The sequence below is a fragment of the Phyllostomus discolor genome, chromosome 5, assembly GCF_004126475.2.
Source record: "Phyllostomus discolor isolate MPI-MPIP mPhyDis1 chromosome 5, mPhyDis1.pri.v3, whole genome shotgun sequence".
Classification (NCBI taxonomy): Eukaryota; Metazoa; Chordata; class Mammalia; order Chiroptera; family Phyllostomidae; genus Phyllostomus; species Phyllostomus discolor.
Genome location: NC_040907.2, coordinates 145,356,411 through 145,500,589, shown reverse-complemented (window position 1 = coordinate 145,500,589; position 144,179 = coordinate 145,356,411). Strand labels below are relative to the sequence as shown.

Genomic DNA, 144,179 nt, shown 5'->3' with positions numbered 1-144,179 from the left:
TTGTCAAAATGCCTGAGAGAAGAAGTTCTATTGCAAGAACTTATTTCTGGAAACTTTACAACTCAAGGTCAAGAGTTATCAAAAGTACCTAAAATGAAAGATGTATAAATAATCAGAGGGGGGTTGTGATTTTCCTGGGAAAAATGTGATTAAGCCAATTAAACCTGGATTTAAACATATCAGTCTAACCTAAACCTTGATTTAACTAAGAAGCAGGGTGAGCACCTGAAGGTAATCCTGGCACATCGCAGCAATGTGCCACAGCCTGAGATCAGGAAGGACCAGTGGTCCCCTGCAGCATCCTCTGCAGAGAACAACCTCCGGACAGGCCCTGCTACTTCTGACCCTTCCATCTTCTTTCCCTGTAGGTCACAGGGAAGAAGAGTGGCAGTGGGGACACTGGGGAGTTCCTTCCTGAGGATTTCCCAGATGGAGAGTATGAAGCTGCTGTTACTTTGGAGAAGCAAGAGGACCTGAAAACACTTCCAGCCCACTCCCTCAGCCGTGGGGAGCAACAATGGCAGATTGAAAAACAACGAGAGGCAGAGGTAAGGATCTTCAATGGAATCACTCGTGGGAGGTTGGGGAGGGAGGAGGGAAAGGGGGTGCCAAGCAGGAAGAAGCAGAGAGAGAAAGGGAATAAATGTCACCATTCCGGAGATGTTTCTTTACCAAATTTGAATCCATAAAGAGGCAACCTCTATGGGACAGTTGTGGGAAAGAATATTTTGACAAGACTATGACCTCTAGATTCTGAATCAATGATTGAATGTTCTTTGACCATGTTTTGATTGAAAGACTTGGAAAGAGAAATGTGTCCCATGAATTGCTGATGTCATAGGCATCCAGTTAATTCCAAGAGAGGCAGACCTCTTTTTCTCAATAATGTGGTTTGTGGTCCGCAGATAATTAATTGTGTCCACTATCTGTGTTGATAAGATCTATGCTGCTGGGTGTATTTTCATTACTTACTAAGTGCAGATAAAACATGCGTTCATTAGCTGTAGTCCCAAGAGAGTCTGTTTCATGGGCCCTGCTTAGTACAATGCCTGAAAGAGGTTGGCATTGATATTTCAAAGTTTAACATTTAATATTGGATTCTTTTGGGTTAAAAAAATAGTATTGAATATGATAAACAAAAAGAATTCTACAGAAATCTTGGGTTTGTTTATGGCAGTAATTTCAAAAATCATCACTAGTTCCTATCTCCAATTAGTCAAAAGCTGATGATAACATGCAAGAGAAGTGAAGATGAAGGCAGTTAGTTGAAAATTAGACCCCCAAATAGTTGAATAAAAAAATCACTGAATTGAAATCAAAGATTTATTTATTTTTTAATTTTTTGCTCAAACTGTTCACATCCTTATCTCAGACCTTGCAGATTTTGTTTAGCTATAGCCAGAATGCTTGTCAGTAGAACTCAACATGTTTTGAAATGTGGATTTTTTTTTTAGCTCAAGAAGAAAAAACTAGAACAACGGTCAAAGCTTGAAAATTTAGAAGACCTTGAAGTTATCATTCAACTGAAGAAAAAGAAAAAATACAGGAAAACTAAAGTTCCTGTTGTAAAGGAGCCTGAGCCTGAAGTCATTGTAAGGGCTACTTGGTTTTGCGGTGTTACACGTCCGGTGTGGATGCTATGAGGGAATAAACAGTGGAGGGCGTGACTGAATGTTGGGACCCCCAGGGTAACTCTCCCCCTGTTTTGGCTTTAGACAGAACCTGTGGATGTGCCTCAGTTTCTGAAAGCGGCCCTGGAGAATAAACTGCCAGTAGTAGAAAAATTCTTGTCAGACAAGAACAATCCAGATGTCTCTGATGAGGTAAGGCTTATACAAAGCACTGAAAATCCAGCTCATCAATCTTGTGATTCTTATGCTTTATTTGCAGCCTTGCTAATATGGTGCCAAAAATCAATCCACCTGAAACAGTTTCCCCAGCTGTTGCCACATATGCCAGCAGCATAATGGGAGAATACAGTGGTCAAACAAACAAACAAACACCAAAAAAAAACAACAAAAACCCCAACCCAAAACAAAAATAAGTAAAAAAATAAAAAGGCTGGATTAGTGCTATGGATTGAATCATTTTCTTGCATTAAATACTTCTGGCTGATTTTTCACTTAATCTTTAACTTCTTAGATCCTTGGGATAGACTTTTAATAATGAAGCAAGGCCAACAAATCACCTTTGCAGAAATATATAACTAGCATAAGTTATCTCTGGTTAAACCTGAACACATCAGCTGTAGACAGGGAATCTAGAGACTGGGGTTCAATTGCCAGCTCGGTCACTACTTTGTTACTTGATTTTTAGCCGCTAATCTGCATTTTCTGGACCTCAGTTTCCTCATCTCTAAATAAAGGGCACTGGAGTGAAATAATGCCTACAGTTGTTCCAGCTTTAATAGGTCTATTCATCTACTTGTATGAGGCCAATTTACCAGAAATCACTAATCCTTTTTATGTTCTTTTCCCCATGAATTGAAATGGGGAATCATTTCTGAAGTTGAGCTAAAAATGAGTCTCTCATTTTCTTAAAATGAATTGAATACTTTTAGATATTTAACTTAGCAGCAGTCCCAGATGGAAGAAAACAGTCTGAGCTGCATGACAAATGAGACCCAAACAATGAAGGTGCAACAGACGAGAGGGAAAACCAGCATCCTGGTAGTTTTGAACCTTTAAGTTCACACCATCCGTGCAGACTTCTAGGCACTTAGTAATGTCTACCGCATGAAGCTCAAATCACAGTCGCAGGGTAATTGTTCTTCTTCTGCAATTTTAGTGAATTTGACATTTCTGATTCATAAATAAGTACTCAAGTTTCTATCAATTAGATCACCAGCATCTCCAGATGCACACCTCATAGAAAGGATTTATGCACAGTTTTATATGCATTTTTCTCTCTCCCTCTCTCTTTCTTTTGATCTCTATTCTGACAGTATAAGCGGACAGCTCTTCATAGAGCGTGCCTGGAAGGACATTTGCCAATTGTGGAAAAGCTATTGGAAGCTGGAGCCCAGATTGAATTCCGTGATATGGTAAATATATTTCTTTGCTTGGAAATAAGTCAAAATGAGTAGACTATACGAAGCTCGAGAATACCTACAATGAAACAATGGGAAAATGATCTGAGAGAACTAGGCAAAGTCTTATTTCTCCATACAAAGGGAAGTTGGGAGATGAGACTAGGTCATGTGAAAAGTATTTTCTATACATATTTAAAAGGAGAGGAGTGTTCCAGGGAAAAGAAAAAAGTAAAAGCTGTTGAGCAGAATTCAATATCCTCATCAGAGAGTTGGGTCATTATCAAGTCAGTAGCATTACTGAGAGGTAATGCAGTCGACACTTGCCTTTCAACATCCCTGTCCTTCCATTATACACGGCTGTCTGCTCTGGCCCCTTGGCTGCCAGCAATGAATCCGAATTCTCTAGCTGTACACCTTATATGATAGATGCCGACTGCCACAGATGTGATTTGGGGTTGGGCTGCATACAAAATGAGTTGGATCTATGGAGAGCAGCTGCTATTCAGACCTCAATAATTCAACCACTGTGATGTCTACAAAGATCAGTATACAGCATATTTTATGAACTGAAACTGAGCTGGGAAATGCTTTATTATTTAAATGTAGCCCAATTGGACTTTATAGCAAAGTAGAAAAGGTATATCAAGAGTTCAAAAAAAAAAAAGAGTTCAAAGCATTTGGCCAAAATTGAACCCAAAAGGCACAAAGAAAAACAATTAAAGAAACAAAAAATAAAGTTTGCATGGAAAGACACTAAAATTCATGAGTGTGGGAATTGAAAGGCCAGGGATGTACCAAACAGAGCAATGAAGAGGGAATCATCTATGAGTAAGTGCAGTGTGCAGTGACCACAAGTGACGACGGTCGTGGCACAGAGGTGGTGCTAGCACAAATGACAGCAGACAACCAGCAAGAGACGAGGAAAAAACAACAGGGACACAGGAAGGGGTGTCAGATCCAGATTAACATCTTTTGGAAGGGACTACTTTTATTCTGCCAGAATTTTTAAGTAACTTGTCTGGAACTTTTGAGGATACCTATTGGGCAAAAGTGGTTCAAAGTTCCAGGCAGATGTGGGTTTGAATATCTATCCTACCATTGACTAGCTGTATTTCCTTGGGTAAGAAACTTACACACATTGGAGACTTGTTTTTCTCATGTGCAAAATGAACACAGTAACACCTACCTCATAATGTTGCCAGGAGGACCAACACGTCGAGTGGGTAGCACCATGTTGGCACAAGGAAATGCTTGACAAATCGTAGTTGTCTTCCTAATATGTATTAGATTAAAAGCCTCCTAATGATACACACAACAGATGCACATGTATGAGTGCACATACATTCACACACATACAGTTCAGCTAAAACATTTGGCCAAGAGTTGGAATTGGGAATCCAGACCCTAGCACAGCTGGTGTTTCTGGGCCTTAGAAACCAAGTACTAACTCCTCTGACCAGATTTTTCTTTACCATTAAGTCATGTCCTTTTACCTTCCGGTGTAGCTGGAATCCACAGCCATCCACTGGGCAAGCCGTGGAGGAAACTTGGATGTCTTAAAGTTGTTGCTGAATAAAGGAGCAAAAATCAGTGCCCGGGATAAGGTATTCCTCTTCCTCCAGCCTCCAGGATCCTTTCCTCATCTTCCTCCTCTCCCTTCTTCCTCTCCCCATCCCCTTTCCCATCTGTCGTTTCCTTCTTCCTGTACCCCATTTCCCTCCTCCTGCACCCCGTTTGCCACTGAGAGCTCATGCATAGTGGCCACTTCCTGCCCCCCACCCACTTGCCTTGGGGTCTGGGACAGCCCCGTTCCTCACATCAGCAGCGTTCTTGTTCTTCAATCTCGCAGCTGCTCAGCACAGCGCTGCACGTGGCGGTGAGGACCGGCCACTATGAGTGCGCAGAGCATCTCATCGCCTGTGAGGCGGACCTCAATGCCAAAGACCGAGTGAGTAGCGGGGCAGAGTTCCGCCTCCTAAACTTCACTCCCATTGATTTGGAATCACTCCCCAAGCCTGGCACCCTCTCGGGACCCACTTCCTGTCCGCAGGCCCACCTTTAGCCTGTTCACTCTGCTTCTTTAGGAAGGAGATACCCCGCTGCACGACGCCGTGAGACTGAATCGGTACAAGATGATCAGATTGCTGATTACATATGGCGCTGATCTCAATGTCAAGAACTGTGTAAGTGCTCCAAACGGGGGACCCTGCTTGCAAGATTTTTTAATTTATAAAAGTATATCTCACAACCTTGAAAACAGTCCCGCAATGGCAGTATTTCAGGGGTCTTCTCTAATGGTTTAAATGCTCCTGTCCATTCTATCCCTGCTAACCTTGGCGAGGACTCCGGTCATCTGCTCAGAGATGGGGGAAGCTATAGTGACTAACATGACTTCACTGACAAATACAGTGTCTAGTAATTCTTCTACATTTTGGTCTTGAAAATAAAAGATGGTCAAATTGCTCACCTTCACAGACACATGGGCAATTTGCCTTGGCATCCGGCGGAGCAAGGCCTGGGGTAGACAGGACGCCCCCTATTCCTGCAGCGGTCTAAAATCCCGCAGCGGCCAATGCAGCCAAGAGCCAATGAGCTCAAACAATCAGCATCTACGCGGAGTAATTCTGAACAGCCCTGCCTGCGCACAGCAGCATGACGTGCCGCCACTTTCTTCCAGTGGCAGCTGTACTTGTGCCTATATTTTTGAGATAATTTCCATCTCTTCTCCACTTTGGTTTATCTGCACATCCCTCAGAATAATTTCCTATATTTAGGCCCTGAAAATGCTTGTATAAGTCCCTTCTGCAAGTATGTATTAATTTAGCTTCATCTGTAAGCAGGGAACGTAACCAACTTCTCATGGTCTCAATTCCCAGACAAACATCATCGAATATAAGCTTTAAAAATATCACCTAGAGGAATGGGTATAAATTACTGAAAAAATAACTTGAAAGCTTTTGGAGAATCACTTTTTAAAAAAAGAAGGAAAAGAAAATCCCAGTGATCATATAAATGTGAATAATTTCTTTTCCTTATTGTGTTACTATGAGACTGAGAGGAATATTTTACCATTAAAAAACTGGCTTGGTGACAGGAACAAAGAATAAATGCAAGAAATAGAGCCTGCTGCTTGGGGTGGAAGAGTGTTAACATCCCTGATGTTGGGATTGGTCTTATCTAATAATTTAAGTAAAGTATCAGAAAAAGAATAGATTCAATAAAATCTCAAAAGCTGCAGAAAATAAGAATTTTTTTCCAGGCAGTGAGACACTACCAGCAGAGATAAATGGCATACAGATTTGGGGAGACTGTGTAAGAATACAGAAAATCAGAAGACAGATTTCAGTAGGGAGGTGTGCAAGGAATCTGTGGAATAGCCAAAAATATACACACAGGGCTCAAAGTTCTGTGTATCAGTTAGACTCAGGCCTAAGGGTTCTGAAACTATTAAGGTCATTGACCCAATGGATCTATGTTCCCCAAAGAGACCAAAAACCTATTGGACACCCTCTGGAAAGGGGTTAGGAACAACACACGAGGTTATTGTATTGTTGTCCAAAACTCTGTCTTCGCATTGGCCGATAAGTGTTTCTCAAGGAAGACGCTATAGAGGTGAGAAGTCCCAAACTGAAGGTCACAGGGCCACTAACACAATGTGCACAGGGGCCAGGCAGATCATATAAATAACTGATGTGGGTGGCTGTGGGAATCTGCACAGAGAACTTTTAAAGGTGGAGGCTCCTCCCCCACCCAGTCCATTGTTGCGCTGCAGACCCACAAGTCCTGTGCTGCCAGCCCATCTAATTGCTTTTCAGAAATCGCAAATTCAGTTGGGAAATCTCTTACTTTCCAACTGTTGACAATTAATTCCAACTTAAAAAAAACAAACAACAACAAACCCCTAAGCTCTGTTCAAGCCAAAACAAAGCAGGTCTCTAGCTTGATCTGCATCTCCAAACTGCCAGTGCGCCATCTCTGGGTTAAAGAGAGACTTCTGAATGGATAGAGATGGGAAAAATTGAGAACTTCTCATATTTAAAGACAAAAATTGAGAGGTGACATAGTTTTAATTTCTGTAAATATCTTGAGACATATTCAAAAGGGAAAAATTTGGTGTAAAAATGATTTATTCACACATGTCACTGACATTATCTCTGAAAAACAAATTTCCTGGGAGAAAGCTCAGTGTGACTCCCTGTGAAAAATCTACCCCCTGGGGCAGTACTAGTTCCGAGCAGTACCTGAGTATGGAAGTCAAGGCATTGAAGCAGCTCAGTTGCCACCAGCTTTATCAATCAGGGAATCATTTTCCAAATTGATAGGAACTGGTTTTTGCTAAAAGGTCAGGACTACTGTGCTGTGCCCATGCTGCAGAATAATGGAGACACAAGGAGGCATTTTTTAAAATCTGAAGATGACTTATCGTAGTCTTGCCATTTAGTGTCTTGGGACTGGAGATTTTTAGTAATACCTGAAATAGTCCCATGGTTGACACGGGTCAGTGGGGAGATGGGGGGAACATTGCTACTCTAAAACGCCAAAAGCATTCCCATGAGAAACACTGAAGGACTGGTTTGAATATATGCTGCAAATTATTCATAGAGGAAAGCATAAGACGCTTGCTTCAACAACATACACCCATCCATCACCTCATTAAACTCCCACACAGAGGATGTGAATTTACAGATGCCTCCCACCTGGAAGTCAAATTTTCCCCATCTGTTTTGATTAGGCTGGGAAGACCCCGATGGATCTGGTGTTACACTGGCAGAATGGAACCAAAGCCATATTTGATAGCCTCAAAGAGAACTCCTACAAGAGCTCTCGCATCGCTGCATTCTGAGAGAAATGACGGCAGGCTCTCATCAGCCGATTTTCACCTGCGTTTGGAAGGCACCGACCCGATGAAGAGCAGCTAGTTATAAAATCCAGCTTCTCCTTATCAACCTGGGGTCAAGCGCACCTTAGAAAGTTTTAAGAAAGCACAAGGGATATAGACATTGAAATGTCCCTTAGTGAAACTCACTCTATTTATTTGTACGTATCCCTGTTTATTTATTTATTTATTTTTAAAGGCACTTCACCACCACTGGTGCTCAGACCATTTCTGGTGGTCTATTTGGTGAGCAAAGTGGAATTCATATGCAACACCCCAGGGCCTTCCCGTAGATAGTTCTTAGACCATGTTAATGAGCAGTGCTCTTGGTGACTACTGATGTGTCACCTCCCTCAGGTAGGACGTTTCGAGGTGTTTTAAAAGACAAAGGGGATTAATGGCCCCCTCTTTTCTCCTGAATTTGTATTCCTGAAGTCTGAGGCAATGGAAGGCAAGGAGTGACGGAAGCAGTAGAATAAGGAGACTCTGTGAGAAGGACAGGAAAGCCAGCCGTGGTAGAGCTGGGCCTGGCATTTCTTAGTGAGCCCGGCAGGTGCCGAGGTGAAGTGAACGTCGAGAGTGTGAGCGGAGAGCAGTGCAAGAAGCATTGGGCAGCTGGGCCCTGCAGAGTGGGAGCTGCTCAAACAGGATGAAAGTGATGGCAAATTGTAAATGTGTAAATGTGTATTATGTCATATGTATATTTTATATTCATAATAAAAGCAAACAAATGCTAAACCTGTTTCCAAGTACTTCAGTAAGCGGAAAAGGCCACTGAGAGAGGGTTGTTGTTAGTCCTCCAAGTTTTTCCAGATTAGGAATGTCCTGAAGAACAGCACTTCTCAGGATTTAGTGTGTGTACAGCTCACCCGAGGATCCTGTCAGAATGCAGACTCTGATTCTGCCAGTCGTAGGTGGGACCTGAGATTCTCCAATTCTGACAGGCTCCCAGGATGCAGAGGTGGAGGTGGCCTCAACCACACGGTGAGCAACAAGGCTGTGAAAACCACAAAGATACAAAAGATTTTAAGTTCTTTTGGTCCCAATGATGGGGGCAAGAGACCCCTAGTGGGCAGAATGTTTACTGCAGGTTCAACAGTGCTCCCTACAAAGTTCCATCAGGGATTGCTAATTGAGGTGGAACAATTACTGTGGACAGACACAGGCAGAGTCAGAGGCCTCCCACAAGAAAACACACCTGGTGAATGACTTCTGATCTGCAAGGGTTTGGTGGCCAGGTGCAGGACCAGGTACTAAGACCTGTGATGAGAAAACCAGATCATCCCTTCCCTGCCTTCCTGGAATGGATAAATGCTAAAGAAATAATCACAGAAATTAATATAGAGTAAATATCTGTGGTAAGTACAAGTAAAAAGTACAGAGTGCTGTGAGTCTAAGATGTGGAGCCACATCATTTGATGGGGTGACAGGATTTTTACAAAGACTGCTTTGAGGTGGTAGCTTTCAGGGGAGTCTGAAGAACAACCTGGAGTCATTCAAGCACAGAACATTCCAGGCACCAGAGAGAACACAGGACAGGACAAGGTCTGGCACTTTAGGGAATGTGTGAGGCCAATGGGAAACACCAGCACTGGTACCCCTCCCCAAAAACCCACTCCAGGTAGGATCATGCACACAACGTCTGGGCTGTGCCTCTAACACTTTGAGAGGACACAAAGACACAGTCCATAACCGGGTCTGCCAGATAGCCAGTCATGGACACATACGGAGTTCTGAGGATGGTTTGAAATATTTTTGAACCTTTCTATCTAGTCCTGTAACAATCCAGTGTCTACCTCCCCAGGCCACCAGGAGCTTCCTTCTCTCTCCTTTCCTCCCTCCCAATCCCCTTGACCACTGTCTGCCTTCCCTCTAGGGTCTTGGCTCTAACCCCTTAGATCCTTAAAGCTCAGGGACCTTCCATTGCTTCCAAGTAAAGCACTTACAACACAGGCGACATTTCTGTTGCTAATACCAATGTCTCCCACGGCATAACTTTCGGTGCGTTATCATGTGACGGAGTTCTCTCTTTAGTCTTGAGTCTTCCTCAAGTCTCCTTCCCCACAAGAGGGTGGAGGGTAAAGGAGAAAAGAGAACAAATGGTTTAAACACTTTTGTGTTGGCACATATACAGATTTGCACTAGTACAGAGGAGGTGACATGGAATATGCCCCATAGAACAATACAACTCAGTTCTGCCAAAGATAAACAGTTCAGGCAAAAATGTCAAGTTTCTGCAGCACAGGAAGTCAACTCTTTTTTTTTAAGATTTTATTTATTTATTTTTAGAGAGAGGGGAAGGGAGGGAGAGAAACTTCAATGTGTGGTTGCTTTTCTCATGCCCCCACACTGGGGACCCGGCCCACAACCCAGGCATATGCCCTCACTGGAAACAAAACTGGTGACCCCCCGGGTTCGCAGGCCAGCACTCAGTCCACTGAGCCACAACAGCTGGGGCAGGAAGTCAACTTTTATAAGCCCCTTCCTTGTCTTCCCGCCTGAGCCAGCTCTTTGTCCACAGTGTGTCTGTTGGCTCGTGTTTTTTCAGTAAGAGGAACACCCCTGTGGCCAAGAGACTCCTGAAGTTCTCACCATTCTCGTTCTCTCACCCCTCTCTTTCAGCCCCACAGAGTCTTCTCACCGAGAGTCTTCTCACCGAGCACACCGCTCTGTAATCCGTCTACTTGCTCCCATCCCAGGGGCCACTCCCTGGGTTCAGATCGCCATGGGTTACCCCCTGGATAACTCAAATGGTCCTTGCTGGGACCCCCTCCCCCCACCTCCTGGTTTACTTCCCTCCAGTCTGTTCTTCAAGTTGCAGCTAGAGCGATTTTTCTAAAATGCAATTCTGGTCAAGTCGTTCGCTTTTTTAAAATTCTCCAATGGGTTCCCAGTTCTCAGGAACGTTTTCTAAAATCCTTAAAATCTGACAGCTGTTAACTCTGTTCTTATCTATTTCTCATTACTTTCCTAGCTAAACTCTAAAATCAACTCTACTTGGGTTTTCAGTGACTTAAACCCCACAAACCAGCACTTGCTTTTCCACTTTTACGTGCTGTGCCAGCTCCCTGGAAGGGCCTTCCTCCTACCCCACTTCACCCCATGGCATGACTGCTCCTCATTCTTCTTTCGGGTTGGCTGCATTTTGCCCAGAAAGCTGCTGTGACCCTTCCTTAGACTTCGTTATTCCTCCCGACGGTGCTCTTATGGTACTTTTCCTCTAGGCCATAACACCAATCACACTGCCTTCAGCTCCCAAGGGAAAAAACCCTTGAACCCTTCCTCTCTCCCCTTGGATGCGTAATACATACCCATTAAGTATTAAGCCAGTTATAGAAATGGATAATGAAAAAAGCAAACCACACCAATAATTCCGACTTCAAGGCACCCTGATTTTTCTGTACACATTATGCATGGGCACTGGACATTTAGTTTTATAACTGTTTTCAGTTAAACAACTTATTCTACACATCTTTACAAATGGTATTCTTATGTTTCCATATACAATGGGTCATTTAACTAATCCTATTATTATTGGGCATTTAGGCTGTTCCATTTTCCCATTATTTTAGACATTGTTGTAATGAATATCCTTTGCCATGCACCCTTTATACGTAACCAGTTATTGCTGAAAAGACACACGAAAGTATCTGTCAGATTGGTATCGAATTATACCTTCCATGTTATTGCCTTTCCAATCATGAAAAAACTTACCTTTTCAATCTGATTAGCAATATATATACAAAATATATACATACATAAATTTGACAACTTTTGCCTGATTACTGTAAATAAAGTTCAGCATCCTCGTGTTACTGAGCATTTTTCTGGGTCAACCTTCTTTGTCCAATTTTCTGTTGTCAGGTTCCCTGGAAGCAGCACTTGAAATGAGGGTTCTTGTGGTTTATTGAGAATAAATGAAGGTAACAGAATGAAGCGGGAGAAGAAAAGAGGCAAAGATGTGGTCTCAAAGGAAGTCTCTCCGCTGCCCAGCCCCAGGGAGCTCGGGAGCACGAATGGCACAGCATAGGCCAGAAGGCTGGGCCCTATGCATTACAGCCCTGCATCAGGCCTCGTCTGTGGACCAACCTCAAGGAGCGGAAACAAAACTTCCCAGGCATCCCTGGGTAAGGTGATACCCATCATCCAGGACAATCCTCCAGAGGAGGATGGAGATAGACCATTAGTTCCCACCATCTAGAGCAGCTGAGGGCTCGGTACACCAGCCTGGTGAGAGGGCCCTGGGCAGACATGGACGGCATTTGGCATGTTGGGTGTTTTTTAAAAACAGTTTCTTAAAGGATAAGGATGCTAAACCTCTCTGGAATGAGCATTGTAAATGACTTTCCTAGTTGTGCTCTTCTAACAGATATTTTTATAGAGTCAAATCAGTCAAGCTTTTTATGTTCTCTGGCTTTAATGACCACTTTGTCTTTTCTAATCCAAACGTTTTCTTTAAATTTACCTATTTCTCTAGTATTTTACAAGTTAAAAAATTGTATCTTTCATTCGCCTGTATTTACTTTGGGTGTGTGTACTTGGAATGAGATAGGAATTAGATTTTTCCCTCTAGATGAAGAAATGATAGCTGATAGTAGGTACATTGTCCACGACGGATCTCGTTCTGAGCCTTCTACAGATATTAATCTACTGAACCACTGCAATGCCACAGGGAGAACAGATGAAGTGAGGCAAGAGCGGTTCCGTAATTTGCCCAAGGTCACACGTGGTAAGTACTAGCAAACTGGGGGTTTTGCGGAAACAGGGTCTTCAGGCTTTGCACTTAACCTGCACGCTGCGCTGCCTCCCCCGCACCGCAACCCGTTCTTCCAGCTCCACCTACCGACCAGCCCTCCACTTCCTCTCCTAACTGCAGTGCTTCTGGACTCCCAACTCTTTCATTAACCTAAGACGATTTCTGCACCAATTACACATTTTTGTTTTCTTCTTAATATATACACTGTTTTAATTACTAGTGTTCTGCTGTGCTCTGAATAATTGTCTAGTGAAGGTCCGTCCTATTATTCTTCTACAAAATTGCCTATTCCCACATTTATTCTTTCAAAATACCAAGCCTACAAACTAAGCATATACACAAAAACATAAATACTTTGTTTGGATTTTGTTACTTTATTAGTTTAGGGGAGAATTTGATGTATGTCTCATCTAAGAAATTAGAACATCTCCATATATTCCAGTCTTCTTTAATTCCCCTTATGATTTTAATGTGAGTTTTCTGGAAATAAAGAACAAACTGACATGGACCAGAGAGGGGGGCCAATGGGGGAAAGGGGAAGGGTCAAGAAACATGTATAAAGGACCCATGGACAACGACAACTGGGCGGGGTGGGGGGCAGAATTGAATGTGGGGGTGGGTGGGCAGGGCAGGGGAGAGCAACAAGGGAAAAATGGGGACAACCGTAACTGGATAAAAAAATTTCAAGTTTTTTTCATAGAGGTCTTATACATTTCTTAGTAACTTATGTCTTTATAAATAGGGTCATCTTTTAAAATGGTATTTTATGAAATATTATTAAAATTATTAGCTTTTGTTTATCGTTGTTTTGCAGAACTTATTTTTTATTTTAATTTTTTCAGAGAGAGAGGGAGGGAGGGAGGGAGAAAGAGGAGAGAAAACACAGATGCATGAGGGAAAGATCGATTGGCTGACTCCCGCACACCCCCAACAGGGGACCTGGCCTGCAACCCAGGCATGTACCCTGACCTGGAATCAAACCAGCAACCTTTTGGTTTGCAGGCCAGCACAGGACCCACTGAACCACACCAACCAGGGCATGTTTTGCTGAAATTTTATTATAGGTACGGTCATCTTGTTGCAACTGAATAGGTAGCGGCTCACATTCTAACAAAAGATAGAAGTACACATACAGGGGCGTCCAACTTTTGGCATCTCTGGGCCACACTGGAAGTTGTCTTGGGCCATATATTAAATACATTGTGACACATAATCACAAAAAAAAAATCTCATCTTTTATGATTTTGTGTTGGGCCGCATTCACAGCCATCCTGGGCCACAGGCTGGATACCCCTGCATGATTAGAATGAAACCTGCTGACTGCTATTCACTGTGACCAGCCATCATGCCCTAGTATTTTGAATGAGATAAGCACATATTCAAAAATAGAAAGCAGGCATAACTGCAAATATGAAACATGTTTGTAAACTAAAAAGCACCTGTATGTCTGATGTTTTCCCAGTTAGTTTTATTTTTCAAGATAGTCACACCTGCAATAACTTTACCTCATTTCTAATATAACATTGAAGTCCTCAATATTATCTGGTACAGTGGTCTATATTAAATATATATACACACACAACAGCCAAGTTGGCTAACAAGTAGATTAAGGTGTGGCATCAAAAAGAGTTAAGCCCTGCCTGATGTGACTCAGTGGATTAAGTGACAGCCTGTGAACCAAAAGGTTGCCAGTTCGATTCCCAGTCAGGGGACGTGCCTGGGTTGCAGGCCAGGTCCCCAGTAGGGAGCATGCTGGAGGCCACCAATAGCACATGGATGTTTCCCTCTTTCCCTCTCCCTTCCCCTCTGTCTAAAATAAATAAAATCTTAAAAAGAATAGTTAAAACATACATCTACTTAAACATCTTATTTCAGTTTAAATTACATGCATACAAATGTACACTCATGGACCAGTCTTTGAAAGAAAGGTCAAAACCTGTTCTTGGGTGTATGGAAGCATTGGTGGGAGATCCAGTTGTCTTTCTTCAGTTCCAGTCTCTTTAAAGAAAGAACTTATGACTCTTGTGAAGCAATCCAAGTGCAGAATTTTACTGCATCTCTCCCAAATCTTAGTTATCCTGCTCACACTTTTTTTAACAGTTTTTTTTTTAGTAACTACTCTTTTTTGCAAAACTTTCAAAAGCATCAAATCTAGTTTTCCTGGGACTTCTTTTTTTTACTCCTCATAGTTCATCAGTGCTCATAATTTTTAACTTATATAACTTTATAATGCTAAATACAATGACACAAAGACTTGTGAATAAACACACACCTAACTCTTGGTGAATCCAAGTGGGGTGGGTATAGGCAGAAGCAGGCTGTTCCTCACGTGGTGAACTGCTGGTGTGTGGGCTCAGCAGCAGTGGCCATCAGCGGTATGGGGTAGGCTAATCCATCAAGTTACGCAAGTGGAAGTTAGACAAAAATGCTTTATTTTTAGAACCATCATGGTTAATATACACAATATATAAATAGATACAGAACATGTGCACGAGAGAGAGAGAGAGAGAGAGAGAAATAGTCTTCTACTTGTGTTTGCCAAGGGTTTTTATTGTTGCTTAATTTTTAAATCTGAAGTAGATTTTAAATTTTATCAAATGTCTTGTTAGCATCTACTAAGATGATTCTGATTTTTCTCATTTGACCTATTAATATAAAGTATAGAACATTAAAAAAGAACTGAAATATTCTTAGATTCCTAGAATAAATCTCACCTTGTCATGGTATACTGTTTTAATGGTTTCTTTTTACCAATATTTTATTTCAGCATCTGTATTCACAAGTGAGACTTATATAGACTTCTTTTTGAAATGATCTTTTCCGACTCTGTTCTTTTTCTCAGTTAAAGAATTATTGATATCAATAGCAAAAATGCAGATATTTGCAAAAAAGGCTACTTCTACCTAATACAATAATCCTCCTCTTAAAAAATTATTTCCAAAGTTGGTTAAATCTAATGCTTTGATATTCTTAATATAACTGTTAGCAAAAATCAGTATTAGGTTTTCAGGGGCTTCCAAGGCAAAGGGGAGAGTCCTGTTCCCAGGACATCATGGAGCAAGCAGCAGCGAAGGAAGAGGCCCACTGTGACGTCAGGTGCACTTCCTTCTTCCACAGCCCTTACAGCAAGTCCTTTTAGAAAGAACTTTGACCTGATGAACATAATAAAAGAAGCTTAAAAGAACAGACTAACTAAAAGCCAATCCCTTAATATAAGTTTTAATAGTCCTGAAAAAACAACCACTTTTTGAGTAGTAAGGTTGAAAACACAGTGTGTATCAAGTAAAGCAGAGACGCATGAGTTTTTAAATGAACAAAACACATTTTTAAAAAGTCTTGAAATATCAAAACATCTAATTTATACCTGCTGTTTTATCATTTACACAAAGAATATTAACTATAGACTGCTTTTCTCTTGTAATATAGTATCTGAATTCATCAAGCTGAATCTTTTATTTTAATGCTTCACCAGGTTTTGTTTGTGAGTTTAATGGCCTGAACATAAAATCGTTTTGAGAGACTACCGATTCCTAGCTCCACGTGAAAACAGCAACTCATACAAAGGCTTCATTTCTGTTGTGGCTGATGGACTATAACAGGGAAGTGGGGAGTGTTGACGGGGACAGGGAGGTTCTTCTCAGTCTTCACACTTGGCTTTTTTGCAAGCTGGAAGAGAATCATCATCTCCTTCTGATGGCCGAGGTTTCTTCACTGTGGAAATAATTCCGAAAGCAGTTTTCCTAGTTTCTGTAAAACAAAGGAGGAAACCACAGAGCCTGAGGTTAAGACATGATTTAAAGAGGTAGTTCAACAAGCATCACCATGCCGCTTTGACTTACGGCACCAGGAAATGATACAACCATCCTGAAATTCGGACTGCTGGTGACATTTACTGTTAGTGCCATTCCCTTGCCCCCAATACGCAAATATCTGTGTATTTTCAACATTGAACTCATTCCTAAGGAACACTACTTCAAGAGTGTAACAGCAGGGCAGGTTATCTCTGATGGTTCGTCCGCGGTACCTTAAACAGCCAGAACCCAAGTCGCAGACCTTGGTGCACCCAGCAGTGCTTTATGTGTGGGAAAAACACGGATGAATCACAACAGCAAGTACGACATCGACTGTATTTCACCCACGGCGGTGTGTGCGCTCACTTCACTTTACAGCACACACTGCACCAGTCTTCCCCACTAGATCAGCAATGCCCTTCTGGAGAATCAACCGTATTTACTGCATTGCCAACATGCAGCGATGCCTGGTTATGTAATAGGTGTTCGATAAATACTCGAGCGAAGGAAGAAAATCGAACTCGCATATTTATTTATCTCATGTATTGGTGATGATGGACAAAGAACAGGATTATCAGATGTTTAGGTCAGCATGGTTTGACTTAAATTTAGCCAACTTCTGCTAAACGCCTACACAGAGACGCAGGCCTCTGTGTCATCTGCAGCGGGTATGGAGGTGCCCAACACGGGGCTTCTTCCACCAACACACTGAGGTAAGGGCATTAGGGGCAAACACAGGAGGAATGGAGGTACCCACGAGAATGAACTCTGCCTGGATAAATCAAGAAAGGTATCATAAAAGATGTGACTCTAGGAATAGGAAAGGGGAAAAAATGGAGAAAAAAGTATTCCTTTGCAAAGGCATGGGGAGAGAGGTAAGAACCACCTGATATGGTTAGGGGACAATATGGCTGGTATGAAGGAGGAATGAGAAAAACTTAGGAGGAAAGGAGGACGGCAGAGTAGCTCCTTGAAAGGGTCAGGCCAGTTCCCAGCCGGCCAGACTGCTCATGACCCAGTCAGGCCAGTTTCCTAACCTGCTGGCTGGCTCCTGACTCAGTTCTCCTAACTCAATTGAGAGCCTGCGGCTTAATCAAAACTCCCCTACCTCCCACAACAGACATCTGGCGCCAGCTACAAAGGCCGGTGGTCAGACTGACACCCTGGAACCTGGGAACAGCCCACCTTTTACCTAACCCATTGTCCAGGCTGACATCCAGAATGCACCCCCCTCAAAAGAACAACCCCTCCCCTATCTTACCACAGAACCCATTCTTTTTCTTTCAAAAACCTCTCTCCTGCCTTCCCCCAGTGTTGAAGCTGACCCCTGCTCAGCCTGCCTCTCTGTGCAGCATCAAATAAAGGCACTTATGTAACAGGGTGCAGCCAGGGGGACCCCAGGTAGGGATTTGTAATGGGGTCCAGAACTCAGGGTGTCCAGGAAATAATAATAATATATTGTGTCCTCACCCTCGTGAGTCTGAACTGGGGAATGGGACACATGGAGCAGGGCCATTGAGAACTGTTTTGCATAGCAACAGCTTTGCAGATAACATATTTATAACCTTTAGCTGGTTTCATAGATACGTTAAATAGCTGTGACCATGCTTTAAGCCTGGGGGGATGGGAGTGACTTCCACATAGGATGTAACTAGGAGGCAGCTCCTCCTGGTTGCAGGGCTTCGTGAGACCTTGGAATAAGAAGGGACCCACGCAGCTTTGGCAAGAGAGGAAGAACCACATGGCTTTGGGGCTCCCTTTGTCATGTAGCTCAGGAAGCTGGAGAGCAAGATGTAGCAGCAATGCAGGGCTCTCTCTTAGCAGTTTGGAAGATGCAGGAGAGATGCTGCGGGAAGGAAAGGGGTGAAAGGACTCTTGCTGGTGCGCCATAGGAAGTTGCAATGTGGTTTTGGATTGAGAACTGGAGATCCTGGTGACACAGCTGATGGTGCCAGGAACCGAGGGAGGCCTGCCAGCCAGGCATGGATTACTGGGAAGAACTGGGGGCTACCTGAGCCATGTACTTCTATTTCTTTTCCTGAGATATGTTACCCCGGATTGGGCAAAGGGGGGAAGGAAGGACTGTGTGTGTTTGTGGGTGTTTTAAGGGACTTTGGGATCTCAATGAAGACATTAAGTCATTATTCTAAGTCTGTACAACCTTTGAATAACTAATTCCTTTCCTTTTTACCAATCTCTGACATTGAGAGACGTTATTTCCTGGTGGCGGGCAAGGCGAACCTAGTACAGGGGCACCCTGGGAGAAGGGGGGAGCCATTCGGTAATAGTATTATCGTTCCCCCAGCCCCAGGTCTGTTCTGTAACACTTGAATCAGATCACCCAGTTCTTTCCGCCTCTATTTCTTGTGCATTCCTAACACTTCTGAAGAGCCACAATGCCATGAAAAGAGATTTCAACTTAGTCCTCAGATTGTGGGAGGGAGAGATTCATTAGCTAGGAAGGAGGTAGAATCAAAAAAACTCGATGAACATAAATTAGTTAAGAATTATTTCTTATTTCAAATAATAAAAGGTCAATTTTAAAGAGTTAAGCATTACCTTTTCATTTGTCAGGATTAACTTAACAAATCTACTATATCTTTGCCAGTTATTTAAAAGCATTTTAATATATAAAAAGCCTAAAACTCCTCTCAAAGTCATTAAAATGCCAGCATACTCAGAGAGCCTCAAAATAAATAGAAATCACCAATTAGTCCCATTTCACCAAATGAAATATGTTGCATTAGAGATGCTTATTTGTGTCACTATGGTTCTGAGTAAAAATCTAAAAATCAGTTGAATAAAAAGTATAACAACTGAATTGTGAAAACCAACACTTTGTAACAAAACAAAATATTTATTTTCAAAATTCTTTTAGTTCCATCTCAGAAATGTTCTATTTTTCTTATCACATGAATATTTACTTCTTAAGTTAAGCTAGTAATTACAAAGAAGACTATAGTTTTCAGATAAAGATGCTCTTTCAGCATAAGTCTTTTGGAAATAACATTTGTATAGGGCAAGTGTTTTCACATGTGGTATTTCCTTCACTCATCCTGTCCCGGCAAATCTACAGCTACCTCTAGAGTACTTGTTGAGGAGTGCACTGTTGCATTCGTGAGGAATTAGGGCAGGTCTCCCAAGAGGTCCATCTTGGTCAAGTGGCTGACTGAGGACACCAACCTTGTCAACCACCAGCTGAAGCCTCTGGCCCTGCACCACTTTCGCTGTCCCTTCCCCACAGTTGCTATTCACTGGTCTCTGCAAACCTATAGGACCCATCCAATTCTGATTCCCTGTCACAAAACTTTCAGTGTTGAAAGGCAGCTACTATGTGTCCCCAGTTTTCTGTTTTCCTGGCCTCCGTTCTTGCACTGCTTTCAACAACTCTTCTCATGAGTGGGTTTTCAGACCCTCTAAGAACCTATTCACTGTCTTCTGGTGGTGCTCTGATTCTTCGCTCTCCTTCTCAAATGTGGCACTAAAGATGACACAGATGCCAGCTGGGACTTCATCAGCACAGAGGACAATAATGAGACTTTAAACCCCTTTGCCTCAGAATCCTTTCTTTCTTCTAATGTAACCTAAGGTAATCAGCAACCTTAGGAATACACCGCACAACTGTTCCTATTGATCTCCATGTCCACTAAACCAGGGCAGCTACAACTTATCCTCTAGATGTGCGGTTAATTCTTCAGGGACAGCAAGCACAGACTAGGACTGTCCTGGGCACACTGGGGTGAATGGTAATGCCACCTAAAGCCCACAAGTCTTAGTTTAACTTCTACAAAAGCCCAGCTTTACATATAGTCTTATGTTAAATGATTTTTTAAAGTCAAATGCAGAACTTTATATTTTTCCCTATCACATTTTAAATTTTTTAAAAAGATTTTATCTATTTATTTTTTTAGAGGAAGGGAGGGAGAAAGAAAGGGAGAGAAACATCAATGTGTGGTTGCCTCTCACATACCTCCTACTGGGGACCTGGCTCACAACCCAATCATGTGCCCTAGACTGGGAACTGAACTGGAGACCTTTTGATTCATAGGCTGGCACTCAACCACTGAGCCACACCAGCCAGGGCCCTATTACATTTTTTAAAAGTATCCCTTTTTTGATGGGCAAAGGCCATTGTCCCATTTCTGAACTCACCCCATGCAGTGCCACAGATCTGGCAGGTGGGTGACATATCTGAGACTCCATCAACCTGGCTAACACTGTTTGTCCCTCCCAGGAGATCCCCTGAGACTCCCTCCCATCCAGCGTTTGGGGCCACCCAACTGTAAACTGTCACTTTTCTATATTAATGGCTGGTCTTGGCTCCTGCTTCACAACTTCCTAAATCCTCTCAAATAAGCAACAGCCAGCCTCAATGAGTCCCCAGCCTGCATAACTCTTGCTAAGTGGTCCAGCCTAGATTCATAGCTTGGTTTCATCTGGGAATGTCCAAACCCAGAACAAGTAGTAGCCATCTCAGATTGCTTTACAGCTCAGGCAGGGTGGTCCGAAGTAGCGCAGAGGTAGGGCTAACCTTGGCCTGCACCACCCAGGAAATACCAGGGCCAGCACACCCAGCAGACAGTTACAGACCATGTCAGAGCACCACCACCCTGCCCCTGCATAGCTGATTCTCCAAAGAGGGAAGAAATTGGTGGTAAGTGGTCACAGCCAGTCCTTGCAAATGACTGGCCTAGGTAAATCCCTCCCATTGACCTGCCAACAGCAATCAAGCCTCAATTACAAGTGGAGGATGTACTCAGCCCACACAAAAGGTGCACCTTGGGTACCCAATTTGGGTGATAAGGGAGGCTGTGCCACTGGCCCTACAGGACACCTAATGCATCAGGCAACACTACCAAGACAGGGAGTCATAGCAGCTCTACCTAATACACAGAAACAAACACAGAGAGGCTGTCAAAATGAGGAGACAAAGAAATATGGCCCAAATGAAAGAATAGATCAAAACTCCAGAAAAAGAACTAACAAATGGAGATAATCTATCAGATGCAGAGTTCAAAACATTGGTTTTACGGATGCTCAAGGAACTTAGTGAGGACTTCAACAGCATGAAAAAGATCCAGTCAGAAATGAAGGATAAACTAATTGAAATGAAGAACAATTTACAGGGAAACAACAGTAGAATGTATGCAGCTGAGAATCAAATCAATGATCTAGAACATAAGGAAGAAAAAAACAATCAGAACAACAAGAAGAAAAAAAGAATCCAAAAAAATGAGGATAGTGTAAGCAGTTTCTGAGACAACTGCAAGTGTTCCAACATTTTCATCATTGGCATAGTACCAAAAGGAGAAGAAAAAGAGCAAGAAAATGGAAATCTATTTGAAAAAATAATGAAAGTAAACTTCCCTAATTTGGTGAAGGAAATAGACATGCAAGTCCAGGAAGCACAGAGACTCCCAAACAAGATTGATGCAAAGAGGCCCACCCCGAGACATGCCATAATTAAAATGCCAAGATTAAAGACAAAGAGAGGATCTCAAAAGCAGCAAGAGAAAAGCAGTTTGTTATCTGCAGCAGAGTTCCCATAAGACCGTCAGCTGATTTCTCAGAAGTAACCTTGCAGGCTAGAAGGGACTGGCAAGAAATATTCAGTCATGAAAAGCAGGGACATACAGCCAAGATTGCTCTACCCAGAAAAGATATCATTTAGAATCATAGGGCAGATAAAGAGCTTCCCAGGCAAGAAATAAACTGAAGGAGTTCATCATCACCAAACTGTTATTATATGAAATGTTAAAGGGAACTATACAAAAAAAGACGATCAAAACAATGAACAGTAAAATGGCAATAAATAGATATCTATCAACAACTGAATCTAAAAACAAACCAAGCAAACAAAAACAGAGACAGAATCATGGAAATGAAGAGCGTTTTAATGGTTGCCAGATGGGAGGGATATGTGGGGAAATGGGTGAAGAGTTGAGGGGATTAAGAAGTACAAATAGGCAGTTAACAGAATAGCAATGGGGATGTAAAGTACAATAAAGGAAAAGGAGTAGCCAAAGAACTTATATGCATGACCCAGGGACATGAACAATAGCGTGGGGTTGGCCTGAGGGAGTTGGGGGTGCTGGGTAGAGGGGAGGCAAGGGGGGATAAATCAGGACATCTATAATAGCACAATCAATTACATATTAAAAAATGTATTAGTAGAAAGCTAAAATAAAAAGATTTTCCTGTTTTTGTCTACATGGAGCATGACTTGTTATCCAGAATCTTGATGATTCTTTACATTCATTTAAAACAGACAAAATAATGGCAACACTACCAAAGTGTGACCAAACTGTTCTTTAATTTCAGGAAAATTTCTATAACATCCTATTCATTTGGTCATTCCCAGAGCTTATGTGATGGGGTCTAGGCTATGTGCTACCACAATCTCAAACTAAATCTTCTGAAACCAAAAGCAAACTCATTTACTTCATGGCAAGTCAATACAGTAAATAATTCTCTCCGGTGGAGATCAGATCACTGAGATCTAGGCACAGCACACAAGACTTCAGTAACTTCGCTGGTATCTGTATGCCAAGTAACTTCATCCACTTGCAGCGATCTATTCTGCAGCTTAAAATTTCTCTGATGTCAAGTAAATTGCTTCTTGACCAACTACCACTAGAGGTAAAAATTTCAAAGAGAATGAAGATAAAACAGAAAAATGTAAATCAAAGAAAACATAAATCTCATTTTCATTCTCCATGGTCTGGACATACCCTATACTTCTAATTCAAGTTTTATCATTTGAGAAATAAGACATTCAGTGGCCTCCAGTAGTAGAATTAATGTGAAGAGGAAGATATATTTAAATAAAATGTGAGTAAAAAATGTATAGTCTGCACAAACTTGAACATGAGAACAAAAAATGAGAAAAGAATCACAAGTTACAATAATTGTGAGAAGTTACAATTTAAGTTTGTTAGTTGGGTTTTTACAATACATTTGCTGTTTTTGTGTTCTTAATAAATGGCACAACATATATTGTTAACATTTCAGTTCTATAAAACAGTGATTTTTAGAAGGGAAAGCATGCTCCTATGAAGAGGAGGAAGGACACAGGAAAAGTGGAAGTACATCAAGATACAGGCAGGGACATGCAGGCAGAGCTTGGAAGAATGGACCCAGCACTCATTTCTGTAATACAGTCTATATTCCTTCCACAAACGACAGCAAGTAATGCCTGAATGCAGGATGAGAAAGCACTGATGGATATGGCTAGAATAGGTCGAGGCAAGATGACCCTAAAGGAACTCCACAGGGCAGGATAATGAAAGCAGATATGGCTCAAGTGTCTGATAAAATGATTGGCTCCTACGACTAGCATCCGGTGCTTTTATTGGAAGAACTCACTCACCTCCGTGGAGAAGCACTGCTCGGCAGTTGGTGGACACCGCAGCCTTGGCCTCACTCTCGGAGAGTCCAAACAGCAACCCTCTGTGGGGTCGTTAAGGATTTCAACCTAGAGTCAGCCAAGGACGCGAGACTAACACAAACGTAACTGACAATGCCAGCTCACTGGTCAGACTCGGAGACATGCTTTAATTCTATAGCAGTTCCTAGCCTGAATGCAACATGCATTGGGGAAGAGGCTCATTTAATTCTAAGCTTTTTAAATAAGTCCCTCATTCTCGTCCTTTTTTTTTATACACCTTTGGTCCAGAAAACAAAAGGATGAAGCCCTCTATGACCTGATGTAATTTCTTTTCGATATTATTAGTTGTAAACTTATAGTAAAATATTAAGAAAACTATCTTGTTAAGGTGTATCATTTCAAATCCCAAATTTCCTAAAAGAAAATTTCAACATCTTACTCAGAGAAGGATACAAGTTTGCAATGTCATATGGTCCTCTTATTTCTAAAGGCTAAGATAAAATGAACAAAAAATAGGCATGAGAGAAGTTATTGATGATATTTCAAGACTTCACCTGCAGTAAATTAATAAGATTAGGTGTCCAAATATAAAAAAGTCAATGGCATAAATTTAAGTCCTTGTAATTTTGATTGTTGTCTTTAGTTTTTGAGAATATAAAAGAACCTTAAAAAGCTTCTCTAACAATATAAAAAAAAACTATATAAAGAAAACGTAAAGCCTCAAAGGAATGGGGTAAATATTACTCTTCAGCAATTATAGTGAGCAAACACAGTTAAAAATGAAAACATGCAATAAATGTTCATTATATTACTATTTTAATTTCTCCCCTAGAAACCTTTACTATAAACATGCAATAAATGTTCATTATATTACTATTTTAATTTCTCCCCTAGAAACTCAAAGTTTTACAGCTTGAAAAAAAAAAACAAACAAACAACAAAATACTTAGCGGCAGACTTACCCTTTCTGCAGCACTAGATATAATTACATTCTACAAGAGAGGAAATGATCAATATTAATCTTAGATAAATGTTTAAAAAATGAGTCTATAATGCAAATAACCAGTAATCACATTTTAACATTTAAGGTTCTATAAATACCAACTTCTCTTTAAGATAAGGTAAATAAATTAAAGTGAAAGAATGAAAAGACCCCATGTCAAACAAAAGGCAGCTTATAAGAAGCAGAATAGGTCTTCCCCACAAATCTTAGAAAAGATGGATTAGTTGTAAAAACTAGTTGAGACCTGGCTGCTGTGATTCAGTGGACTGAGTGCAGGCCTGTGAACTGAAAGGTCACTGGTTCGATTCCCAGTCAGGGCACAGGCCTGGGTTGTGGGCCAGGTCCCCAGCTCGGGGCATGCAAGAGGCAACTGATGGATGTATCTCTCACACATTGATGTTTCTCTCTCTCTTTCTCCCTGCCTTCCCCTTATTTATTATCTAAAAATAAATAAGTAAAACCTTAAAAGAAAAACTTAGTTGAAAAAGTCATGCAATCTAAATTCAACTCACTGATGACAAACAATTATTATCTAGACTTTTCATAGTGGCTAAATTACAAATTCCTTATTAAAAGAAAGGCTTTCAACACATCTTCCCCCACTTCACATTATTCTTTTCTCAGTATTTCTCTTCCCTTTAAAACTTGCAGAGCTCACTGAAATGGGAGAATTTGTTCCTGTGCCTTGAGAACTTTCTGCTCTAGGGTAAAGGAATCAGTTGGATAATCTAGTGGATTAATAATAATAAACTGCTAGATTTGAAAAGCACCTTGAAATTATGAAACAATACCTTTCCTTTGCAGACCTGCATCAAACTGAGGGCGTTGGAAATTGTGTACCTTCTCATTGTGGAGTCTTTGATGGCAGGGCTGTAGACCAGTTCAAAGCACACACCTCGGTCAATTGCCTTCACAGGAAATAAAGAAAATAAACTGTCAAGAACAAACACACACTGTGCTACTCTATTTTCATGCAAGTTCCATCTCACCTCCTTCCTCACCCCCCACTGCCCACCTCCAGCATGTTGAAGCACAGCCTTACACAAAGGTGGACCTATGCCCAAATAGCACCATCCACAGGAGGAAACAGATCTGTGGCTCTGTTTGATCACCAGAGTTTATCTTAGCTGTGGGGAGGCTGACAGGAATCATGAAGAGGCTATGGGGAGCACAGTCTGGGGGGTGGGAGGGGAATCACAAAAGGGCGGTTATTACATGAACTATCAAAAGAAAAACAGAGATGTGCTCCCTATACTTAGGGTAAACTGTCTGCAAACATAGTAAACTAAGTAATATGACACAAAAATGAAGAAACAAAGAAGAGCTGAAAAATTTCCAAAGAAAGGGGTGGGAAGGCCCCTTGGATGCATCACTTGTTGTATGTATGTTCAATGGAGGATCACAAACAGCCACGGTTGAGTGTTACGTGGCAGGCGCTGTGCTGAGTCTTATGTATGTATTTAACCCTTTTGATACCTTTGTAAGGCATTATGGCAGAGATTGGTAATTGCCTCTGGGACTGTTCTCCCCTTTTTCTTTACTAATAGAGCTCCTGACTGTAAACTGGGCTCATGGATGCCCAGCAAAAAAGAGAGAGCCAAGCAGGGCCCTGACAATTTTGCCTAGCTCACCATGTGCTTGGCCTTCTACATAAGAAAAAAAGAAACTTTTCTTATTTATGGCATTGTGAATAGGTAGGCATCCACAGGTATGAAAATATCCTGGAAGTGGTGAAAATAAGACTGAAATCCACCACTACCCTCTTCAGCTTTCCCTTCATCCATTCACAACACACGTGTTTCAAGCCGACTACGCATGGGGATGTTGAGAAAAAGCTGACATGGTTCCTCTCTTCTAAGACACATAAAATACAAAACTTCAACTGTGATAAGCGCCACCAAGGAGAAGTCTAGGCATGGGTGAGGAAGGAATTAAGTAGTTAAATAGTAAAGGGAGGGGCATTTGCAGATGGAGGGAGGAGTATGAGGAAAGGCTTTAGGGCTGGAGAGAGTCTGGTAACATGTAGAGGTCATAGGCCGGGGAAGAGAGAATACGGGGCAGCCTTGTGGTGGAAGTGGAGTCTAAAGAGAGAATAAGCGGAGGTGGCTTGTGGTGGAAGTGAGACTACAGATGGAAAGGGTCAACTGTGCAGGTCTTCAGAACTGGTGACAGGATTATTCTAAAAGCAATGGGAAGGACTTCAGCATGAAGGTGATAATCAGACTCGCCGTGGCAGTCACTGGGTTACAGTGATCTTTTGAATGAACCAAGGAAGGAATCAGGCACAGACCAGGTGGTAGGGTCCAAGTCTGCCTGGCAAATGAGCTTCTAGTACCCGGAGGACGAGCTGGCACTGGTCCACCTGTAAGTCCAGGAGGTCTGCCCCGAGTGTGTGCAGGGAGTAGGAAATCCTGTCTTCTTCCAGAACTGGCAGCCCACCTTGATTCAGCGCAGGTGTGGCTGGCAGTGTCCTTCTATTTCCCCGTCCTGAAGACAGGTTTTCTTTTCTCCACACCACAACCTTCCCTTCCCTTAATTTTTCCTGCTATTTTGAGGCTCCCAGATGTTATTTTGGATTTTCCTACATATCTGATATTAGTTTAGTTAGAATTTACATGCTATTTTCTACACTGTAACCTTCCCTTCTCCTCTTTTCTGAGAGCATTCCCCCAACTCTAATTCTTTAGCCTGTGTTGATTATTTCTGGGAATGATACAGGTTTTAATATTCTTTGTCCCACAGTTAAATGTACACTTCATTCTTCCTAGCTTTGCACTTCTTGAGGGCTGGTATAATACTTTTTGGTAACACACAACTCATTTATATAAGTGCTTAATATATTTATTTATATTCTAAGTAAATAGGTCATAGCTTATGGAAAAAGGGTCATGTGATAATGCTGTTCACTATGGAGTACCCATCATAAAAGAAATCAGGGTGAACTTGGCAAACTGAAATTCATTGACAAACCAAAATACCTCTTTTAGCCATATTCTCAATGATCTCCCTAGCTATTTTTCTTACCAAAAGTACTAATCAGCCAAAGAAGCTGCCACCTTTCTTTTCCGCATCCTTCTAGTTGCTGAACCAAAAGCCCAGGTGGTGGGCTGGAGACGAGGGCAAACAAAAGGGTGGGTGACACACCAAACTAGATGGCTGGTCCCCAAGTGTTCTTAATTGATCTAAAGCTTTGGCACCCCCCCCCCCAGAGACCAGATACAATAAAATTCCTTTTTTTGGAGGGGGGAAGAGAGAGAGAAAGGAAATTAATTACCAGCTTAATTATTTTTTTAAGGAAAAAAGTTCTGATTTTGAGCATAGTACATTCATCACGTTTGCTTTAAAACTGCTAACAAAACGGAGAGAGAAATGCAAGATAATGCACCACTGAAGGCTGTGAACATTCCTTTCATAACACCTTATTCTACATTTTTAGATAGATAAAATATAGACTCATTACCTGGGCTCTTGCTTCTAAGACCACTCTAATGAAAATTGCCTTAACTCATCAAATGATTGTTCCTAGCAGCCTTTTCATAGAGAATGACAGTGCTTGCCTGATTGGCTTTTGTTCGCTTCTCTGACCAAAGGTTGTGAAATAGGGAGATTCCTTTACTAATGAAAAATAACAGTCATAATGATGCTACAAACCAGGGGCAGGTGTGTGATATTTGAATCAAGGGATATTGGTGGTAAAATTCCCAGAACTAACCAAACCTCAACAGAATGAAAAGAGAAAGAAAATAGGGAGTTGATTACTGGGGTGATACATGAATTCCCTGTTAATTTCATAAAAATTAGTTCTTTATTGAATCCAAAGGATGACACCCTGGCTGTATCCTTCTTTAGACAGGTAATTTGTTACATGATTCACAAATCAAGTGACATAAGAGAGCAATTAAAAAAGTCTTACTCGTATCTCTGCTCCTAAGGGCACTTCCCATAATCACTTTTGTTAATTTCTTGGGTCTTCTTCCAGTTTCTTCAAATGTAAACAAGTATGAATATATGCTTTCTCTCCCTTTTTTTTTTTTTTACCCCAAAGGTAGCCTGCTACATTCCTGCTCTGGCCTGAGGGTTTTCTGTGTCAGATCATAACTTCTGCACCGTTTTGCGCTTGCACAGCATTCCACTGGAGAGGCACAGCACGCGTTTAACCAAGCCTCGGCCGACAGACTTGGGTTGTTACCACGTATTGGCAGAATAAACACTAAAGTGGGATTTCTGGGTACTGCACGTTGAGTTGTGTCTCCCCATAAAAGGTATGCTGAAGTGCTGGCCCTCAGCACCTCCACATGTGACTTTATCTGGAAATAGGGTCTCGGTAGACATAATTAGTTAAGATGAGGTTATAGGGACTAGGTTAGGCCCCTCCTCCAGTATGACTGATGTTCTTGTAAGATGAATGCGATATGAGGACACAGAGGGAGGGGGACTACAATGTGAAGACAAAGGCAGAGATCAGATTTAGGCAGTTGAAAACCACGGACCACCAAAAAGATTGCCAGCAAACCAACAAAAGCGAGACAGAGAATTCCTCTGCAGGTTTCAGAGAAAGAGAAGGACCCTGGTAACATCCTTTTTAAAAATTGTTTTCTGGTTTCCAAGGTTTATTAAAAATCAAAGCATGGAAAACTTTACCATATGTCAACATGATTAAAACATGTCAATCTTTGCTTCCACACACACAAATTGAAATATGGTATTTTTTTTAAGATTTGATATTTTACTTTTTTTAAAAAACTGTTATTTATTTTAGAGAGGGGGGGAAGGGAAGGAGAAAGACAGGGAAACATTGACGTGTGATGTGTGAGAAAAACTGATCAGTTGCCTCTCTCATCCCCCATCGCAACTGGGGGCCTGGCCTGCAATGCAGGCGTGTGCCCTGAGAGAAAATCAATGCCCAACCCACTGAGCTACACCAGTCGGAGCAAAACATGCTATCTTTTTTTGAACCTGTGGTGTGTAACCACAGTGGTAGAAGCCAGGACAGTTCATTCAATTTATCCTGTTAACATCCCGATTTCAGACTTCTGGCTTCCAGAACTGTGAGATGATAAATTTCTGTTTAATGAAGCCACTCAGTTTGTGATGCTTTATCATTAATACACTAGGCCAGAGGGTAAAGCATCAGTAACTTCGACAGCTGTTACCAAATTATGCACTCCCCCACGAAGACTGTTCCAATTCACACTTACTCTCAGTGTATGAGAAAGTCTGATTTCCACAGACTTACTAGTGTGTCTGGGTTCACACCACTCAGGCAGGTGATTTTAATGTGAATTTCTTCTATTATAATGAATTCTAAGCATCTTTTTGTGTTTAAGGGCCATTTGTATTTCCTGTGAAATGTCTTTTTCATATACTTAATCCATTTTTTAATTTTTCATCTTTTTAAAAACATTTAACTTCTTAATTTCTAGGAGCTCTTTATCTATTAAGGAGATTAGCCTTTTTGTCTATGATATAAGTAAAAACATTTCTGCCAGTCTGTCATTAATCTTTTAACTTTGTTTCTGGCAATTTCCTCTCTCCCTTCCTTCCTTCACAAATGTTTAATGCCAGCAAGCTTGCTGGCGTTGGTCCAAGCACTTGATCAATACTTAACACATTTCGGTTCACAACATGTGTGATAAAAAATAAAGTTTATAGAGCATGCACACCTGATCAAGTACATATGGCATGATTCCTGGAACAACCTCTCTGCTTCAGACACTATTTACTGGACTTCACTCAGTGGGGAACTAGACCATGAAGACAGAAGTGGATCAGGGCTCAAGAAGAGCTGGGGGAAAACCATCAAAGAGAGCAGAAAACATACAATCTGAAAGTAACTCAACATACTTGAAGTCATTGTTGAGTGGCAATAACATTGAAAAAAAATCAAAGGACAAGTAATGGTATATACTTAAAAAAATTCTCAAAACCTGAATTCATAAAGATTGTATTTTAAAATATGAAATTACTGTGTGCTTAATAAAGAGCTCTGCTGTAAAGTAATCTTAAATAGCATTTCCCTGTGGCGGGGAGTGACAGCAGGCGAGGATCAAAGCTTGAGCATGAGTCCCAAGTCAGCCGCCGAGAGGGGAGCGTGTCTGTGTGCTCCCAAACTCCCGAGCCCCAGCTCCGCGACCTGCGCAGAGGCCGTCCACATCCACCCTGTCCTGAACTGCTGGGTTGCCACGGGTGTCAAAGGGCTTAAACTATATGTGCTAAATAAGTAGCAATCATTCGATTATCCAAGAAGAGGAGTTAAATTCCATTTTTTAGAAACCTAACTATCACATGATAAAGTTGTGATTCCATACTCTAGACTCCAGAAGACGTTTGGAGGAGGCTTCAGAAAGGGTCACATCACTGAAATTAGGGTGCTCTGAGCATGTGAAGATTACAAAAGGGACAAGAGCTCTAAATTACACAAATGGAATGCTTCAGCATGATCCAGCCCTCCTTCATCCTCCCAAACTTCTGACGATTCTCACATAGCTTCTAACCTCTACACAAAAGACTAATGAATTCCTTATCTTAACTCTCCTGCTTTTCAACACCACAGAAGAAAAGAGCACAAATGCTAGCCAGATTAAGATCTGTGCTGTTGTCTCATGCGTCCAATAAAGGGATCCTTGTAAAGTCAACCTATCAGCTTTTCTTGGCCAAAGACAAGTTTATCCTTAAGGTCAAAGAAATAGGCAAGGGCCAAGACTGAATTGTTAACCACATTCGCTCTATGTTCTGTGCTTTCCTGGTGCATATATGCCCATGCATTAATGTAGGCATACAGCTCTGTAAACAGATTAGATGACAAATAATACATACTTAGCTATACAGGGTAAACTATTTATTTACCCTGAACAAGCAGCTGGACACCTTTTATTGTATGTTTCCAGCTTCCTCTTTCTTAAAGGAGAACTAGGTGAATACATTAGTGAGGACTCTTCTTTCTGACTAACTCACACGGCAGCCTACTTCTACATTAGATGAAGACTAAAAATAATCTTGCACAGCCTTTCCCTCCACTCCATCATCTAGTTTTTATTAAACAACATATGTAAAATGTTCACACCAGATTTTTAAAAAAGAGGACACTGTGTTAAACACTTCGTATCCCTCTCACTTGTCAAATTTTTACTTTTCAGAATTCTTAAATTGAAAAATGTGGAAACGAAGTCAAAAATATCAGCGAACAGCAGCAGCCTTCCTGAGCTTACAGATGGAATTGGGCAGTGGGATGTCTAAGTGCCGCTGTCTCCTCATGCCACCTCAGTGCCCTGCATCCCTCACGGGCCCAGCACTGACAACTTGCCAGTGGCTCAGGACCCGAGGATTTGGGCAGGTCTCCCAAGCTGTACATGGATATGTGAAGCTACACACATACTCATACAACGGAGATGTTTTAGGGAGGACCCAATATAAGCAAGATAGTGGGGTAATTATAAGAGGACCATGACATAGTTGGCACTCGCTAGTAGCTCACCATCTGGGTTGAACAGTAGGGCACGTTCATATGAAAGCAACTGAAAGCCTTCATCAAAACAGCTACCAGGAGGCTTACTGTTGCCATGGGACACAGGAATTACGTTTGCTGCTGTCCATTCTACGGACATGGCGTTAGTGTCACAGGCTACTACATCCTCCTAACCTAGGACACAGTATTGTGTGTGGGCTGACTCAGGCAAAGCCATCTAGAAAATACCCTTCCTTCTTCATTCAACTGAAGAGAAAGGTAAAAAAGTTTTCAGTTTAATAGCAATTTACAGAGCTGCTGCCCTGGCTAACTCCAGGGGGTGCCACTTGGAAGCGGGGCTGACAGTTTGGGGCTGGTGAGGCCTTGGCAAACTTCTGGCGTCAGAGATTGCTACTTCTGGAGAGAAACTGTGTGAGGCCAATGAGACTCACACGGTTTCTCATTGGGTACTGTGTTGAGTTTATGCCTTTTATCCTGGGCACAGCACGGAGCTCAGGTGACAGGGCATCAACAGCACCGTCCCAACCCTGTGACTGAAGAGCTTGGTGGCTTCTCCTTGCTGGTCTTCGTTTTACTACATTTGATAATGGGCTGTTAAACAACACAGATCCCCAATTCTAAACATGACGATTCAGATTTTTTTTTTCTCTTTAATGTTTACTTATTTATTTATAAGTTCTGGCAAGAATGTGGGGAAGATGATTTGAGCTTAAGCAATATTGTTATATGTTGCTTATTTATCAGAAAAGAGCTATTTTATAGTATTCACTTTAAGTATATGACTTTAATATTTTGGACACTTTTCAAGTACAGTCTTGGTAGCATATTTTTAGAGGTAGAACATAAGCCAACTAAAATTTTTCCACACTGAATTCAATTTTTCCACACCATATAGATCAATTTTCTCCTCATTGTCTCCCCCTATTCTTGGCGACGAGCCTATTCCTTAGCGGCAGAGACAGGAAAACGACTTGAGGAGGCTGGATTCTACAGAGACAAAAGAGGGGGTAGTGCTGTATCTTGAAAAAACATATACGTTTTTAATTTTCCAGTTCTGACAGCATCAGGTATATAACCTGGACTGTTTATTAGACTCTGTCTCCTTCTGTAATAGTTTCTGAGAATGCGAGACCGGGCTCCGGAAACCAGTCTTCTGAGACAGCATCCTACCCCTTCCAAGGATCTGGCTGCTAATGCAAACAGTTGTCAGCTGTGCTGACCTTACTGCCGGCGAAGTGAAATATCACCTTCATGATGGAATAAGGCTTACAGGAAGGCATGACAGATGAAGGAGGAAGGGGAGAGAAAACAAGAGACAGTAGGTAGCAAGGTAATGAGAAAACGCTACAGCAGAAGGAGGAACAAAAAGTCCCCTGAATGCATGACTTCCCGCTCAGATTGCTATAAAAGTGGCCTGGGCGTCTGCACAAAGCAGCATGCTTCAGTACAGATGTTCGCTTTGCACGGACCACGCCTGCTCTGCTTCCCATGCCCTGCTCCCTCTGTCCACCCCCTACTGCAGCTGACTGGTGCCTCAAGATACACTTTTTCCTTTCTTTCTTAACTGCTCTGTTCCCTTAATGTTCAATGTTCAGCCTATAAGGGTCCAACACTGTTAGCTTTCCTTCCAAGAAATATCCTTCATAAATTTTGATTTGTAAGGTTTTTCAAAAACATCTCCATAATTTACTGAATTTTTTTTATTTTAAGCTCTCCTTCCCCTTTTAGTCAGTTTACCAAAATAAAACCTCTTTTTAAAAACACTAATTTATTACCTAGCCTTTGTTTTTGTTTGTTTGTTTTGTTTTGGTCCAAGGACACTCGTTTCTTCTGCACCTTGTCCAATTTGTTAATCTAAGTTTCTACAAATTCAAGTATAGAAAGGAAAGAGTAACACTTACCACATTAATAGGCGGTCTTCTGAAGTAAAATGGTAGTTTTTCTGTTACAGTTATACAGACTAAATCCACATCTAAATGTGTACAAGCAACCTGTCAAAAACAAACAAAAAAGTAAGCTCTTTCTCATGGCACCTCAGAGGCGGTCGGCTGCTTCAGGATGCAGCTGAACATCTCTTTCCCAAACACTGGCTGCCAGAAACTCATCGAAGTAGACGACGAATGCAAATTTCCACCTTTCTTGAGAAGCATATAGCCACAGAAGCTGCTGCTGATGCTCTGGGTGAAAAATGGGAGAGGTATGTGGTTCGAATCAGTGGAGGAAACGACAAAGAAGGTTTCCCCATGAAGCAGGTGTCTTGACCCATGGCTGTGTCCACCTGCTCCTGAGTAAGGGACATTCCTGTTATAGACTAAAAAGTGCAAATCTGTTCAGGGTTACAGTGTGGATGCCAAGCTTAGTATTCCCAACTTCGTCATTGTAAGAAAAGGGGAGAAAGACATTCCTGGTCTCACTGATATTACTGTGCCTTGTCACCCAGGGCCCAAAAGAGCTGGCGGAATCCACAAACTTTTCAATCTCTCAAAAAGAAGATGACGCCCACTAATATGCTGTGAGAAAGCCCCTAAATAAAGAAGGAAAGAAAACTCGGACCAAAGCACTCAAGATCCAGTGTCTTGTTACGCCACGCATCCTGAGTACAAAACTTGGTGTAGTACTTGGAAGAAACATACTAAGAAGAATAAGGAAGAGGCTGCAAAATGTGCTAAGCTTTAGGCTAAGAGAATGAAGGAGGCCAAGGAAGATCGCCAGGAACACACTGCTAAAGACATAGCTCTCCTCACTGAGAGCTTCTACCTCTAAGTCTGAGTCCAGTCAAAAATGAGATTTTCTAAGAGTAACGAATAAATAAGTTCAGACATTGAAAAAAAGGTGGGGTGAGAGGGGCAGCCAAAAGGAAAATTGGCACATGTCAAGAATGGGAACTAATGTCAACCCTGACATAAAGAAATATAAATAGATATTGTTCACTCCAAAGGTATTAATGATGATTCTGTGCTGAAATACATCTGCTGAAACATGAAGTCAATGGTTAGCCATTCCTTCAGGTTTGGTTTGAGTGGTTTAACCATAACCTAGCGGAAGCAGTGTTACACGTCCACAGATGTTCTTAACAGCCAGGGCCCAGAGATCCTCTTCCCCACAGTCTGCTACATAAGGATGGATGCTAAGACAAGCAGCTTGGTGTGTGGAAGGGTAGACTGTTATAGAAAGGGGAAACCAACTCTCTGGAATCCAAGAGAAAGACGAGCCAAATGCCCCACTTCCCCCACAAAGCATTCATTTCTGTGCTACGAGCTGTCCCAGGCCTGCGGTTCCTCCCAGGCCATTCGAGTGGCTGGAGAAACACTAACATGACCCAACCAACGCGCTTCTGTTCAAACACTAACAAAAACAATGCACAGAAATGGTCAAAACAGAGCTGTTAAAAATCAGATGATACCGAATGCATTTTTCAGCTTTTCATTTTCCTTTCCTTTGCTCTAATTGTTGCTCTCACTTGTTGATTAATATTCTGCACTTACATCCAAAAGAGATTTGAAACTGCTTACAAAAACTGCATGCAAGATAAAATAAACAGATAAGGGAATCAGGATAAAAGGAAAACCAGAGAAGGAAAATAAATTTGGGGGAAGGTTACTAGCTTAAGAGTACAGGCCAAAAGACACTGCTAGAAGATGCATATCTGGCTTGGATTTTGCCATTATTTGATTTACGGCAATAAAAAAAATTGGCTGTTTTGTACTGTATTAAAACTAAGACACACTGGCCATGCTGGGGCCTACAGAATCAGTGAACAAATTCAAACCGCTGGGTGGCTATGCTGACCAGCCAACATCAGTAGCATGGAGCAAGGCAGAGAAGTAAAGAGGGGGTAATAAAGGGATTTCTTCAGAATCCCCGCTTTGGTGGTCACTCATACCCTACCCCAGGTTCCCTGGATTTAAGAGAGTCCTAGCAACCTGGTAAGCCTGGGAAGTAATACTATTTAGGCAAAAACACTTGGCTCATAAAGAATCTGCCCCATCCCAACTGCTACAGCTGTCCAACTCATAAAAGTCATTGAAAATTTAATAAGAATGGATGAAGAAAAGCTCTGAATAGTAGATAATACAAGTTCAGCTTCTGTTCACCATTTTATAACTATTAGAATGGCAAAGATCAAAAAGTTCAGGAATATACTGCTGACATAAGAATGAATAAACAGGCACTCAGGGGATCCTTAAATCAGTAGTCTTAAAAAGCACTTTATCAAGAGGCGTCAAAATTTTAAGTGCATATACCATCAACTTCACCTATAGGAATGTATCCTATAGACTCTAGAAATATATTCTGTAGCTATATACTCTACAAATGCTCAAGGATATTAGTACAATGAATCACTGCAAACCCCAATCACAGAAGACTAGATGCAATTAGACATGCCAATTTTACTTAAATTATAGTCCCTTCATAGAGCAGAATATGCTGGCTCCTAAAAGGGAATGAGGAGTTATCTCTAGCTGCCACCAGGGAGCCATCTCCAAGATAAACCCTTAGGTGACAAAGCATGGTGTTACATAAGAAGGAAGAAGGGAGGGTGGGGGTGAGAATGAAGGAAGAAATGACTAGGTAAAAAATATTTCTGAAAAGCTACACAGATCTGTCAGCAGTGGTTGCTTCCGGAGAAAAGGGAGAGGGAGTTTCAGGTGGAAGGCAAGTGTACTTTTCAATGCTTACCTATTTATACTGTTTGAAGTTATTATCATAAACAGAAACTATTTTTCATTTAAATAGCTGATTCATTTTTTTAAAAGCCTGTGAAACATTCTTCCCCAGACAAAAACTAAAATTAGGCTACTTTTTACTAATGTATTGGTTCTTTTCCCCCGTTCTATATAACGGCTAATTAAAAAACATCCCCTGTGTTGGTTTAAGTACATGCACTGCAATAAACTCAGAAACAAAGGGCAGGTGCACTTCCCTCTAACGCCTCAAACTTAAAATGTCTTAGTCTGAATTCCTTTGTTATTTAGCTTTCTATTAGTCCAAACGTTCACCTGATTTACACTTAGAGAACTATGAAATAAGGGTATTGTTCACAGTATAATGAAATACTTTCTAAGTCATTAAAAAAGATTAAATATGCCCAAACATATTTATGGTTAAGAATCTTATTATTGTGGTTTTGGCAGGTTGTATACGAATTCATAACAATTGTTTCTAACTTTCTTTTTTTGGCCAAGGTTCCCTATGAGTATTAAGAAAAGCGAATTCTCAAAAACGCACACATATGCTCATACATTTATTCTTGTTATAAAACAAGGGGAAGAGGAAGATAGGAGCTCACAGTCCTCCCCAATTCCCTTCATGGATGTCAGGTTAATGCATCGTGGTATACTATGGTAAATACCATGCAAGGGAGAGTTAGACTCACCCTGGGCAGAGAGACGCCCATAAACAGCACCTCTCAACCTAACGTGTGTGGAATAAGACTCCACTAAAAATTTTATTAAAAATGGGGATTACCAGGCCTCACTCCCAGTAATAAGTGCAAAAGCAGGGCCTGATCATCTGCATTTTAACGAATGGCCCCAGCAATTCTGAAGCTGGGGGAGCCAAAAGCACTGTCCTGAAAAACACGTGCTTTCCTCGAGAGCCTCCGGCATTGGTGGCATACTCCACAACGCTACTCTTTCAAAGGTGGTAGGCAAGGATTTTGGAATCAGGACGCAAACAGATCTTTTATTTCCATTAATTTTTTAAATTCATTTTCTTACAATTTGTTTGGTGTACTTGTATACTTAAAGCACACTGTTATAATAAAATATGTATATAATTTATAAGAAAGTAAACATACATATATTGGGGCTATGGCTTCAATATATTTCTTAAATTGACAGGGTGCACAATGTAAGTCATTTGCAGACCACTGGACTGAATAACCTGAATTCACCTCACCCTGTCCAGTCACTGTATTTTTTACAAATTTTATTCATTGATTTTTAGAGAGAGAGAGAGAGAGGAAGCAGGGTGGGGGCAGGGAGGGTGGAGAGAGAATCGATTTGTTGTTTCGCTTATGTACTCACTGGTTGCTTCTTCTATGCGCCCTGACTGTAGATTGAACCTGCAACCTTGGCATAGTGGGACAATGCTCCAACCAACTTTAAAACCTTAAATGGGAATAACTAATTCAGAAGCTCCTGGAGCTTCTCTGTAACTCTCTGCCATATCCCACTCCCCTCCTCCACCATCCCAAGAAGCTCTGCCCAATGGACTCCCCTCATAATCTTTCATCTTTGCCTTATTCCCTGGGGTAGTTATGCAGAGGAAAGGTTTATCTATGAGACATCTTCCAGATACTCCTAGTGAAAAAAAGAGTATGTTATTTCCCATGGAAACAATGCTATTTAAGGTGGTTAGATTTTATCCCACTAATTGATAACATATGTGTGTGTATGCTTTTATGACTCATCTTAGAGACCTAACTTGGTTTTAGAATACTGCATCTATAGGGATACCTGCTAAATTAATCAACTTTCAAACCAAACAAATGGAATCAATTATAGAATACAACCTCTTAAACAATAAACTGCTTGCATTTGACCTGATTCTAGGCCATGATATACTTTAAAAGGCTTTATTTAAATTGATTTTCTATAGACAACCGGGTCAGTGAGAACTTCAACTGTGTCTTAGAGAATAGGTAAGATTTGGACAGATAAGAGGAAGTTGTTCCAATTTTAAAAACTGTTTCATGTAACTTTTAGAGATTATCTGTATAATCCATTTAAACAAATACTACATGAATTATTTATAGCTTTCTTCCCTCTTCCAGAATACTTGTTTCACTCAACATCATCAAGCATATGTTCATGCTTCTAAATTCATTTTTTAATAGTCTGAGGAAAACAAGTAATAAGTAACTAAGAGGCAACCATTGCATGGAATCACAAGGTGTCCTAAAACTGAGTCCTAGCTCTATGACATACCACCTGAGATTTAGAGCAGATCACTTAGCCTGAGCCTCAGTTTTCTCTCCTACAAAATGGGGAGAGTAACAAATATGTGTCCCAAGGATCCCTCAGGGTTGTTGTATTAAAGGTAAAAAACACGTGAAAGTCTTTGGAAGATGATATAAATGTGTGCCTTCCAGCCATAATGTCATGTTTTTGTTTTTTGAGGAGAGAAATACCAATGTGCAATTGCCTCTCCCATGCCCCGTACTGGGGACCTGGCCCACAACCCAGGCATATGCCCTGACTGGGAATCGAACTGGTGACCCTTTGGTTCACAGCCTGTGCTCAATCCACTGAGCTAGACCAGCCAGGGCCATAATGCCATGTTTTAAAGGTTCTGTTTGTTCCTCTAATCACCAGTAAATGGTATGAAAATGTAAGTTAAATCTTCTAAATCAATTTTGAAAAAAAAGTAATACAACAAACACTGGGTGTGTTACCAACTTTTAGTGAATAACAAAACTGAGTCACTAGTTAATAACAAAGCTAAGTTTGTATGTAACAAATTTGGAAACTACCCACAGTCTTCCTACTGTATACCACGGTGCTATCAATGAACAAAATCTCCTGTGGAATTTGAGACAGATAACTAACCAGACTCAATTCCAAACCTCCTGAATCAGAATCTCCAGTGGTGGGGGCTGAACACCCCTGATTTTAAAAACTTCCACAGGGGTCTCTGATGACTAAGAACCACTCCCTTCTACTGACCTCTTTTTCTGAAACAAAATTGAAAATTACTATAATTGAGCATTTTATGCAAGGAGAGCCACTAAAAAGAAAGTTATCCATAGACAAGTTGTGCTGTTTCCCTGCAATAATGTAAACAACTAAGAATTGATTTTTAGAGATGAGGGGAAGGAAGGCGGGGTGGTGGGGTAGGGAGAAACATCAATTTGTTGTTCCACTTAGGGATTCACTGGTTGCCTTCAAAACTAGATTTACCAAACATCAGTCTCCTTTGTCCACAGCGCCATCTACTGGATAAGCTTAGGCAAGTCTCTTCCTATAATATTAGATTTTAAAAGTGAACTGTGCTGTAAAATTTAAATTTTCAAAGACCAGTCCTTTTTTCCCCACAATATCCCTCTGTTGGATATAATTTTTGCAGGTAGATCCTTTGTTGAACCTAAAGACAATATTCAGAACTTTCTAAAAGTACCTATATATCATTTTACGTAAAACATATTCCTGAAAAACTGTATTACCGCTGATTTTTTTTCCCTTTTCTGTAATCATTTAAAATGTCCTGTATGTTCTGTCTCAGGTTGATAAAACTAAGCATACCCATTATACAACTCTCCCTCCTGAAAAAAATCACAGAAATGGCAATTTTAAAAGTGCAAAAGGAAATAAATTCATAAAAGCTCTCAGTTCAGGAAGGGGGGTAGTATCAGGAGATGGTTGGCTTTGGAGAATTTCTGGAAGACTGATGGCTGACATGACCCAGCTAGCACATGGGCCGCGCTGCAGAGCATGCAAAGGAGAAAGGTCAGAGGTGGCCTTTATGACACGCAGAACCTTACACCTTTCTTCCCCAACACCCAGCAGCATGTAGCAGAAATAGAAGTGATTTTAGAACTACAAAGAGAAAGACCAACATTTACTAACAGAAGCTTCCAATGAATGAATAAAGGGATGAATGAATGAAGCAGAGACAAAGAAACAGAAGAAAATCTGATGGGCTGTCCTAATGTAAGCCCGTCAAATGCCTAGCAGGATGAAAAAAAAACAAAACAACACATGCCAACTAAATACACCCCTGTGAAGTTCCAGAATCATGTATGAAAAATCCAAGAAGTTTCCACATAGGGTAAAACAGATCACCTACAAAGGCATAATACCCAGACTTCTTTTATAAAATAATAAACACTATTTTCTGTTACTTAATCTGTTACTTACATGAAAAAGTTTTTCTGTCTTTGGAAAAACTGCAACAATATCGTACAGCCGGACCCGCGAAGAAGTTGCTCTCTAATAATATAAAATAAATGTTATCACACAGTAAAAAAACAATACATATGGAACTCTGCCTCGTGGTCTGGCTGCACACCTAACATGCCACTGACATTTTTGCTTTGCTTTGTATGTTGGTAGAGACCTTCTAAGATACCAACATCCATCCCACCAATCTTCTGCCCCTCTTCCTAGTTGTGCTTTAACTGTATGTATTAGGTTGGCCAAAAAGTCTATTCAGTGTTTCCTGTAAAATGAAAGACACATTTTTCATTTTCACAAATAACTTTATTGATTTGGATATTTTGAGTATGTCAGCTATCTCCCACTATTGGCTTCTAAGTAGGTGGAGGCCAGGGGTGCTGCTAAACATCTTCCAATGCACAAAACAGCCCCACAGTAAAGAGTTATTTGGCCAAAGTGCCAACGGTACCAAGAAGCTTCACAAAGCACTTCTAACATGTCCAAACAGTAACAGCACTTTCTTCATATACAGCACAAATCTTTTTTTGTTTCAGTTGTGTTTTTACCTTTCTTGAAATAATAATGCATAATATGATGAAAATGTTGCATATCTTCTTCCATCTTCAACATTTAAATGGCTGCACAACTTTAAAAAATGCACACTGATATGACAGCTGTGACAATACAATCTAACAGAACTGTTTCAAATGAAGTTAAACACAACTAAGCACTACTAGAGCCATAGTACGGAAAAAACTACACAAACTTTTTGGCCAGCCCAACACATCAAACGCCGTGTTTGAGATACAAAGATCAAATTAGACAGCCCTTGCTTTTACAGGCTGGTGGAGGCGCTTGCCATCTGCTGACGGAGTGCCACTGTGTGCAGGACTCCAGCAGCACAACCTCCTCCAAGGCGTATGTCTGCCCTTCACGGAATCCCCCGTTTTGTTGTGAGACAAGAAAGACCCCTGACCAAGTGTGAGGCAATTAGTTCACAATGAGAATACTGTTAAATAGAAATTAAACTGCTGGATGTACAGGAAAATACCCAGGAATCCAAGGACAGAGAAAGAGAAATATATTAGTTGAAGATAAAGAATTACTGTTAAAAAAAATAATTTCATACTTATACTGTATGTGGATGGACATGAAAACACTGGAAAAACATATCTTCAAATGTACAATCTCTGAATGATGGACTATGTGATATTTCTTCTTTGCTTGTTGGCACTTTCTTAATGTTTAGAACCTCTTTTTTTGTGAAAGAAAAGGCATCATACAAGGTAGAGAAGGAAAGGAGGGTTTAAAAGAAGCAGCAGGTGCTGTTCAAGCAGGTAAGGAGACCCACTGGGCGGACCTGCACGGAGACAGGGCAGGCTCCAGGTTTCAGAGAAGGCCAGGCGCCAGGCTTCTCTGCCCTCTGCTTGCCCACTCCCACTTGGGAAGCAGGACAAAAGAATCAGTTCTGTTTATGTCTACCTGGACCTACAAAACCAAAATACAGCTGCCTTGCAACTGTATAAAATACCAAAACTGGTTTTAACAACTGAGCAATGCCAATTGTTATAAAGGAGGCTAGCCTTTCCTTGATAACTCCTGTTCTATGACAGAGGAGTCTATTGTAGCTGAAGATAAAGCAGCTCACTTTCCCAGGGGTCTCACCTTCTCTCTTCCCCACTAGATCCTTCTCACCAGCAGCAGACACAGTCAGGTCTCTCCCATCTCACAAACAAAATCCAGACAGCAGGTTCTCACCCACCAACCTCCTCATGCCTTCCGCTCCCTGATGAAGTCCAACTTTCCAAGCAAAGTCAGCAGCGCACGCTGGCTGCATCTTCTCACATCCCTATCACGTCCATAAAAATGGTTTTGCTATGGTAACCAATGGCTTTCCTGTCAATGGATCCAACAGGCATTTTTTAGCCTTTCTCCAGCTTGACTACTCAGGCACGTTGATGCTTCTGACCCTTTGTCACTTCTCCCTTTCATGTTCCGTGTTGTCCTCCTACTTCTTGAAAGTCCCTCCTCAGCCTCTAACCCTAGCTTCCCCTCCTCTACCACTGAATGCCGAGATTCCTCAGGACTCTGTCCCAGACCTTCTCTGCTCACTCACACTTGGACCAGGGAGTCTCATCCACTCCCATGTTATTCTCTATGGGGCGACCACTTCCAAATCATTCTTTGATTAGGATTGCTCTTCTGAGGGACATGCCTTTCTTTCCAACTGTCATTTGATAGGTTCCACTGGAACTTTTACAATAGCCCATCATGTCCCAAATGCCATGCCCTCAAATTTGCTTGTTTGTATGTCTCATCTCAGGAAACAGCACCACCATCTACCTATCTGGACGCTCAGGCCACACCAGGGAGTTGCCATCCTGTATCCAATCAACCCTCAAATTCTGTCCATCCTCCCACCTGGGGGCCTCTCAAATCCCCTCCTTAACCCCTCTGATCCATTCTCTGTAACAAAACCTCCCTTGATTAAGGTGTTTAAGGGCTGCCAACTGCTCACTCAGACCCACCTCCGTAACCTTGTCCCAGGTTAGGAAGCTCAGGAGACTCACTCCTGCTGGTGGTGTTTCATTTCCCAGAACACACCATGCTTTCCTTGGCTTTAAGACCTTGGCATAATCCATTCTGTCTACTGGAACAATCTGTCCCCCACCCAGCACCTGTGTAACACTTACTGATTCTTCTGGCCCAAGCCTGAACATCAGCCTCCCCAGACTGGACGCCAGAGCCCCCTTTATTTACTACCTCCATCTTTTTAGATATCCTCACAGATTTAAAAGGACTATGTCTGTATTATTCACAGCAATATCCCCAGCACCCACCTTATGTCTGGTCATGTGAGTTCAATGACTAATAGTTGCCAAAGGACTCATATCTTGTGGCATTCCTGTACATGTGCCACGAGTAGGAGAGATTCTGTTATGTGAATTCTGAGGACAAGGAGAATGGGCAGGTATCATGTATTGGGGGTGGGGGTGTAAGAATAGGGTAAGTTGAAAAACAACACTTTTGACATTAATACAATTCGTAAGTCTAAAAAGATAGAAGATAATTAACTTACCAAAACGTTGCAGTGAGATGGATCCGAAACAATAATTGTCAGTCTAGTTAAAATTTTTATTGGTTTTGATTTTCCCTATAATCAAAAACATGCCATCAAAAAAAGCACAAAATACAAATGACTGATTCTCCTCTTTACTCGTGGAAGTATTCATTAGAAGACACCAGCAACAGGGGTAGTAAAGCTCAATAAAATCTATTCTTCATTCTCAAGGAATTTGTAATACAGGTAGAGATAAAAGATGTATGCTAAACTACATCATAATTTACAGGTTGTAGGACTGCAGGAAAGAAGATCAGCAAAGAAGTGTGCAATCAACAGTAACAGAAGGTCTCACAGAAGAGCTGAGTCTTGATGAAAAGGCAAGACTAGGTAGACAGAGGAAGGGGCAGAGCTGGGGAGAGGACCATACATATCTTTGGGTGCGTCTGCATTGAATGAATAGATGTTATGCTTCTCAAACAACAAAACACCTACCTGTACAATTGGCAAAGTTGTAAAGAGTTCTGAAATGGCTACTGGTTTTTCAATTTCCTACAACAAACAATAAACAATCACTCTAGATTGTACATGTTAATGGGGCAAGGAATAATGGAAAACTTACTAGGGGTTTGCGGGAAAGATAATTTTTTTCTTTAAAAGGAAGGTAATTTCTTGTATTCAGAGACACTAAATTAGCTTTTTTTTTTTTCCTTAAAAAATACAGGAAGAAAGCTGAAAAGCAGGGAAACAGCTGTGAGCGTGAATGGATACGAGGAATAAAAAGCAGTTTTTAGACTGAAATAATCTGTAAGGTCCAAATCTGTATGGCCTAAAGAGAAATACCTATTTACTAGTATGTTTACTAGGGAAGTCAATTAGTTAATGAGTCCATGACAATTAAAAAACTGAAATATTGTAACCACAGTCAGTCACTAACAATACACTTTTTTTTAAAAAGTGACTTTATTGAAAGTGACTTAATTAACATCAAATCAACTTTAAGAATCCTTACAGCATACCCTAGTACTTCACAAAAAACTATCATTTATACAAATATGCATCAACTCAACTCTCATAAAAAAGTGCACAGAGAGTGCATTTAAAAAATTGCAAGGAAATATGCTTATCTGCAGGTTCCATATCATCAGCAAAAACAAATAATTGTAAAAACTGGTTATTATTAGCTACAGAAATTATATTTTACCTGTTTCTTTTCTTTAAATTCAACAATGTGGTTGATGGCAACAACTGAATAGCCAACTGAAAAGAAAAGTTGAGCATTCTTAAACATTACAACCTCTCTTTCCCATTCCAATACACACAGGCCCATCCCAATTCTAGATGTCACGACAAGGAGAAAGTCTGCAGAGCAGTATGGGTATGAACTCCGGTGCCAGAATGCCTGCTTTCAAACCTAAGCATCACCATCTACAAATTTCGGGTTTTTCATCTGTCAAAATGGTGATAATAGAACTCATCATACACTTTCAGGATTAAATGAGATAATACACATAGGGGTGTTTTAGAACAGTGTCTGGCACATATTTAAGGCTTTGCTTGACCTCTGTGAAATGATATTAGCATGATACTAAATACCCTCAACTGTGTGTCTCCTTTCCAACTACCATTTTCTTGCATGTTCCTTTTCTTGTTTTCATTCCATCAGCTTTATACTTTTTCAGCATCACCTTTATCCTCATTTCTTTTGCTTTTTACCCTTTCTACTTCCTTGAGAGGCTCTTTTCCTCAGGAGAAATGGAGTGATGACTCCCTCACACCACTGTCCGCTTCTTGTTTTGAGCTCCTCACCATCAAGAACGGGAACCCTCTGAGGCCAGGGACTTGCTCTGTCAGCCCCAACACAGAGCACTGTTCTGGGAATGTGGACTACCAAAAATACCTCTAAATCATGACTCCTGTCTCAAGTTACTTAAGCACCATACAGGGTGAGAGGGAATCACAGGATATTAAAACATCATGCATATTAATGCCAAAATAGTGGTCTTCCCTGTCATCAGTTTGTCCAACTTCCTTCTCTTTTTCCTGACTCAAATATTTACTGAGTATCCATTACTTGACAGGCTGGGTGCTAAGTGCTGAGAATACAGAAAAATCAGAAGATAAAAGAGAAATTTGCCCGTATAGCACTTCGTGCTTCACCTTTCACTCAGTCAAACAGACCAACCCCCACTGAAGCCTCCCCCACCAGTGTTCTCTACCATACTCCCAAGTCTGCTCTAGGCTTTTACGGTATACCTACCTGGGATACCCTTTAGACCACTGAACAATGTCTCTAGTGTCCTTGAGAAACATCAACTACATTCAAGTTCTCCACAAACTTTTCCTAAACTACTCTTCTGGCATCCTAGGGTTACTTTCCCAATCAGTCTCCGGTGTAACTTTATTTATATAGCATACTTCTGAAGCTTATTGTTGGGGTCTTACATCACATCATAACCTAAGAACCAGGGCTCTGTCTTCTGTGTTCTTCCACTCATCAAACAGCAGTCCTTCACCTCTGACTTACAAATTGGAGTGACTTTCTGTCATGTCACTTTTCATTTAATTTTAATTATATGAAAATACTTTATATTAGGTAACAATGTATATACACTTTACCATATCACCTTCAAGCATGTTTTAAATTGGGACAATTTTCTAAACAAATCATTATACCTTTCCTGTATTTTTAAAAAGGTGTACAATCTATTTACTCCATGAGCATTAACTGAGTAACCACCATGTGCCAGGGATGCTGAGTGACTGCTGAGCACACGGAATAAAGAAAAGAATAACAGAATGACATGACCCTTCTCAAAAGAAAATCATGATTCATTCAGTAAGGGAATGGCATCAGGAAAAGCTTCACTGAGAAAGTAACACAAGACATGTTACACCCAGAAAAACTGATTTTTAAGAAACCATCGAATTGTAGCACTAAATGACCCAGGTTATCTTGTCTACCTCCTTCTTTCTACTGGTGAGGAAGTATTCTCAGAGAGAATGCTAATTAGTGGCTGCAATGGAAAGAGGAAGTCAGTTCTCTACAGATACTTCATAAAGGGGATGGGAAGAAATGGTGTAATCCACTTTGCCAAGGAGTGGCTTCATCTAGCACCATCTCTGAAAAGTATCATTACCAGCTCTCACAGAGCTGAGAACTGAAGAATGGATCTCCCTGCAGAAACCTCTTTATTTTAAGACGCTTCTAGCCCCACATCCAAGGAAGAAAACAGCAGTCGTGATTAATTCCAATAATTAAAACAAGTTCTTATCTCTTCAGGGTTTTCGCTTCCCTTTCAATGAGAGTACTGTTTCAGCCACGCTGCTCCCCGTCCCCCCATCCCCCATCAATGTATGCTCTCCTACCTATCCTTCCTCTAAATATTATTCCAACATTCGCAGCCCCATGTCCCACCACCTTCTCTGAGCCCCACAGTACTCCCGTGCTGTGCACTTGCTTTGCTCGGACACTGTCGTGAAAGGAACACATGAGTGACATTAAAAGCACTAGTGTAGATTACACTTGGAAGCCCTGACTTCTACCATCCATCAGCTGTGGGGCCCTTTACAAATCCCCCACCTTCTCACGGCCTCAGTTTCCTTCAATCTGCAGGAAACAAGGAGCTAGACTGGGTAACAGCTCCCAGTGCCTTCGGACTTCCAGCGTTCGGGAGCCGAGCAACATCTGGGTGGGCATCAGTTTCCAGGGACATCCCAGAAACCCGAACGAGGCACGGCCTTGTGCGGTCCCTGCTGCACGTGGCCCCACTGTCCGGCGGACGCCGAGGCTGGACTGGCACAGAGGCCAGGATGACTCACGGTGAGCGGCGTTCTCCACGAGTCCGCGCAGTGCCTTCAGATCCGAGCCCACTCGCAGGTCCAAATCCGCAAACACCGCCATGCTGAAGTCACGAGACCGTCGGCGCGCACATGTGCACGGCCTCGGGGCCCGCCCCCTGAGGCATGCTGGGAATTGTAGTTTACCTAAGCAGTCTCTCCCTCCCTTCAGAGGATTATTTAGAGGAAGGACTTCAGGCACTTTGCTCTTCCTTGAAGCACCAGCAAAAAATTAGTGTCTTTAAACCAACGGCCTCACTTCACCCCTTCTTTGTGTTCTTCTAAATGAGAATGTTTGTTTTCCCCTGGAGGGGTTCAAATCTCCCACTATTACTCCTATTAGTGTAGAAAGTGATTTTTTCGATTGTCTTAACATAAACCAGAGACTCTTCAGGGGCTGAAAGGCTTTTTAAAAAGACATAAATGATCCATTTATCTTTCCTGTAAAGTCAATGCCGTGTTTAAATTTGGGCTTATCTGGAAGAGTGGGAATCTGACCTGAAAGCCTCAAAAGAGGACTGCCTGAGAAAAGAAAGGGTCTTTTTTGTCCAATCAGAACTGGCTGTGAAATGGCACCATTGCTTCCTATCACGCTTAACGTCTTCAAACACAAGACACCCGGCTCTCCCTAGGTTGAGGGGTGAACCCCAACATTGGTTTGGCAAAAGGCAGATTAGATAAGAGAGGTGCAAAATTGAAATATTTAGTTTTCCAGCACAGAAATGTACAAGGTGGTGTTAACACAAGTCCGCTGCCACCAAGCCAATGTCAACAGTAGTCCCAATCTGATGTGTGGTCAAGAACAGAATTTACTCAGGTAAACAGTTTGCAAACTAAGGGAACCCAGCCTGCAGAGGAAATGGAAATCGGGCTCCCCTGAGATAAAAGGGACGCCCACTTTTACAGAGAAAGGCCTACCACGGTACCTGATTAGTCCACTTTTATGCAAATTAGGAACCCAAATTTACATAGTTTGATTGGTTCAAATAGTATGGTTCCCATTGGCTGGAATCACACCTTCTGGTTGTGGTAGAGCAGGTCTGATTGGTCATTATAGATCCAAATAAGGACTGGCTGCACAGCTCCCATTGAACAGGGCAATTTTCAGCCCATTGGCTGAAATGTGATACCAGGACCTCCTATATAAGGGTTGATTCAAATGGCAGGAAAACAGTGCAGGAGACTTGACAGCCCAATATTTGGCTTTTCCCCAAAAATGCAATGTGCATGAGAAGCCTCTGTAAACAATAGCTGCTAGACTGATTATGAATTTGGGTCCAGTTAACCACAAGCAGTCTTTTTTTGACAGGTATTTCTTCCTAAGTTCAACAATGGTGTTCTATCCCACATATTTGATGTTTCCACATTTTAAGACTTAGTATAATGAATTTTTGATAATTGATAAATCAATTCCCCAACAGCATAAAATCATGGAACTATATCAGTGCTTCTCAAATTATGTGTGATGAAGGGCCAAGTTTTCCCTCACCCCAGCTATTCTCGAACCAATACATGATCCCTGTGCACGTCCACTAGGCAGCTCTGGCCTCATAAGTCTAATTTGACAACGTCTGAGCTCTATATTGGGCTACATAAGAAGAGTCTGCTGATTAGGAGTTTGGATAGCCAGACAATGCCTAAGTACTATGAAACTTTCCAAACATTTTCAGTTTCTGTACTGGCTTATCACAAATAGTACAGATAGTCTCTGGTCTGTGGACCACATCTTAATTAGTATTCCTTTACATCATTTTTTGGAGGGGTCTCAGAAAGGAATTTTAAGAGGTATCTGCATATAAATCTCCTCTTGGTTAAATTTTGTAAAGAAATACTTTCCTTTTTCCAATGTTTGATATTCCCTAAGTAAAAATGGAAGAAATTTTTACTTCTGCAAATAGAACAAGGTCATATAAAGCAAATCCTCAACCTTTCATCAGAAAACCTAGTGTTAATTTTGCAGGATCATACAGGCATTCATCTATGACCACAAAACCTAGATTGGTTAGAAATATGACCAATGCGTGGTGAAGGTGAGTAAGATGACAATTTAATTATTTGATGCCAGCATTAGACTAAAGAAGTCTTCTTTCTTTGAAAGTTGTGGTGCTGTTGCTGTCAACTGTACCTTTTAGACTTATTTTCTTATCTTCACCTTGGGCCACGGTGAAGAGAAAGAGAAAGGGTAAGAAACCAGAAACCAGTCATGAAGCATTTTACAGAGGGCCAGCCAATTTGCTAAGTACTTACCTACATATCTTAATTTCCAAAGCCACTGTGAGTTAAGTACTTCTGGTTTTTTTTGTGGGCTTTTTTTTTTTTTGAACAAATGCATTTTACATCTGACAGATCTAAGGCTTAGAATGATAATGGTAAAGATACATGTGGGTTCAGGCAATTTGGTTCAGTTCTCACCTTGCATACGGCCTCCTGGGCAAAGCAATCAGTGAGGACAGTTGGAGGTGGGAAAAGAGGGAGGGAAGAGGAGTGAAAGGGAGAAGAGAATGGAGGGCTGGAGAGAGAGGAAAGAGGAGCAGGGCAGGACAGCAATGGAAAGGAAGGAGTAGGAAAGCAGACTGACAAATGGAAAGAGGGAAAAGATAGGACAGAATAAGGAACAGGGAGCAGGAGAAGATGTTGATCTGGACAGGGGAGCTGAGGCAGCAAGGATCTGGAGTTTGAAGGAGACCCTGGCATTACTGACTGGAAAATAATAGCACTGTATAATGCTCTAAGTACTTTGTATCCATTACCTCATGACCAGCCAATGAGAGAGCTATTGTTACTCGTTATATTAAGGAGGAGTCCTGGGCTTAGGGAGGATCATTCTTGCATCACTGCTTCTTCCTTGGGGAGCTTAGAAAGGGAGGATGGGTTTTGGCATCCAAAGCAACCTTTGAACCCATCTCAGTCTCCCTGAGGACCTCTTTCTTGGATTGTCCCATAAAAATCAGTGTATGCTGGGTTAGTCTTTGCCCTTATCCTGTTCTCATTTGCTTCATCTTTCCTGGCTGGGCTAAGAGACACTCCACTGGGCCCCTGTCCTCTGGCAGCTGAGATCGGGGAAGGCAAGAAGCAGAATTATAACATGATTTGCACAAGTGTGTCAAGAGCATCTGACAGGGTCTTCCTGCCCAGAATGAGGGGGAAGTGTAAGAGATTTGTGGAGGATAAAGATGATTTCCTGGAAGAGGTAATACTTGAATTAAATTTTGATGTGTGAACTTGAGGAGCAATAAGACCCAGAGGTCTGGGGTATATCCAGATCTGGCACAAAGTAGGTGGTACTCTGTCAAAAGTTGCAGATTTAATCATTGAAAGCATGAGCCTTTATACCCATGTCGACATAATTGAAGCACAGTTAAATAGATTCAGTTATCTAACTCCATGGCCAAAAACTCACTGAATTGCGCATATGGTGCACCGGCATGATAGATCAGCAACTCCAACAGCACTCTCTCTCCTGTTCCCAATGACGAAGCAATTACAGGAGCTGCTGCACAGATCCAGGCAGACTTGTATGTGCCCGTCTCCATCACATGCCTGGTACGTTTATGCAGTAAGCTACTGTTCATCTTTCCCCAGAGGCCCTGGTAGAACATTCTAGAGGAGTTCATTGCTAAATCTACAACTCTAATAGAATTCCATAGGACGTCACCAACCCAGGAAGCCTCTCTCAATAATCCCTCCCTCATCTTGCCTTCCCTTGAAACTCCCATCACTGACCTAATATTGTGAGAATCTGTCCATCTTCTGAGCTGGGGTAATGTGTCCCTGCTTGTAATGTTAGTTTTTTGAAAGTGCAATTAATATGAAAGTGGAATATATATATATATATATATATCAAAAGTTTGAAAGTGAAAGGTAGAGAAGGCGTGCATATTATAAGAATCAGCGTTGTGAAAATAAAGAGTATTCCTACCTCTTTATAGATACAATGTATGTCTCTGACAAAGAATACAACTCAAGAAGCGATTATGAAAGAAATCAAAGGAATAACTATGACTGGTATACAGAAAAGATGCTCGATGATACACTTAATGAATGGAAAGAAAAGGACTGAGATTTTAATTGGGTTGGTTTTTTTAATGCAAGTAAAATAAGTTTATTAGTCAGGGTCCTCCAGACATATATATCTATATATTTATATCTATCTATCTATCTATCTATCTATATGAGAGAGAGAAATTGATTTTTGAAAAACAATTGGCTTATGTGACTGTGGAGGCTGACAAGTTCCAAGATCTGCAGCTGGCAATCTGTAGACGCAGGACCGCCGCTGGTGTGGTTCCAGCCTGCAGACAGGCAGGCTCCAGACCCAGGAAAGCTGATATTTCAGTTTGACATATAGGTTGGTTTCATTCAATGTCAGAGATAAACCATTGTCTCAGCTTGAAGGCAGTCAGGCAGGAGAAAGGTCAGCTCTTTTGTTTTACTCAGTCCTTCAACTGATTGGACGAAACCAACCTATACTGCGGAGGTTGACATGTTTTATTCATTCTACTGATGCAGATGCTAATCTTATTCAAAAGAAACCTCATACACACACCCAGAATATTTGACCTAACATCTGGCCACCTCATGGACCAGTCAAGTTGATAGGTATATTTAACCATCTCAGGCACGTGGCCTTGAACTTGTTGCATATTAAGTGAAAAAAATTGCTCAGGCAACTAAAACTTTTTACTGAAGCAAAGTTTACAAGGAGTATATACTGAAGGCAAGAGAAAGAACAGGTCCTAAATAGAAGCTAGCATTTGCAAACATAATAACTATACATTCTATTGTTCAGTACCTTGCAAATATAGCTTAGAACTTGCAGGGTAAATTATGCAAAAAACCTAAGTTCTCTCTGGTATTTTCTATGCAGCTGATAAGAACATATGTAAAAGTTATTTGTATTATTGGGAATTTTGACTTGACTAAATCTTTTGGAAATGGTGCCTTCAAATGGCACATCACTTGCAAGTGACTTTTTTTGTGTTTGGAGAAGAATGTTGAGAATTGTCAAGTAGTCCTGTCAGAACTGGTAACTGTGACTACCACTGACTCCTGCAGGGGTCACTGCTGACATCAGCCTTATGCAACAGACACACAATGTGACAAGATTTTGCCAAGACAGAGTTTTAGGCAATTTATTGAACTACTAACCAGAACTGTCTCTGAGCTCTAAATGTAAAAACTGTATATAGTAACCATGGTAGCCATGCGTCACACACAGTTCATGCTCCACGTTCCTATAGTGGATGTAGTGGAAATTTTGAACTGCTTGAAAGCTATTTATTTATTAAGCTTTCCGTGGAAATTCTCTTTGCGTATTTGTATTGAGGAATAGAGTGCCCACTAGGGGGTGTGCATATACCACTTATATTCTAAAAAGGGTGGTACAAAAAATTGAGTAATTGAAAAAAATAAGTGTTTTTGGATCTATCTGTTCTCTGGTTTTCTGTTCATATTTTTTAAAAGAAAAAATTTTAAAGTGACATTATATTTTAAAGAGAATTAGCAATTTCTAAATGTAAGGAAGCAAAGAAAAAATGTACATTTTTATAGTTAGGGATAATGAAATGAAAGTAGTATAATTAAAGGGCACACATTTAAGTTAAAATAAAAGTCACAGCTCACTTTAAGCTGAGTCATTATTTTAAATTATTAATGAGTCTTGGTTATGGGCATTATTCTACACACTTTTTTTTGATAAACGTTTTTTGAACACCTAGTTTATAGCAAGAATTAGAAAATATCCTTGACTTTGGGTGGTTCATAGTCTAATGGAGAAGACAGTAATATAAATATAAAACATAAAGCAACACTAAGTGCTATAATACAGATTTGAGAAATATGTTTTAACAAAATAGAGACAGACCCAGGGACAGCAAGCTGACAGCTGTTTAGGCTGGCATTGGGGAGCTGGGTGGGAGGGCAGAGGGATTGAGAAAATGAAGATCTTTTTCTTAAAAGAGAGAAAAAATTCATGAAAAATATGCTTTAAGGGCCTAGAAAGGATGATGTTAGCTGTGGTGAAGGAACTGTCACAGAGAAGGAGACATTCCTGTTCGCTAGACTGACTGCTTTTATCCTAACTGGGCCTCCCCAATACATCTGTTGACAGGTTTCCGTCCTTGTCCTAAGGCGTGTGTTCTGTTTCTATGCCGCTGCTCCACAGCCCGACTGGCAGCTGCAGGGTGGTGTTCAGATGTTTATACACAATAATCTCAGCACTATACCTGTCTAAGCAGTGTGGTTTTCCTAGTCTTTTCTCATCCAATCCTGGGGCCGAGGGACACTCAGACGATTAATTTAGATGAGTGAGGCAATGAGGTGTCCAAGTGAGCACCTATAATTTTTGAGAAGTCAAAAAAATAGCCCTGGAGGAAGTCAGCTGTGTCATCTTTGGAAATGACTTGGAACCCCAGTTAGCATGGTATTAGTATGCTTAACTGTCTAGTGACTTGCTAATGATTCTGATGGCATAGGAAGCTTTATTTTCCTTGTGTTTCTAAAATAAATATAGATGGTCAAAGTATGCTGGTTAATGGGAAAATAAACTTTCCTGTGCTTGTGTCTTATAGACAGGGTTGTTGGTTCTCTGTAGACATGATTAAGCATATGCATTTGGATGAGATAGCTAGGTGAGTACCTAGAGGAACACAGAGCTTATGAAAAGCCATTTTCTGTTAAGGGACTGACTCCCAGCTCTTCCATACGCCCCCAGAGCAGTTTTGAGAGTGGGGGACTGCCAGTTGGGAGATTCCATCACAAAGCTGTAATTCTCAGGTGCGCTCATTGACAATTTAATGCGAATGCTATTAAAGGCAATGAGAGGCCAGGCAAGGTTTGGTACTTTTAAAGCAGCAGAGTTATTCTTTTAAATGAAACAGACAAAAGGGATAAAGTCTGAAGACAGGGTTTGATTTAGATGCCAACACTTCTCTATTTATCTCCAGTATATGTGCCAAAGAGTGGGCACGTGGGCGGAGGGAGCAGATGGGTGGTGGTGGCGAAGGAAGCAATACCTTGGTATGGATTTTAAAGCATCATGAAAGGGCAAAAAATTTAATAAATTTAGATGAATGCTTAGGTATTTTATGAGAGTTTTATGAAGCTGTATCTTTAGTTTTGCTTTGGAGAAAATGGTGGAAAATCATACACAATATTTTAGCATTTTTATGAAGACAGGATTATTTGTTAGTCAAGGTTAGAGGGGAAACTAAAAGAATTCCAGATCGTTCTGTCAGGATTTTGGAATAATACAATGATAGATGAAACTTAAACTTCACATAAGCAAGGTAGTGCTGTAGGAGCTGAGATTTTCAATAACTGTGTTTATGCATTGTGACAGCTTATAAATTAAATCCTAGAACTCTTAGGAAATACACTCAGCCATCACCAGGGATAATATAATAGAGGTGACTGCTCTATAAAAATGGGAGTTTGGACCTGATACTATATTGAAATGGAGGAGGAAGTAACTTTGAAAGTATGATTTTACTGAATATTTGGTGAGTTTGTATGTCCTGCAATTAGAAAAACAAAAGCAAAAAAAAAAAATCAGAAGTTGCTATGAAACAGAAATGGATTGGGTAAAGGCTGGTAAGAGTGGAGGTGCAAATTATATTGACTATAGATTTCATTAAAATAGAACTATTGTGTTTCAAATTTTTTGTATAATGAAGGTGGAATATTATGTAAAGGAGACATGAGAAGCTGACCTAATTAGAGTACTCAAGGAAAAGAAAATGAGAAAAGTCAGAAGTATTTTGTAAAATTTATTACCTTAAGGAATTTTTAAGAGGCCTTGAGATAACGCTAAACCTCAAGGCCAAAAAGCTGAGACACTTCAATGCAGTCACCTGTCATGTTGGGCATGTCATCAAACTTCTGCAGGTCTCCATTTCCTGTCTGTACTGAAGAGTCAACAAATTATTTTTTAAACAGCTTCCAACTACAGACTAGTTTTCTTTTGCCTGAAATTGTTTAACATTAACATAAGTAAGGTTGAAGAAATTTCCTCATCCATCTTCTTAACTATTAAGTAGTACTGCTTCGGGGCCTACACATTACCTTCAACTCAGTGTATTGATCTGCTTATCCCAGGCAGAGCAGACTCCCTGACATTTTCATGATATTGAGAGAGCTGTGAACATTGGTCCACAACAGAGGGGTTATTTTCCCTACTTAAAATTTTTTTCTTTTGAATGTGCAGAGGGAAAAATATGGACATAGTAATGATAAAAACCCGGGTTTGTAAACTACTATTACTTACCAGATGATGGCAATAGCAACTGAATTTGTTTCCTTATCTGGAAAAATAGGGCTAATACCCACCTTGAATGAGAATATTACTCAGCATTCAGTTCAGTTCATTTTGAGGTTTCTGTTTCTTTTCATTTTATTTATCATCTGCTAGGGCCTAACTAGAAAAGAAAATACATTTATTTTTAGAGTCTTAAACTAAAGAAATCACTGCTGGCTTCTAACAAAACCTTTCAACAAAATAAAGTAAGTCTCACAAATAATAAAAATCAGCCACTCTGACAAGGCTTGAAGACTACGGGATTTTAGACAATAGAAATTAAATCAACATACACCTCCAGGATTCTTCTGCAAAACATTATAACCGGTCATTTCTTCGTTTATATGCAAGATTTCCAGAATACCCAGGGAAAATTAATCCTCCTTTCAACATGTTAGGATTTGATGCTGAAATATAAAAGCAGCACGGTCTAGTTTCGCAGCAAAGAGGCCTGTTTCTAGACTCCCACCGGGAGCAAGGACCTAAAGTCATCTTTCCTTCTTCCGTTTTTTCCTTCTTTTTCTGAGGTTCCACCCCTATCCCATTCGGGTCCCTCTCCTTTTCCATCTTCACCTTCTCCCATAAGTGGGCAAAATAGGAAACGGAAGTTGTTGCTTGGTATAGTGCTCGAAAAGGCTATTTTAATTAAGGGGGGGAAAATTCCTCTCCAGGTTCCTCATTTTGCAGTGAGTCCGAACGCCCACTGGCTCCCTAGTCCTCCTCCACAGAAGGGTCGTTACTAGTGAGAGGAAGTGCGGATTGCTGGAGGGGGTGTGAGACCCTACAGCCGCAAAGGAAGATCCTCGAGCGATCCGGCTTGGGATCCCGGGAGGCGCGGGGAGCACCGCCCCTCGCCCTGTGCGGACGCGCGGGGGAGGTGGCAGCCCCTGCCCAGCGGGGGAAGCCCATTCTAGGGGCCCGGGGGGCTAGGGCAGCGCTGAGGCGACGGCGGCGGCGGTGGCGGTGGCAGTGGCGGTGGGGACGCGGCGCGGCTGCCGCAGGGGAGCGGCGGCAGCGGCGGGCGCGAGGGGCGGGGCGCCCGCCGCAACTTCTGCCTTTGCCTCGCTGGCGCTCTCCGCGGAGTCGCGCAGTGGCTGCGGGCCGTGGGCTGCGGAGCCGCCAGCCGAACCGGATCAGCTCGCAGGAGAACCCGCGCGCCCCGGGCATCCGTCGGGCGCCTGAGGCACCTCCTGCGGGGAGTCCCCACGCGGCCGCGCTCACGCGTTGTCCGCAGCGGCTGGGGGCCCGGGACGTGCGGGGCCGCGAGGCCGAGCCGGGCGCCCCCCAGCGGCCGGCGCGGGCCTCATGGCTGGGCCGGGCGGAGCGGAACCGGCGAGGTGAAGCCCCTGGGCCCGCAGCCGGAGTGTGTGGCGGGGGCGCCGGCTCCATGGGCAGCAGCGCACAGCGGCACGATGATGGACGTTAACAGCAGCGGCCGCCCGGACCTCTACGGACACCTGCGTTCTGTCCTCCTGCCGGAGGTAGGGCTGCCGGACTTAAGCCCCGACGGCGCCGGGCCGGTCGCGGGCTCCTGGGCGCCGCACCTGCTGCGCGGGGTCCCTGAGGTGACCGCTAGCCCAGTGCCCACCTGGGACGCACCCCCGGACAATGCCTCCGGCTGCGGGGAACAGATCAACTACGGCAGAGTCGAGAAAGTTGTGATCGGCTCCATTCTGACGCTCATCACGCTGCTGACGATCGCCGGCAACTGCCTGGTGGTGATTTCGGTGTGCTTCGTCAAGAAGCTTCGCCAGCCCTCCAACTACCTGATAGTGTCCCTGGCGCTGGCCGACCTCTCGGTGGCTGTGGCGGTCATGCCTTTTGTCAGCGTCACAGACCTTATCGGGGGCAAGTGGATCTTTGGCCACTTCTTCTGCAACGTATTCATCGCCATGGACGTCATGTGCTGCACCGCCTCAATCATGACCCTGTGCGTGATCAGCATCGACAGGTAAGGGCCGGGCCGCCCCGTCCCGGGGTCCGGCTCGGGGTATGTGCTTCCTGTAGCAGAGCCCCGCGCGCTTGCCTTTTCTGGGAGGCTAAGCCAGACTTCACGGCGGGATGAAGGGCTGTGCTTTAAAACATCAACCCCCATGCATCAGCCCTACACCAACCAACTTCAGTTACAGCAAAGCCTATATTCACCCTTGAAAGAAGAGCCCGAGGTGTTCTGGATTCCTCTAGTGAGGACTTTACGACCAAAGTTAAGAGTATTTCAAGCATTAGCAGTTCCACCAGGGGGTCCCTTGTCTTGGTTTTCGGGCGGAAAGAATTTGGTCCTTTCTGAGCTTGACAGACCCTTGCTGTGAGCCCCAAAGAGTCGATTCTTACTTTCAGAAACCAGGGGGAGAAAAGTCACTTTGCTTCCCTGATTGTAGGGGCTACTCCTCAGGCCAATGAAAAGACTTAGGATGGTCCCAGAACTGGGGGTCTGCATGTCTTAACGTTGCACCCCTATGATTGCTGATTGTGATTCTCCTTTTGAAAGTCTGGTTTTAGTGTTTGGCAAGGCTGTTTGCATCCTGTAGACTTACTGACTGGAGCCTTACTCCCTGTCCGAATGGTTGGTTCTAGCCTTTCATCATATCCCTAGGGAATCTTCTCTTGCGAACTCCCCCACTGGAGTAATTGAAACAGACGCTGATCATCTGTCAGGGATGCTGGGGAAACAATTCCTGCCATTGGACTAGGAGATCCCCAGGGTTCCTCCAGACTCTAGGATTACAGGATTCTGCAGTGGACCTACTCTTTGGCCCTAGAAATATTGTGCAATTGACAACTTGAAGTATGGTCCCAATGCTTTTTGGCTACAGAGTAACTCTGCTTCTCTTGAAACTGAAATATTAAACCTTCATATTCACACTCAGAATTCTGCTGGTCCTTTAAAACCAGCACAGGACTGGTACTGTGTTTAATGATACAGAGAAATGATTGCTTATTTTCTTTGGGGACATACAGAACCTTTAAATGTATAGACCTTTTTAGCATAGGAGACATAATCGATGCCTTCATACTTAAAATGACAGTGCCTCAAAAGACGGTCTAGCATGAAACTGAAAATTTCCTCCTTTTCCTCCCTGTAAACACTGCTGTTTGTGGTTTGTTGATATTGAACATGTTCTGCTATTTTACTGTTTGGCCAAGGTTTATGATAACCGAGTAAGGGGAATGTTAGGGAAGGGGATATTTTCAAGGAAAAAATACATTGTAGCTGTATTTAGTTAAAGAGCTAGATTATTTTTAAAAAATTGGATCCTGCCATTTTATATATTATGTTGGGAGTTTCTGACAGAAAACAAGGAATTATTTTTAACAGTAGAACATGAACTGCATATATGAGAATATTAGCTCCAAACTTGACAGCTGAAGTTCTGAATTACTGTAGTTAAGAATGTCAAAAACATATGCATTTACAGTCTGGTTGTGGTGACAGAAACTAGGAAAGCATGCTCAATATACATAGTAAGTATAAACATGAACTATAAGCGCAAAAATTCTGCTGCTTAGCCAACCAAAACAGTGCTCCCTGCATGAATGGAATCCTTTAAATAGCACTCAGTGTGGTTAAATGAATAACAATTTATGTTGCTAGTAATGCATTTATAATCTTTTTCATTTCATAATTGATAAATGATAAATAGCATAGCATGGTAACTTGTCTTCTAAGATATCCAGTGCTTTTGTTCTTCTGAGCACATTTAGATTTGGCTGGGACCACCCTGAGATTCCCGTGCATAAGCTAAAGGTTTTCTTCATTCAGGGTGCACGTGTGACTTACCAGCAGCAGGAACATCCTGAGTAGAGTGAAGAGGTTAATCTTTCTTGTCAAGAGCTTCTAATTTGTTCATCAACTATATCCTTATGATGTCACAAATTATAATACAGGGATATAGATTCTGTCTCTTCATTTCCTATGAGAATTATGCCATTGATGATTTCTGCTTAAAAATTATTTTAGAAGATAAACATGTCATTTCTTTACATAATATGAAGAATTAATAATGGTGGGAGACACGGATTGCTTTGCTTCCAAGAACACAGAGAACTAAACATGAGAAAACAGGAAATGCTTTGACATCTAAGGTGAATTATTTTTCAAAACACTGTTTTTTCTCTGTTCCATTGTAGAATATGACCGACAATATTAAAATGTGCTGACAAAATATGAAAACATTTAATCTTCATTCATTTATTTATTCCCTGTTGATTACTTAATATAGGTTATACTGTGCTTTGCAGCATAATCAAAGATGAATAACAATTTTCCTGCTTTTGAGCTCATACTATATTATGAGAGTTTGGATTTCTGTTGGGCATTTAACATTTGGTTAATGGAACCTTGATATTTCTTAACTGGGATGCTTTTCCAGCCTTTTCCAATGCAATTGCATGCCATTTTCTTTACAGGTTTCAACACTCCCGTATCTACCCTTTTCAGATAATGACTCATGGTGATTGAAAAAGTAGCAGCCATTGGGTGGGAACTTCCTTATCCTTCCACCACGAAACAACCTTTCCAGCATCTGTACTCTTTTTATTTCCTTCTAGTTAAAAAGCAGGAAGACATTGTGTCCCAGCAAAGACCAAACCACCTGCACTTCGCATCCCATCCCCTCTTACCACCTCAAGGGCTGTGTTTCTTCCTTGACTGCCCATATCTTCTTTGTCTTCATTTTTTTCTCTCAACTGGACAAAGGTTGATCTTCTGTTTTTAAGAACTCCTTTGGCTTTACTTCTCCCTCCAGTTACTGGCCCACTTCACAGTTCAGCTGTGCCTGCAACCTCTCTTTATTTCCTTACTCCTCAGATAGGTGAGTTTTCCACTCAACAGTTCAACAGTTCAACAGTCCCCCTTTTAGGATGCTCTTTTAAAAATAGAAATTAAGTCACTCTTATGTACAGGGTGAAAACATACGAAAACAGTTAGTTCTGTATGTTTTTTTAAGTGAACTTATATAAGAGTAAAAGTGCAAAATAGTTCAGAGGAATAGTGAACACCAAATTTAGGAGAGTGGTTTATCTCTGGTGGAGTGGGTGGAGGTATGGTCAAGGAGTAGTACATGGAACTACTACTCGTAATGTTGGTAATGTTTCGTTTCTTAGTTTTGGTGGTTTATATAGAGTTGTTCTTCTTTGTGTATCTTTTTGTACGTTTGAAATATATTTTAAAACTTTCTTGAAATATATCCATGCAATCTGCAACTAGATCAAGAAATTGAATATTATTAATCTCCCAGAAGTCCTCTCCTGCCCCTACCCAGTTTCTGATACTCCCAGAGATAACCATTGTCCTGGCTTTTTTTTTTATCATAAATTAGTTCTGCCTGGTCAGAACCTCATACATGGAGTGGTATAGTATACACTCATAAATCTGGTTTCTTTTGCTGAATATAATGTTTGTGTGATTCATTCATAGTTTTTACTGTCAGTATTTTATTCATGTGTTTTTTATTTTTTTTTCTGAGTAGTATTCCATTTGTCTATCAGTTTACTTGAAGATGGAAATTTGAATTGTTTCCAGTTTTGGGATATTGCTAACAGTGACTCTATAAACATTTATTTGTGGACAAGTAGTTTTGTGGACATGTTTTCATTTCCTTTGGCTTTATATAACACTGGATAATAAGGTACTTTATTGCATTTTAATTCTATGTAACCCCCTTACACCATTTGTGTTATCCTTGTCATGTATTTTAATTTACATATTTTAAAAACCTATTAGATGATTTTTATTGATTTTTATTGATCTTTCCCATTACTCTTGATTTTTTCCCTACATTACCATGCTTTCATCTGGAATTATTTTCTTTTGCCCAGTTAGACTTTCATTAGCATTTTTAAAGAAGTGAGTGCTGGTGACAAATCTTCTGTGTTTACTTGTCTGAAAGTGTCTTAAGTTTACCATCATTTTTTGAATGACAATTCCTCTAAGCATGGGATTCTATATTTGAGGATTTTTCAACACTTTAAAACATTGTTCCACTGTCTTTAGGCTTCCATAATTTCTGTTCAAAAATCAGCCATTAATCAACATTATCATCACTCCTTTAAAGAGAATATGTCTTTTTTTCCTCTGACTACTTCTAGGGTTTTCTCTTTATCTTTAATTTTTATCACTTATTCCGTGATGTCCCTAAGTCTGGCATTATTATTTTTTGTTGTTGTTGTTTTGTCATAAGCCCTACAGGGTTTCTTAGTAATTTTTGTATCTGTGCATTGATATCTCTGAGTTTGCTATTGTTTTTTTAATTACTTTTACTATCCCATTCTTTCTTATTCTGTCTTCAAATTTACATGATTTAAACCTTTTTTCTTGCTTACACATTCTTACACTCTTATTTTCCATTTTGCATTTTTGTCTGTGCTTCAGTTTTGAAAAATGTTTACCTGCCTTCCAATGTATTAATCATCTTTTGCTATGTCTAATCTGTTTTTCATTGTTATCTGTTGAGTTCTTTATTTTAGTCCTAGAAATTTCACTGGATCCTTTTTTTTTGGCATTTGATCCTTTTTATTGATTCTAATTTTTTGGTGAAATCTTCTGCCTTTTTATCTAATTTCTCCATCTTGTTATCATATTTTTGAGTATATTAATCATGGCTAGACTCTTTTTCTTCTAACTTCATTGTCTGAATCACTTGTGGATTCTTTGTGTGTGATCTGCTCCCCTCCCTCTGGGATTTGGGTCTGTGTCTTGGCATGCCTAATAAATTTTGATTGTGTACTCAACATGTGGTATGAAAAATTGTAGATGTTGTAGATAATGTTATTTTCTTCCAGAGAAAATAGCTGCTAGGCAGGCATATTGGGGGACTGATTATTGTAATCCAGTTAGAGACTGAGCTCACTATAGGCTAGCTTTTAGTTTTGATAAAGCTCTGTCTGCCACTAGCTGATACATCTTTCTGGGGTGTAGCCTTCTTGGGATTTTAGCTAAGAGCATGGGTGTTCTTGATGACTTTTCTCCCTGGTCAAAACTCTGATTCCTCTTTCCTCAGCACTGTGAGACTGTCAAAATTCCCACTCAGCTTTTTGGGAGCTTTTTCTTTGGCTTCTTAGCCTCCTGTCCTGTACAGCTTCAGAATTCAGCAAATGTGTTTAAGGACCAGCCAAATGCTGGGCTTAGTGTTCTGCTTCTTATTGGGATTTTGGCTATTCATGCCTCTAATTTTTGTCTATCTTCAAGAGACTACCAAACTTTCTTCTGGTATTTTTGCCTCTTAATAGCAATTCTGCCGAAGCTCTTTGCCTGCATCTTCAGCCCCGTAACCCCTCACTTAGTTTTGGAAAATGTCCCAAGGAAAAGAGTGGCTGCATAATTTTGGTTTGCCTCTCTGTGGTTCTCTGTTTTCCAGGATTTCCCCCCTCACCTTCTGGTTATCTCAATAACTCTATTATGCCTTTGAGCAGGTTTGTGTGTTTGTGTATTCATGCTTTACCCAGCTTTTCTAGTTGTTTTCATGAGAAGAACTGGTCTAAACCATCAGACAACCCCATCAAAGCTGGAAGTAAATGTGTGCCTGAAATATTTCAAATATGCACAAACATGGAAATATAATATAGTCATGTACATTTCCTGTTTGAAACCATTTATTGGCTTTTTATTTCCCTTGGAATAAAATCCAAACTCTTGAGCACATCTACAAGTTCCCCGACCATGTTCCATCGTGCTTTCCACAGGATAGTCGTGCTGACCTTTTTTAGTGTTTCCGTCATGCCAAATTCTTTCCTATATCAGGTCCACTCCATGCAAACCCACCAACTGATATATTTGCAAAACTCTACTTTTGTATTTGGAGTTCTATTTCCTAATATATGTTTTTGATTCTGAGTTGGAAAACTTAAAAGTTTTTAACCCTCTAGGATGGCAACAATTAAAATGTCTGAAAAATACCAACTATTGGCAAGGGTGAACAGCAAAGGGAACTTTCATACTTTGGTAGTGGAATTGTGAATTGGTAAATCACTGTGAAAATATTTTGCATTATCATGCCTTATTGAAGATACATACACTCTATGATTCTGTTACTTTCTGGTATAGGTATATGTCAGAGAAACTCCAGTCACCAAAAGTCTTATACAAGAATATTTATAATACCCAGAAATCGAAAACCCCCAAACTTGAAAAAAAAATCATGTGTGTCAACAGTAGAATGGATAAATATACTGTGGTATATTCACACAATAGAGTGCTATTCGGTAGTGGTTATCAAACTTGAGCTCGCCTTAGAACTATGCAGAGAGCTTATTAAAATAGATTACTGGGCCCCACCACAAGAGTTTCTGATTTAGTAAGTTTGGGCTGGAGACTAATAGTTTGCCTTTCAAACAAATTCTTGATTAATTCTGATGCTCCTCTTTTGGGGACCTTACTTAGAGAACTGTTACTATAAAGCAATAAAAATGAACCAATTATAGCTAAAATGAATCTCACAAAGTAATTGAAACAATATTTTTACTGTAAAAATTTTGAAACATTTAAAAGTTGAGAGTATAGTCTAAAGAGCCTACTATATCCACAACCTACCTTTAACAGTGATTAATTTGTGGCCAGTCTGTTTAATGAATACTTTGCAACTCCTCCATCTTTGCAATATTTTAAATCAAATTTCAGACATCATGTCATTTCACCCATAAATACTTCCGGGTTGTAAACATAATGCTGAGCAGAAGCAAACAGTGCAAAAGAATATATAATGTGCTTCTATTAATGTAGAAATTTGAAACAGACATTGTTCAGAGACATACATAATTGGAAATATAAAGACAAGAAAGGAAGACAAAAAAGAAGAGGAAGAGGGCACCCACTGATTGTCTTGAGAAGGAAATTCCTGAGAAGCCAAAAATCACGGCTGCTGTTCTCATTCTCATGATGTGTATATACATCCATATGTCATGAGAGTGAGGGTACTGACTACTTCCAGGTGGGAAGGAGAGGGCTATGATTAGAAGTGCACTTCTGAGTTGGGCAAGGTTTTGTCTTTTGACTGTAGTGGTAGTTGCACAAGTGTTTACTTTTTAAATGATTGTTGAAGTATCCAAACATATTTTAGGTCAGAATATGTGTACTGTATTCTGTTTTTATAATAAAAGGGACAAGAGTATTTATTTATTCGATGACATCTTGTGAAGGTGTATTTGGATGTACAGCAGATGTATGATTAATCTGAGCAGATGCAGTTACTGCTACAATGCCGTCAGCAGCCATTGATTGGCTTTTAGCTTCACGTGTGAGGACAGAGGTCCTCTTTGGGTTCTGCGTGGTTACAGGAACTCATCTGGCTTACTTGTGAGAGTCATAATCTTCAGTTCTGACTGGTGTCTGGCTGATGCCTTGCTTCGCCGCCAGGTACTATGACTCATTTGCTTTGATGATCTGAGTTCTGCTCTTGGCCTTAATTCTGCTGTGATCAGCAGTGCAGGGGCATTCTGGCTTCTCTGGGTCGCCTTTTGCTTTGAAGGAAGTCATCCTTGCTCATCTCTAAAATTAAATTTCAGCTTGTAGGTACACTTTAAGAGTTGAAAGAATCCTAAACTAGTTTTGCGATGACAAGGTGGGAGGGAGGAGAAGAAACAGGTCTCTGCACTGTCCTTTGGTGAGGAAACATTTCCCTTAAACTACTTTTGTTTCTTACCATCATCCACAGGAAGTAACATCTCAGGGCAGAAATGCTAGCAGCTAATAGATTTTTAAGTGCTTTATTGTTCACCAACCACTTCCACATGTAGACACCTCCTTTGGTCCTCCCTACAGTCTCGTGAGGTGGCCATTTTTATTCTCACTTGATGAAGGAGGAACTGAATCAGGAAATGACTTTAATCCATGGACACAGTTTGTATGTGTGGAACATGTGTTCAAAGCCTATTCAGTTGTGTATTTATATATGTATTTAAGGAAAATAGTAAAAGTTTGGATATGGGTCATGGTGAAGGAGATAATCCTGAGGCCTTAAAAGAAATGCTGAATTAGACAGGTGATGAAAAGGCAAGAGATATTCCAGGTAAGGTGAACAGCAGATGCTGAGAGTGTGAAGGCAGTGAGTCAGTCTGTGGGTGAACTTACGTACAGGGAGCGGGAAGGCATTCCAAGTGAGGTAATAGCATAACAAAAGCCTGAGTCCATAAGACTTCACCCCTAGTGGCAGATGCTGCCGGTTGCCTATCCCACCCCCCACCGTCCCCTTCCCCCTTAGTTACAGGAATTCCTGTTTGTACCTGGGAATAGGGCTGCCCAGAATAAACACTTTTCTAGTCTCCCCTGCAGCTAGGGGTGACCATGTTCATACATTTTGACCCAGGATATCTTAGTAGAAGTATTGTGTTTTGGCTTCTCAGAATTTTTTTCTCAAGGCAATTGGTGTGTGCCCTCTTCCTCCTTGTTGTCCTTCTCTCCATCTCGTTGCCTGGAATGTGAGTGTGTGGCTGGAGCTCCTGGTGTCGTCTTGGTCAAGATGGACGGCCAGGGCCACACTTGGGAAGGAGGACCAGGGGTGCCAGAAGGGTAGACTTGTTCCTGGGGTTTGTGGATGACACAAGGATTGCTGGTACCCCAACTTCTTACTAATTGATGAACATATACCATTATGTTATCTGTCACATTCAGGTGAACTCAATCCCAACTGCCCAAGGTTTAGACCTTGGGCCCAGTTTCTTATACCACTCGTTCATCTTTCCCACAGATGTCCACATGTACTTCCTAAAACATCAACTCACTGTGCCATTCTCCTTTGGAAACCCTTCAGGAATAGCAACTATCATTTTTAAAAATTTTTAAAAAATTAATTAATTTTTTAGAGAGGAAGGAAGGGAGGAAGAGAGGGAGAGAAACATCAATGTGTGGTTGCCTCTCACATGCCCCCTTACTGGGGACCTGGTCCACAACCCAGGCACGTTCCCTAGACTGGGAATTGAACTGGTAACCCTTTGATTAGCAGGTGGGCACTCAACCACTGAGCCACACCAGCCAGGGTGCAACTATCATTTTTGAGGGCTTTTTGTGCTATTTAAATTCCTAGAGTCTTTATACATGCTATCTCCTTTAATCTTTGTAACACCCTTGTAAGGCTGTTTACTGCATGTCTGTCATTGAGTGTCTTGCTAGCCAAAGGTGAACAAGACAGAGTTTGACTATTTTTAATTCCTTTCTGCAGACGAGGAAGTTGAGGCAATGCACACATCATGTATGACAGGAATGGCATCTGAATCAAAAGCCCATGTGTTTCTCCCTATGTCATCATTGCCATTGCCTGCTACACGAGGAGAGGAGTGTTAGGATGTAGCATTCAAGGCCCTTTATAATTTGACTCCACTTTCCCTATAGCCCTAATCTGACTAACTCTATCATAGACACTGCTTTTTAACAGTACGTCAAAACAAAGCTAACACACTTACCTTCCCAACTTGTTCCTCCCCCAAGGTTCCCATCCCAATAAATGACATCAGTCTGCACACAGTTGCTTTGCTAACCATTGGATAGCATCTTTGAAATTTTCTTTTTTTTTAGAGATTTTATTTATTTATTTATTTATTAGAGAGGGGAAGGGAGGGAGAAAGAGAGAGAGAATAACATCAATGTGTTGCTGCTTCTCATGTGGCCCCCACTAGGGACCTGGCCTGCAACCCAGGAATGTGGCCTGACTGGGAATCGAACCTGCGATGCTTTGGTTTGCACCCCGCGCTCAATCCACTGAGCTATGCCAGCCAGGGCATCATCTTTGAAATTTTCTACCCAGCCCGCACTCTCACTAGCCTGTCACTCAGTCCTGCTGATTGTCTCTACACTTTCTTTTTCCCCCTCTTCCAGTGCCAGCAGCTCAACCTAAGCCCCTATCATCTTTCCTTTGGAGTATTCAGAGTAGCTTCCAAGGGATCTCCCTGTATCTACCCTTACCCATGTTAATGCAGATTATGTGATCCTAGCTGCATATTAGAATTACCTGGATAACTGGAAATTAGAATTAACTAGAATAACTGGATAACTGGAAACTAGAATTAACTGGAAAAAAAATACCAGCGCTTGGAGTCCACCTCTGGAGGCCCTGATTTAATTGGTTTGGGTGCATCTGGGCCTCAGGGTTGACAATCTCCCCTAGGTGGTTCTAATGTGCAGCCAGGGGAAGAACCCCTGAGTTAGGGGGATCTTTTACAAATGCAAATGTGACCTTATCCATGGCTCCCAAAGTTACCTGCACATTAGAATCACCTAGGAATCTTCAAGGGTATGGCCCATACCCAGGCTGTACGCAAGCCTAACTAATGCAGCAGGGGTGGGACTCAAGCATGAGTGTTTTGGAAGCTCACAGGTTTGGGCGCTACTGGATTATGGTTCTCCTACTTCAGACTCTTTAATGGGTTAATAAATTCCTCTGTTCTTTGGATGAGATCCTTCATTTCTGATTTAACTAAAAGATCGTATCTGATTTTGCTAATTTCATTAGATTGGGAGTTGGCAAACTGTTTTCTGTAATTGACTAGATTGTAAATATTTTAGGCTTGTGTGATCTTTGTTATCTATTGCAACTACTTAACTCTGCCATTATAGCCTGAAAGCAACCTAGACAATATGTTAGTGTATGGGCATGGCTGTGTTCTAATAAAACTTTATGTGTGAATACTGAAATTTGAATTTCATAAAGTTTCACATCATTAATTATTATTATTATTGACTTTTTAAAACCATTTATTTAACTATTATTTACTATTTATTTATTTTAATCCTCACTAGAGGATGCTTAGGGAGGGGAAGGGAGGGAGAGAGAGATGGAAAGAGAGAGAGAAAGAGAGAGAGACATCAATTGGTTGCCTCTCCTACATGCTTGGATACCTATGGGTATTCAGCCCACCTATGGGGCTGAACCCACCACATAGGCATGTTCGTTGACCAGAAATTGAACCTATGGCCTTTCAGTTTATGCGATGACTCTCCAACCGAGTCACACTGGCCAGGGCAATTTTTTGAACTATTTTAAAATGTAAAATCCATTTTTAGCTGGGGGGGCTATACTAAATCAGGCAAGGGCCAGATCTGACCTACTGGAGTTTGCTGCCTTCTACCCAGGATTTGATTCAATTCAATGACCTGTCTCTATCTGTCTGCCGAATGGGGATACTTAAATGACACACTCTAATGCATCTATAATCAGTCCGGTTCAGCTGCCTGAATCTTTCAGAATTTTATTTTAGGGGAATGTATATTCCATATGTTTGGTTTGAAAAGGTCTCTGACAATCTCAATAAATATCTTTGACAATTCTTCCATTTTTATAAGCAGATTGCCTTGAAATTTCATACTTGATAGTTCTCTGGACACTTTAGGCACCTACCACTCTGGCTTCCTTTCTGGGTCTTGAAGGCGATAGTCTTTTATTAGCAACCTCTTAACATATCAAAGTTGCCTTTTCTTATTATGGGAGTCATAAGGGATTCATCTATTCACTTTTCAACATTTATTGATTATGTAATCTTCATTGGTTACTCTTCACATCCGAAACAAGGTAAATAAGGTCTTTTCTCTCTTGAATCTTACATTCTAGTAAGGAGAAAGAGAGAAGTTAAAAAACACATATACAGACACAAACACAAATTCATTAGTAATAAGTGCCACAAGGATAATTAACATAGAGCACTGTATTAGAGTGGGAGATCATGGAGGGTCTTTCTAAGGAGGAGACATATACATCAAGACAAATGAAATGATGGAGCTGGCTGTGTGAATATTAGGGGGAAGAACATTCCAGGAAAAAGGCAGCAGCTGACATAAAGGCCTTGGGCCAATGTGATTGGAGTAGAGGGATCAAAAGATAGCCTAGAAAGAGATTGGAGTAGAGCACTGGTCGCAAATACTGGGATTTGGGCCAGGTAAAGAGTTTGGATTTTGTTCTAAGTGCAGGGAAACCAGTAGAGAGTGTGAAGTTTAGGGTGGCACGATCTGATTTATGTTTTTAATAAATCATTGAGGTTACTTTGGGAAATGAAATGGAGATGGGTGAGAGTGAAAGCTGGGAGACCAATTGGAAAGCTTCTGAAGTGGTCAAGATAAAAGGTAATTAGGAGTAGGGAAGAGAGAGAAAAGTGGAGGATTCCAGAGAGGTCTTGGAGGTGCATTGGCAGGGCTAGCTGATGGATTGGATGTGAGGAGTAGGGGGCAGAGAAGAATAAAGAATGACTTTTGTGCTTTTGGTTCAAGCAACTCTGTAGATGGTGATGCTGCTTACTGAGTGGAGGAGCAGTAGAACTGGTGGTAAAATTAAGAGTTCTATTTTGAATGGTAAGTTTGACATCGACATGTTTGACAGGAGTCTAGAGTTATAAGCAGGAGTCAAGATTAGCGATACAAATTTGGAGGTCACTGTAGGTGATATTTAAAGACACAAGGTGGAAGATAACATGTAGGAAACTGAGTCTGGACACCAAGTCTTAGGGAGATAAAATATTTAGAGGTCCAGAAAAGAGGAGGAGATAACACAGTTTAAAGGGGTGATCAGTGAGATGTGAGGGTGTTCTGTCATGGAAATTAAGGGAAATGTGTTTTGATAAAGATAAAATCAACTGTGTCAAATGCTGTTGTAAGATATGACTAGAAAATGACCAATCCATTTGGCGACCTTGAAGTTGCTGGTGATCTTGAGAAGAAGCAGTGGAACGGAAGCCCAGGTGGAGTGTGGTGAAGAGAGAAAGAGAGGAAAGAAGTAGTGACAGGGACTAGAGACAGCTCCTTCAAGAACTTTTGTTGATAGCTTCTACCCTGGGAGTCAGGAAGGCTAGATTCTAGCCCTGTATCTGCTGCATTGAACCCTAACAATGATTATCTATGCACACATCTTAAATTCATTTAGAATGGGTAAGAACTTTGATTTCATTTTTCACTTCTATTTCCTAGCACTTACAAAGTTCCTGGCACATAGTAAGTACTTAACCATATTAGTGGAATGAGTGGATGAATGAATTAGTGAATATTTTACTAGAGTAAGAAGCACTTTAGACTTGAGACCATATCTGATTAACCTTCTACAGGATCCCATAGACTAGTTGGGATGCAAAACATTCCCAAATGAATAAATGAATCTGGTAAACATGGGAAGGGTAGGATCTCCTTTTGATATTCCTCCCTGAACTTGTTGTTGGCTGAACCCAACCAGAAGCGAGAGAGAATATCAGTTTCCCAGGAGAGAGAACAGAGCAGAGAAGGGTGGAGAGTGGACCTGAGATGTGACCTAGTGCAGGTGCCTTGCAGTTGTAACATTCTCTGAGTCTGTTTGGTAATTTGACGGAACAGCTTGACCTTATTTGTCATCTGCCATGCCAAACCTAGAACTTGTGGGCAACTAGGAATGGGTATGGACCAATATACACACCAAAGTCGGTCCCTATCTTATTACTGCACAGAATATTTCAAAGTGCTAGTATCATGCTTCTAGGTGTTCCTCTAATATCTAGATAAGTCTAAATTTGATTTTCATATTTAGGAAAAGATACATGATCTTCCAGGAATTGACCATATCCATACCCTTCTCTGTGAAGCATAGGAGTTAAGACACCAGCTCTGAAGTCACATGCATCCATGTTTGATTCCAGGTTCTGATCCTGGGTAATCTGATCAAACTCTCTAAGCCTTTCCTCATTTGTAGAATGGAAATAGTAGGACCTATTGTGTGGGGCTATTGGGAGGATTCAGTGAGATGGTCAGCTACATGTAGCACAGGGTCTGACTGATACAAGGCAACATTTAATCCTTTGCTGGGCGCTTATTTATCAACATTTTCTTGGGGAGTTGTTAACAACTTTTACCTGAGTTACCTTCCTTGTCCTTCATTCTGACTCTGAAGGTCTTCTTCATGCGACTTTCTAGGGTTCTCAAAATGCCAGCCATCAATCAGGGGTTTTTACTGAAGCTACAGAATAAATGAACTTGTTTAAAGAGTTATCACTGTAGACAAGATGAAATTAATAGCTTTCAATGGAAAAATTGTTCATTTTGAAAATAAGACTCCTACATGTTAAAAAATAAAATAAAATCTAAATAAAATAAAAATCAATCATCACATAAGCCATTTGAAAAATATAATTTAGAAAAAGCAAACTTGGATTCTTCTCAAAAGGCTTTATTTTGGCTGCACCTTTTTATGACTACCTAATCCTATTTTTACAAATCTTGGGGGACTTTGCTATTATCTACAGATTCACTTCCTGTAGGGTCACCTTGCACCGACTGTGTCCCTTCACTGGAAGTCACTGCTCCTCTCAAGGTGGCCCTCGCTACCTACATGACTCCTTCCTTTTGGGTCCTGTAACTTCCTTCTACCCTCCTCTCTTCCTCTTTTCGTGCAATTATTCCCCTTCCCTTTCTTATAAATAGCCTCTGCTTTCACCTCCTAATGGGAACACGATTTGAGTGTATGCTTGAATCAGTGCCTCATGAAGAATTATTCTTTCGGATCTCAAATAAATGCTGCTTGCCTCTCACTTAGCCATCTAATTTTAGGTTAACAGCTGAGAGACACCATTTTACTCTCTTGGAGCCTCAATTTCCACATTGTAAGGTTGGATTGATAATCCCTTTCTCATAGGCTATTTTGGTGGCTAAATAAAAAATAAAAATATGTGCACAAGCACTTTTTTGTAAGTTTTAGAGACTACTTCCTTTACTGTAGTGTTAGAATGTTAAAACTGTCCTGTGAATGAACAGATGTTCCTGGAAGGGGGGTGGGTCTGTGCTAATGTCAGATCGTGTGCTGTACTAGTTCAAATGTTTGGGATCTGTTCCCAGTGTTGTAAAACTCACTTGTACTTCTTGTGATCCTAAAGCTATAACTCAAGAATATTCTCAGGAGTCCCATTTCCTTTATGGGATATTCCCATCTTGTGGTTTGGGAGTGCTGGCAGACTCTAGGACCATGATCCCAGCAGTCATGGCGGTCTGAATTACCTTCAACTTTTCTTCTCATGAAAACTTCCCTCCAGCACATCTTTTAGTGTGTTTGGGCCCTTCCTTCCTGCTTTGGCCAGCCCACTCCCCCACACAACATACACAAAATCTATCACTCTTTTAAGCTGCCCTGGAACAATTTAAAAATCTTTGTTATCTTATTATGCAGAACAACTTATTTGTCCACAGCCTCTGCTTTTCTCATCAGATTAGCCTAGTGCTCTTTCAGACTGGTGTTATTTTGAGCAAATGAATGACTTTTCCCACCCTGAGGTGAATTCTTCACTTTCCCAGAATGAAGGAGAAGCTAGAATATTTCTCTTTTTTTAAAAAATAGAATATTTTCTTTCCTGATAAACGTAGATGTGGTTATGATTAGTAAAATGCAAATTTACTTAAGAGCATTTAAGCTGTCAGTTGCTTTTTATCATTCTATATTTTTTCAATCAACTAATATTAAAAGTACAATTACTGCTAAGTGTGGGTTTAAAAAGTGTTTTGACATTTAAAATGGGTCTTTACTTTTGAAGAAGGATGAGAATTCCTTTTAGCTTGGGGGATACTACCTGAATTCCACCCCTCCCCCCAAACTAGGGGGAAGCTAGCAGGTGCCAGTCTGAATGTGGTTCTTGGCCTGGGGTCTGGGATGGTATTTTAGGGTTTTGGTTTCAGGTATATCCATTGAGGGGTAAGGCTGAACTAAAGCTGTTGTCTGGGGTGGAAGTGAGCATGGGAATTCACTCAAGAGGATAGTTGCGTGTGGGTAGATTCTAAAAGTACAAACTGGATAGGTTAAGCCTTCATGGGGTAATTTGGGATTGTAATTAGAAATTTTCCACAAATCAGTAGATTTGTGGGAAGAGGTTAAAGGAAATGGGGTATGCTGTTCAAACACAAGGTCCTACACCTAGAAGATTCCTACTGAGTTTGGGCCCCAGCCATAGGCTTCTCTGCTCGCTGTAGCGGGTAAAGAGGCAGTGTTAGTGATAAGGGAGTAGGAGAGATTTTCTGGGAAGGGGTGCAGATGAACGCAACGGTTCATTTCCTCATGGTTCCACAATACAATGGTTGTGAAAACATATTTCCATGAAGGTTTTTATTTCATCTTTTTAGTGTTTAATAGCTTCAGCGAAGTATAATTTATACACCCTAACATTCACTCACAGTAAGTATGCAGATCAGTGATTTTGAGTGAATTTATAGATGTGTGTATCTATCACCACAGTTCAGTTCTGGAGCATTTCCAATATTCCCCATGCCCTTTAGCCTGTAGCCATTCCCATCCTTAAGTCCCAAGGAGCCACTCACCTGCTTTTTGTTGCTATAGATTTGCCTTTTTTGCAAATTGAATATAAACAGAATCATACAATATGTGGTCATTGTATCTTGCTTCTTTCACTTGCCATATTTTTGAGGTTTGTCCACATTGTAATATATATCAGTACATTATTTTTTTATTTTTTACTGCATAGTATTCTATTGTATGAACAGACCACTTTTCTTTTTCTTTACTAATTGAAGGACATCTGGAATGTTTCCACTTTTTTGGCTGTTACAGATAGTTCTGTTATGGACATAAGTACAAATATACAAACCTTTGTGTTTTTATTTCTCTTGGGTAGAAACTATAAGTACACATTTAATTTTCTAAGGCACTGCTGGTTTTCCAAAGTGGTTGTGTACTCCCAAAAGCAGTGTATGGGGGTTCCAGTTTCTTCACAGTCACATCAGCACGTGGTTTTGGCAGTCTTTTGATTGTAGTTACTCTAGTTGGTGTGTAGTGGAATTTTGCTGCCTTGCAAAAAAGGCAGCAAAAAATTCCACAAAAATTTTAAATTTGTGTTTTCATACTAATTAATAATGTTGAGCACCTTATTAGCCAATTGTGTATCTTCTTTGGTAAGATTTCTATTTAAAATCCTCCCAACTCCCACTTTATAATTAGTTTTTAGTATTGAATTATAGGAGTTCTTTATATATTCTAGATACAAGTCCTTTATCAGATACATGATTTGCAGATATTTTCTCCCAACCATAATCTTCTTCTAATAGTCTTATTCTATTCATTTATTGTTGGCAAATATTTATTAGCACTTACTATGGAATGGATACCATTCAACACATTGGGAATAGAGAGCTAACAAAGCAAACCAAATCCTTGCTCTCATAGGACAATGGACCTAGAAGAGGGAGTCAAACAACATATAGATTAAACAAAAGTAGTAAGAAGTAATTCTTGCTGTGCAGCAAAATAAAACATGGGTAGGTGAGGCAGAAAAGTGCTATTTTAGATAGAGTGGTCCAGGGCATTTTGTCTGGTATGAGGACATTTTAACAAAGACCTGAATGCAGTTAGGATGCAAACTGTGTGATTGTGTATGCGAAGGGGCTCATCCATAATCTTTAGAAATCATTACTTAAGGTGTTCCCACCCTCTAAATTTCAGTGCTCTGGGGCAAAGTCCTAGGTAATGAACACTAGGGATGATTATTAAAAATATTTAATAACTACTACTGACCACAGTGGATGGGGATGTCTTAGGGCTGGATGATGGAGGGGTGGGGGCCACTCAGGGCACTTGGGGAAGCAGCTTTTTGCCAGCTAGCGTGGATGCATTATAATATTTGAACAACTGGTAAAGTCACATCAGAGTATATATATACCAAGTATGAGATCAGACTTACACCAGCTATTGTCAAGAAATTCAAGGGAACTAGGAACTGAGTTAAGGGAGAATTCCAGAGGTGTCAGCGTGGAAGCACCAAGAAGAAACCCACCCAGTGTCAAACCAGTGATTAGTGGGGCTATTAGGGATGCTGATCTGATGCACACAGGTGGGGAGGCTCAGCAAGCCCCTAGGTATTTCACTAGAGCATTAGCTGGCAACCTTGGCTCCTATGAGAATAACCTGGGGATCTTTCAAAAAGTGCATAATGTTTACTTGGCCACAGTCCAGGTCAATTAAATCAGAATACCTGCTGGTGGGGCTTAGGCAGCTAGAGTTTTAAAAGCCCTCAGGTGATTCTAATGACATCTATATTTGAGAACCCAGTATTGCTTTGGGCAGGATTGTACCCAGTCTGGAAGGAGCTTCCTAAAATGAAGATACTATGTTAGATTTTATAAATGTGCCTCTTGTGCTGCTTGAGGAAGGGTGGTGAGGAACAGCAATATCAACTCCTATTTTGAGCATTCTTTAAAGCACGTGACCTTATTTAATCCCTCATTTATTTTCTCAGATAGACTTCATTTCCTTTTTACATTTGAGAAAACTGAGGCTAAGAATGATTACAGTGGTTGGGGAAAAAGAAAGTTTTCTTCAACTCCTCTCTGTTCTTTAGGCTGATCTAATAATTAAGTCTACTTGAGACAGAATAACAAGGAAATGAAATTTAATGACATATGTATGTATGGGAAACCCACATGCAAGTGCAAGTCAGGGACTCCACGCACATGAGAGGTTCAGACAGAAAGTTAAAATGAGGTGCATGTGGCATTTTGAGCTAAAGATTAGGTCACATGGCTTGGGGCTTCAGAGGGCAGGAAAGTCATTCCCAGGTTGATAAGAACTGGTGTTTAGTAATTAGAAGATTGCCCTGCCTTACAGCTAGGTCATAAACATGTTATTTCTGGTAGTAATTCTTAGTATGGGCAAGACCCCAAATTTAAATTCTTTAAGGGAAAGGTAGAAGTTTCTCTTGATTCCACAGGGTCTTGATTTCCTTCGGCTCTAAACAATTCACATGCCAAAGTAACGTATCTTGGGGAGACATGTCTTGAACCCTTTCAGTTCTGCCTTCTCAGGAAGTTTCACATTCCAGATGTTGGACTGATAAATTGTTCCATATCTCATTAAACCAATTTCAGTCTTGAGCATGGGTCAATTCAATTAAACAATTGTGTCTCATTCCAGGAGGTGATAATATGATTGGGCTAAAGTTAGTCTTATGATGCAAGCAATCAGGTTTTTAAGATGAGTCTTCTCATCTAGGCTCTGGAAGCCCCAAAGAAGCTGAGAATACTCCATCCCTTCTTCCCAATATCCTGAGTCCAGACTATTCCTTGATGTGTGATTCATGCCAAACACTTAGATTGCTGTATTTTAACTGATACTCCTAGGGTAGAGAGAAGTAATGAGGGGGCCTTTCATTTTGAAAGTGGCATTGAGAGACCAAGAAAAGGAAGATGAATATATATCCAACTCACTCAAGAACTTTTATGCAGGTGCAAAAAACTTATGTTTAAAGTAGCCACATGATTGTTTAATAAGAGCCAGATGAATGTAACTCATGTTTGCTGCTAGAAACCAAAGCTTTGTGTGAAATTTTGAATTTATGGGGCAGGAGGAAGGGAGAGTAGGAAAGCATGTACCTATCTGTTCTTTCCCTGATTCCTTCTCACTTTTGAACTACAGAAAACTGCACCCCTTGGGCTTTGGTGACCTCCATTTCTGGGGACTGTTTATTTGGTGGTTCATTTTTCTGTGCTGAGTACTTCCACTTGCTATCTATCATTTTGTAACATACATGCTGACTTTTTCCTTCTTCTCTTTTCCCTGGGAAAATAAAAAGAAAGAATAAAGGCTTATTTGTACTGGGGGGTGGGGAACCCCAGAGGGGGCTTCTCTATAGCAACAATCATGATTAGACCACTTATGAAAATTTTCTTAGACATTAAAGCAGTTGGTCATCATCTTAGGTTATTTTTTCTTGATAATGTGAATTTATTCAACCCGTAAATCCAGGTAGAATGAAAATATCATACTGAATTCTGATAACTCGGAAGACATGTTTATTTAGCCAAACCAAACTTAATCTAGCTGTACTATAAAATATTTTCCAGGTCATATGATCCTGAAAAGCATTGGGGTTAGTTTTTATTATATTTTTGAGAAGTTTTGTGTATGTGCATGTTTGTTTAAGCCAATAGATCTCTTTTACAAATTGGCAATGCCGCGCAGAAGTAGAAAATCCCACACCACACACACGAACACACAGATGCACAAATGGAGACCTCCTTCTGGTCTTCGTTTTAAAGTTACTTCCATGAGATGTTATGGGTTAAGTTTATACACTCAGATAGTTAAGGCTTTTCCTTAATATTTGTGAAGAAGACACTTAATCTTAAGTAAAGAAATGTGCTTTTATAGCCATTTGTATTTTTTAAAGATCTCTTTTTTTCAGTCTTAGGAATTGGGATTGGTAAAGACAGGTGGGCTTCTTTGCAAAAATTGGTAAGAGAAGGACAATTACTCTTAATTACCAATTAATAGGGTTGTAATTTAAGTGACATCATAGGTTGATCTACCTATCCACCTACATTATCCCTAATTTGCTCCTTGCTCTTTGGGTATATGGTGTTATTTTAACTTAGGGGAGAGACTTTAAAAAATTCCTATCAGGCTCTGAATCTCAGGTTCCAGTTGGACTCAATTTCCGATCATGGTTATTAAATCCTTTCCAATGTCTTTCCAAGTTTCAGCCATAACAAGTAGTAAATATTCCTGGCAGTTTTAAACAATTCCATGGGCTCAAGTGGGTGCAGAAGTATTCACTTCCAGAGCATTCCCTCTGATAGCCAAAAAAAAAAAAAAAAAAAAAAAAAAAAAAAAAAGAACTGACAGCCTGCAGAAAGCCAAGCCAAGCCCTTATGACACAGGAAATAGCTATTCCTGGGAGAAAAAGGATCAATAACCAATTGGCCTGGATTTGGGAAGGAGGGGACAGTGTGAAATTTTATTTCCCCCCTCACTGGGCTCAGGAGGTAATCCATTTACAAAACCTTTTGACGATCCTATCTGGGTTTGAGAAATTCTCTAATTATGGCCCTTAGAGTGGCCTTAGACCAAGGAGTGAAAGATACCTGAGGAGGATTGCCTGTAAAAGGTCATGTCAGTCTTATTATCTCTGATTTTAGGTACCTGTTATCCCTTTAATTTTTCATTAACCTTTAACATTTTTTGGAAAAGATTTTATTTACTTATTTTTTAGAGAGAGGGGAGGGGAGGTAGAAAGAGAGGGAGAGAAATATCCATGTGAGAGAGAAACACCCATTGGTTACCTTAGGTGCCCCATCTAGAGACCAAACCCCCAACCCAGGCTAGTGCCCTCACCAGGGTCGAACTGGTGACCTTTCACTTGGTGGGACGATGCCAAGCCAGCTGAGCCATACTGGTCAGGGCTCATTAGCCTTTTGCAACAAACCTTTCCATTAAGCGATTTTAGAGTTTTTGAAGCCTAATGGAGGCTCTTGCAAACTAATTAAAAATAGGTATCTCATTCTGTTAATTCGATTCAGAAGCCATTGCCTTTAAGTACATTTTTAAATGATCTGATTAATGAAATGTCCCTTGTAATTGCCATTGTAATTTTGGTTATAATTTCATTAAGGACTGGCAGCAGTTTGGTAGGCCCCTAACCATCAACAAAGCTTAGCCCACATTTCTGTCTGGCCATCTTTTGGAGCTTCCATCCAGATGCTTACCAAGCCAAGGTCTTAGGATATAAAATTCTAGGTTGTCTTTTAGTAAGATTTTGTCATTTTTTCCTTTTGTTTTTCTTCTTAAGTTAAGGACAGTAGTACTTCCAGTGTCCTGATATTTTGTTTTACAATATCTGCAAATGTCTGAAGACAAATAGGCGGGAGTCTGAGTGGACTTGGGTTGTTATTATAATTTCTGTCCTTCCATTTTATTAAGGGACTCTTAATGGCTAGCCATTTATAACAATATGAGCTCTCTCTGACATTTTTTTTTCTTTCCTTTCAATTCAGGGGTTTTTCTAATTGAAAGGCTCCATCATCTGGCTTTGATGAGTAGGATCTTAATAGCAACTTAAACCAATAAGCCTTTTTATGGCTTAACTGTGGACCTAAAAGGCATCCTTAAAGGAGAATGCAAAGAGATGCAACCCTCACAAAATGAAGTTAAAAACTCCTTGAGAACTTGGCATAGACAAAAAGACAAAGAGATAATAGTTGCAAGCTCCAGGTAAAATCCTGTGCATCTGACCTGCTGGCAACAGCTGACCCAGTTTCAAGCCCCAAGTAAATTCCTATGCTTCTGCCCTACTGGATATTGTGGCCCAGAATCCCCAGCCTATTTGACTGACTGCCAAGGTGTACCCTGGCAAGTGTACCTTCTGTATGGTGGATGCCAGAGAGAAAACTGTCTCATGGTCACAGTGGCCAAGCTCTCAGGACATATAACAAGATGAAAGGAGAGACACCAGATAGAGGTAGAGAAAAACAGAATGAACAAAACCCATGCCTACTTATACTAAATAACCAAGGCGATTTTTCCACAAATATGTTCTTCTGCTAATGTAAATTTAGGAAAGGTTAGGGAAAGGACTCTTACTGCTCTGCTTCCACGCACCTCTACAGGTGGAGATCCAAAAGTCTGACTGGGCAAGAATTTTTACCTCTTCTGGCTCATGTTAAAGGTCCCAGGATCTTTGTACTACAGCAGCTTAAAGGTGGGCAGTGACCAAATGGTTTGGTGTCTTGCTCACAGCAACAACTCGGGGAGGAACTAATTTCCTTTACTTTTCTAGTTTTTTTTTTGACTGATATAATAATCAAATCAACATTGGACAGATTAACAAGAGAAAATAACCAAATTTAATTGCATATGTACATATGGGAACCCCACATGTATGAGAGTCAGAGACTCAGTGTACATGAGAGGTTCAGAGACAGAAGATTAAAATGAGACACATATAACATTCTGAGCTAAGATGAGGTCAGATGCCTTGGGGCCTCAGAGGGCAGAAAGGTCATTTGCACAATGATAAGAGATGTTCAGTAATTAGAAATTTGCCCTGCCCTATAGATAGATCATAAAAAGTTATTTCTGGTGATAACATTTATTATGGGCAAGGCCCCCAAGGTAAATTCTTTAAGGGAGAGGTAAAAGTTTCTTGTGAGCCTGCACAGCCTCCATTGCCTTCAGCTCAAAATAATTTACATGTCAAAGTTGTGCACCTTGGGCAGGCCTGTTCTGAACCCCTTCACAGTTTATGCAAAATCACAGTTCCTAATGGGAAGAGTTCCTTCTTCTGAGAGGATTACTGTTCTTTATGTGACCATCCTAGAAACCTTTAGGATTATGCTGTAAACACATTCCCCAAACCTGAAGAATGGAAGAGACCTCCAAGTTACCACAATGTGTGGCCCAAGGGAACCACATTAAAATTCGTACCTTGTGTTCTCAGAATAGCTTTTCATTTAGATTATGGCTATTTTTGGTATAACTCTAACGAGGTTGCTTATCTGGTTTCCCAGTTGTCAGATTAGAGGCAGAAAATTAGAACAGGGAGAAGAGTCACCTACAGTAGGCACATTAAAATGGCAAAATGGTGGAGCCAGAGCCTCACAGTGGCGGAAGGACATAGATCTCCCCTCTGTGGGATGAGTGGGTTGAACTGGTTAACCTCTGAGGGCCCTTCAGCTCTAAAATTCAGTGTGTTTAAGATAAAAGCATAAAAAGCTCCAGAAAAACACATAAGAATGAAAAACCTAGAAATCTGGACCTAGTGTTGGGGAAATAATCCTGGCGAATTCAGTAGGTCATAGAGCAATACTTAATGCATTTGATAATGACATTGAGTCATCAGGAAAACATTAAATTTTGTTTCAGAATGCAAAAAGCATATCAATTACTTTTGAAAGATTTCATTCAAAAATGCTTATCAAAATGCACTGTCTGGAAAATTTACTTAGTGGCACATCTTCTCTGATATATTTATATTTTTAATGGGATTTTTGTTCCTCGATAGAATAATTCTGATAATTGTGACAGTATCTTGCATTTATCTTTTGCTTTATACTAACTCAAAGCATTTTTCCATTCCAGTTTCCACTTAGTACTCTGACAAGATTTCTAGTTCTTCTTACAGTATATCTTTAGTATGTAGCCTTCTTACAGTGCTTCTCACATGGTTTTATGGTGAGTTGTTGATGGGTCTGTTAGACTGATAGCTTTTTGAGAGCCAGGACTGGGTCTTCTTCATTCTGGTATCCTTTCAGTCTCAATACATGTGTGTTACATCAGTGAATCAGAGAATGAATAAACTGCAAAAGAATAAGTCCCTCAGTGGTCCTGCTTCTAAAGTCTGTAGATTTGTCTTTGACAAGGCAGTGCCTTCTTGATTACCTTTCTTTTCATTCCTATCATCGATACTCTGTTTTGGCACTAGACTCCAAAACCACCACTGATAAGTAAATTGTCACATGCTGGTGGTAGAAAAAAATTAGAAAATATATAAGTGAATATACATAAACATTTTTAAAAAGACCACCAGGAGTCCCACTATCCAGAAATAACCAACATTGACATTTTAGGGCATATCCTTCTAGTCTTTTTTCTTAAACATTTTGTATAAAACCTAGATCTCAGCTGCCACCCATCCTCCTCTCTGAGCTTTCCCAGAAGAATGTACTTACAGAAGAGTATTTGTGAGCCATTTATAAGATATCATACATTTTATTTGGCAGTGGATTTGAGGGGTTTCTCTTTCAGTCTTCCCCTTCCTTTGGTGGACTTCCAACTTGCTAGCTTGGTTTCTTCCTCCTAGTTCTTCCCTAGACTTCTGATGTCTTAGGGCTTTTATTCCTTATTATTCAGAGAACCTTTATACCTTGGAGTTCATATCATTGTTCTCTTTAGAAGGTAGAGGTAGTGGAGGTAGTAGTAGAAGAAGGAGATAATTTTTTTTTCTCTTACATATGAATATCTTTCAAAAGTGGTTTATACTTAGCTTTTTTTCACTTAAAAATTGTGGTGAAATACACATATTTACAATCTTAACAGTTTTCAAGTACAATTTAGCAGTGTTAAGTACATTCACATGTTGTACAACCAATCTCCAGAACTCTTTTTATCTTGCAAAACTGAAACTCTATGCCTATGAAACAATAACTCTCCAGTCTTCTCTCCCCTCAGCCCCTCGTAACTACCATTCTGTTTTCTGTCTCTATGAATTAGACCACTCTAGGTACCTCATATAAGTGGAGATTATACATCGTTTTTTGTTTTTTCCCCACTTAGCATAATATCCTCAGGGTTCATACATGTGTCCGAATTTCCTTCCTTTTTAAGGCTGACTGGTATTCTATTGTAGAGATACACCACATCTTGCTTTAGGCATTCATCATTCAGTGGATACTTGGTCACTTCCAGTTTTTAGCTATTGTGAATAATGCTGCAGTGAGCATGGGTGAATAAATATCTCTTTGAGATCTTGGCTTCTGTTCTTTTGTGTATGTATCCAGAAGTGGAATTGCTGGGTCGTATGCTAATTCTATTTAGAATTTTTTGAAAGACCACCACACTGTTTTGCATAGCAGCTGTACAGTTTTACATTCCTACTGTAGAGAGAAATTATATCTTTCTGTTTTTCACTTAAAATTATGTTGGGAACAATTGCCAGACCATTACCTAGTTTTTCAGAATTATGGCTTTTGGTGACTTTTGGCATAATTGTTTACCTCAATTGACTTAGTAGATTTCCTAGATTTTGATATTTGGGTTGTTTCTAGTTTTGACTATTATTAAGAGTATGATGAAAACACTTATTTGCTGATCAAATTATTTTCTCAGGATAATTTCTTGTATGTGGAAATTATAAGTTTATGTATTTTTTAAGGATTTTATTTATTTTTAGAGAGGGGAAGGGAGGGAGAAATAGAGGGAGAGAAACATCAATGTGTGGTTGCCCCTTGCACACCCCCTGCTGGGGACCTGGGCCTCAACCCAAGCACCTGCCCTGACTGAGAATCCAACTGCCAACCCTTTGGTTTGTAGGTGGGCACTCAATCTGCTGAGCCACACCATTCAGGGCAATTTATGCATTTTTAATATTTATGGCACATATTGCTACTTTCTCCAGAAAGATTACACAAATTTATGTTTCTACACCAAGTGTATGTGTGAGAGTATCTGTTTCATTGCATTCTTGCCAACTTTGATTAGTATCATTAAATTTTGATGATTTAAGAAACAAAAAATAGCATCCCATTCTGGTTTGTAGTTTTGATTAGTGATGTCCAATTTCACATTGACTGCTCTTACATTCTTTTGTGAATTGTCTTTTGTGATCATCTTCATTTTACTAGTTTAGAAATAACTTTTATTTCTGATTTTAAGAATACTGTGCTCAGACTTCCGGCTAAGATGGAGGCATAGGTAGACACACTGTGCCTCCACACAACAGCAATTTAAAAGCAAAAAGAAGGACACAAAAGAAGGACAACAGCAATTTAAAAACAAAAAACAACCAATACCGACAGAAAATTGAACTGTATGGAAGTCTGACAACCAAGGAGTTAAAGAAGAAATATTCATCCAGACCTGTAGGAGGGGCAGTCAGGTAGCCAGGCAGAGAGGACTTGCGGCAAGATGGCGGCTGGTGGAGCAGGCGATTCTACATTCATGCGCAGATAAACTGGGAGAAACAACTGGGGAGCAGGATGGACTGCGCAACCCAGGGCCCCAGCACCAGGAAATAAGGCCTCAAACTGCTCACTGAAAACACCTGTGGGGGTTGAGGCGGAATCGGGAGAAACCCCAGACTCACAGGAGGGTTGGTTGGAGAGGGCCACAGGGTCCTGGAATGTGCACAAACCCACCCACCAGAGAATCAGCACCAGAAGGCCCAATTTGCTTGGGGGAAGTGGTGGAAGTGACAAATAGGGCAGACAGCAGAGCAAACGCCATTGTTCCCTCTTAGACCCCTTCCCCACATACAGTGTCACAACCCAGCCACTGGGTGCCCTTCCTGGGGGAACACCTAAGGCTCCACCACTCACTACATAACAGGCACATCAAGACAAAAAAAATGGCCCAAATGAAAGAAGAGATGAAAGCTCCAGAAAAAAATACAACTAAATGATGAAGAGATAGCCAACCTATCAGATGCACAGTTCAAAACACTGGTAATCAGGAGGCTCACAGAATTGGTTGAATTTGGTCATAAATTAGCTGAAGAAATGAAGGCTATGAGAAGTGAAACAAAGGAAAATGTACAGGGAACCAATAGTGATGGGAAGGAAACTGGGACTCAAATCAATGGAATGGATCAGAAGGAAGAAAGAAACATACAACCAGAAAAGAATGAAGAAACAAGAATTCAAAAAATGAGGAGAGGCTTAGGAACCTCCAGGACATCTTTAAACGTTCCAACATCCGAATTATAGGGGTACCAGAAGGAGAAGAAGAAGAGCAACAAGTGGAAAAGTTATTTGAACAAATAATAAAGGAGACCTTCCCCAGTCTGACAAAGGAAATAGACTTCCAGGAAGTCCAGGAAGCTCAGAGAGTCCCAAAGAAGTTGGACCCAAGGAGGAACATACCAAGACACATCATAATTACATTACCCAAGATTAAAATGAAGGAGAGAATCCTAGAAGCAGCAAGAGATAAGGAGGCAGTTACCTACAAAGGAGTTCCCATCAGACAAAGGAGTTCCCATCAGACAAAGGAGTTCCCATCGGACTGTCAGCTGATTTCTCAAAAGAGACCTTGTAGGCAAGAAGGGGCTGGAAAGAGGTATTCCAAGTCATGAAAGGCAAGGACCTACATCCAAGATTGCTCTATCCAGCAAAGCTTTCATTTAGAATGGAAGAGCAGATAAAATGCTTCCCAGATAAGGTCAAGTTAAAGGAGTTCATCATCACCAAGCTCTTATTATATGAAATGTTAAAGGGATTTATATAAGAAAAGAAGATAAAAAATATGAACAGTAAAATGACAGCAAACTCACCATTATTAACAACCACACCTAAAACAAACAAAAAAAGCAAACTGAGCAAACAACTAGAACAGGATCAGAACCATAGAAATGGAGACCACTTGGAGGTCTATTAATAGGGGAGTTGGAGGGGGAGGGAGGGGGAAAATGTACAGAGAATAAGTAGCATAGATGGTAGGGAGAAAATAGACAGGGGAAAGTTAAGAATAGTATAGGGAATGTAGAAGCCAAAGAACTTATATGTATGACCCATGGACATGAACTAAAGGGAGGAGAATGTGGGGGGTAGGGGGTGTGCAGTGTGGAGGGGAATAAAGGGGGGGAATGAGACAATTGTAATAGCATAATCAATAAAATATATTATTAAAAAAGAATACTATGCTCAATTTGGGGTGTATAAAAAGTATTAAAAATTAAAATTCTTAATTTTACCATGTAGAGATAAGTACAATCAAAATAGTGAATATTCAAATAATCTTTTCTTTATATCACAATATCTATATTAATTAAAATTAACTTATAACAGCTGTTTATGTCTGAAGGATAATCTTTTATAGATGTTGCAGATATATTTTTGGTTTATCATTTGCTTTTTAATTTTTAATGATATTTTAATGTTAAATCTATCTTCCTTTATTTCTTAGATTGCTTTTGTTCTTCAGATCTCTTTGTTTATACTTGGACAATTTAAGTATTTGTAATTCATTTTAGATATTTCATGGATTTTTTTTTTTACTTTTACATTTAGCTCTTTAGTCATTTTCATTTTAGTCAATAATAAGCTTGGAGCAGCACCCCCAGAGGTTCTGCCACGCTTTTGAGCAGTTGCTTTCTCTTACCATTTTGGGCTGTGGTTCCTCATTCAATCTGATCCAGTCTACCTTCTGTATTTAAGGTAGACTGGATCAGATTGCTCCATATGATTTTTGGTTCACTGAAGGCACCCTTTCTTTTTTTCCAATACTGTTTTGGATTTTTAAAAAACTCTCTTTACACATCAAGGAATCAGTGTATAAGGATCAAGGCTGCAGTCTACACAGGTCTTGGAATTTTGAGCTGACCTTACTTTTTAAAAATTGGTTTTTAACAAAATTAAATTGTTTTCAATATTCGTGTATTTTGAATATATATTTTAGATAGCTTGATGTACTACTATATTATGAGTAGATTTCCTAACATTAAACTATGCTCACATTCCTGGGATTAACCTTCTCCATGGTCATGAGTGATTCTTTTAAGTTTATTTTAAAATTCTGTTTGTCAGTGTTTTGTTGTCATTTTCATATATCACCTATCTAGCCCATCACACCTATAACTACTTGTTTAAGGAAGATAGAGACCATATTTTTTCTTTGTGTTTTAGAGTAGTGCCTGCTAGATAAAAGGCCCTGTATAATACCTAGTAGAAGTAAGGATGTGGGGTTGGTCAGTAGTTAATTTTGGCCGTTTATTCTTGTCTGGGGCTTGTTTTTTTTAGATGTTAGAATTCTATTAACTGCATAAAATGAATTGGGTGGATGTGCATCTTTTTGTCTGTATTAGAACATCTTGTTCTGGAATCTTTTTTTCCCTTAATCTTTCAGTTTCCTTCTTTATCATTGATCTATTTACCTTGTCTACTTCTTTTGGGGTTAGTTTGGGAAATTTGTATTTTTCCCATAGACATTTCAAGGCAGCTGAATTATACATTTTGCCTGCTTTTATACAATTTAATTTATACAATTATGCCTGCTTTACTTGAAATTAATGTGGCCATCTGTACTTTTCTTAAAAATTAGTTTTTGTCCAGTGAATTTGCTTATCCTTTAAGTCTCCATGATTTTAGTAGATGTGTTTATTCTAAGCTATATGTTGTTGAATATTTTTAAAGATAATCTGAAGGTCCTTGTAAATGGTTATTTTGTTCACTTAAGTGACATTATAAGTTTTTTGTCTTTCTTTTTCATGAGCGGTGGGTATTTTCTGTGGGAAGCAGGAAGTGGCTGCTACTGTTGTGTTGGCCAGATGTCATTTTCAGTGACATTTTCTGATACAACTTCTGAACTGAGCTTTCTGGTTTGGGTTTTCTTCCCTTCAGTCTATTTTGCCTATTTCCATCCTGTTGATTTTCCCCAGACACTACCTTGGTTACTCATTTCCCTGTTAAAGTCTCCTTATTGTTTTCAGAATAAACTTAAGACCCATTTGGTGGCATTTAAGAGTTCTCTACCCAGAGTTGTGTCTTCTGTTTTCTTTTATTGAGCCCTTACACATAGTATTATTCCAGCGTTGTATTCCTCCTACTCCCTCCCCACACCTGCCTTGTAGTTTTTTTTTGTTTCTATTTTTAATTACAGTTTATATGCAATATTATTGTGTATTAGTTTCAGGTGTACAGCATAGTGGTTATACCGTCATTTACTTTACAAAGTGGTCCGCCTGGCATTTTAAGTGCCTGCCTTGTAGTTTTTTATGTTTGAACTTTATTCAAACTTTTGTTTACATTTAGGTATGCTTTTCCATCCACTCAAATGCTACTGATTATCCTTGGCTCAAATCTGACTAACCCCTGTGAGTCTTCCTGTGTTATCACAGGCATGGGTTTTTCTTCCTGTGCGAAGGAAGGCAGAGAAAGGGGTGAGAAAGGCACCCATGGGGAGATATGATTGTCTGCTTTTTGGTTCTTGGGATAGATAGTGCATTCATGGTACTTACTGTATTATTATTAAAGGCACATAAAATAAATAAATAAGAGGGCCACGCATAGAGCAATGTTGAGAATGTGTCATAAGCCAAGAATTATCATTATTTCCATCTGGTATAGCTATAACAACAACAACAAAAATAAACCTTCTGTTTTCAGACTTTATCTTTTGTGTACTCCACTTGACATTGAAGTCTTAGAACCAGGAACTTGGTGTTGTCTTATTATTAATCTCCCTTGTACCCTGCATAAAAGTAAGATTGGATTGGAAGTCAAGACATTTAAGTTTGAATCATGATCTCATGGTCATGGTCCTAGAGCTTGTGTGATGAATTTGTGGTTTTTGATGAACTTTGTGGTTTTGAGTTAAATCTGTTTTATTTCTTTCTTTCAACAGAGTTACCCCTGACTTTATGGGTCATAGATACCTCAGAAAAATGAAGAGTTTGAGTTACAGGATTTTTAGGGTTCCTTCCCTCTTTCAAGTTCTTTAATCCCATGATGTCTGTTTGTAAACTATGCGAAAAATGAATTTGGAGATGTCCCAGGTAAATACCAAAGAAGTAGAGAGAGCAGCTGTGACCAGATATTTCAAATTTGAAGAACCCAAACTCCTGCCAAATACTGGAAAAATTTTCACATTTGTGAGAAATTGCTGGGAAAGATCAAGAACTGGGAGGATTATCAAGCTTCAGTTTATGGAAAATATAAATATAATGGTATCTTGAGTGAAATAAAAAACTGGACAGGAATATTGACAAAGTTAACTTTAAATGTTTTTCTCTTTGAGCTCATTAGACATAGAGTACATACAAAATGAACATCTTTATTCTAGGTACAATTTTAGGGGTTATGACATTTATTTTAGGCTGGCTTTATCTCATGTTTTACTCCTTTTTCCTCTTCCCCTTTCAGTGCATGTGAACAAAAATGCATACACATACACATGGAAACTCATCTTTCTTGAGCATTTGCTGCATCTTCTACCTCTGAATCTTTCCCTGGTATTTTTAATTTAATCCTTCTGTTGAATTCTATTGAATACTCAGTATGTGACTTAAACACTTATTATTTGTATAGCCTGCCTTTAACTTCCCTGTTGGAATTCATGATACCCCAGTCTGACTGCTCACTCCTTTAGATATTATGTATATATTGCACGCACACGAACCCACACCCACACACTTTGAGTCACTTTCCACATATTGCCGTATTCTAATTATGCATGCATCTGTCTTCTCTAGACTTAAACCTTTTTGTGGTCAGGTACCTGGTGATATTCTTCTTTGTGTTATACCTAAGAACCATAATAGTTCCTGGCCTATGGTAATTGCTCACTAAGGAGAATGGGTTTGAAAAAAGTTTTCTTCCCTGTCCTCCCACCAAGTGAAATATCATATAGGATTCAAATATACAGACTAGATTAAGGGGGGTATTTTATTAATACAAATGTGCTGCCTCAAATTTGTGACATTTGATTACTAAAGGTCATCAAAAAGAAATGAGGCTGATTTGCTGATTTAATAAATTTCTAATGAAATTTTCATTTATGGAAGACAGTTCCAGTCACACCAGTCTAAGCATCTAATTTAACTTTCTCTTTCACTCTGTATGTCTCTCATGCATACACACACTCTCTCTCTCTTTACATGGTATGGGGAAAATCTGGACTGACATGGATCAGTAGTTGCAAATGGAAGTGTTTTTAAACAGCTTCCTCTCCAATTGAACTGACACAGTTGCTCAAAAGAGTAGGATATACCTGTTTCAAATTAACATCACTGCAAGTAACAAGTGTGTGCAGTTAATAATTGTTAATTGTTCAGTTTAAAGAGACGTTGAATAGGTTCCTCAGATATTTTAATTTGACACTGTTTGGCAGAAAATACCATTTAAATGTATCTTGTCATTTAATTGCCTGGAAAACAAATGTATGTTGTAGCATTGTATTTGCTTGTAGAATTTTATGTGAGTAGACTCAATGCAGGTCTGAATTTAAAACAAAACAAAGCGAAACGAGCCTGTGATCTTTCTAATCAGTGTTACATTCCCAAGAAGTTCACATATATCCTCCAAGAAGCTTCATTGGGAGGGCTCCAGAAAAGAGCAGAGTCAACCAGGCAGCACAGATTAATTTTGGGGGTCTCCTTTATGTTAAAGTTGACAAAGAAGGCAAATGAGTGTGGGTGATGTTTTACATTACAGTTTTAAAAATGATTAATATATTTTAACAATGGATTTTGAATCAAATGTTTGCAGAACTGTGGACGCACAGCTTGACTACCATATGACCAGGATACAAGGATTGTTGTCATCAGAAACATTAACTCTGTGCCGGCTGGTGTGGCTCAGTGGATTGAGTGCTGGCCTGAGAACCAAAGGGTCTCTGGTCCAATTCCCAATCAGAGCACATGCCTGGGTTGTGGACCAGGTCCCCAGTGGAGGGGGGACGTGAGAGGCAGCCATGCATTGATGTTTCTCTCCCTCTCTTTCTCCCTCCCTTCCCGTATCTCTAAAAATAAATAAATAAAATCTAAAAAGAAATGTTCACTTGATCCTTTTTATTTTTCTGGATAGAAACTGTGAGGACTTTCGTGAAAATCTCCAGCACAGTATCTAGTGTGTGCACTAAATATTTATTTTCTTGAAGTAATGAGTAAATAAATGAGAGACGAGAGAAAATGGTAACTATTAATGTTATTGAATGTTTGCTATATGCTAGGCAGTCTGCTAAGTGCTTGTAACAAACCCAGGATTGTACTGTTAATATTCCCATTCTACAGATAAGAAAACTGAGGCATAAAGAGATTAAGTTACATGTTCTGGGTTGCCCATCTTATACGTGGCAGAGCATGGGTTTGAATTCTGGCTCTGTGACCCTGATACTACACCAACAGGTGCATTTAGCAAGTGCGGTGCTTTCCCTAGTGATTTACTTTTCTTGTTAAGTGTAGCCCTTGTGCAACCATGCAAGGCTGATTTTTCTGTCTTATTTATCATTTTCACGGGACTACAGTGACTTTTAATTGTCTATTAACCTTTAGCAGTACATTTGCCAAGAACATTTAAAGAAGTGAATCCTGTCTGGGCACTTGGATTTATAAAGTGGGTTTGATGTTCCCAGTGAGCCTTTCCACATGTTCTTTGTTTTCAGTTCAGGCAGATGTACTGATGTACGTGAGGTGTCCCTCATGACACCGTTTTATCGTGGTCAGAACAGGTGAAAATAGTATCGAAAACCAATGTCATTCGTTACTTTTCTACTTTATATTTCAGTGATTCTTGGCTTTGTAGCTTGGGAGGACTAGTTTTGGAAGACCAAACAGGAAAAAAAATCACAAAATGAAGAGTCAAAGCATTGGCCTTAAGAATTGTTTGGTCTTCCCCTGGCCAGTGTGGCTCGGTTGGCTGGAACATTGTCCTGTAATCCAAAGGTTGTGGGTTCGATTCCTGGTTAGGGTACATACCCAGGTTGCCAGCTTGATCCCCGTTCTGGGTGTGTCCTATCGATCCTTCATCTGGGCATGGAAAGCAGCCAATTGTTGGTTTTCTCTTGCATTGATGTTTCTCTCTCTCCCTTCCTTTCTCTCATCCTCTCTCTCTAAAAGCAATAAAAAAAAAGTCCTCTGGTGAGGATTAAAAAAAAAAAGAATTGCTTGGTCTTTATGCTACCTTTGTAGCACTTTTAGCTGTATAACAATACACAGTACAGCTTAGGAAGAAGGAAATGGTATTTGTTTCAAATGATAATTACTTACTTCTGGTTTCAGTAGTCATTTAGCTGACAAATGTGCCGAGAAATTTCTTCAGTAGTCATTTAGCCGACAGATGTGCTGAGAAACTTAGTAAGAAAGGCTGCCATCTGTGGAGGAGAAGACAAGTCAGTGCATAATTATAATATGATATTATATCATAGAGTTATCTGGCAGGTGTTATAGACTTTCAGTAATGGGAGTTAGTAGCTGGGGCACAGAGATGAAGAACTTCCCGGTTGAGGGAACACCTAAGTGAGGTCTTGAGGGATGAATAGGAGTTTGCCAAGTTAGGATGTAGGTACTAGAAGTGCAGACTCTTTGACTTTTCCAGTTTGGCCTGAAACTAAGTTTCCTTGCATTTTTCATCTACCTCTTCTCTCTTTATTTTCACTTAAAATCAAAGGAAAAAAAGAAATAAACTACTCTTCTATTTTTCCCATTATTTTTTGGTAAGGTCTTTTTAAAAAAAGGCTAACTCTGTTTTGTTTTGCTTTGCTTTAAACAGTTATAGGTCGAGGCTTTATTCTTATTTCATACTTATACACTGATTTCACAGTTAGCTAATACTTTGAAAGAGAATGTGCAAAGACAGTTGAATTCCTGTAGAAATGGAGATCAGAGGCAATCATTTTCTTTCAGGCTTTATGTCTGGACCCAGTCTAATTCTTGGCCTCCAAATGATCTGCTTTCCCAAGACTGGTGCAGTTATTTGTAGATACAAATATGTAGATCTTCCCTGTAAGAGCCTGAGACCTTCCCTATTGTATTGTGGCATGGATTTTCCTGGAGAGCTCTGCTTAAAATATTCTGCTTTGTTAATTCCTTAAGAATACCGAGGAGCTCGATCTGTTTTGGGTTGTGATACCGTTGACTTTACACACTAGGTGACTAGCTTTGGTTATCAGATCAAGCATCAGAGGTCTGTAGTGCAGAATGATGGCAAAACACGCTCGTGGAGACACTCACCTGAAGTATGCAGTTCATTGCTGCAACCTCTGACTGCCTTTGTGCTGTCAGCCACCCACTAATGGTAGTCTTTCCTGTGCCAGACCTCTATCCACTAGATGGTGCTAATATTTGCTGTTACAGCTCCAGCCCAGGGTAATTGAGTAATAAAAGGTGAATTACTTATTCAGTAAATATTTTAAGTACCCATGAACCAAACTCTGTGAGGGTTGTGAGTGGTGGGTTCCGGAGATGAGCAGGGTGTGGCTCTGTGCTCGGGAGGGCATGCTCATTGCTGTACTCAGGTGGCAAGATAGCAAGTGGAAGAGGAAACCTAACGAAGTGACTGAGAATGCCGAGGCTGGAGCCAGGGTGCCTGGGTTCACATCCCAGCTCATCCACTGCTAATTCAGCAGTTAAATTACTTAACCTGTCTGTGCCTCAGTTTTCTCATCTGTAAAATGTGAATAATAATAGTACCTCCCTCATAAGGGATTATAGGAGCTAAATATGTAAAGCACTTAGCTCTGCAGCTGATATGATCTGTACGTTGGCTTTTCATCCCTCACTCCCAGCTGCTAACGTATATATACTCAGTAAAGGCAATGAAGGCGGTGTACTTCATCTGCATTATTTACTGATGGATCCTAAGTGTGCTTGGCACATAGTGTGCACTACTCCTGAATAAATGTGTTGAATCATAAGCATGGGATTGAGGACTGGCTTTGTGAATCTAGCCAAGTGCGTATAGTGTGGAACTATTAACAGGAACTCATAAACTTTCTAATTGAATCAGTTTCTTTTAGATTTCTGTCCTGCTCCTTCTAAAGAGGTATCTTTATCATAAAAAAATGCCATTCTCATAAGAAGGCCTTCCTGAGACAATGCAATAAGAGGCAGATGGGTTTCCCCAGGTATTCTGCTGAGGGGAAGGAGAGCCCCCAGGGGGACCTTTTACCCCCAGGGCATCTGATGGGGGTGGGCCTCCTGGGGATTGCCGTAGCCCCTCATCTTGCTTGCTTCTCCCTTGCTCCTTCTGTCTACATTGAACAAACGTCTTGAAGGCAAATGTCAAGACTAGGAATAAGAAGATCTTAATTTGTCACATCTGAGTACAGCTGTGTGTGGAACTGCAATTTGCATTTTAATGTCCTGCTTATTCCAGAAAAGTGGCATTTTCCAGATTTCCTGTATTATTCATGAATTTCAAGGCGTTGTAGTTTAAAAAATAAAAGTTCAGGTAATGACCAAGAACAAGGGCAGTGAAACTGTGTCCGGGTTTCTCACTCTTTTCTCGTCTCATCACTCTCCATCTGTTGAAGCATTTCCTAGTCCGTTTCTGTGTTACTCACCCCGACATCAGGGACAGACACGCGTGTCAATGTTAACCCAGGCACCGCATCTGGCTGTCTGATTAGCTTTAAAGTTCCCAGGAGAAAGTGTGTGGTAAAAAAATCGCTGACCTGCGGAGACAAACAGGAACAGGTAGGTCTGTAGCAGCAGGCAAGTATCATAAGTGTTTTTTTTGCTGATGGAGTAGGTGAACCATCCTCAGCAGAGGCCTGCCCTTGGCCAGGTGGCATTATGTTAAGGCCTCCAAGGCGGTCATCCTGCCTGTGGGTTATGCGGGCGAATGCCGAGCAAAGATCAGGTGTTGATCCATCTGCTCTTCTAAAGTAAGTTTTTTAAATGAAACCATGGGTGGATTCAGGTCAGAGACAAACCTGGGCATAATGTGCTGGGGAAGTTTCCTCCCCAGAAAGGTGTGGAACGAGCAGTATTTATGATGGAAGCCAGGTGGTGTGAAAGCACCTTGCAGAAAGGCCCTATTTCTGTGGTCACGTGAACTGAGGTGAGAAAACACACTCCCAGGGCAGATACGCTCCTGGTTGCCTAGCAGGCAGCACTGACTGCTCTGGGGCTCTCCCCAGGGCTGGTGCCACGGGCTGCAGGACTTGTCGGGGGGTGGGGGGGGGGGGGGAGGGGGTTGCTGCATTCCATGCTCAGTCCTTGTCACCAGGCGTCATGGTGCAGTTTGAGGTCAGAAATGTTGCGGAAAAATCAACAGTTATGGAGTAAGTAAAGAATGAGGATGAATCATAGTATTATTTAGAATATATCACAAAATGGAGGTTGGATGTGGATTGTTGGAAGTCCAATGCTGGTTCTTGGCTGAAGTGGCTGTTGCCACTGGCAAAGTGTTAGGATTGATGCGGGGCAGGGTGGGAATTTAGTTCAGATAGTATTTATTTAGTGCCTATGTACCAGATACTAAATCATGTACCATATGGAGGGGTGTGTGTGTGTGTGTGTGAGTGTGTGTGTGTGTGTGTGTGAGAGAGAGAGAGAGAGAGAGAGAAAGGGAGGGGGAGAGAGAGGCAGACAGGTTGGGGGAAGAACAGAAAGGCAGATGGGGGATGTTACAAAGGTAACAAAGGAATTGGCATCTAGGATTTAAAAATCCTCTAGACTCTACTTGGCTTTCACCAAGAAGACAATGTTCCAAGTGTATGTCTGTGACTTTTTCGATTTGATTATCTCAATTAGATATTTAGGTCTGTCTGAATGATCAAGTGCCTTTGCTATTTCTAATGTCTCTAAGTGATATGTATGGGACAAATAAGTCTGTTGCTACATTTTCTGTGTGTTTCATTATTAATTAATTCATTTGTTCATCCAACTAATATTTATTTAAGACCTCCAATAACAGCTCTTGTACCAGGATTTGGATTTAGTGCTGGACAAGGAAAAACATGCTTTCTGCCCTAATGCATCTTACATTACTGAGGATCCAAACAACTAAGCAGGTAACTATAATTCAGGGCGGTTGAAGCTATGATGGGGAGATGCCCTAGGAACTCAGAGTAGGGCACTCAATGAGACCAGAGAGTCTTTCTGGAAGAAGTGTCATCCAAGCTGATATCTAGTGAATGAATAGGAATCTTAGCTCCCAAAAGACTATGGAATGTTCCAGGCAGAAAAGGAGCCTGTGCAATGGCCAGGAACTTGACTCTTCCCCAGAGTGCTCAAGAACATAAATGGCTGAAGAATGAACTGGGCAGTGATATAGGACTCTGTGTACTGGTGCTAATGATGCTGAGTCACATGGGCAGCTATTATACGTTCTGAATCAAGGCAAGAACCATCAGGCTTGATTCTGACTCACGGTCTTAAAGAATGGACTGGCTCCACAGAGGGCCCAGTAGAAGAGGTGGTAAGGTCAGAACACAGTAATCCTCATTCTTAATGCAAACTGCTTGGTTTCCTTACATTGTTCTGATCTTGCTTCAGTTGTGGTTACTACTCCATTTATAATAATGATAGGTGAATTTTTTTTAAAAGCAAGGTATTAAGAGAATTTCTTTTTACAGCTGCCATTGATGGAAGACAACCTATGTGCCAGACTCTGTACCGAGGTTTTTTACAAACTTTGTTATTTAAACCTTGGCAAGGTCCTATGGGGGGGGCTCTGTTGTCTGGTTCTGCAGATGAGGCCCAGAGGCTCCAAGAGATGAAGAGACCTGCTCTCAGGCCTTTCACCTACTGAGGATTAGAATGGGGATTCAGATCGAGGCTGTTTGTCCCAGAGGCTATGCCCAGAACCTCAGTGCTTGAGCTTCAGAGAAAGAACAACATGGAGATATTTAGTATGTGGTTCAAGGGCTATTAATAGATATTTTCAGAGTCTTTTGTGATGAATTTTAAGATAATGAAAGAATTTTAGGGGTGAGATGGTTATATTTCCTGAGATGGTTGGCAACATGATTAGAGAGTTCTGTATATGGTGTATTTTATGAGAGATAATATATAAAGTGTTATACTACTTCACATTGTCTGTGTAATAGGGCTTGTCTTAGTGAGAATGTAACTAATCTCCATCTTTCTTTGTGGAATTATTATATTGCACCTGCCAGGAACTACATTTTATAAAATCTTGCTTGAAGTTATAGAATAAAAATAATTATTGTACAGTGACCTTTCTTCTGAGGGCAGACCTGTTTGGAAAAATTCATGATGAAGCATCATAGCTTAATGGAAAATGAGAGGGGAAAAGAAGAGAAAACTCAGGCAGAGGTGAACGAGTGGGGGCTCCAAAGTCATGATTATTGAAGCATATGACAAGGAGAGACAAACATGAACCATTCAAATAATTGGGGTAAATAAAATATCGAGTAAATTTTGACATCAAATAAAAATCCAGGCTATTTTCAATATTATTATGGAGGGAGTACATATTCTAAAAGCCCATCTCATGTACAACAATATATATAATTTTAGTTTCATGACTGATCTGGTGAGAAAGTAAGAAGAATCACACTGGAGAGAAAACAAGCAGTCAAAGAGGTAAACCAATGTGGAAGCTGGTGGCCTCCCTTGGGGATGGCTGCTAATTTCTGGTGACCTAGAACCTTGACTATAAAGGCTGCATTCCAGAGGCAATAAATAAACCCAGGGGTTTTACAGTTGCAGACTGAGATGAAAACTGTCACCCAAATCCAGGACCCTTGAAAAGGGTGGGGGGACATGCAGAGGAGTTGGCAGGGAAGTTTGCCTTTCTTATATTGGGGAGTGCGAAGTCTCCTTTGAGAATATTTAGTCATAAGCAGGCAGGTACTCATGGGGTCTGGAGTTGAACTCTTGAGGCCCAGGAAAAACAGATAACCCTCCTCCCCCTCCCAAATTACAATTTGTTTTAAAGTGATCCTAGATTGACAGTGCTGCCCGGCCCAGCAAACTGATACAAATGGCCCGAGGAGAAACATGCCCTCGATACAGGCCTTAGAGCATTCCCACAGTTAAAGTTCTAGTAAGCAGGCATTCACAATTTCTGAATCATAAAACTGTACAGGAAACCAGGCACTACTAGCAAAAACTACACACAACCCAATTGGATCTACAGATTTAGATATAATTATGAAATACTGAACATAAGATACCTATGTTTACTGTTTAAAGAAATAAAAGATGGAATCAAAAGTAGGAGCAAGGAACAAAAGTACTAAAAAATGACCTGCCGGATTTGTGGGAGGGATTGAAAAGAGTTCTAAGACAGGTGTTAGACATTAGTATAAGCCTCGTATAAAGTATTAGGGAGCCTTAGGAATGTGACGTGGGGCATGGGGTTAGCTTGTTTTGGAGGGTCTTTGTTGAGTCTAGTTGGCCATTTGAGAACATTGTCATAGCTTTTTCAGAGTGCCTTTCCTCTGGAAGGATCCAGGCCATCTCATATCTTGAGATATAGGAAAGGTGATGGGGCATGACTCAAGGGAACTAATTGCTCAAGGAAGTCAGGAATTCCAAAGACTTTTAGAGAGTTGTAGCTTTATCATTGCCATCCTCCTCCTCCTCACCATTACCTCCATTAGCACATACTGTGCTTCATGCATTTCCCTGAACACATAATATGGATTATTTAACCTTATTAAATAAGATTTTACTGGGACTTCTGGTCAAGATGGAGGTATAGGCAGACATAGCTTGCCTCCTCCCACAACCATGTCAAAATTACAACTAAAATATCGACCAACCATCACTCAGACTGCCAGAAATTGAGTTGAATGGAAGTCCAACAACTACAGGATTAAAGAGACCACATCCGTCCAGACTGGTAGGAGGGGCACAGACACAGAATGGGCTGGTCTCACATCCATGAGTAGTGGATAAAAGTTCAGGAGGGATATTTTGGGAGCGAGGAGTCTCAGCCTCGCACCAGGCTCCCCAGCCCAGGGTTTCAGTGCCAAGATGATAGGTCCCCAAAACTTATGGCTGCAAAAAGCAGTAGGGGTTGAGTTGGTGAAAGAAACTTCTGGAGCCCCAAGCAGTTCCTCTTAAAGAACCTGCACATGAACTCTCCTACATGGACTCATTTCCTCTGAGCTCTAGCACCACTAGGGTAGCAGCTTGAAAGGTACCAATGACAAACAGGGAAAAACAGAAGTGTCTGGCATCAAGGTGAGCAGAGGCCATTATCCCATTTCTGAACCCTTCCCCTACAAAGTCTCAGAGCCAGCAAGCTGCTGCCATATCTGAGACTCCATCAATATGGCTAACACTGTTTACTCCAGGCTGGAGATCCCCTGAGACTCTGCTCCACCCAACTTATGGGCCCACCCAAGCTGCTTTTCCATATTAATGGATGGTCTTGGCTCCTGTTTCACAACTTCTCAATTCTCTCAAATAAGCAACAGCTGGCCTCAGTGAGTCCCAGGCCCAGCACTAGCAGCAGCCAGCCTAGATTCACAGCTGGGCTTCCCCTGGGAATCGCCAAGCCCAGCACAAATAGCAGCCATCTCAGATTGCTTCACAGCTCAGGCAGGGTGGGCCTGTATAAAACACAGGTGGGGGCTGACCTTGGCCTGTACCACCCAGGAAACCCCAGGGCCAGTGCATGCAGTGGGCAGCTACAAACTACCTCAGAGCACCATCACCCTGTCCCTGCACAGCTGATCCTCCATGGAGGGCAGAGGGTGGTGGTCAGTGGTCACAGACAGTCCTTGCAGCTGGCTGGCCTGGGTAGATCCTTCCCATTGACCTGCCAACAGCAATGAAGCCTCAACTATAAGAGGAGGGTGTACGCAGCCCACACAAAGGGTGCACCTCAAGTACGTAGCTTGGGTGATAGGGGAGGCTGTGCCACTGGACTCTACAGGACACCTACTACATTAGGCCACACTGAGGCAAAGCAGCTCTACCTAATACATAGAAACAAACACAGGGAGGCTGCCAAAACAAGGAGAAAAAGAAATATGGCCCAAATGAAAGAACAGGTCAAAATTCCAGAAAAAGAAGTAAACAAAAGGGAGATCAGCAATCTATCATGCAGAGTTCAAAACACTGATTATAAGGATGCTCAAGGAACTTAGTGAGGACTTTAACAGCATAAAAAAGACCCAGTCAGAAACAAAGAATTCACTAATTTAAATAAAGAACAATTTATAGGGGAACAACAGTAAAGTGGATGAAGCCGAGAATCAAATCCATGATTTGGAACATAGAGAAGCAAACAACAACCAATCAGAATGACAAGAAGAGAAAAGAACCCCCAAAATGAGGATAGTGTAAGCAGCCTCTGGGGTCCAAGGGTCCAACATTTGCATCATAGGGGTGCCAGAGGGAGAAGAGAAAGAGCTAGGAACCGGAAATCTATTTGAAAAAATAATGAAAGAAAACTCCTCTAATTTGGTGAAGGAAATAGACATGCAAGTCCAGGAAGCACGGAGACTCCCAAACAAGATGGAGGCAAAGAGGCCCAGTCCAAAGACACATCATAATTAAAATGCCAAAGATTAAAGATAAAGAGAGAATCTTTGAAAAAGAAAGAGGAAAGAAGCTAATTACTCACAGAAGAGTTCCCTTAAGACTGTCAGCTGATTTCTCAAAAGAAACTTTTCAGGCTAGAAGGGACTGGCAAGAAATATTGAAAGTCATGAAAAACAGGGGCCTACAGCCAAGATTGCACTACCCCAGAAAGATATCATTTACAATCGAAGGGCAGATAAAGAACTTCCCAGAGAAGGAAAAAACTAAAGGAGTTCACCAAACCATTATTATATGAAATGTTAAAGGGACTTATTTAAGAAAAAGATCAAAACTATGAACAATAAAATGGCAGTAAACACATACCTATCAACAATTGAATTTAAAAAAAGCATGACAAATGAAGCAAACAAGAACAGGGATCATGGATACAGAGAGTGTTTTGATGGTTGCCAGATGGGTATAGGGAAATGGGTAAAGAGGTGAGGGGATAAAAAGTATAAATAGGTAGTTACAGAATAGCCATGGGGATGTAAGGTACAGTACAGGAAATGGAGCAGCCAAAGAGCTTATACACGTGACCCAGGGACACGAACAATGGTGTAGGGATGGCCTGAGGGAGTGGGTGGTGCTGGGTGAGGGCAACAGAGGGGGAAAAATCAGGTCAACTGTAATAGCATAATCAATAAAATTTAAAAATGAAAATTCAAAAAAAGATTTACTTCATTTAACCTTCTTGTACATGTGCTATCATTAATCCTATGTGACAAATGAGGTAATAAAGACTTAGGGAGGTTAAACGGCTTATTCAGGCTTACAAATTAGAAGTTGGGTATGCATCGAGTCAGCCTGAGCTGTGAGCTCACACACCTGAACGCTGGTGGCCCTGGAAGCTGCTCAGTACTCTCTTGGAGAAATATAGTAGCCAGTGAGGTATCCTAACTGGTGCATTTGGGTGCATTGTCTCTTGTCCATGACTGTGGAATTAGGGGTGCTGTGGACCCAGTTAGGGCAGGATCTTCTCCAGGATGAGGGATGGAACATCCCTCCCTGCGTTTGTGATGTCTCATTAATGACAGGAATCAGCCTCCCTAGGGGGAACCAGAGTATAGCCAGAAGTCGCTGCCTGGCCTGGAGTATGGCCTGATCTAGCACAAGCAGAAGGGGAGAAGCCAAGGTCTGGAGCCAAAAGGGAAAGTACCCAGCACCAGGAGCTGGGCTGGGGGAGTAATTTCTGAGTTGGATACAGGTTATGGCTTGAAGCTGCTTGCACTCACCGTGGCCATAGCGAGGTGACACCAGGAACAGCATAGTGGTCACAGAATAGCAACAGTTAGGGCTTTTCCCACCTAAATCTTGTTTTAGATGCAGACAATCATATACATGAATATTTCTTTAAGTTGATGGGAGGGACGTTCATTCTGATTCTCTGCTTTTGAGAAAATAAGAGGCACCATTCGTTATATAGCAAGACATGATGTTTGAAATGCTCGAAATAAGGACATTTGAAATAAGGTTTTCTTCCTGGCAGAAACACACATACTATATTGTAGGGAAAGTAAGGTAACTTACTTTCTCAAGTTTATCTTCAGTTAAAGATTAATAGTTGCACTGCGTTGACCATATATTACTCTTGTGGTGTATTCTGAATTGTCCGTGGGTGTGAATTCAGTTTTCTCATTGTTCCAGAGGAGAATGTTAAGGACTGTTTTCCTTTTGAAAGAAGTGTTAAAAGTAACACTCCAAAAAGTTGTGACTCATCACATTTTTGCTGTGGGTCATATATTGCTTTTTGACTATAAAAATGAAAACTTTCAAAACTTTAAATTTTAAACTACATATGCCATAGATGTAAACACTTATCCTTTGTGAGGGAGCTTTATTTGTCTCTATTTCTTCCTCAAACCAAAACAGCTTTGGGGAGGGTAGAAAATTAAGACACATAGAATCTGTGATGGTCTAGGCACTGGGTGTGTCTGTCTCTTGCTGGGACAAAACAAACACCACTTCCCATAGTCCAGTTGAATTTTTCATCTTAGCAGATTTACAATGTAGACAATTGATTTCTGTCATTCTTGACTGTGGACCTTCATACCGAATGTGGTCTGTTCCATTTCCCCGTGGTATGGAGTCTCTCACTGTTCTTTGGCACTCCCTGGGCTGCTACGTGCTTATTCATTAAATCCATTTATCGCACTATTTATGACTCCCTTACCACGTACCACATGCTGAACTCCATACTTAAATTTCAGAAAGACAAATAATACACCAATTTTGTGGATAGACAAAGAATAACCAGATAATAACAGGTGTAATGATATCAACAGAGTTCTAACTTTGCCTGGATATAGAGCCAGAGGGTGAGGAAGAGCGGATCAGAATAGAATATAACCCGGATAAGGGCTGGGGGTGGGGTGTCCTACAGAGAGAGGCCATTCAGAGGAGCTAATGTGCGGAGGTGAAAGCTGACATGGAACGTGTGGCAGGTACTTGTGTCATTCACCAGTACTTCCATCTGTCCTCCTGGACAGGTGGTGGGCCGGTTAACTTCCCTGTCCCACTGTGGTTAGTCAAAGCTACACAATACACTAGAGCCAGTGGAATGTGAGTGAAAGTAACAGTATTCGCTCTGGGAAGGAGCATTCATCTGTGGTGCGGTGTCTCCAGAGCCCTCTTCCCCAGCCATGGGGATGGTGGAAGCATGCCTTGACACACAGATGCACTGCTTAGCCATCACTAAGGGCGAGAGCCGGCCAGAAGCCTTTCCTGGTCTCATGCAAGATGTGACATGAGTGAAACAAACATGTGTTGTGATCTTGGAGTTTTTTTTGATCAGCATATAACTCAGCCTTTTAAAAACAAATACAGTACATGGGGAACAAAGAGCAGGTAGAGGGAGGGGTGGCCTGCCGTGAAGTGGGGCAAAAGGCAGGCGTAGGTCCTGGAGGGCCTGTCTGTCTGTTGCTGCTTCCTAACTGGGATGAAACTTCGATTGCTTCCCACAACCATATCAGATTTTATTTCTTAGTAGATTTAGAAATGTAGAGAGTTTTACAACCACACCTAAAGCAAAGCCAAAAGAAACTAAGCAAACAACTAGAACAGGAACAGAAAACACAGAAATGGAGATCAAATGGAGGGTTAGCAACAGGGGAGTGAGAGGAGGAGGGAGGGGGAAAAGGTACAGAGAATAAGTAGCATAGATTGTAGGTTGAAAATAGACAGGGGGAGGGTAAGAATAGTGTGGGAAATGTAGAAGCTAAAGAACTTATGACACATGGACATGAACTAAAGGGGGGGATATGGGTGGGAGAGGGTATATAGGGTGGAGGGGAGTGAAGGGGGGGAAATGGGACAACTGTAATAGCACAATCAATAAAATATATTAAAAACAGTTTTTCAAGATAAAAAAGAGAAATGTAGAGAGTTTTGTTTTGTCATTTCTGATGATGTCCTTATTCCTTTGTCCTGATGCTTCTCTTTTCTAGCACTCTCTGCTCCAAAGGGGAAAAAGGAGGGAGAGAGCATAGCTGGGCTGGAACTAACTTTCTTTCTCTTTCTTTCTTTCTTTCTTTCTTTCTTTCTTTCTTTCTTTCTTTCATTGATTTTAGAGAGGAGGAGGGGGAGGAGAGAGGGAGAGAGAGTGAGAGAGCGAGAGAGACAGAGAGAGAGAGACAGAGAGAAAGACAGAGGGACAGAGAGAGACAGAGAGAGAAACCTTGAATTGTTCTACTTATTTATGCATCCACTGGTTGATTTTCGTACATGCCCTAACTGGGGATGGAACCTGCAAACTTGGCATATCTGGACAATGTTCCAACCATCTGAGCTACCTGACCAGGGCCAGTGCTGGAATTCTTTCTTAAAATTTTCAAGAGGCACACACACTTCCTCAGGGACTACACTTGGAGGCTATGCAAGAAAACAGCACCAGGAGGTGCATGTCTAAAATCCTCCCTCCCACAGGCCCTGTGCCAGTGTTCACAGCCAGAATCAGGGCAGCAGCTCGTTTGCTTCCAAGTGGCTGACTCCCCTGGTCAGCACAACTGTGTGGAAGGTTAGGGGTGCCTGGTCTCTTCTCTGATAGGTGGGCTAACATCAGCTCAGGGGTTCACCCAGAAACAAGGCACAAGGTAAAGGTCAGGGTGGTCAAGCTAGAGGGAGAATGTTTGGAAGTCTAGAGGGATATTGGAGTCAAAACTTGAACTTGAAATCAAGTTCAGAATTGAATTAGGAGAGGCAGGTAGAAGATGACCACATGGACAATACCTGTCCTGGTGTGCAGCCACAGTTGGACATGGAAGAGCAACAGGAAAAGCCTCGTGCAAGAGGCCGTGGGTGTGGACAAGTGGGAAGTGCCTGGGTCAATTGCAGAGGTAGAGAGGGTCAGTATCCAGGGTGTGTGTTTGTGAGGGACCCCAGTTCAGTTAAAGGAGACGTGTTTGAGCAGCTATACAGTGAAACTTTTTCCCAGTTTATTATAGTCTCTGTTTTAGGATTATCCAGATCCTCAGCTTGTCCAGTGGTCTACCCTGGTAGCTGAAATGGCTAGTGTGGGGAGAGTCATTGTCTTTATTCTTTGGGATCCATGTTTCAGCTAGTTAGAGTCAAGTTCAGTTGGAATGGCAGAGGAAAAGACAATAGGAAATTGTGCCCTTGAAAACACCCATAGAGAAATTTTCAATATTGACTGTGGAGCAAGAGATGGAGAGGCATGTGTGACTTGGGGGTGGTGGGTGGGGAGGTGGCATTGTTACTTGTTGACACCAATTGTGTTGTTCTCTTGTACTGATCCTATCTGCGTCTCACTTCCTATAAGGCAGGGAGTTCAGGAGCCAACTCCTTGTCTCCCGTAATTGTGGTAGAACTCCCCCTGCACAGCTGCTGGTTGCCTCGTCAAATCCATTCTTCCACTGTTCTGTGTTCACCAGGCTCTGAGTTTGTTTAGGTTGGCAACGCTTCTCCAGTTGAAATACGTGCCTCCCAGCCTCTCTGGGCACTGTGGTGGTCGGATTACATGGTCCTGGTGCATGAGACTCAGATGAAAGTTCTTGGGGGCAGCTCCCGGACAGTCCTTAAAAATGGACAGATTTGCTTGGCTTTATTTTTGGCCTTTTGACCTTGTCTCCTGTCCACTTGCCTGGAATATGGACGGCGCACCTCTTTTTGTAGGAACCATCTTAAGGCCACTTCAGGTCTGTTAAGAACGATAATTTAGAAGGCAAGGGTTCCCTTGATGCGGTGGAGTCGCACCATACCTGTTTAAGACTCCTGACCTCCAGAGGAAAACAGATTCATATTTGGTGAGGTCACTTTGGCGAGGCCATTATATTCAGCCGGAAGCATTCCTAATGGATACACCCGCACTTACTCTGTAAAATAATAATTGTTCACATTTGGCAGGCCATCGTGATTTCTGGCCAGACCTCAGCTAAACTAAGACCTTACATAACTGGATTTTCTTTCCTTTATATCTCTGTACATGGATGGCTATTATTCAAGAATAATAACACCGAGGCTGTACAACTTCTGGAATCATCGAAGAAAATTCTCTTATAGTCAGTACATTTTTCTCACATAGGTGAAAATCTGCCTTATATATTTTAGAAAGGCTTTTCACAAAAAGAACACACACTAACTTCAGAATTCAGTTTTTAAAAAGTCTTATTCCCTAAGTATTCTGGTTAAGCAGCATTCTTATACCTTAAAATTTGATTTAAACCTAAGTGTTGATTTTAAAATTAAAAAACAAAGTTATTTTCTTTGAACCAATGTGAAGTGTGAGGTGTGAAGTTTATGAAATTACTTATATGACTAAATCAAATTTAGGTCATAAACTTAAGAGAAAAAAAATATAGTTATGCTTCACATCTTTTCTAAGGTTAATAGAATCTGTCCAGTTAATTAAAGGATATAAAGATTTTCAACTGTCTATTTTTTCAAATTAGTATCCTGAATTATCCTGAATATGTATGCTATCCAGCATACATATATGTGTATATTTAAATTAAAACATTTGAAAATAAATGTTAATATAACGAGAAAATAGAACCCTGGCTGGTGTGGCTCAGTGGATAGAGTGCTGGCATGCAGACTAAAGGGTCACTGGTTCGATTCTCAGTCAGGGCACATGCCTGGGTTGTGGATTGGGTCTGGGGTGGGGGTGCATGAGAGGCAAACACACATCAATGTTTCTCTCCCTCTCTTTCTTCCACCCTTCCCTTCTCTCTAAAAATAAATTTAAAAAATCTTTAAAAAGAAAAGTAGAGTGAGGCACTGGCCACCAGCAGATCTGAGTGATACTGGATATTAAAGTTAGCCAAGCTTTTATAATTAAAATATTCATGACTTTAAGTCTTCAAATATTTTAAAAGCATGAAATAACAAAAGGAACACTTTAGAAGGAGTAAAAACAGGTGGAAATGATTGTCCCAAGCTTTAATGTCCAGTAGGTAGCCAGTGGCCATGTGTGGCTATTGTGTACGTGAAATGTGGTCAGGGAGAGTTGTGCTGCGTGTGTGAAATACACATTCAACTTCAGAGACTTCATACAGCGGAAAGACTGCAGAATACCTCATTAAAGTTTTATGCTGTTACATGTGGAAATTATAATATTTAGGATATAGGGGTTAATATATTATTAAAATTCAGTTTACCTCTCTATTTTACTTTTTTTTTTACTATAAACTTTAAGTTACATATGGGGCTCACATTATATTTCTTTTAGACAGCTGGTCTAAAACAAGTAATTTAAACAGACTCTAAATAAAGGAGAAAGCAAGTGAATAGAAACCATCGTTCTGGTAAATGAGGCAAAAATGAAACTGAAGAGCTGTCAGAGATTCTTTAAAAACCTGCTTCCTGGATTCAGGTCTGCACAGAGCAGCCCCAGTGAGCAATACAAAGTGTAAGTCCGGCCCTGTCTCCTCTCTGCTCAGCCCTCCATGGCTTTGCATCTCTCCTGGAGTGGAACCCAAGGCCCCACCAGCCTGCCAGGCCCCCTAAGGTTTGGATCCCGACCACAGGCAAATCTCACTTACATCTGTCCTTCTCACTCAATCCCATGCTAGCCACTCTGGCCCTTTTGCTGGTTTTTGAACTTGGCCATGCGCTTTCGGGGCCTTGCATGCAGGACTCACTTTCTTTGGATCCATGTGGCTCACTCTCTTATTTCCTCTGGCTGCTGCTCAGCTCAGGTCAGGTTGGCCTCCTCTCAGTTCACCGTCTCATCTCGCCCTGCCGCATTCTCCTCACTCTCTGTCCCTGCACCTGTTTTAGCTCATCTACACAGTACCGTTCGCTGCCTGAACAAACCGTGTGTAATTGTGTTGCCTTGCCTTCATCACCACTGCATCTTCATTGCCTGGAACAGTATCAGAACATAGTGGATCCTCAATAAATATTTGTCAAACAAATAAATGAATGAAATAATGTTATTTAACTTACTTATTTTTATGTAAAATTGATATTAATTTTTTTCCATCGCCATTTGTCCTCCTTATACCCTCTTCCACATCTACCCATTCCTTCTCCTCAGAAATAGTTTTAAGTGAAGCCACCAAAAAAGGAAAAAAAAAGAGTCTGGAAAAAACCCACCAAAATATTAATAAGATCTATCTCTGAGTGATGAGACTATGAATTATTTTAATTTTTTTCTGTTACCTCTCTAAGCACCCCCCTTTCCTTCCTTGTTAAAAGAACCACATCGTTGTATTTAGGCACCCCCTCTGCTGCACATGGTCATGTTCCAGCCACCTACTCATGGTTGCCTCGTATTTCTGTCTGCGGTTGGTTTAGGAATAGGTGTGTGATGTATTTCTTGCTGGTGAGCTGTGAACAGAGGGCTGCTGAGAGAGGGAGCTGGGAAAGGTTGCATTACTTAAAAAGAAATGCTTATAAAAAAAGTTTGTCAGAGTTCTGCTGGATGTGGTTTATGTGAGATGCTTGGAATATCCATGGAGCTGCTGTGTTTGAACACTGAGGCTGGCAGAGTAAAAAAAAAAAAAGGGAAGAAAACTCAGTCCCTGATGATGTTGTTGGGCTACCAAATGAACTATCTCAGAGTTGTCCTACTTTGTGACTTCCTGTTTTGGGAGATAATAAGTCATTCTCATTGCTAAGACCATTTCGAGCTGGGTTTCCTGAAATTTTTTTCCAGCTTAATATATCTAACTGATAATATGTTATAACAAAATTCAGGTGAAACAGCCACCAAATTATAAACCTGTCAGACAGAAGTACAGAAGTCATAGTAAGAGATACTATTACAGAATAATATTTCCCAAAGGAACAGGCTAGGGACACAATTAGCACAAAATGAGTGCTTGGTACTTAAGGGAAGAACAACTCCAATAGAGAAGAAATACCTTGAATTATCAATATAATTATATAAACTTGAATTATCAATGTACACAGAAAAGTAGAAACAAATACATATAATCTATGCCAATTCAGACATATTTGTAGTCCTGAATCTAATTCTGTAGTCACATTATAAGATTACCTACAGATTCTACTGAAAACGAAGATTCCTGGAACGATTATTATTATTTTTTTGCCCATAATTGTCTGGTGACCTGATTTTTATCTGGGGAACTGTCTCGACCCCTATTCTTACTTCATCAGTCTTGGGAGGGGAGGATGCCATCCTAGTCTAGGGTGTCAGGTGGAAAGGCCATTTTTTCCTGGCCTGCATAATTGTTTCAGGGTTGGGTGTTTGAACCAATCAGAGCCAATAAAATGCATTAAGACTTATCTGGGTTTGCTGAGAGAAAGCAAACACTTTGAATCAGGTCAAACCTTGTGAAATGTAACTCTGGAGCTGTTGGCAGTCTTATTGCCATACACTGAGCTTGAGAATAAAGCCATATAGATGCATATAGAGACGAGTGTTGGAGGAAACCTAGATTCTGATGACATCATTTGAACCCCTGGATCAAGACATTCCTGAAGCATAACCTCAACTCTTTTTATTCACAAGATATTACATTTGCCTTTTTGCTTACTCTTATTTGAGCTCAGGGTTGTGTCATTTCCAGTAGAAACGACCTAATGGAATAGAAGATGTGAAAGGATTATAAGTGTCAATTTAAATAGTTGTTACATGTCAATATCTCTAAAGTATGACACCCATGGAAGGAAATCCATTAAAACACACATTGGTATTCAACATAATGTAGAACTTTTAAACACTTGATGTTGGAGGAGATCATCAAAACATGTGACTACCACTTGACCCAAGCAAGGTCTGGACCCTAACAATCAGACACTCCCACCCCACCCTTGTCTTTGGAATGTGTGCTCTGCTTGTCTTCCCCACTCCCAGAAGCTGCCCCAAGGATGCAGTCATGAGACAGTAATGTGGTAATGAAGCTATCTGGACAGGGCGTCTGACTAAACCCAGTGAAGGTTCCCTGAGTGTGGATCTGAAAACCCAGTTAAGGCCTCTCTATATAAACTTTTAAGATTCTGGCAGGTGGGTGTGGAAATCTACTCATCTTCCATCCACCCAAGATGAGTTCGTAACTAAATTTCCTCTCTTATTAATCTTGTCACCTACCTGTGTTTAGTGGTCTACCTTTTTCTACGGTCTCTCCCTGTCTCCTGAGTATGGGGGTGGTTTCAGATTACGCCCAGGAAGCTCCCAAGGAGGTTGTGAACTAACGCTTGTGACTGTCATCAGTGTGGCTACCTGCTTTAAGCAGCTGTGACTTCTCTGTCAGTGTATGAGTTTAACTAAAAGCAGGGGGCCTTTAAATGGGAATTTCTATATTGATTCAGAGTCAGGGCTTCTACACTCTCTCGGCTACTCTTTCTTTTAAAAAATTAATTAGTTCATTTTTTACAGCATGGTGGTTAGACATTTATATAACTCATGAAGTAATTCCCCCCCATTAAGTCTAGTACCCACTCATACCTAGTTATTACAATATTATTGACTGTATTCCCTATGCTGTTTTTATATTCCTGTGACTATTCTATAACTATCTATTTGTGTTTTTTAATTCCTTCACCTTTTTCACCCAGCACCCTCCCCGAAATCTGGCAACCATCAGTTTGTTCTTTGTATCTGTGAGTTTGTTCTTTGTTTTGTTTTTTCATTCCATGCATAAGTAAAATCATATGATATTTGTTTTTCTCTGACTTATTTTACTTAGCAAAATACCCGCTAGGTCCATATATGCTGCAAATGGAAAGATATATGCATCCGTGTGTTCACTGCAGCATTATTTACAATTGCCAATATATGGAATCAACTATACTTTCAATGGTTCTCCAACATAAATGGAAAACAGGGGTTATACAAGAGCTTGTATATGGACATGCTTTGTAAGATGAAGTAGAAGAGCATGCACAGGTTAAGAGGAGGCTCTGGAGTCAGGAAAACCTATGTTTGAAACCCAGTTTTGGACTGCATTAGCTAGGTGACATCGAGAGAATAAGTTAACCTCTCTGGTCTTCAGTTTCCCCATTTGTAAAATGGGGATGGCATCTACCATATAGGGTTGCAAAGACCGAATGCAGTGCTGCATATAAGTATTTATCACAGAGCCTGGCATGCTGTGTGCTCAGTAAATGTCAGCCAGTATTATTCAAATGCTATATGAAAATATGAGGCAGAATTATTTTTGCTCATCTTGTTCTTTTAGCACAGTCATTCGAGAATAAAAGGAAAAAATATATATGCCATATTTCATTGTACGTGTGGGTAGACACGTGTATAAACGGAATACAACTTCCCCCCATACAAGTAGAAAGTAAATTCTATTGGCTACAATTTTAATTCTGGAAGATTTTTGCTTTAGTATAAAGATAAATAAAAGGGGAAAAGGAGAAGAATAGAAATAGCCTCTGGACTCAAGTTGGGATGGTTTTTAATGGCCAAAGGGGAAGGAAGAGAAGGGTAATCTGCAACTCCTGCGGATACAGTCTGTGTTTCCTAGAAGAAAGGACGACATCTGAGTCATGAGACTCTATAATTAATGGCTCCTATAGGCTATTACTACTGAATATTATTTTAAACTAGTAGAATAGTGCCATTTTTAAAGAAAAACATTAAAAGAATATGAGAATAAAGAATTAGAATGAAAGAAGAGAATAAATAACCAAGTAAGATACCTGATGCCTAATTGCTTTTTAAAGTATTACATAGATAAGAATAAAAATTATACTATTATGATGTGGGGTTTTGTTTTTAGGAATTTGTTTTAATGCTATCTGAATTTAGGAGGTTATTTAATTATTTTATGGTAATTTTATCATCAGTTTTCAATTGGGATGTCTTCCAAAATATTGATTTTTTAATGTAGTGATTTCTAATTCCACCAAAAAGCTTTTAAAAAAATTCTTTGTTTTATGTTTTAATTTACTTTGAAAGTTTTGTTTTTGCTTGATATTTTCCTTTTCTTTTCATTTCTTTCCTCTTTTAATTTCTTTTTCATTTCACTCTATAAAAGAAATTTTAATTTTATTTATTTCGTTTAAAGTACTAACTCTTGGTATTTGTTATTTTGCCAACTGTTTCTGCTGTTAATGTTTTACTTTTGCTTTGGTTTTTGGCATCTAATTTTTAAAATTCCCTTTCTAGTTTGGAATATATTTTATCATCAATTTTCTAAATCTAAAGTCTTTTTGTTCATTTGTTCTCATAGTTATTTTAAAGTTATATTTGGTCTTTTCCATGCTATCCAGAGAGGGTCCCATTCGGCATTGTTCTCGGTTCCCTTGTAACTTAAAGGGAAACTTTCACAATGGCTGGTGTCCTTGATCCCTTGCAAATGAACAAGGAGTGTCCCCAAATTCCTTGCAGCAGGAACCCACTTAGGTGGCACCGACCTAGACTTTGAAATGGAACAGCACATCTACAAAAGGAAAAGCGATGGCATCTACATCATAAATCTGAAGAGAACCTGGGAGGAGCTTCTGCTGGCAGCTCGGGCCGTTGAAAACCTGGCTGATGTCCATGTCATATTGTCTAGGAATACCAGCCAGCAAGCCATGCTGAAGTTTGCTGCCACTCCTATTGCTGGTCACTTCACTCCTGGAACCTTCACTGACCAGATCCAGGCAGCCTGAGACTTCTGGTGGTTACCAGTCCCAGGGCTGACCAGCCTCTCACAGAGGCGTCTTATGTTAACAACCTACTTCCCACTGCTCTGTGTAACACAGACTGTCCTCTGTACTATATGGACATTGTTATCTCTTGCAACAACAAGGGGGCTCACTCCTCAGTGAGTCTGCCGTAGTGGATGCTGGCCCAGGAAGTTCTGTGTATGTGCAGCACCATCTCCTATGAGCACCCTTGGGAGGTGATGCCTGATCTCTACTCCTACAGAGATCCTGAAGGGACTGCTGAAACGTCTGTGACCAAGGAGGCATTTCTGGGTGAATGGACCGCTCCAGCTCCTGAGTTCACTGCTGCTCAGCCTGGGGCCACAGACTGGTCTGCAGGTGCAGATGTCTTCTGTGCCTGTCCAGCAGTTTCCTAGTGAAAACTGGCCTGCAGCCTGCACTGCACAGGCCATGGAATGGGCAGGACCAACCACTGAGTGGCCTTAAGCTGTTCTCCAGACTCTCAAACAGAATGGAAATATGATTGATAGAAAATAAAAAATTTCTAAAAAATAAAAGTACATAGTTAGTTATGGTTAGCTATAAAGTCTGAAGCTTATGTTTAAAACTTTAAACCAGGAAATGTATTTTGGTAAGTATATGCTGATTTATATCTGACTCTATTTCAGTGGAAACATATGAACATTTGTGGCAGGCCTAGATCAGACAAGCAATTTAGTTCAGAGAGAAAACACATTGAAATTGTGCATATATATGCATATATAATATACGTTTCAAGATTAAATATGTTTTCTAGTTGATTGCTTTGGAGGAAGAATAATAGAGATGGGAATATTAATTAACAGTCATCAACGCTAATGAATAACAAAGGGAGGATACAGTAATTTTAATTCATAACTTTCTATACAACTCACTGAAGAAAGGGAAATGGTGTTATCAAAGTGTTAAATACGGAGACAAAAGTCTTACCCAAGCTAGAGGTGCCCTATTTTAATGTACTTATAAAAACCTTGAATATTGATGGGTTTAGACTGCTATGCATAATATTCTTAAAGTAAAAGTAAAGTTATCTTGCTTTAAATTTTAAATAGATTAAATCCAAATAGTGTAGCAACTTGAGGTGCATTGAGGAAATTTGTCTTCTTGTCTCTTCTGCAAGGATGGCTCAGGGACCATCCCCCCTACCCCAGCAAGTGCATGATTTTTGTGAAGTAGGCCCTGGGCTCCAGTTAATGGGGTACTCTCGGCTAATGGGATGGAGCATCAGTTCTGTGCTCTGTGTCAGTGGGACCTTCAGTGGCTGAACACCAGCCTTGGCCAACAACATCTTTCCTCTTCTTTCTTTTTTTTAAAAGATTTTATTTACTTATTTTTAGGGAGGGAAGGGAGGGAGATAGAGAGAGAGAGAGAAACATCAATGTGTGGTTGCTGGGGGTTATGGTCTGCAACCCAGGAATGTACCCTGGCTGGGAATCAAACCTGGGACACTTTGGTTCCCAGCCCGCGCTTAGTCCACTGAGCTATGCCAGCCAGGTCCTTTTCTTCAAATGACAACTGAGGGTCAGGTAGACCCTCACATCTTCCTCACATCACTGAGGAAGGTGGTGGGTTTGTTTCATACTTTACGTGCCTAGCTGATCACCTCTGAAGTGTGGATTTCTTTTTGTCCTTGATTGGCAGACAGGAGGATAAGAATGTTGTAGATATCATTTGAGTTTGTTTATGGTATTATTTATTTATTACTGGATAAATAAGTGATGACGAAGCTCTACAATGAAATGCTATGCAGCTTTTAAAAAGCACGAGGGAGCTCTCAGTGCGCTAGTATGAAAATATCTTGAGGATATATTGTTAAGTGAAAGAAGCGATGTGCAAAGTAGTGTGTATAGTATGCCGTCTTATGTGTGAGAAAGTGGGGGATAGAAGATCTGGTCTCATTTGCTTGCATTTGTACAAAGAAAAACTGGAAGAGTACCCACAATTCTAATAAAAGTGATATGTATGAGAGGTGGGGGTGGGGAGGATGGAAAAGGAATTTGAAGGCTTGTCAGTATACAACTTATTGTATTTAAAATTTGAAGTATGTGAAAACATTACTTATTCAGAGAATTAAATTCGCTTTACAGAAAAAAAAGAGAAATTATCACCCTTGATGCATAAAGAGAGTGGATTAGGAAGGAGAAGAGATGTGGAGGGCCAATGTAGAGGCCATTTCAGTAATTCACAGAGAGAGAGTGATTGTAGAGTTGTGGCAATGGAGACACATTGATAGGATTTAGAGACATTGACGAGGTGCAATAGTTGGTACTAGGTGAATAAGTGGGAGGGGACTGATGAATGAGAAGGAGGAGTCAAAGATGACTCCTAGGTTTCTGGACTGTGCCCTTGGATGGATTTACTGAGTTGGGGAAATAGGAAGAGGCTCAGTCCACGAAGATGACAATATGTTTGGACATGTAGAGAAGGTGCCAGATCCATAGAAAGTGTTTAATAAAGTCTGTTGAACAAAGAGGTAAATAATGTGCTTTAGAGATATCAAAGTAGAGATGTGAAGAAGGCATGTCTCTGTTTTGGATTTTGGGGTCTGGAGCTCCAAGGGGATGTCTTGGCTATGGATTCAAATTTTGGGATCATGAGCCACTAGAGATTTTTTGAAGTATTGGTAATGGATGAGAATAACTAGGAAATAGAGAGTTAGAAGAAAAGTGGCTTTGGGAAATTCCAAAACAAAAAGTCACCACAATGGAGGATAAGGCAGCAAAGAAGACCTGGGGAAGGTGGACAGAGGGGTGGGACGCCTGGGAGAGTGTGGCGATATTGAACCAAGGAAAGAGTTTCAAAAAAGAGGCAGTGAATGCAGACTGCAGGCTGCAGAGCTATCAAGTTTGAGGGTGGAGAAACATCTACTGAATCTAGAGAGGTCATCTGTGATGGCAGCAAACGCTGTCTAGGAGGCCATTTGGGGTGGACAGTGCATTGCAATGGACTGAGGACCACTTATTCCAGGGAATGGCTCCATCGTCCTCCCAGTCATCCTGGCTTGAAAACTGATGAGCTTCTTCAACTTCTCCATCGTCTTTGTCCCTTTCTCTCTTTGCTAAACCATTTCCAAGTTCTGTCTGTTCTGTTTCAACACTATCTTTTGCTTCCACCTTCTCTTCTCCATTCGTACTGCCACTGCACTAGTTAAGGTCCAGCCAGCTCTCATGCCAATAAATTCCGCAAACACCTACTCCGTGCTGCTATGCTCTGTTGCATTTACAGCATTACTACTCTATTCTTACTGCTTTCCTCAGATGCTTTGTATCATACCCCTCTTTCTCTCCCATTGAAGCAACTCAAGCTGCAGTCTTATTTGCCAATTCCCTCCTGTAAAATGGGGTTCTGAGGGAAGGAAGTCAGCTATGTTTCTTGAGTATCTGTTAGGTAGTGTGTTGAGTGAAGCCTACATACATGTTCTCATGCCGTAGGTATTTTTCCCCCTTTCTTACATGTATGGCAGTGAAAACTTGGGGAGGCTGAGGATATTTTTCGGAGTACTTTAACTAGTACAAAGAATAGAGCTGGAATTCAAACCTAATCTGACTGACACAAGGTTTAGGTTGTTTTCATTTTGTCTTGATGTTGAGTGTCGCTGAGCCATGACGTGGAGACGGTACTTCTCCATACAGCCCAAGATAAAGAAGCGTGGGAAACTGCACTGCAGAGGTTGAGAGTGGAGAGTGTTTCAAAAAAGGTTAGGTGGTCTTTTCAGAGAGAAGAGAAACCAAGAATTATCAGAAATGATATAAAAGAAACAATTTGAATAAGCAAAAATGGAGGTGGTCTTTTAGAGTCAACTGCTTTAGAGCAATGGAGGTGGAAGCTAGATTATTGGGAGAATCAGAAGAAAGTAGGTGGGCAGTAAAAAACAGCTGAGGTAGATGATGTGTTCAATAAGTTTGGGGTAAAAAGGGATGATCACTATGCAGGACTGAGTAGAATACAGTTGTCCCTTGATATCCAAGAGGCATTGGTTTTAGGACCCCCACAGATACCAAAATGCATGGATGCTCAATCCCTTGTATAAAATGGCATAGTATTTGCGTATAACCTATGCAGTCCTCCTACACTTTAAATCATCTTCTAGTTACTTGTAATACTGAATATAATGTAAATGCTGAGTAAGTTGTTGTTATAGTGTATTGTTTAGGGAATAATGACAAGAAAAAAAGCCTGTACATGTTCAGTACAGACACGACCATCACAGGCCTAACTACAAAGTACACACCAGCAGCAAAGTAACATTTTTTTAGAATATTTTTGATCTTCAGTTGAATCTGAGGTTGTAGATCCAGCAGATACGGAGGGCTAACAGTTTATATATAAACAGAGGCACCCATGTGTACATTTATAATACATTTATCTCTAGGTAGAACAGAATAGAGAGAGAGAGAGAGAGAGAATGAATTTAGAAGTGAGGCCCTAGGGGAGGGAAGAAGCGTAGGTCCTGAGCGAGTGCTCTTCGTGCCCGTGCAGCGGGAGGTTGGGTACTATTGAATGCAGGAAGCTTCTGCTCGTGACAGTGGGATCTTCAGCTCACAATGCAGATCTGTACTGCAACTTGCTTCCAGTGCATCTACTCTCATGTCCTCTCCCCTGCTTTATTTTCCTCCATTGCACTTTTAATTATCTGACCTATTTGCAGACTTTGGGTCATGATCTGTTATTGGGTCATGAAATCAATTTAGTGCATTAAAATCAGCATTTTAAAAATCTGAAGTAGAATAGTATACAACAGAAGAGAGTGCACTGCAAGTTATAGTGCTAAATAGGGTATTATAAAACTTTTATTTCAATCTCATAAATAAATATGCATATCTATACTCATATACTTATATATTTGAGTTCTGTCCAGAAGGGTACAGCCATTGTTAACATAACGAGAACAGTTTGTGTGACATTGATGTAACCTGTAGCCAAGTAGAGTAGCCTGGAATGTCCATGCATGAGCAATGATGACTTCACTGTACTAATCAGTGTCGGTGGTAGATGCTGTTGAGTGAGCATGTGTACTGTGTGGCCATGGCATTCAAAATGACTGAGCTAGCAGAACAATGAATTTGCATCAAATTTTGTGCTAAGCTTGAACATTCCTGCACAGAAACTATTTAGATGATTCAGAAGGCCACAGGTATGGGAAGCTGGTGATTGGCAGCTTCCTCACAACACACCCACTCATGCATCACATCTTGTGCAGAGCTTTTTTGCAAAACATGAAATCACCCAGGTGACTGAGCCCACCCTACAGCCCAGATTTGGTGCCCTGAGACTTCTGGCTTTTCCCAAAACTAAAATCACCTTTGAAAGAGAAGAGATTTCAGACTGTTGATGAGATTCAGGAAAATATGATGGGCAGCTGGTGGAGGTTGGGAGAACTGTGTGAGGCCCCAAGGTGCCTACTTTGACGAGGACTGAGGCACCATTGTCCTATGTACAATGTTTTTTGTACCTCATATCTTCTTCAATAAATGGGTCTACATGGCTGGATACTTTATGGACAGACCTAGTATATTATACATTCTTTAAAAATGTACAACCTAATTAAGCCATAAAAACCATGCTTACTTTACTTGTGTTTAGCAAATACTGGGAATGAGCTAATAACTAAGATAATGTAAACATGATTCATGATGATTCTGTTAGGCTAACCTGGAAGCAGATTATTAAAATGAAATACACAAAGTAAAAGTCAAGCTCTTATACGAAAAGTGTAAAGTCTCTGTATTTGAATGAGGGAAGGCTACTGTGATGGTGGTACTTGGGGTGAAGAACCAGAACAGTCAGTCTTAAATACAAAGCCCTGGGGCTTTACACCTTCTCAAAAGAAAATCTGTGGGTGGTGATGGCCCAGGAATCTCTATGTTTCAAAACTTCTTGGTAATTCTGATGATCTGACAACTTTGAGAACCACTGACTTAGGCTGAAGTTTTGCTTACCATGAAGGAGGAGGTCTTATGGAGGAGGTATTCTAATGTACAAACCCTTTTTAAGCTTAACACTCCAAAAACCACTGTATTTCAGAATAATTCTCTCAGTTTCTTTTACCCCCTACATTATTATTCTGTAGCAACAAAACTCAGGAGGAATCATTTAATTAAAGAACCATTATCTATAATTTCTGTACAGTTAGAACAGAAGAAAGGCAGCAGAGTTAATTTGCTCTCTAATCCCTTTCTATATAGATTATAACTCCCTAATACTCTTTTTTCTCCAAACCCCTACTTTAATGGAACTCCTAATGTGAGTTGCATACATTTCTCAATTATATAATACTTTGGTGCCTTTGTCTGTGACATTTACTGTATTTTAATACTTCTATGCGTTTTAAAGTTAAAGTCTTAAAGCTTGATAAGCATCCCACGTTCTAATTAACAGTGAGCATAAAATGTTAGTGTGACAAATATTAGCCATGCATAATAGGGAATATTCAGAATCCATCTAGGTTGCCTCCCCCCTCCCCACCCCACAAAGGTAAGATTTATGCTGTACAAGATTTGGGAGAATGAATGTATAATTTAGACAAACACTTCCCTGAATACCAGTGTTACTTTATGTAGTAATTATGGGATTTAAAAAAATGCCAGTGAGTTCTGTTTCCTTTGTGTGAATTTATGAGTGTAATAAAACATTTTAGAAAAGCTAATCAAATAAAAACAATCTAAGATTTAATTATCAGCTTTTTACAGATTTTATGAAGCAGATCATCTTTATTGCCAAAATCACTTAAGTGACTTAGGAATCACAGAATCCTCTTAAATCTTTAATTTTGTTCATAGAATTGAAGTGATGGGTTTTTCTTTTCTTTCTTTTTTTAGTATATAATCTTTATTATGTTTTTCCATTACCATTTAGTCCCCTTATACCCCCCTCCACCCAGCAATCACCACCCTGTTAACCATGTTCATGAGAGCTTCTCTTTTTTCCCCTTCCCTTCCCTTCCCTTCCCTTCCCTTCCCTTCCCTTCCTTCCTTTTTTTTACATTTTACATACAGTAAAAAATATGTAAAAAAGCATAAAGAAAAAACTTCAAACTACTCAAATATCTACAACTCTGATAAAATTGCTATTAATACTTTGGTAAATATTCTTCTACACATCTCAGTGTACCCTCTGCTACCCCTTCCCCTCACACACTCATGCAAAGACCTAATTTTGCATAAAAATATTAATACATGATACTATTATTTATATTTTCATGCTAGACATTATTTCCTATTCACTTTTTTATTGTTTTCATATCAATAAATAGATATGCACATCATAGGTGACATGCCATCTATACATATATGTAAGCATTAGTTAATATCTGTATGTGCTTTAACTAATTTCCTGTTGATAAGTATTATATTGTATATTTCGCCCTCTATTATGTGTTTAGTTAACATTCCTGCACATGAATCATTTTGCAACTGTACAATTATATTCTTAAGACAGATTACTAGAAGTCCCAGTTGCTTAGCTGAAAGGTAAATGTTGGTATATATCAATGACCAAGCTGCACTCCAGACTGTTACTGTAGTTGAAGCTCTCACTAGAAAAATGATAGAGTACTGGTTTTTTCACACTTTCTCAACATTGGATTTCTTAAACACTGACAGTGACAAAAAATTCTGCCACCGTTTAAAACTTTTATCTCTCTGACTGCTGTAGCTCAGTGGATTGACTATGGGTTGTGAACCAAAGAGTCACTGGTTCGATTCCCAGTCAGGGCACATGCCTGGGCTGCAGGCCAGGTCCCCAGTTGGGGGTGCATGAAAGGTAACCACATATTGATGTTTCTCTCCCTCTCTTTCTACCTCCCTTCCCCTCTTTCTAAAAAATAAATAAGGTCTTTTAAAAAATACTTTCATTTCTATGATTATTAGTGAAGTTGTACATATTTCCAAGTGCTTACTGGATATTCTTATTTCTTCTTTGTTTATTTGCTTCAATATTTTTATTGGGATACTTTTTTAATAACCTGTAAGAAAGTTTTTTCTAAGATTATATTTTATGGATTATGATATCACAACTATCTTAATTTTTCCCCCTTTGCCCCCCTCCACCCAGCACTCACCACTCCCTCAGGCCATCCCCACACCATTGTTCATGTCCATGGGCCATGCATATAAGTTCTATGGCTGCTCCATTTCCTATACTGTACTTTACATCTCCATGGCTATTCTGTACCTTCCTATTTTTACTTCTTAATTCCGTCACCTCCTCACTCATGCCCCCAAATCCCCCTCCAAAAAAAGCCAAGTATAGTGTAAGGAGCCTCTGGGACAACTTCAGGTGTGCCAACATTCTCATCATTGGGGTGCCAGAAGGAGAAGAGAAAGAGTAAGAAGTTGGAAATCTGTTTGAAAAAATAATGAAAGAAAACTTCTCTAATTTGATGAAGGAAATAGACATGCAAGTCCAGGAAGCACAGAGACTCCCAAACCAGATGGATGCAAAGAGGCCACTCCAAGACACGTCATAATTAACATGCCAAAGGTTAAAGATAAAGAGAGAATCTTAAAAGCAGAAGAGAAAAGAAGCTAGTTACCTACAAGGGAGTTCCCATAACACTGTCAGCTGATTTCTCAAAAGAAACTTCCAAGGCTAGAAGGAATTGGCAAGATATATTCAAAGTCATGAAAAGTAGGGACCTATAGCCAACATTGGTCTACCCAGCAAAGCTGTAATTTAGAATCAAAGGACAGATAAAGAGCTTCCCAGACAAGAAAAAAACTAAAGGAGTTCATCATCACCAAACCATTATATGAAATGTTAAAGGGACTTACTTAAGAAAAAGAAGAAGTTCAAAACTATGAACAATAAAATGGCAGTAACAAATGCCTATCAACAATTGAATTAAAAAGAAACATAACGAATGAAGCAAATAAGAACAGAGACAGAATCATGGATATGGAGAGCTATGAATATTAAAATATTTGGACTCCAAGTTTGTCATTTGACTTTTAACTCGGTACATAGTGATTTCTAAATTAAATGAAATGCCATTTATTTTTTTGTTTGTGCATAAAATTTTCATCAAAAATGTATTAATATGTCATTTTATAGTTTCTAGCTTTTGTGTCATGATTAAGAATGACCTTTTTCCTTTCAGGATTGCAGAAATATTCATCCATATTTCCTCATGGTAATCTTAGGGTTTAATTTCTTCTGTGTGATAATCTTTGATTCACCTGGGGTTTATTATTTTTTTCACATTAACTATTTTATTTCCGGTTCTAACCCTATCATAGTGCCTTTGCACAAAATCTTTGGAGTTCTTAGCATGTTTTCCTTTTATTTTAAAAAATGTATTTTTAATTATAGTTGGCATATAGTATTATATTAGCTTTAGTTATACAACATAGTGATTTAACATTTACATACCTTATGAGATGATTACCATAATAAGTCTAGTAACCATCTGTCACCATACATAGTTATTATGTTATTATTGACTATACCCTCTACGGTATGTGTTATATCTCTGTGACATTTTTCATAGCTGGAACTTTGTGCTTCCTAATTCCCTTCCCCTTTTGTGTCCATTCCCTCACCTTCCTCCCCTCTGGCAAACATCTGTTTGTTCTCTGTATTTATTGAGTTCATTTCTGTTTCACTTTTTGTTCTTTTTTTTTTTAGATTTCACATGGAAGTGAAACCATACAGTATTTGCCTTTCTCTGTCTGACTTGTTTTACTTATGTAAATACTGTCTAGGATCACCCATGTTATCACAAATGGCAAGGTTGTATTCTTTTTATGGCTGAGTAATATCCCCTTTTGTGTGCGTGCACACCAGCTCTTATTTATCTAGTCACCTATCAGTGGATAAGTAGGTTGCTTCTTTATCTTGGCTGTTGTCAGCAATGCTGAGATGAACATAGGGGTGCACATCTTTTCAAATTATTGTTTTGTTTTATTCAGATAAATACCCAGAAGTGAAATTCTGGGTTGTACAGTAGTTCTGTTTTTAATTTTTGAGGAAATATACTGTTTCCCATGGTGGCTACACTAGTTTACAATCCCACCAGCAGTCCCTTTTCTTCATGCCCTTGCCAGTGCTTGTTGTTTGTTGTCTTGTTGATGATGGCCATTCTGACTGTTGTGAGGCGATATCTCATTGTGGTTTTGATTTGCAGTACCCTGATGGTTAGTGATGTTGAGCATCTTTTCGTGTGTCTTTTGGTCATCTGTATGTCTTTTTTAGATAATTCTCTGTTCAGGTTCTCTGTCCATTTTTTAATTGGATTGGTTTTTTCATGTTGAGATGTATGAGTTTTTTGTATAGTACGGATATTAACCTCTGACTGGATATTTCATTTGCAAATATCTTCCGTTTTCAGTTGTCTTTTTGTTTTATCGATGGTTTCCTTCACTGTGCAAAAACTTGTTAGTGTGATGTAGTCTTATTTGTTTATTTTTGCTGTTGTTGCCTTTGCCTGAGGAGACATAGCCAAACATTATTGTTAAGGCAGATGTCAAAGTGTTTGCTGATTATGTTTTATTCTAGGAGTTTCATCATTTCAGGTCTTACATTTAAAGTCTTTAATCCATTTTGAATTTATTTTTGATTATGTGGTAACAAAGTAGTTTTATTTGTTTTTTTGCATGTGTCGGTCCAGTTTTCCCAATGCCATTTATTGAAGAGACTGTCTTCCCCTTTGTGTATTCTTGTTTCCTTTTTTTAAAATAAAGGTTTATTTTTTATTTTTAGACAGAGGAGAAGTGAGGGAGAGAAACTTCAATGTGTGCTTGCCTCTTGCGTTCTCCCTACTGGGGACCTGGCCTGCAACCCAGGCATGTGACCTGACTGGGAATCAAACCAGCGACCCTTTGGTTTGCAGGCCAACGCTCAGTCCACTGAGCCACACCAGCCAGGGTGCTTGCCTCCTTTTATGTACATTAATTGACCATATAAGTAAATGTGGGTTTATTTCTGGGCTATTCTATGTGTTTGTTTTTGTGCCAGTACCCTACTGTTTTGATTACTATAGTTTCATAGCAGAGTTTGAAATCAGGTAGTGTGATTTCTCCAACTTTGTTCTTTTTTAAGATTGCTGTGGCTATTCAAGGTCTTCTATAGTTCTATATAAATGTTAGGATTATTTCTTCTAGTTCTTTGAAAAATGCCATTGACATTTTAATAGGAATTCCACTGAATCTGTAAATTGCTTTGGGTAGTATGGCATTTTAATGATACTAATTCTTCCAGTCCTCAAGTATGTTATATATTTTCATTTATTTGTGTTTTCTTCAATTTGTTTCATCAATGTATTAGAGTTTTCAGAGTACAGGTCTCTTACTTCTTTGGTTCAATTTGCCCCAAAATAGGTATTTTATTCTTTTTGATGCAATTGTAAATGGGATTATTTTCTCAATTTCTCTGACAGTTTGGGATTTATTTTTGAATAAGGAGAAAGATAAACCAGTCTTATCTTTACCTAAATTGCTAGCCAGTTGTTAGATTCATGAATACCCAATCTTTTACTACCGATTTGAAATGACTCATCTTCTTATATTAAATTTCATTATGTATTTGAATCTATTTCTGGGGTCTGTTCTGTTGATCTGTTTATTTTTGAATAATTGTTACTGAGATTTTATTTCTGTGGCTTTATTTATAGGATAAGTATTCCTTCATTTTATTTGATTTCATTCATTTCTTTTAATTATTTATAATCAGATTTTATTTTTCAATTCCAGTTGACATACTATATTATATTAGTTTCAGGTGTATATCCCAGTAATTAGATGTTACATACCTTGCTAAGTGATCATTCTGCTAAATGTTGTATCTATCTGGCACTGTATATAGTTGTTAGAATATTATTGGCTATATTCCCTATGTTGTACTTTACATCCCCATGACGAGTATTTCCATATTTTAATTCATTTTCAGGTTTTCTGTCCATTTTTGCATATTTACTTGATGAACTTAAAAATCATTTGGTCAAAGTAACAAAAGCCTTGCTGGGTTTTTCAACTGGAGTTGTAAAATATTTTTTTATTATTTGAGGGAAAATTAGCACTTTTATAATGCTGGATGTTCTTATTTAAAAAAAATATCCCCAACCCCCATGGATTCAAGCATTCTCTTAGTTCTCTTGGTAGCATTTTATGTTTGCTTATTTAGGCCTTGGCCATTTGGGTAGGTTTTTCCAGATATTTTAATTTTTAACTTTTTTTTCCTGAATGGAATTATTTCCTTCTATAATATTTTCCAATCATTGTCCTAATTAAAAAAATATTGACTTTATTTATTTTATTTCCAGACACTTTAATGTACTTACTTTTTTTCCTAATCATTTTTGGTTGATTTTAGCTTTCAGAAGTCAAAGTGGGACCCAGGAAACAGATGGAGTAAATGTAATTTCCTCACTGTGGGACGTGACTTGAGAACATTAGAGAGTGGGGTGTGCCATAGGAGAGTTTATGGAATATAATTTGTTTATTCAGGAAGGACCAAATATGGGTCAATGTCACATCACCGACACATAGTACGTCAGGCTAAGTATATTAGGATGAATAAGCATGCCGCTCATATGAGATTATTTAATATTCTTAGATGTCCTTTGTACTCAATTAATCTCTCAGGATTCATCTTTGTGAATTCTGTATCATTTATGTGAGCTGCAGAAAGGCTTGATTTAATTAAGTCTGATGATATTGGTTCCTGTTTGAGGAAAGAAAATGTGAAGGCTGGAAGGGAAAACTGAGCTGTCTTCTTCAAGAATAGGGGTTTATCAAGTTGTGAATTCCAGGCTTGCTAATTTTTTTGTATAACCTCGCAAATGAAATGTAACTTCTTGTCTTGTTGTGAGTAATCCTACTTCCTCCTTCCAACAAGTGCTTGTTGCTCTAACTACCGACCATCCCAACCCCCTAGGTGTTAGATGGCCTCGGCTGACAGTGCCATCTGGTGGCTACCTGGGGAACTGTATGAACTAATCACTCTTCTGTTGAACCTGCAGTCTGGGTTGGTATCCTGGAAGCCAGATCCAGACTTGGAAACAAGCAGTTTGTGCCTGAAGCAACAGGCAAAGAGAAAAGGTAAAGTCCAAGTCTTGGCAAATGTTGCGTGTGGGAGCTGGGAACAAAGAAGGAGCCAGAAGGGCTATATCCACAGGAACTGATAGACAGCAAGGACTAGGTCCAAAAAGAGAGATCTGCAAAGAAATCCCAACTGGAGTGAGAACTGAACCCCAGCAGGAAAGGGAAACTTAGGGAACCTTTTTTTCCTCCCTTAACGGACTTCCATTCGGTCTTGGGGCAGGATCAGTTTACTTGTGGGTTTACAGTCAGTTCTAACACCTTACTCCAGGGGTTTCCTCAATTACTTAAAAAAAATTCTAAATTCCCCCCCTCCCCCATTGCTTCAAAGTCAGATAATTTCAGGTAATTCCACATAAAGCAAAGTTTATTTCACATTTCCCTTCTCTGTCTCTCTTTTCCCTTTCCTCTCTCCCTCCCTTCTTTTCTCTTTTCTCATCTTTTTTCAGCTATTATTCTTGCACTCTAGGAAAATCTCCCTCTTTTCCATCATTCTATTTGGGAGTCAAAACATAATCCTAGTTGTAGCTGATAAACCTAGGGATAATGCTTGTGGGTCAGCTTTCTCAAGGAAAAGGGAAGGCAGAGGTTGCGAGATGAAGGATGGGCGCTACTAACACCTGGGTCCCGGGAAAGGATCTGGAACACCAACAACGTCCCCGCCAGGCTCAGCCCTCCCGTCCAACCCCTGCACTGTACCCCCTGTGCCCTGTAGATCTTCGTGTGATGTATTTTCTGCCATATCCCCAGCATTTAAAATAGCACCTGGCATATAGAAGGAGCTCTATTAATATTTGGTGAAGAAATGGATGAATATTCTCGACGAATAAGCAAATCTGACTTGTTTCTTTTTCCTGTATTTTAATTTTGCCTTGTAAGTATTGCAATGATGCTCATTTTCATTGTGAAGGAATGACTTTTGACTTTTGTAGGATAATTTAAGCTTATATAACATGAGAGGATATTTCTAGCACAAAAATAATTATTTAAAAAATGTCAACTTACCAACTGACAGACTTTCCGAAAATAACCTGTTGGTAAGTTGGGGAGTCTCTGTACGTTTCCTTTTCATGTTTAAAGAGTGTATCTTTTACACACAAATGAAGTAAAAAGAAAACGTGACAAAATGACCAGCTTTTACCTGTCTTGGCTTCTCAAGTGCTCTTTGTATCCTCCCCAAAATAGAAGCCAAGACTGTTAAATATAGAGGAGAAAACAAATTCCGAAAGCTGAAAATGATTAAGCATTTGGCAAACATCTTACTGTCTGTGTTTTCTGTTTGCTCTGTCTCTTTTGCATTATAAACCCTTGATAATAAAGACAGAGTGATACTTATTCTCTGTGTAGAACTAAGCAGAGAGGAAATGTTGGGTTTACCTAATATTTTTCAGAATTGTGCCTGTGCTTGTGAGCCTTCTCAAGAGAGGAGAGATGGGGAGGCAGGCTGTCTTTATTTTACAGATTGTTCCTCTGACATTACTCCTATGTGAGAATTTTCTGGGTGTAAAGAATGATCACTTGCTACTTTCCATTCCAAAACCTTAGGATTTTATAAATGTCTCACACATCTCTGTAATCTTAAGGAAGTTCTTCCATTACAGTACAAAGGAGCAGTTAAAATGAATTAAAAGCTAGCTTGAAATAAGGCAGCTGAGCAGTGGACACATAGTGCCAGTGTGTGCTAGACCTTGGTTCATTCGTGAGGATGTGTCACAGCATCCTGCCTCAGGCTTGACATTTTGTTCCTGGGCAATTTTAGTGACACTGGTCATAGGCGGAGGGCGGATGTTTGGTCTTTAGTTCATTGACTACATGGAATACTAGAAGCTACAGGGTGTGAAAAGAGCATGGAGTAGCATTACAGGCGCAGGGCTCTCAGACTGAATCTTGGCAGTGCCTCCGGCTAATTGTGTGACCTGGAATAAAATAGGTAACATCCCAGAGCCCTACCTTTCTTGAAAATGGGAATGCCGATGCCTACCTAGAAGGGCTGTTGTGCTACTAGGTAAAGCCTAACACCTGGCTAGTGGTGCTTCCTCGTTAGTGAGTCGAGATCACTGCAGTCACATGTCCTCTTTCCATTTCTTTGCTAGGTACCTGGGGATCACGAGGCCACTCACGTACCCTGTCAGGCAGAATGGGAAATGCATGGCGAAGATGATCCTGTCCGTCTGGCTTCTTTCTGCTTCCATCACTTTACCCCCGCTCTTTGGGTGGGCTCAGAATGTAAATGATGACAAGGTATGCCTGATCAGCCAGGATTTTGGCTACACCATCTACTCCACCGCAGTGGCATTTTACATCCCCATGTCCGTCATGCTTTTCATGTACTATCAGATTTACAAAGCCGCCAGGAAGAGCGCCGCCAAACACAAGTTCCCCGGCTTCCCGCGCCTGCACCAGCCAGACAGCGTCATCTCCCTGAATGGCATGGTGAAGCTCCAGAAGGAGGTAGAGGAGTGTGCCAACCTTTCAAGACTCCTCAAACACGAAAGGAAAAACATCTCCATCTTTAAGAGGGAACAGAAAGCAGCCACCACCTTGGGGATCATCGTCGGGGCCTTCACTGTGTGCTGGCTGCCGTTTTTCCTCCTCTCGACAGCTAGACCCTTCATCTGTGGCACAGCCTGCAGCTGCATCCCGCTGTGGGTGGAAAGGACATTTCTGTGGCTGGGCTATGCAAACTCTCTCATTAACCCTTTTATATATGCCTTCTTCAACCGGGACCTGAGGACCACCTATCGCAGCCTGCTCCAGTGCCAGTACCGGAATATCAACCGGAAGCTCTCAGCTGCAGGCATGCATGAGGCCCTGAAGCTCGCTGAGAGGCCTGAGAGGCCGGAGTTTGTGCTGTAAGGTCATTTATCACTATTTTCCTTTCAACCCCTGCCCCCAACCCTTTTATGGAGCTTCTTAAAGCGTATCTCAGAAAGCTTCCTGAATCAGTAGCTGGCTTGTTTTCTACTAAGCACGTCAGATTTGAATCCAGAATTCCATAAATTCCAGTCCTCTACCCAACAGAATTCTGAAAGCCAAAGATAGGTGTTTGCTGGGAAGACAAGACTGATTTGCTGCTGAACTTCCTTTGGTATGCTTGATGACAAGCAAGCTGATGTTTCTCTTCCTTCTCCACTGTTAAGGGCCAAACTGTGTCCTTACATCTTCAAAAATTATAACATTATCAGTTTCATTGCTCTTACTCTTACACCCAGCAAAACTTTTTCGATGACCTCATCCTTTACTGAAAAATAAAGGAAGCAGATTCACACAGACTAACACACAGCTAGAGAGTGTTTAGGAAGTGCTGCCCACCTTCTTAGGAGTTGAGAAATGATAAAAGATTGTTGAGTGTGTCTAGAAGGCATTATGACTTTCCAGGAGGCAATTGCATAGGGTGTTGGGATCTGAAAAAGGATCACAAAGGGTCAGTGGTGATAAGGAAATGGACCTTTTCTATGTAACCCACATGTTAATGAATCTGTCATTGTAAAGAAGGTGGGAGGCAGTACTGTAATTAGATCGTCAGTAGGTCAAATAGAGATTTGGCTTTCAATCTGAGGTAGAGGAGACATCTTCATGTTTGAAAGTTTAGGGGAAAGACACTGGAATCAGAAGATTGACGGTGTTGAAGAGAGAGAGAGAGAGAGAGGGAAAGAGAGAGCAAGAGGGAGGGAGGATTAGTGCGGATCCTGAGAGAGGAGGAGGCGTTCCTTCTCACTGTACTTGGCAGGAAGGAATAGACCAGAGAACTGTGGACCACTGTAGCTGAGAGGGTCCTTCCCAGTCATCTTGGCCATGCCCTTCATTTGACAGAAGTGTCTTAGATCTGGAGAGTGAGATGTGGCTAAAATAACCCACACACTCCACACTCTGCATGGTTGCATTCAAGTAAACACCAGGTGGATAACCCAAAACAACTAATAACTCTACTGGAGTCTCTGGAAGAATGATGTGGTGTCCAATCCACAGCTCACAGCAAACCTTGTTAGAAGGCTTTGTCTCCCTATTCTCTCCATTGCTCAAACTTGTGGGGCCAGCTGAGTTCTCAGGGCGCCTCCCACTAATCTCTTCAACCCATTTTCCTCCGTCTGACTGGGCTGCTTGGATTCTAGTCTCTTTTACTTCCCCCCCACTAGCTCCACTTTCTTGGTTCTATTTCTTTCTCCTACATAAATCTTCCTTTCCTGTGTAAACAATCTCTGTATTGCTACTTTCAACTATTTATCAATTTCTTTGCATTTTCTTGATCAGCATAACAAGAGGCTTGGGAGTCCAGCACTCTACGCTAGCATTTTAATGTACTATTCTATAATTTGTGCCCTTTTCACAAGTATTCAAATAATAATATAAAACCAAATGTGACATAAAGAGGGATTTTTTTCTTTTAATTTGTCAACTGTATGGTTTTTTTTGCATTGCTCTAAATTGCTTTTTAAGCATCATGTTTTGATGGCTTTTGTACGTTGGCACCATTATTGTGAAAATATGGAAAAGCAATTTCTAAAGTACTTCCATATAAAAGAATTTCATGAGATTGTTTTCAAGTAGCTCTACCTTTCCTTCTCCCTTCCTCTGCATGGTAACGGACTTCCTCTTCAGAGACCCGGACTCCCTGCTCCCTGTCGACTGCAGTGGTTAGTCACGGAGCAGTAGCCTTGGGTTCCTGCCGTGAATTCTGTCAATGTGCTGCTTCAGGGTTTGTGCTAAAGTGTTGGAGTTCAGGGTGATTCTGCCTTTTCTTTATGGAAACCAGTGATTAGAGAAGGCAAACAAAATGGGTCCGTTAGAAACTGGGAAGAAGCATCGAGTCCCCCGAAGCCCTGGATATCTGTGGAGGGACACTGCTTTACTGACAGAAAAAACAAAGAGTTTGCTATTTCCTGGATTTTTTTCCCCATTATAGTATTTTCCTCACTGTTAACCAGCTGGAATTCAACACTATTTTTATGCAATCATTGATTAGTAATAATAATAGCTTATTTGCTTCATGCTTTGCATTGTCTCTTTAAAGTAGGAAAGGCAGTAGGAAAGACCTTGCTTTTCCTAAAAAATTTTTTTTCGTAGATAGTAAATACACATAGCACGAAGTAAAGTCAAGCAGTCAGATGCGTATAGAAGAAGCATAAGCCTTGGGGAGGATGTTTTAGCAAGAAAATACCCATGGTGACATTTATGAAGAAGGTAATAATCTGGGTTTAAATAGAGAGGAACATTTTAACCAGAAGGGATGGCAGGGGTGGAAGTGGGGTTGGGGCTACTCGAAGCAGACAAGAGAGTTTGGACAGAGGCAGGTACGCAGATGTGGATGGGGCATGTCTTTAGCAGTACCTGGAGCTGGGCAGACTGGGGTCAGCAAGGAGGAGGGCCAGGTGGGCAGGATGGGTAGGGGAGCATGGGTCTGAGCTGAAGCGTGGCCCCCGTCTTGTCCTTAGATGCCATTGTGTGTAGTGGGAAACAAAGTGAGAGATGGTGTCCTGTGGAGAAACAGATCCTATCACTGGGAAAAACCCATTTGTGTGGAGTCTTGGTGGTCAAGTGAGAGGCTGGCCCATTCCAATGCGATGCGGAGGCAGAGGCTGGGGGTGCAGTGCCCGACCCTGGAACCTCATAGACCTAGCTCTCAAGAACAGGGGTATAGCTTGGTAAGTCAAGTTTTGTGAAGGTACAGAGTTAGGGGAGTGTGGATCTAAAGGGACAAGTGGCTCTGCACCAAGGAGAAAGAGACTTTTTCTCAGCCATTGGCCAAGACGTGTCCATGACTCATGCCGCCTCTGTGAACCTGGGAGGAAGGAAACGAGGGAGGTGGGGTCTCCTGGTCTTTGCACACATGGCTTACTGTAATGCACCCTCCGAGGTCTGAAGGGGAGAACACTTCTCATTAGTGGTGATCATTATTCTTTTCAAGTGGGGCAACTGCAGCAGTATTTTGCAGGGACTTTTGAGAGTAGCACCATTTTTGGCTACGGATGTATTATAAAAGTGAATTTCTAAATGGGTTACCTGGGGCTGATTTGCAAATATATGAAGTCCCTGACAACTTACAACAGTTATGAAATGTATTAAAAGAGCCACAGATCTTTTTCTTTTCCTTTAGAGATGCTTATAACCCCTTAGAAGCCACAAATGCTTCAAATTACTGAATGCTGTAAAAATTAAATCCACCCACCACAAAAGAGAAACATTTATGGTTCTGCTAAATCATTTTCATGTATTCTTTCTCTCTCTCTCTCTCTTTATAGACAAAACTCTGACTACCGTAGAAAAAAAAGTCATGATTCATGATCAAAAGTGGAATCATGAAGACGAGAAAAACGAGGCAAGACAGAGGTGGAAACAGATCGAAATCATTTGCTGAGACTGTGGAATGCTGCTTCTGTTTTTTCTTGGGATGGTTCAGAGTGACAAGCAGGGCAATCTGTCGTACAAGGGTATTATGAGGGAGACAGTGACCTCCCCTTCTTTCCCCCTGTGGATCAGTGCTATTGTGTGCAAATCAAGATAGTGCTCAGTGTAAGATAGCCAGAACAGCTCAGCAGTAAGCTCGCGAACAGAGCTGAGTTCCAGAGCAGTTTCTGATGCTTTGCGTTTGTCCAAGCCCATGAAAGTGGAAGCGAGTTCCAATGTGTACTTCCCATGCTTCCAAGTCTAGGCATTGTGGTGAATATTCAGGAATCATTCACAAGACAGAATTAATTGTGTGGTAGGACAGAAGGGTGTTTTCCCAAGCTAACTGTGGTAAGCATAGTGTTGACTATGTTGCATGTCCTGTGTTAGAAAACAGAATCCCGTCATCAGCTCACACAAATGACTTCCCAGAGCAGTGTCTGTTCTAAGCTACTGTCAAGCAGTTTGGCTTTGTGCAGGGTCCCTGTGACCTCCCCACCAACGTACTTTCTTTGTTAACTCAGTTCTTGTTATGGTATAACTCAGGAACAGCTCTCAGGATGGAGAGAATCCTAAAACCTGAATAAAGCATTTTCTTGTGCTCACACTTCATCCAAGGGGTCCTGAGAGGTGAGCGGGGTTCCGTCCGTGAGGACTTTTTCACCTAACCGCACTGTTCGTTAACGTGGGAGTTGGCACTGAACTTTTGACTCTCATTGCACATGGGTGCTTTGGGCCCACAAACTGGTTCCTGACTGGTTTTGGGAGGAAGTAGGGGAATAAGGGGGTTTCCATGAGAGGTTGTGATACTTCTGGAAATGGAGCATCAATATGTGAATTCCCATTGAGCATCATTGTGTTAAAATGAATCATATGAATTGGAGGTCACCTGGAATCCTCACCATCGATCAGTAAATGCTCCAGAATACCATTCTGTTCCTTCTAGAGGATTTGTTTTTGTGTTCTCTGTATCTTAAATCAAATGTGTGCCTGGCCAATTCTGTTCTCCTGCTCTCTCCCTCCCTAAAGTGATAGGCATTAAGGGCAGACAAGGAAACAGAAAAGGTCCCTTTGTGGATAGTATTTTTTTAATGGAATTATGAAATATCATGAGCTAAGGAGACAGAAAGACAGTATAACAGAAGAATACCTCTAAGGGGATAAAGTGAGTGCAAACCTTCCTTTGATAAAAGAGAACTGTAAGAGAATATTATTTTCCTACCATAAATGTAGCTGTTTCCTCAGAGGATAATGTGGAATTCCAACGTGGATTATGGATTTCTCCCAACTTTCATTGACATTGCTTCTTACCAGACACAGGGCAAGATCTGCCTTTCCTGGAAGGGGAGGTGGGGCCCTGCCCGTTCAGACCCAGCTTGTACAAATTCCTGAACCGCATATTTGCTAAAGTGACTGTACATACTTATATTCATAATTTAAATGATTAATTCTGGTCAGATAAATGTTAAATTTGAAAATGTTTTATTACATTACATCAAATAAAGTTTATTTGTAGCTGTAATAAAACAACTTAAGTAATGATTTTTAATTGAAGGTCTGATGTCATAAATGTTGCTATATGTTGAGTAGCGGGTGGGCAAGCTTACTGTGTTTGCTAAATCCAAACAGGTAGTTAAAGCAGTTCTGTAACTAACTGCATTTCACTGTGAGGATTCATCCATTTGGTAAGTTGCTTTTTTCAAATGAGTGTTCCTTTCTTGATTTGATTAATGAGTACTTATTGGGCTTTGGTACGTTCAACACTGTGGACATGAAGGGGCAGAGAGGAGCAAAGCAAGTTCTTTTTTTTATTTTAATTGTTGTTGCAGTAGCAAAGCAAGTTCTTACTCTGAAGGAGTTTGCCTGCAGGCAGCGGGCAGGCGTTCCTCAGATTTGTCACCTGTAAGGGCAGTCGTTATTTGCAGAGAGTGACATGTTTGTTTTTCTCCCTGTCCATAAGACAGCATTGTGGATAATTGGATGGGTTTAGGTTTTCAAATGTGTTTACCTAACGTTTTTATTAGGACCTGAATTATTAAAAATGGGTCTTTATCCGCCCGACTTGAACACCTGACCACAGAACTCTCGGCTCCCTCCCGGTGGGGGCTGGGTGCTGTGCACTGCACTCCCGTGTGCGGCAGCCAAGTGGGAGGAAGGGCGAAACTGAGACAAGGAGAAAATACCAAACGGCTTATACTGTTTCACATGCAGCATAGTTTTTGTCTTAGCTAAGAATTGGGAAAAATCGCTGAAATAAACATTTTACCTATAGTTTATGACTGTTCTGGAAGCATAACTGTTACGACTCGTGTTTCTCAGTCCAGGGTGTCAGCTGACAGCCTCTGCAGAGACTGAGCATTGGGAAGCCGTGCTTAGGACTGGAAGTACTTGTAAGAGATAACTTAGTGACCGCAGCCTGGCTGTTTCGTTTTATTTCACAGATATTAAACAGGAGGCACTTACAGAATTCCTAGGTGTCCCAGAAACTTTCATAATTCTTAAAGAATTTATGATGGTGTCATGTGCTTGAGTGGCTTGTATGTGTCTTTGGTGATTATATTGTCGTGAAATTTTATTACATTCAATTATGGCAGGCATGAGATCAACAGTAAGAATAGAGAATGCAGAATAATAGAAAATAGAGAATAGAATAATTTTTTAAATAGTTTATGCTAATATAGTAATTGTTTGAATGGCCATCTGTAGACGGGGGAATTTTCCTTTCAGCGCTGTGATTGTCAAGAGACTTCTCAATTCAACACGTATAAATGTTTACAAATCCTGCATTTTTAAATAGTCCCTGCTGTTTCCCATCTCAGGCCCTTCACACATGCTTTGCCTTTCTGTCTGGAATGTTCTTTCCCATGTCAGTTATTTATGTGATGTTTGTTTTCATAACTGTTCAGTCATTCTTTAGGGGCAGGGACTACGTCTGCTTTCTTTGCTTTCCAAGCACCTAGCACCGTGCTTGGAACGTACGTGGTAGGAACATAATAAATATTTTGTAGTAGGAGGGGAGGAAGACAAACAGGCAGGGAAGAAAGGAGGGAAAGGGAAGGAGGAAGGCCAGAGTTGACTTGGCACCCTTTTAAAGTTTCAGATGAGGAAAGTGAGGAGCCTTTGGAGTGATCCAAAGACGCATGCAGTGAGTGGGCGAGAAGGAGCTGGGATTAAGCTCTCTGGCGTGCACCCCGGGGCAGACCCTGCGCTCCACGGCGATGCTTCTTTTGCATGAGTTTCTCGTATCAAGAGAGCAACCTTTCCTTAATTTTCTGCACTAGTGGAGCAGAGCTGTGTATGTGTTATGGCCCATATGCTGAGACTTGTTTATCTACAGCTAGCCAGATGGTCCCTAGCAGCAGACAAATAAAAAGCCATTTGGAAACTTTCAGAGGGTCAGCGTGTTTTGAAAGCCTTGGGAGTAATCCTTGTTGTGATGTCATTCCTTACTCACTGCAAGCAGTGTCGATCAGAGAAGGGAGACTTCGTTGCATGCTACCTGTGAAACATGCAGACCTTGGGCACCAACTTGGAGTTCCCAGAGACAGAAACTTATTTAACTGGATCTTTTTTAAAACTTGCTTGTCTGCATTTTCTCTGGAGAAGGAAAGTAATTTCTTAACTTAAACTACTTTGCTTTTCAATCTCCTGCTGGCTAAATTAAAATGAAAACAGAACCCTGCTTAGACAATACAAGCAACAGAGATGTATGTGATCACCAACAATAATGGAAAAGCGGAACTTACTGTGTCTCACTGCAGCAGAACATGGAAGAGGTTGACAACTGTCAGGCGTAGACTTGCAGATAAAAGTTATGTTGGGCAGTTGGCAGTTTTTTTAAAAAGCCGAGTTGAAGGAATTAAGACATCTTGTAACTATGGCGCTCTGGACAGACACACATGAAGTCCTAGATTCTATTCAAACTGTAGAATTTATGCTCGGAGATTACGGACCAAGAGGAAGGTAATGGAACAAGAAATAGTTAAGATACTCGAAAGAAATGAAAGCTTAATTCATGATTCTCCCTTTAAGAATTTCATTGATTCATCCATTCACTCAGTCATTCAAACAAATATCTTTTATACAGGGTCTGGCACAAATAACACCCCTTGTTTTAATCACAGAATCTTTTATTACAAAATCATAAGCGTGTAATTCTGTAACATAACAATATCACACTCAAATGCACCATATGACATTTTAAGTGAAATGTTCAAATTAGAACTGTGAATTATTACACCAATATCATTACCCTGCAACCACACTCAAGCAGGCCTTCCTTCTGCTGGGCTCTGTGTATCAGAGACTGTAAAACACTAGGACCGAGTGGCAAGACAGAAGCTATCCCCGTTCTTGTAAAGCTAAAAGTCTAGCAAGGAATCTGAATGTTACACAAATGATTATAATAAAATACAATGTGAACTATGCTAAGGCAAGTGCAAGGAGGTTCGGAAAGAAATGTACACTTAGCATATTGATATAAATTTATAAACCTCAGTGGAGGAGAGAGTGACAATCCAGAAAAACAGATGGAAAGAAATATCTAGAGTTGAATCTTTGATGTGTATCATGTAATATTTTGGTGCCAAATTACCTTTCTTAATTACATTTTGATTAGGCTGTTATTAAAATTCTCTTTATTCTTCAAAGCCACACAGTCTCACAGTGGGAGAGATGGTGCAGAGCTACAGTGAGAGGCAGCAAAAAAATCAGCTGTAAATATAAAACCTTGTCTTGGATAACTTACAAAGTGAACAATCCACCTGTAAAAAAGTGAGCTACAGCCGTACCCACGGAGAATTACAGAGCTAGAGGAGTGCATAGGTGACGTAGTGCAACCCCTATTGTTTAGCAGGTAAAAAGATGCTAAATTAGAGCTGCATTTTGTTTAAATTTGTTGAAGGAGTGTGGTGAAGAGCAGTGCTCTGCTAACTATTTTTGGTGAAGAATTTTAAAATGCACAGCTATGTATTTGACAAATAATGAATTACAGGACAAATTTAAAAACATACAAAATATAAGCCGACTTTTTTCTTTTTAGGTTCAATAGACATAAAATTATATTTAAATACATGCAGTCAGAAGAAATATGACATGTAGGAAAAGGAAAGAAACACAAAAACTGACCATTGTCTAACGAAGTGTGCTGTTCATTAGGGAAAACCTAGCAGTCCCCCCACTGAGAAGTGGCTGTGGCACAGTCATTACAAATGCAGGGCACTAGTGTGCGAGGCTCTTCCGCAGTGTGCTGTGATGAGCAGGACACGGTGCAGGGGGCGGGGTGAGCAGGGAGGGTGAGGACTGTGAGTCACAGCTGGTCTCGGAGAGCTCCACCTGGGGTGGTGATGGTGCAGACAGGCCGAACCTTCAGTCGTGGCTCAGAGCCTTTAAACAACTGAGCATGCCCCCCTGTGTTTCTGCTCTTCAGTGATCTCTAATTAAATTGAATCCAGGAGCTGACCTGAAGGCACTGAAAGGCGTTTCATTTTTAGAATGATTATATTAACTAAATTGTTCTTAAGGCAATGAGACTAAACATTGACAAAATGTCAGAGTTTGAAGGCGAAACAGGCCGTGACATTCTATCAAGTAACCGCACAACCTTAATCTTAAACCCAATATTTTTTGAACCTCACTCTGAACAAGAGTTTTCCAGGCAACTTGTTAAATGCGAAGATTCCTGGGCCCCATTTCCAGAGATTCAGACTCATTATGTCCTGGGTTGCAGTGGAGGGTGAAAGGACTTTTAACGAGCCCACTGGATAATGCTGGCACGGCCAGTCTGGGTCCTGGAGGCTGAGCACTGCTGCTCCCAAACACGGTGGCAACGGGAATTGTCTCGCTGACTCTGTGCTACTAGTGTGAAAAGGCGTGATTCATGTGAAATAATATTAAAGCATTTGTATATGGTTATAGAATCTTGTCAGAGAAATACACAGCATGCTACTCTGCACTTACTGTTCGTTCCAAAAAATCCAACTGGCTTGTGGGAGAAAATAATCTGCAAATAACCTTACACAGTTCTCAACTATATTTAAAGATGTATAGATGCTTAAGTTTAAGTGCAGAACAGGCTAATCCGTACACTATTGGGTAACTACTGGTATTAACTAATTAATATTGGAGCTAGTACAGGGTTAGCTGAGAATGAATGCATCATATTTCTGTCCCCATGCTCAAGCAGCTGATCAAATGTTTGTCAATAAAGCAAAGAGTAGATTTTTGTGAAATGTGTGTTGAATATTAGCCAGATGTTGACCTTGGCATCATGGTCCACGCTTTTGTCATTGTGTGTGTGTGTGTGTGTGTGTGTGTGTGTTAATGGCAGTGTGATTAATACAGCTCACATTAGCTGAGTGTTTATTACTCATCAGTTAGTCTAGTAATCCTCAACAACACCCCTAAAATGTTATTATCCCCATTCTATGGGTGAGGGTACTTGGCTCAAGGACATTAACTTGTAAGTAGCAAAACTGAGGTCTCCAGCTGGCAAGTACTTTTCTTTACGTCCTTCCATTCCACAAAATGCATCTCATTGGTCCCTGACTGGTTTTGAGGGCCTGGACATATGGATCTGAACTCAGGGGAGTCACTCTTCATTCTTCAGATGCCTCCTCTTACACTGAACACTCCGAAGCAATGTTTAAGGTTAAATTCCAGATAATCGTGAAGAGAGCAAAGCTTCGTAATCCCATTCTTGGATCCCTCCATTTCCAGGTACCTAGTATGTCACTGCTTTCTCCTGGCCGTGAGTTTCTGATGCAGCCTGCCTGTGATGGTTAATTTTATGGATCGATTTGCGTGGATCAGGGGGTGTCCAGATATTTGACTAACGTTATTTCTGGGTGTGTCTGTGAGAGTGGTCTGGATGAGATTAGTGTTTGAATCCACAGGCTGAGTAAAGCAGATTGCCCTCCCCAGTGTGGGTGGGGCTTCATCCAATGCACTGAGGGTCTGAACAGAACAGAAGGGTGGAGGGAGAATTCTCTCTGCCTGACAGCTCAGGTGGGACATCAGTCTTCCCCTGCCTTTGGACTGGGACCATTGGACCTCTGGTTCTCGGGCCTTTGCACAGGGACTGAACTACACCTCGGGTTTTCCTGGGCCTCCAGCTTGCAGATGGGAGACTGTGGGACTTCTCAGCCTCCATTATCATGTAAGCAATTCTTTATAATAAATCTCATATATGTTTATATATCTCTCCTTATAATACATAAACCAATAGGACATTGGTGTATATGCATGTAGACATATGATATATGTTTTAATAACCTATATATAATATATATAATAACCTGTTGGTTCAGTTTTTCTGGAGAACCCTGGCTAATACACTGCCCTAACTGCTATTGCTCTATAATGTGTACCTTTCTACATTCTCCTCATTAAAACTCACCTGTCCTAGGTAGGTTCCAGTCTCTCATCTTTTGCTGTCTCTTAGCTGTCAGCCCGTTAATCAAATACACGAATCCATTCAGGGGCAGTGTCCTCTTCTACAAGGTACATGATTACATCGGGGCAAGAGCTCCTTGGGCTGATGTCTGAACCAGTGGGAATGTTGACAAATCTCTGGGACAAGTTTGTGGTGGTGACAGAAGCTCAAATCATACCTTGTGTGCCTCCTTCACTGGCTGGGGTTCCTTGAATCCTACAGCTGTTTAGTTACTTACAGCCCCCTCCCCGAAAGGGACCCCTGCAGCTGACGTGCTGTTATCCATGTCCACCTACAGGCCTCTCTCCTGGCCACACTGGAGCCGATAACGGAGGAACTCTCTAGCTTTTAGAATCAAACACGAATGAGGGTAATTCGCTAACACTTGCTATTTGTCAGGGAGACTTGGCTGTTGTCCCTGATGCTGGTTTTTGTGGAGATCTTCCATGAGGCAGCTACAGCTGCTCTTCCACCCTGAGAGAGCAATTCCTGCGAAGAATGTTTACTGTCATCCTCATTATGCCATCAACTGCCTCATCAATGGTTCCCTATGAAATGTTCGGATATATTTTGGAAGTGAAGATAAAATTAACACCTGGAACTATTTCTGGGTGCATGAATCAAAGATTACTTTTTATAGTGCTTAGTCTCTTGGCTCCTAGAAATTTAATTTAGCAAGCGTTAAACTTATCTGAAAAAATAAAATATTTAGTTTAATTAAATCAATTAAGGGAAAATTTGGCCTAATTCCCATTTACCCATTTGGATCATGCAAAGCACAGATTTTTTTCAGATGAAAACCATCCCTTAAACATTAGACCATGGGTTGTAAGAGGGGCATGCAGTTGTGTGGCAATCCTACCTAATATAGACCCATGTAAAATGTTTCATTTCCATTTCACCACAGCAAACATAAAAAAGGACACTAATTGACATACCGTTGGTGAAGTCAGGTGAGGAAAAGACATGTATTTTCTTGAAAAAATCATAACCAGAATTTTAGAATGATCTTATTAGCAAGTTTGAGCTTCTGAAAGAATAAAGCAGAGCTTCTACACTTGATATTTTTTTAAATGGGAAAAGATGAAGTATCATTAAACACCCATTCATCTATTATTCATTCTGTCATATTCATTTTAAGTCTTTATTAATAAAAGAAACAATTCAATATTCAATTAAGGGCCCCCTTTGTGTCCTTTATTAGAGCTGTGTGACCTCGGGCAAGTTCCCCTAACCTGTTTCTGTGTGTCAGTTACGTCACCCATAAAATGAGGATCATGCTGTCCAGAACCTCATGGGGTTGTCGAAGGGATTAAATGAATAACAGAGTAAAGAACTGAGGCCAGAGTCTGATGCACTGATGCTCAATTGGTGCCCCCTGGCATTGCTTCCCCCCACCCCCACTCTTCCCCCAGAGACAGTCATGCCCTGCCATTACTGTGCGTCCTTCTAGTCAATGTTTGTATGCCTGTAACACATAGTTGTGTCTTTCAAAGGTGACCTAACTGTACAAGTTTTACACAGAGGGCACTGCCATCCCGCGTGTGCCATTCTTGTGCAAACTGCTTTTTCTTTTTCTCAATGCTAGGTTTTTGAGATCTCTGTGTTAAGAGATATAGATCAAGTTCATCCATTTTAATTCCACTGTAACAGTCGGTTCACTGAATATACTGTACTTATTCATTTTTCCTCTCATAGACATTTAGTTTATGTCTAGTTTTTAGTAACTGAAAATGCTACCGTGAGCATTTATGGATGTGTCACCTTGTGTATATTAGTGAGAGTTTTTTTATATGGGGCTTCCCAATACCACTCACTTGGGCCACACCGCCACACGTTACTGTGGCTCTAGAGCAAATCTACCCCAAGGGCTGAGGACGGCAGTGTCTTGTGCCACAACCACAATGCATTTACACATGCGATGCAGACCTGTTGGGAAGCTGTGTCCCAGAGGACTGGTCTTCAAATTAGGGTACGTACCCTGCACCAATAGCAGCCCCTCCACTGCACACACAGGTAAATGTGCACACAGACCCCACACTTACACAAGCGCATACACACATTTGCATTTGCACACGTACACACACTGGGACTTTCCCTGTATTTGACCTGCTTGCAGGCCACGTGGAAGTTTCTACTTTCACATTTACCTTCTCCTTAGCCCATTTAACAAAAGAAAGGTCTCTTACCCACCCAGGATCTTCATACAGCATTGTGCCCCAAAGGAACAATTCAAGATATTGGGGTCCACATAGTACTCTTTCATTGAGGGCCCATGAAAATTTGCAGTCGCGCTTCAGGTCTTTCCTCGCACATATTTCTGTTAAAGGCCAAAACTTGGGTGGAACTTAAAATCCAGATAAAATATATAAAAAAACTTAAAATTGAATTTCAGATGAATAAGAAGTAATTTTGTATTATTTTTAGCATAAGCAGGTCCTGAAGTAACATGTCTCCATGTGTGCCATAGGAACATTCTGATAGTTAAAAATTATTTGTTGTTTACTGAAACTCAAATAGGCATCCTCTGTGGTATGAATGGGTGTTTGCTAAATTTGGCAAACCTGGTAGGTAAGGTTAGAGACAGTTTTGCCATCCCTGAAGGGATGATCTGAATTTAGATATGCTGACGCGTAGGTGGATGGACACATTTTGTTGAATGGTCCCTTCTCCTGATTGTCAGAAAACACATGGTACCAGCAGGGACTCCCGTGAGGTTAAGAAATTAGGTAAGAAATACAGAGGACATTGAGTCTTATTTTATTGGGACAGTGAACTCATGGCAACTCCTTGGTCTTTATCCATCTGTGTTAGACCACAACTGTTTGGGAATTGTGGGCAGCATGCTGGGAAACACCTGTCTGGGAAGCACAGCCTGCATTTCTCACTGGGAGGAGGAGAAAGTGGACATGAAGCTCGTTCACCAGAGCTGGGTCTTGGCTCACCTGCATCATTGCCATGATGTAAGGTGGAAGGAGGCAAACAACTCCATGTTTATTCCATGTTATTGAAGTCAACAATATGCCTTTGAGTAAAGGATATTTATGTTGGAAGTGTTAGTGGTTTTCATTTTCTTGAACATTTATTCAGACTTGTAGAGGAAACATTTCTATTACCTTTGCAAAAAGATGATTGGATATTATAAATTCATATACACTCTTCATTTGGACTCAAATTTCCTGCTCATTGCCACCCGGTAATCAATTCTCAGCTCATTTGTTCATTTTTATCATGTATTTTTTAGATCTATATAACAGGTATATCTAGTGTTTTTTTAAATAAAGATGCACTTAATCATTAGTACAATGTTGTTAAGCAAACTGCATCAGGCCTCATTCCTTTTAATTGTTAATTTACAATGAGCCCTGTTTCATTTTAGCAATAAGTAATATTCAATCTGTATACATGAGCTAAATGAAAGAACTTTTAGATTTATTTCATTAAAATATGCATTTTTAATAAAAATTTACATTTTACATTAGTAATTATCAAAGTTTGCCATATATTTAGTTTTTGATCAATTGTAATTTGTAGTAATTAATATAATAGTAATTAGACATAACACAATAATATTTAAATTACTATTTAAAATCATTTAATGGTAATTTTTAAATAAAAAATTTCTTTAACCCTCAGTCTTAGAGGCACAAGAAAAAATCTTACAATTTATTATTACATACACATTTCTGTAACAGAAATATGGTAGAGTGATTAATAAAAGACATTCAAGCAGATAAATATAATACATTACGATAAACTTTAGTGGTGACATGCAATGGAAATGCAATTTTAAAAAAGTGGTAAAATGTCCAATGTTAAAGAAGGGCTATTATATATTTTAAAAAATAGATATTATTGTTTATCTTATACCACTTTTTAATAGATTTAAAATAATGACATCACAGTTTTATTTTTTAAGTATCAGTATAACAATTGCAAAATTACATCTTTTGCAGCTGGAGGTCAGGGACTTTGGGTCCTCATTTATGTCTATTTAAAATTTTGCAAGTGGATGCATAGTTTTTCAAAATTATTTGACACAGTACGTGTGCAAAAAATGTAGATTCCCAACAGCTCTGGTGTGCCCACAGAGGAAATGCTGTGGAGGAGGGTGTGTATATCCTTAACTAGATTTTGCCAAATTCTAACTGGTTGCTCCATTTTACACTCTCACTAGCAGTGTATGGGAATTCTGATATTTTGATATTTTCTCACACAGTATTGTCAAGTTTTAAGGTTTGCCAGTCAGAGGTGTAACATGTTATCACTTTGTGGTATTAAATTTGTACTTCCCTGGTGACTGGTAAGGTTGAACTTTTCATGTGTTTTTTAGCCATTTGTATTTCCTCTGTTGAGTGCCTTCTCTTATCTTTGTCCATTTTTCATTTATTAATGTACGTATTTGTAACACAGGAAACTAGTTTTTATAGCATGTTGAATTTTGTTGTTTATTGTGGGGAAAACACCTTTAAATTTCCTTTACTTTTAATTCTCAACTTAGTCCTTAATTAGCCAAAAATTAG

The 144,179-nt window shown here is 40.5% G+C and overlaps 3 protein-coding genes across 4 annotated transcripts in view; 2 read left to right on the top strand and 1 right to left on the bottom strand.

Moving 5' to 3' along the window:
- The window catches only part of ANKRD1 (ankyrin repeat domain 1), a 9,068-nt gene extending 428 nt beyond the window's left edge, over positions 1 to 8,640 (top strand). Inside the window, exons 2-9 of the mRNA XM_028513745.2 lie at positions 369 to 548; positions 1,455 to 1,592; positions 1,716 to 1,823; positions 2,945 to 3,043; positions 4,537 to 4,635; positions 4,881 to 4,979; positions 5,116 to 5,214; positions 7,764 to 8,640. Coding sequence (XP_028369546.1) covers positions 369 to 548; positions 1,455 to 1,592; positions 1,716 to 1,823; positions 2,945 to 3,043; positions 4,537 to 4,635; positions 4,881 to 4,979; positions 5,116 to 5,214; positions 7,764 to 7,874 — 933 coding nt within the window. The 3' untranslated portion in view covers positions 7,875 to 8,640. The remainder of the gene's footprint in view (positions 1 to 368; positions 549 to 1,454; positions 1,593 to 1,715; positions 1,824 to 2,944; positions 3,044 to 4,536; positions 4,636 to 4,880; positions 4,980 to 5,115; positions 5,215 to 7,763) is intronic.
- Positions 8,641 to 15,310: 6,670 nt separating this feature from the next.
- On the bottom strand, positions 15,311 to 48,187 carry RPP30 (ribonuclease P/MRP subunit p30). Its single transcript, XM_028512045.2, has 11 exons — positions 48,072 to 48,187; positions 45,454 to 45,509; positions 44,745 to 44,801; positions 44,268 to 44,342; positions 41,171 to 41,242; positions 34,211 to 34,300; positions 25,636 to 25,752; positions 24,804 to 24,833; positions 24,295 to 24,332; positions 23,824 to 23,903; positions 15,311 to 16,410 (listed from the first exon to the last, which is right to left on the bottom strand). The coding sequence occupies exons 1-11, from the start codon at positions 48,151 to 48,153 to the stop codon at positions 16,301 to 16,303; spliced, it is 807 nt and encodes a 268-aa protein (XP_028367846.1). The 5' UTR covers positions 48,154 to 48,187; the 3' UTR covers positions 15,311 to 16,300.
- A 9,221-nt stretch (positions 48,188 to 57,408) lies between these two features.
- HTR7 (5-hydroxytryptamine receptor 7) lies at positions 57,409 to 133,746 on the top strand. Of its 2 annotated transcripts, none has more exons than XM_028514096.2 (3): positions 57,409 to 58,333; positions 127,934 to 128,697; positions 132,080 to 133,746. In XM_028514096.2, exons 1-2 carry the CDS (start codon positions 57,795 to 57,797, stop codon positions 128,694 to 128,696), a joined length of 1,302 nt encoding a protein of 433 aa, XP_028369897.1. In that variant the 5' UTR covers positions 57,409 to 57,794; the 3' UTR covers position 128,697; positions 132,080 to 133,746. The 2 variants fall into 2 exon arrangements, with proteins under 2 accessions (XP_028369897.1, XP_028369896.1); XM_028514095.2 differs by having other exon boundaries at positions 57,410 to 58,333; positions 127,934 to 128,692.
- Positions 133,747 to 144,179: the final 10,433 nt, after the last annotated feature.

Excerpts from the sequence above, each read along its gene's own strand:
- RPP30 (XM_028512045.2), bottom strand. The coding sequence starts at position 48,153 with ATGGCGGTGTTTGCGGATTTGGACCTGCGAGTGGGCTCGGATCTGAAG. Across the intron at positions 45,510-48,071 it reads CGTGGAGAACGCCGCTCACC|TTGGCTATTCAGTTGTTGCC; the intron begins GTGAGTCATCCT and ends TTTTCTTTTCAG. Across the intron at positions 25,753-34,210 it reads GAAGACCGCCTATTAATGTG|GCAATTGACCGAGGTGTGTG; the intron begins GTAAGTGTTACT and ends TTTCCTGTGAAG.
- HTR7 (XM_028514095.2), top strand. The coding sequence starts at position 57,795 with ATGATGGACGTTAACAGCAGCGGCCGCCCGGACCTCTACGGACACCTG. Across the intron at positions 58,334-127,933 it reads TGCGTGATCAGCATCGACAG|GTACCTGGGGATCACGAGGC; the intron begins GTAAGGGCCGGG and ends TTTCTTTGCTAG. Across the intron at positions 128,693-132,079 it reads GAGAGGCCGGAGTTTGTGCT|ACAAAACTCTGACTACCGTA; the intron begins GTAAGGTCATTT and ends CTCTCTTTATAG.